Genomic DNA, 106,628 nt, shown 5'->3' on the forward strand with positions numbered 1-106,628 from the left:
GAGGACTCCCATCATCCCTGACCACTGGCCATCCTGGCTGGGGCTGGTGGGAGTTGGGAGCCCAGCATATGGAAGGGTGCCAGCTTTCTCAACCCCGATTTACATTCTTGGGGGTCACTGTCCTTCAAAAAGCAAGTAGCTTACGCCGGGTGCAGCAACCATGCTTGGAGAAACGGTGTCTGCTGCAGGAGACGGGAAGCGAATGCAGGACTGGGAGGAGGCTACCCAGAATCCCATGGGGCCAGGTTATGTGGCTGCTCCTGTTGACCCCCTCTGGGTCACGGAGAATCCTACTGGAAAGCTACAAAATGCCGGGGATCTGGTGGCCTCTCCATCCTTTGTTAGGCATTCTACCTGAACAGGGAAAAGCCACACAACTAGCCTGGCCCGCAACATCTCCGATTTCTCCACCTTCCTACACTGGGGTGAGGAAGGTCTTGGGGCAGCAGCTTCTGAGCACGCTGCAGTTGGGAAACAGCGTTCTTAGAAGGCCACCTCAGACCTCCCTGCTCAGAGGAGGAAAGCAGTCGGCCGCCTTATACCAAGCCAGGCCATTGGTCCATCTACTTCAGTACTCTCAGTGCTGGTTGGCAGCGGCTCTTCATGGTTCCTCCTGTCCCTGGAGATGCTGTTGGGGGTTGAAACTGAGGCCTCCTGCATGGGAAGCAAATGCAGTATGGCCCCTGCCCTCAAAGTTGTGGGTGGAGAGCATATTGCCCTTGCTTGCGTTGTACTGAGGAATTCCAGGGTGCTCTCCCCTTCACGCTTTTTTCCATGCTGTCCCTAATAGCGGACAATGTACCGCTGAAGAACTGTCCCGGTGGCTGGCATTCTATCAGGCAATGGTCGCAGGATGAACAGGAAGCAAAGGAAGGAAGAACCACTTGTCTGCATCTGACCCAGGGGTTGCCATTGCAGGATAAATATATTTGGGCCGGAGCAAGAGAGTGGAAGGAATCATTTGGGAACCTCCCCTTAAGAAAACATAACCAAGTTGTGCATGTTTGTTCCTGAAATCAAGGAGCGGGTTGTCAGCTATGTGTGGATAAAATTGGACATTGTTTTGAATGAAGATGGTAGGCTGAAGCTTTCAAAACATGCCCTTGTCTTAACCACTGGTTTTGGGGTTTTCCATAGAATTCCTGAGCATTGTCTGGTACGGGGGCTCCTAGGTGTCTATATTTTATTCATTCTCCTGTAAAGTTGCAAATTCTTTCATTCCATGACCAACAAACATGTAGCTTGGTCAAGAAAACAGGTTTATTTTATTTTTAGCTTTTATAAACAGTCCAGTTTTTGTTTTTGTTTTTTGACATCCCAGGAAAACAAAACAAAATTTCTTCTTTTCCTTGATTGGGATTTGGATATTTTGCCATTTTCTAAGTAACGGAGAAGAATTTTCATTTCATTATTTTTAAGGGAAATATATATATATATATATATAATAATTTGTTATCCCAAACTGAAAGAGCACACTATAATCTACATGTGGGGTTTAAATTTAAGAAATTAGAATCATATTAATATTTAGTTGTAAAATTTAGAAAGTGTGCTCAACAATGTTTATGGGACAGATTCTTTAAACAGTAAAAAGGCATTTCGTTCAGCCCAAGACATCATCTAAAACAGTTCCAGTTTATGGATATGTGCCTTTGCCTGTCATATTAGGATTTATTCCGTAACTTGGAAGGTGTACAAGGGCCTTGCAAGGACCTGTCCTAGGACTAACCCTAAGACACCTGAAAACGTCTCTTAAGTTGGTCTGGAATGAATACAACTGCCATGTTATTTTTTTTATCCCACAGACCCCTGGGCGATGTAATATTGTGTGGAGGCTTGAGAATCCTGTCAGGAATCCGCCTCATGGAACATTTCCCACAATTCCATGGTAGTGTGAAGAGGCCATGACAGTTAAATCAGTTTAAATTCACAGTGAAGACTTGCCCAACCATGAAGGTTGAAGGACGTGGGGCGTATTGCTCTGTGTAGCTTCGGCTGGGCTTGCTGTATGGGCTTGCTGACATGGTGCCTTCCAAATGTTGTTGGACTCCCATTCCCATCAGCCCCAGCCAGCACAACTAATGGTCAGGGATGATGCCAACAACATCCAGTAAGCACAACTGTTGGCTACCTCCCGGCACGCAGCATCTTAAACCCTGAGTTACCTTAATGTTAGGTGCTTTTTGAACTGATAATTATTGCTACTGGCTAATGAGGAGAACCATCAACGGCTCTGCGATTTTCGTACTAAGGGAGTTCTGAGGGGAAATGATCTACCACGCGGTGTTAGGTAGCAAAAAGTTCTTCTGTATCCCTCAGGGAGAGACAGCTGGCGCTGAAAACCAGTCATACCAGCGAGGGCGAGCTCATTCTGGACGCAGATGCATGGATAAATGCACAGCCCCCCTTGGGAGACAACAAAAGTTTTCTGGCTCAGAAACTGAGGCTCAGTATCGCCTCCGAAAGCTTGTTGAGGTCATAGCAGCAGGGCTCCCGCATGAGCACAAAATCAACCCTCTTGTCTTGGCCCACAAAGATCTCCAGGAGGTCTCTCCTCAGCCGCTCGGTGTCGTCCTTGGGCCGGAGCTGCTCCTTCTCCGGCGAGCTCTGTTTATGGCCCTTCCTTCGATCTGCGAGCAACCCTCCAGGTGGCTTCCTGTCTCGAAGCTGAAGGACCTCCGTCTGCGAGGCACGGCCCACGGGGACAGACACAGGCACGGACCGGCCGGCGAAGGAGTGGCAGTTTGGGGCCTTGCTCCTGCAATGGTGAAGGGACGTAAAGCTGGTTTCAGGAAGGAGGGTCAGGAAGGAAGGGTTTAGATGGTGGAGACAAACCCTTTTAACTACAACCAAAACAAAACAAAAAATTAAAAAAATCCTTCCAGTAGCACCTTAGAGACCAACTTAAGTTTGTTCTTGGTATGAGCTTTCATGTGCATGCACATTTCTTCAGATACACTGAAACAGAAATGTGCATGCACACGAAAGCTCATACCAAGAACAAACTTAGTTGGTCTCTAAGGTGCTACTGGAAGGATTTTTTTTATTTTTTGTTTTGTTTTGACTATGGCAGACCAACACGGCTACCTACCTGTAATTTTTAACTACAGTCATATCTCGTGTTGAGTTAGCTTCATGTTGCGTCTTTTCGGCTTGCGATCGTGGCAAACCCAGAAGAGTATACTTCCAGATTTCGTCGCACACACAGAAGCGTTCTGCGCGCTTCGCACATGTGCAGAAGCCCTCTGTCGCTCTCCACACTTGCGCAGAAGCGCCGCTCTAGTTGCGGACTTTTCGGGGTGCAAAGAGCACCCTGGAACAAAACGTGTCCACAACTAGAGGTACCACTGTAGAAGGTCTTGAGGGGAGAAACCCATGTTGCAGAAGGCAGCAGGGCAAGACAGTGAGGCGTTCTCTTCATCATTGGCCATTCTTCAAGACTGCCTTAGAGGGCAAGGTTAAAAGAAAAAAGAAAAGCCTTGGCTTTTTTGAGACCCAACTGCTATTTAGCTCCTCTCCTCCCAGAACTGCCTCCATAACTGACCATTCCTCATAACTGCCTCAGGCAGAGAGGCGAGAAAGCGAGGCCCACGGCATCGACCTCCCTGGAACCGGCTGCCATTTGGTTTAACTTTGTCCCAAGAGCTGCCTCCTGGCCATTATGCAGCAATATATATAAAAAAATCCAATACCTGAACCGTAGAATCATAGAATCATAGAGTTGGAAGAGACCACAAGGTCCATCCAGTCCAACCCCCTGCCAAGCAGGAAACACCATCAAAGCATTCCTGACAGATGGCTGTCAAGCCTCCGCTTAAAGACCTCCAAAGAAGGAGACTCCACCACACTCCTTGGCAGCAAATTCCACTGTCGAACAGCTCTTACTGTCAGGAAGTTCTTCCTAATGTTTAGGTGGAATCTTCTTTCTTGTAGTTTGAATCCATTGCCCCGTGTCCGCTTCTCTGGAGCAGCAGAAAACAACCTTTCACCCTCCTCTATATGACATCCTTTTATATATTTGAACATGGCTATCAGATCACCCCTTAACCTTCTCTTCTCCAGGCTAAACATACCCAGCTCCCTAAGCCGTTCCTCATAAGGCATCGTTTCCAGGCCTTTGACCATTTTGGTTGCCCTCCTCTGGACACGTTCCAGCTTGTCAGTATCCTTCTTGAACTGTGGTGCCCAGAACTGGACACAGTATTCCAGGTGAGGTCTGTTTACCTTCCACTCCCCATTTCTTCCCTTTCGTATCTTAAATATCAGTGCTACTGTTATAAAATATCAACTGCCGTTTGAACCCTTTTGCAAGCCAACCTGAACTTGGAAGGATATGCGGCAGTATAATTTTCACCCAGGTTTGTTTTAGCTCCAACCCACATACTTCTCTTCTCTGGCCACAAGAGGATGCAGTGTCACCATGCACTGAAATACAAATGTTTTGTGGTTGGAAACCAGGGGACACAAACAAAGGGTGTTTTCCTAGGGACAGCTGCTTGCCCATGAAGACTTTTAAACTCAGCTAGATCACTTGTTCCATGTGTGGGTGGATACCTGGGGGTTTTCTTCAGGAATTCTGCAATGGTGGGCCCGTCTCGTCCCAAGGGGTCATCGGGAACCATGAAAATATTCCCCACGAAGATGTACTGCAGAAGGCTGGATGGTACACAAAGAAAGAGAGTCAAGAAGGGTAAAGTAAAGATGGAGGCGACGTATTAAGGCAAGGGGGCTCTAATCCAAACCAGTTTCACGGGCACTTCCTGTTGCAAAGAAAAGGAACTGGTGGCACACATTCAGGCCACATCTGCACGACTCATTTAAAACATTATTACATACCACTTTAATAGTCATGGCTCTCTCCCCCCGCCCCCAAGAATCCTGGGAACTGTAGTTCATTACATGCGCTGAGCTATAACTCCCAGTTTTTGAACCACCATCCCTCTTTCCTAGGGAACTCCAGGAACTGTAGCTCTGGGAGGCCAGTACTGTACAGCTCTCTGAACAATGTTAAGGGTGTGGGGAATAGTAGCTGTGTGAGAAGATAAACTACAATTCCCAGGATTCTTTGGTCATGTGCTTTAAATGTGTGGTGTGTTCAAGTCCAGGCCATTGGTTCATCTACCTCGGTGTTGTTTTTTTTATCATTTATTAATTATTAACAGGTCACTTCTGTGCCAAAATGGCTTCTAAGTAGTTTGCAACTATAAAACCAATACGTAATTAAAACACACAACAACAGGCAGGTTGTTGTTGCTCTTTCTGGACATGCCAGGGAGTGAGCCTCTCGTCACTAAGCTGCAGCCCTTCTGCTTAAGCCCAGGAGCCAGAGAGCAATTCTTCAACTTCCCTGATCTACCCAGTTCCCAAGCCACAGATCAAACAGCAACCAAAGCTCTCCAGAGAAGGTGGGCGATATCCCCATTCTTTTCCCACTCTGACCAACCCTGAAAGCCCGGCACAATCGAGAGGGTCAAAAGGAAGAAGAAGAAGGCTACTCTGTCACCAGTTCCCACAGCACCTTTCTTTAATGATTCTGATCCATTTCTTCGACTCTTTCGCAAGATCCCGGAACTGGTCGTTGGTGACGATGACGCCGTTGGTCTGTTCCGCTAGTTTGAGCATGAACCTGCCGGCACAGAAAGGGAAGAAAACGCCTGTCAAATAGAATATTTTTTAAAAAAAATTTTAGTGGTCTGCCACAGAACCACAGCCATGTTGCAAAGGGTTCTGGGACAGAGGCTGGGCTTAACGCTGTCACTGGCAAAGCCTGTAAGACATCATGGCTGTCTCTCTTAAACCGAGGGTTCACCCAAACTCTCTCTCTCTCTCTCTCTCTGTGTGTGTGTGTGTGTGTGTGTAGCAGGAGATCAACAAAAAGAGAACAATGCTATGTTTCAAGGAAGCTTGTCTGCCATTACTGACCTCCTTACTGAGGTCAAGCTGCGAGTTTACACAAAAACTGGAACCCAATGGAAACCCACTGCAATAACGTCATCCTCCACTCCAGGCCAGGATGGCACAGTAGCTTAGTGTGTTGGATTTCAACCAGGGAGACCAGAGTTCAAATCCCTCCTAATGTTACTGGACTACAACTCCTATCATCCCTGGCCATTGGGCCATGCTGGCTGAGGCTGATGGGAGTTGGAGTGCAGCAGTACGCTGATGGGATTGTTGTGAGGATATAACGGAAGGAGGATAAAAATATACCAAGGAAATGGAACACACTTGAGAATTTGGTTTTGGAATATCACTCTCTGTGGTGTGACTGACATCACTTCAGAATTTCACTCTATGTCTTGGTAGCCACAACATGCTTCAGTTCCTTTCTGTGATAACCACCCTTTCATATCTTGTCAGTTACACCATGACTCAAAAATCATGCCTGCCACCCCCACCCCGGGCCCATCTGCTGGCAGAGTCATTTCCTACTTCTGCCCCCAAACCCTCATACTTGTGACCTCATCAAAGCATAGCGATATCCAGTGACTTGACATCTGGAAAGCCCAACCTGGGGGAAATCCCAGGGAAGGTCCAAGTTGAAGCAAAAAAAAAAAAAAGACCAGAAAAAGAGAGGATATTTTCATCAGTTTCCACCACACACAAAAAACCCACCACCGCTCGCCTTGAAGAAAGCGAAAAACCGAAACAGCAATGTTTTATTGACTGATCGGTTTAGAAGAGATCAAACCCTTCCACTGACTAAACAGGCGCACAGGAACGTTTTGATTGACTAAAACAGGTCTGGGCAGGAAGTAGATTCGATGGTTTGCAGGAGATCTGTGAAGGTTTCCGACACCCAGTTGTTTTAACAACAGTTAAGGCAGGCATAGGCAAACTCAACCCTCCAGATGTTTTGGGACTACAACACCCATCATCCCTAGCTAACAGGACCATGATGGGAGTTGTATTCCCAAAACATCTGGAGGGCCGAGTTTGCCTATGCCTGAGTTAAGGGTTCTCTTCCCCACCCAAATTGGCCAGTTGTAATTCTTGTTCTGTAGTAACACAGGTGAAGATCTGAATTTATACATGCATCACAGTGCATGGGCTCATGGGGTGCAGCAGATAATTGGCTCCACCCCCCAAGGCACCACTTTGCACCTGGCTCCGCCCCCAACATCATTCCTTTGATTTTAGCCAAAAACAAAAGTGCGTCCTCAATTCTGTCCAACCTTTGGCTAAACTCTCAGACCAAACAGACCTTTCATTTCTCCTGCAGAGCTGTACTGAGCTCCAGCATTCCACTCCTTCCCCACCAATATTTAAAATAATAGCTGAACATTCCATGATCTCACAGCAGGTAGACCAACGGCAGAGAGAGATCAGGGAGATTGCTCACACAGGGAACAGCCACTCGGTGCCGACAGGCGAACCTGTGCCGTGTCTGATACAGAGAAACGCTGAATTGCCTTTATGGTAAGTTCAGAGAGATCTGCTGACCTGTCATCGTACGGCACAATGCCCCTCCCATCTATTTTGCGTGATGGCGTGACGGAGAGGATGCTCAGGTTCTGTAACTCAATCAAAAAGTGCTGCTCTGTGGTTGGGGGAAAGGGAGAGAGAAAAACAGAGAGGAATGACACCTGCATTTCAATGACTCATCATTTCTTATTGGGGCTGTGGCAGTTGCAGCCTGATCTCATCCATGTTTGTTTGGAAGAACAGTAAGTGTCCTTGATTCCAGTTAAGACTTACTCCTCAGTAGGTAGATGGCCTTTCATGAGGAACACAGGAGGTTGCCTTAAACTGAGCAAGACCCATTGGGTCCATCGACCTCAGTGGGTTCTCTCCCAGTCCTACCTGGAGATGCCAAGGACTGAATGCTGGAGTCTTCTTCTTCATGCAAGGCAGATGTTCTTCCCCCAAGTGTGGGGAGGCTTCCCTAATCTAGTGCCCTCCAGATGCTTGCATAGCAGGGCGTGGGACTGGATAACCCTTGGGGTCCCTTTCAAATTTTATGATTCTATGTTGATAAGATTAAAACTCCCGTGCTGGCATGAGTTCTGGGGAAATCCCTAGACCGCCTAATGTTGTTGGACCCCAACCACCAACAACTCTGTCCAGGGTGGTCAATAGTCATAACTGATAGGAGCTGGAGCCCAACAACAGCTGGAAGGCCACAGGTTTCCCCCATCCCTAATTATTTTTAATAAAATATACTTATGCACACTCAAAGCTACAATGGCTGCATCTAGAACAGGCGTTCTAGTTGATCTTCGAAACAGCAGAGAATGTCTCTTTTAAGAATGGAGCATAACATGAGAATATACACATCGAGTCCTGTTGGATCAGAACCAAGGTTCGTCCAGTCCAGCATCCTATTCTCACTGTGGCCGACCAGATGCCCATAGGAAGCCTGTAAACAGGACATGAATGCAACAGCACTCTCCCCACTTAAGATTTTCACCAACTGGCCTTCAGAGGCTCACTCCCTCTGACAGCGGTGGGGCCTGAGGCCACTTGTCTCTGCATCAATTAAAAGCAGATTGCCCTATCTTTCTTACTAATACACAGATCAATCCAAATAATCAGTTAATGGCTTTTTAAAAGCAACAACACTACCCCCAAAAAATATCGTCTGAGTTCTCACCCAATAGGTGGGAGCCAGCCATCTCTCACCTCTCACATTGGAGTCTTCTTCCATCCGATGTGCAGGTACTAAGACGGTCACTTCCCGGTGCCCACGGTCCCAGAAATATTGTACTGCCAGAGCGATGCCCCGGCATGAGAAGAACTGGTTCAGACCGTGCCTACGAGGACAGAAGATGGCACTCAAAATGGCAGGAACCATGTCAACTCGACTATAAGATGAATCGCTTAGGTGAATCCACTGGCTATCCCAGTGACTAAAGCAAAGGAAGCAAGATACAGAGCAGATCAAGGAAGGACTTCTGTGTAAAAAGCATGGATCCAAGCTGTTTTCCGCTTGACCCACACTTTCTAGGCACAGATCCAAGCAGTTTTCCTGTTGCCCCGCTCCTTTCAAAGGGAAAAACCACTCTTTAGCTATAGATCAGAACAAATAGCAATCCGGGGGAAACCCAAGATGCTGTTTGCTCCAAATGAATACTAAAGAGCCGTTTTCTCAAGGGAAAGCAGTGGGAGAAGAGGAAGTGTGGATAACCCTGGGGTTAGCACCACTGCGTGTTTTAGAGCAGTGACTTCCAAACGTTCCCCCCCCCCACAGACCACTTGAAATTGCTGAAGATCTTGGAGAACCACTCAGTGATTTTTCTGCCTGCTGTAGCAATCGCAGTGTGCTATGCTAGATGCGGTATGATTTTCAGTTCTATTTTTTATTACTTTTATTTCTCATATAGATACATATGAAATAAAAGTGGCAATAATAATAATAATAATAATAATAATAATAATAATAATAATAATTTATTTGTACCCCGCCCATCTGGCTGAGCTTCCCCAGCCACTCTGGGCGGCTCCCAAACGAATGTTAAAACAATACAGCGTTAGATATTAAAAACGTCCCTAAACAGGGCTGCCTTCAGATGTCTCTTAAAAATAGGATAGCTGCTTATTTCCTTGACATCTGATGGAAGGGTGTTCCACAGGGAGGGCGCCACTACAGAAAAGGCCCTCTGTCTGGTTCCCTGTAACTTCACCTCTCGCAATGAGGGAACCACCAGAAGGCCCTCAGCGCTGGATCTTGGTGTCCGGGCTGAACAATTAAAAGTCAATATGAATATTTAATATGATGGGTGTGCTATCTCCCATCTTGAAACACAAATCCACAGACATGCTGCAGACCACCTGAAGGAAGCTCACAGGCCACAGGTGGTCCATGGACCAGTTTGGGAACTCCCATTTTAGAGAACTGGTGAGCTACAAATGTAGATAAGCCTTTCCTTGGCTAGCCAAGGCAAAATTCCTAGAAGGTACTATTTTTTTTTTAACTTTAACTGTATATATAAGTCCAACATGGAGAACCTGTTCTCCCAATGCTTTTGGGCCTCCCAGCTCACACCAGACCCAGCCAGCATGACCAATAGTCGGAGATGATGGGAGCTGGAGTCTTAACATCTGGAAAGCCACAGCAACCAACAGGGGCTGTTGGGGACTTCAGGAAGGTATACTCTACCACAGCCACACTGGAGATTATACCTCTATGAGGGCAACAAAGACCTCCTAACAACTCCTTATCCAACTATAGTCCCCAGGATTCTTTGTGAGAAACTGTTTAAAGCAGTTATGTGCAGATGGGGTTTAAAAGACATCCCCCCAACAAATTCACCATTATTAGTTTTCTTATTGTTTGAGGTCACACATTATGGTAAACCAATCTCCTTGGATTAAACCAGAGATTAGAGACCCTGCACCCTCCAGATGTTGTTTGACTCCAACTCTTATCAACCTCAACCACCATGGTGAATGGCCAGGGATTATGGGAAACATCTGTCCAGAAACATCTGGTTCTCCATCTCTTGACTTAACGTTCTGTCTGAACCTAGGACCCTGGTATGTTTCCCCCGACAAACCACAATCCATAGACCAATACAAACCATTGTTTAAGCCTTGTTAAAGGGAAACAAACCACCATATCAGGTTCATACATAACACTAAGCTATATATCCCTCCTTGGTTTGTTTATGCGCTTAAAGAAAAGGGAAGAGCAAAACAGAAATGATTGAGCTGCACAACCCAGCATGCCCTCCAGAAGTTGCTAGGCTAGAACTCACATCATCCTTGACCATTTGCCAGGCTGGCCTGGACGGCTAGGTATTGGAACCCACTAACATTTGAAAAAAATGTCCACAAGATAGCTACCTCTGGTTTATAACAACCTCTGGTTTATAACGACCTCATTTGCCACAGGAAGAGCCCATTCCCAGGCTCCCTACAAACACACCACTCACATCATGGCCACATTGCTGCCATCAATAATGATCATCCGTAGGTTCTTCTTCCCTGGCGTGTTGGCCAACTTGAGCTTGAACTCAGACTGGAGGGCCTCCTCAAAGCGCTGGGCTCCGGTTACTGTAGGAACAGAGCCTTGGTGGGGGAGCCCTAAGCTGGTGCTTTCTGCCGACTGGCTCCCCTCAGAATCGGACGTCGAGAACAGGTGACCACTGGGGGAAGGAGAGAAAGCAGCAACTTCTGGGTTGACTGGCAACAAACTGATGCCCTCGTGGAAAGGGGACCCACTGTTCCCCCCTCTCTCCTGAGGCCTCTGAGGCGAAGATTCCCTGTGATTCAAGATGGTCGCCCTCCGGGCACCAAGGTGTCCTCCATGTTCTAGCTTTGCTGCTGAGGCCCCCATCGCACCCTCAGCCTCCTCTTGGTGTTCCCCCTTCTCATTGAGCCGCCTCAGCAAACCTGCCAATGGGGCTCCTGTCTGTATCTCTGTGGGGATCTCGCTTGGCGAGTGGCCACAGTTGGCTGCAGCTGCTTTGATGAGTTCCCGGAGATACTCATTTTCATCCTGGTCCTTTTCTGGTGGAGAAAGAGAGTTCTCTCTTCCCCCAGGCTCCGTCTGCGGTAGGACAACCCCTTCTTTCTGGGAGGCCTCTGCCATCTGGACCCTGTCCAGGATAGTTGAAGGTGCCTCACGTACCCCACCCTCTAAGAGTATCTTCTTGACCACCCGTTCCTCATAGCCCATGGTTTTAAAGAAGTTCAGCCTCATCTTGAACTCCTTCTCCGTCCACGATGACAACAGGACATCTGACGATGGCTCCTCTTCACTGGTTTCCTCAGGCAAGCTGGCAGGGCTCGGGTCCCTTGCACAAAGAACATCCTTCCCCTTGTGACGATCCTGCAAAGACTCAGCTTGGCCTCCGTAAACAGGAAGAAACCGAGCCTGTGCATTTGGAATAGGTTTAGGGGAACTCTTGGGAAGTGCTGGCCTCGTGTGGGTTGTCACCTCAGGCCAACCCTGAGGACCATTCAAGCAAGACAGGTCGTGCTGAGGCCTACTGGGGAATTCAGTCTCACCAAAGCCTCTGGGGAAGTCAACCTTTGACACCTGAGGTAGAGTTTGGTCTTGAGGCCTACCAACCGCGACAGGCAAGTCAGTCCTAACATCTCGAGGCCTGAAAGAGTACTGCGGTTGTGTAGCTTCTTGTGGGGACTTGTGAGGAGATGCTTCAGGCCTAGCAAAGCCTGCAGTCAAATCAATGGTAGAGTCTCCAGTTCTACTTTGTTCTCGGACTCTACTGAGTCCCATGGGCAAGCCAAAGGTATTTTTACTCGGAGACTGAGGCCTGCCGCCACCACCCATGTTAGTTTCCCAGCCCACCAAATGGTCTTGCCCGAGGGTTGGTGCCCAACATCCGTTCCTTCGCCCGTGCTCCCCATCTTCTTCCTGAATCTCCTTCACCAAATTGAGCAACTCCTCCTTGACCGAGGTGGGAAGGATCAAGAGGTCCATAGCGTGTTTGTCATTGTAGGTTTCCACCAGCTCCAGGAAGGCCCGCTTGACTTGGGTCTCCTGTTCCTCGGGCAGCCTGAGGTTCTTCTGGTGCTTTTCCACAAACTCCTGGATCCGGCTCTGCGCCATGACGAAGGATTCAGCCAAGCCCGAGACTAACAGAGTGCCAGGGTGAAGGAAAGTAAGGTTGGCAGATGTCCCTTGGGTGAGGCAGTCTAGGAACAACCCCTGGGCTCCCAGAAATATGCACTGCATGTCTTTGGGGTAGTAAACCTCTTCACTCAGCTCCGGCGCACAGAGACCTTTGATGTATTCCTGGAAAATAGAGCATATGTGATATTGCAGTTGGTATCCCCATGATGAAAAACCCTGCCACCCCTGGGAACACATACCATGCAAGGCGGTTTTATGATATACTGAGATTCTCCACATCCTGTCATTACCAGACGAAGGCCTGTGTGCATCAGAATACAAATGCTGCTGGGACATACGACCTTTACAGGGGAGTTTTGCCATGGTGGCATTCCCATGCAGGGCATAATGCTCACTTCTGCTCTTTACAAAGGGCCATAGATCAACATCAGAGCATTTGTTTTTGCATGTAGAAGGTCCCAGAACTGTTCCCCACAATCTCCAATTAAAGAATCTCGGAAGGCAGGCAGCAAAGAAAGACCCCCATGTGAGACCCAGGAAAGCCCCTGCAAGCCAGAAAAAAAATTACTTGGCAGGACAGATCTATGGTCTAAGGCAGTAAAAGGCTACTTCATGTGGTGATATATAGCCACGTGGTTTGGGAAGGGCTGTGGCTCAGTGGGAGAGCATCGCGCTTGCATGCAGGTGGTCCCAGATTGAATCCTCAGCATCTCCACTTAGGGCTGCCCCAAAACCTGGAGAGTTGCTGCCCATCAGTGCAGGCAATACTGAGTTAGATGGAGCAATGGGCTGACTCAGCATAAAGCTGCTTCCTATGCTTGTATGTTCCAGGTGTGCTGGGTGCTTATTTTAACAGCAGCAAAGAAGAGGCCAGCGGGTGGCATCTCTGTCCTGGAGAGCCAGTGTGGTGTAGTGGTTAAGAGTGGTAGACTTGTAATCTGGGGAACTGGGTTCGCGTCTCTGCTCCTCCACATGCAGCTGCTGGGTGACCTTGGGCTATTCACACTTCTCTGAAGTCTCTCAGCCTCACTCAACTCACAGAGTGTTTGTGGTGGGGGAAGAAGGGAAAGGAGAATGTTAGCCGCTTTGAGACTCCTTCGGGTAGTGATAAAGCGGGATATCAAATCCAAACTCTTCTTCTTCTTCTTCTGGATTCCAAAAGCTAGTCAATGGAGACCCACAGAAGCCCTTACTGCCTCCCTCCCTCCCTCTCCTGCCCTCTCGCACCTTTGCCCTCTGCAAATTCTCTCTGCATCCCTGCAGCTGCAGCCAGATCTTCCTCTCTCCCTGGAGGTCCTCGCTGGGGCTCTGTGCCGACCCCAGGACCCCCAGGACATTCAGCTCCACCCCAAAGAGCTGTTCGATCCTGGGGCGCTGCTGGGTCACCAACTCCCGCACCTCCTCGGAGACGGCAAATTCGTCCAGGGTCCTGCCACTGCTCGTCATGGCGGGAGATCACGACCACTGGCTGCGGGGCCACGTTTCCGTTCTGGCGATGAGGCAGGCCGTTACGTGGATAATGAACTGCGGAAGGAAAACACAGGTTGAATGGGGGGCGGGGAGGAAGGTTCTGGACGAAACCTGAATTTGAAACGCAGCAGTTCGAAAGTGCAAGCAGTTCAAAGTGCAAGTAGATAAATAGGTACCGCTCCGGTGGGAAGGTAAACGGCGTTTCCGTGCACAGCTCTGGTTCGCCAGAAGCTGCTTAGTCATGCTGGCCACATGACCCAGAAGCTGTACGCCGGCTCCCTCAGCCAGTAACGCGAGATGAGTGCCGCAACCCCAGAGTCGGACACGACTGGACCTAATGGTCAGGGGTCCCTTTACCTTTACCTAAGGGAGAAGATGCAACTCCTGCAGGTAAAGGAAGAGAGCAGACGAGGAGGAGCTCATCGGCACAAGATCCACAAGAGCTAAAACGCAAGCCGCAATTCAGCGGCACACAGAAAGCCCACAGAATACTTAGACCTTTATTTTCAATTCTTCTTGATTTTCTTTTTATAAAGCAGTCAAGGTCCTAGTTAAGAAGTAGCCAGGCCAGGCCCACAAAAGCCCAAGAAGCTGCAGAATTAACATTTTCACACCATTCCAAGGTTAGCAAATTCAGAATGAATTATGGGGGGGAAATAACTACATAAAAAAAATGTAAAATAATCGCGCAAAAATAGGATTGTTTAAAAATGCATTGCAAGAGGAATTAGGCAATGCATGACTTGCCAAATCCTCTGACCTACCTAAAGCATGCATTTATGCTACAGTCTTTTAATACGTTTCTAGCGTAGAGCTGACATGGGCCTGGGCTGTGAGATAGCGAGGTTTGGTGCTTGGTTTTACAGTATTTGAAAACATGGAGAAGAGCGTAAAAAGAAGAGAAGAAGAAGAGTTTGGATTTGACATCCCGCTTTTCACTACCCGAAGGAGTCTCAAAGCGGCTAACATTCTCCTTTCCCTTCCTCCCCCACAACAAACACTCTGTGAGGTGAGTGGGGCTGAGAGACTTCAGAGAAGCGTGACTAGCCCAAGGTCACCCAGCAGCTGCATGTGGAGGAGCGGAGACGCGAACCCGGTTCCCCAGATTACGAGTCTACCGCTCTTAACCACTACACCACACTGGGCTGCTTTGCAGATTGTACAAGCAAAACCAAGAGGTTCGCGGCCAGAAATATTGAGACCAAAAGATAAACCTGGTCAAAATTAGCATATAGTGTTAAGTACTGTGCAACACATACACACACAAACAGAGAGACCCGAGAGCTTTTCCTCTTGGGCATCTAGCATTTTAAGTCAATAGCAAATGCATGCATAAAATCAACTTTACGTTTATAAAAAAAATTAAAAATACCTGTAGGTGCCTAGGGCTTTGTCAACCAATCCAGTGCCTTTGGACTTATGGGCCCAACACTGGCAGGCGGGCCAAAAAAAAGACAGAAAATTCTTTTTGTATGCCACAACAGCAGCTAGAATATTGCATGCAAAAAATTGGAAAACACAAGACATACCTAAAATAGAAGAATGGCAAATGAAGATGATGGAATATATGGAACTGGCCGAAATGACTGGACGAATCCGCGACCAGAAGGAGCAGACGATAGAACAAGATTGGAGCAATTTTAAAGTGTATTAAAAAAAATATTGTAATATTTCTTAAAGAGGAAGTTTTTGGAAGAAATTGATGCTTAGGTTTGTGTTTATAATGGTGAATAATTAGAAAACGGTTTTAAAAAGTTAGACAATGATAGAGAAGAATATTAACTAAGGAATAGAATTAGGAACGCTTATAATGATTTGGAAGACTGCTAAAGATGTAATATAATGAAATCAGCAGAGAGGGAACTGAGGAAGTCATGATATAGAGTAAGAAAGTACTAAAATGTTTGTATATACACCTATGTGATGAGAGCAAATTTTTATGTTATGGAAATGATGTTTTATGTGTCTTAATTATGTTAAAATCAATAAAAAGTTATTAAAAAAAAAACATTGGCAGGCAGGAGTAACTGGGAGGTCTCAGCTTAAATATATATACCTCTTTACTTACTTCTCCGCGATCCAGAGGGCCAAAAAATATTTATTTGAAAGTGAAAGCTGAAAAAAATATAGGGAAAGCAGCCTGGGCCAGTGGTGTCTTTGATTCTAATGTGCCATCCTGATCAGCATTTGTGTATTAGGAATAAGGCCACAATTGGAAAAGGAAGGAATGAACTGCAACCCCTAAGCCAGTTCAGCAATGCAGGATATGCATATACAGGTAGTAAGTTAACTAATAGTCAATACAGTATTGGGACTTTGTCCCACAGATAGATTCTGAGCCTCTTTCCTGAATTTTCGGGTTTTTCTCTTTTTAAATTAAGTTTCTAGTCCTGTTACATATAGCTATACAAAGAAGATCGGGGGTGGGGTAGAGTGTACCGGCAGTAATGTACCTAATTTCTTAATAAGGCATAAACCCGCTCTCACATTTCTGCGTTGTGTAAAACAGGGGACACTAATTAATGATTGGCCCTGCAGGGCTGTAGTGAGGGCAGGCCAGATAATTACAGTACGCTAGAAAGAAGCCAGGGATTGGACGGAACTGATTAGAAATGTGTTATTGGTAGGGCCAGTGTGGTTAAAGGTAAAGTTAAAGGACTCCTGGACGGTCAAGTCCAGTCAGAGGCGACTATGGGGTTGCGGCACTCATCTCGCTTTCAGGCCGACGGAGCTTGCGTTTGCCCAAAGACAGCTTTCCGGGCCACGTGGCCAGCATGACTAAACCGCTTCTGGTGCAACGGAACACCATGACGGAAACCAGAGCTCATGGAAACGCCGTTTCCCTTCCGACGCAGCAGTACCTATTTATCTACTTGCACTGGTGTGCTTTCGAGCAGCTAGGTTGGCAGGAGCTGGGACAGAGCAACGGGAGCTCACCCTGTCGCGGGGATTCGAACTGCCGACCTTCTGATCGGCAAGCCCAAGAGGGTCAGTGGTTTAGACCACAGCACCACCCACATCCCTAGAGCCAGAGTTTTGGACAGGGAGCTCTGGGTTCAAATCTCCACTCAGCCACAAAACTAACTGGGTGATCTTGGGCCAGTCACTCCTAGCTTAGCTTGCCTCACAGGGTTGTTGTGAGGATAAAATAGAGAAGCGTGAGAGCCAAAAATGGAGCAAATAAGTAAAGTTTTCTTAATGTGAAGCAGGGAAAACATAAGAGGGACAGGGGTTATAGGAAATTGTTGTGCTTGCAAATTAACACTGAAGGGCTATAGCTCAGTGGAAGAGTATTTGCTTTGTTTGCAGAAGGTCCCAGTTTAAATCCCGGGCTTCTCCAGGTGGGGCTGGACACACCTGTCTAAAACCAGGGAGAATCGCTGAGTCAGCTGTGACTCAGTATAAGGAAACATTGCTAAAAGACGAAACAACATCTAAGTCAAGGAGGGGGAAAACCTGTGGCCCTCCAATGTTGCTCAACTCTACCTCTCAACAACCCCAGCAAGTATAACCCATGGTCAGGGATGGGGACAGTTGATTGCAACAACATCCGAACGGCCACAGGACATAAATGCAACCAGTATCAAAAGGATCAAAGTCTACCCAGAGCAAAAGGCTAGTTAGACTGTTGTAAAGGTAAAGGTAAAGGGACCCCTAACCATTAGGCCCAGTTGCAGATGACTGGGTCATCTCAGTTTACTGGCCAAGGGAGCCGGTGCACAGCTTCCGGGTTATGTGGCCAGCATGACTAAGCTGCTTCTGGCGAACCAGAGCAGCGCACGGAAATGCCGTTTACCTGCCTCCCAGAGTGGTACCGGTACCTATTTATCTACTTGCACTTTTATGTGCTTTCGAACTGCTAGGTTGGCAGGAGTTGGGACCGAGCAACAGGAGCTCACCCAGTCATGGGGATTCGAACCGCCAACCTTCTGATCGGCAAGCCCTAGGCTCTGTGGTTTAACCCACAGCACCACCTGCACTGTTATCCTAGGTAAAATATAATGTTCAAGCTCAACATTCCAGCTTGGGGGAGACTAAGTTTCACAAGCATCTGCCTGTTTATTAATTATTCACTGACAGCCTTCTTTTCCCCCAGTGATAAAAGAGGGAAACAGTTTTCTCTGTCTTATAAAGTGTCTTCACGCTGTTTCCCCAAATAATTTTATATCATTCAAAAGCCACAAATAGTAGCAAGAATCTTTGGTGTAGTTTTAGAACTGATGGATTGTTTTGGGGGGTGAGGAGGGTGTTAACCAGAAACTCTGACTGGTTATATTTGTCTCCACTTAGTGGTGGTGGTATATGACTTCAGAAAACTAGCACAAGCCATTGGCATGGGTTTTTAGGGGGATACCAGATTTCAGGGTCCGTAGTTAACACTCCTGTCTTCAAGGGACCGAGCAACGGGATTTAAGAGAGAGCCTTTTGGCACCTTAAAGCCACAATTTATTCTCCCTGGGGGAAAAAACATAGATCTCCTTTTTTTTTTTTTTGTAAAAATAAACACGAAATCTATCCTTCAGCGGAAAGAGAAGAGCCTGAATGTTTAAACGGACAGCAAAGCCTTAAAAGCGAAGTGAAATCCTGCGGCTCATCCATCGGGCAAAACAACACCGCTGGCCTGAAGCGCAAAGAAGCTTTGAGACAAAACACCGAGGCAGGAAACAATCGGATGTACGCAAACAAAAGCTCACACCTCCACACCCCCCGTGACATGCCTTTTCATGCAGAAAGGGCCTTGCAAACAACGAAACGAGCTTTGCTCCAGGAAAACCCTCTCCTGCCTTTGACAGCGCCCAACTGTTTACAACCGATTCCCTCCCTCCCTGCCTAAAAATCTGCGCACCGTTGACCAAGCGCCTCTTGCGCCCTAAGCGTAAAAAAATGTTCCTCTTTAATGCGCCCCCTCCAAAACACACACCCCTTTTTAAAATTCATAGCTACACGTCCTTTTACACAATGTAATCATATTGGGGCAGAGGGGCGATTCCGCGCCTGATCCTTCCCACTCGTGACAGGGAGAAGGATCCTGCCCCGCTTCTCCTTTTCCCAAGGAGACCCCGGCCGTCGGTCCCGGGACACCCATCCCCCTGAGCCCTCCCCACCCGCCTACCCGACATTTGGCAGCTCTCCTCCGTCTCCTACCCGCTGGAGTCGGCGAGGGAGTCCCAGCAACGCCGGGCCGAGGGTGAGGATCCAGCCAATCCCATCTCTCGCCTCGTCTAGGTTTTGGTTTTGTTTCTCATCGCTTCTCGACCCGAATTTCAGCTTCCATTTTGGAGCGATGCGGAAACGCCTGAGCAGCCGCGGAGTTTCCCTGCTGGGCGGCGCGTCTCGGTCAAGGGAGGAAGGAGGGCTTTCACTTTGCAAAAAGCTTCCTGTACAAGTTTTTAAACTTCCTCCCTTGCGGTGCGAAGCGCGTTACTTGCGAAATTCAGGGACGATGGGGGGCCTCTTCCTCCTCCTCCTCCTCTCTACCCTAGGAGAGGGTCTGAGCATGGGAAGAGTTCTGCGCAACCAGAAATTATTGGAGGAGAAAGGACCGTTGCTGAAAGGGGTCGTGGCTCAGTGGTGGCGCACGACCTTCGCACGCAAGAGGTCTCGGGTTCAGTCCCGGGCACCTCCAGGTAGGGCTGGGGAAAATAGCCAGTCTGAAAGGCCAGAGAGCCCCTGCCAGTCAGTGTGGGCAGGCATGAGCTAGAATGAACCAATGGTCTATCAACTCGTTTCTAAGGACTGGGGGGGGGGGGAGCCTCTGTTCATATAACCCAGTCCCAGACTGTTCGGGGCTTTAAATTCTGCTGGGATAGCTTTGAAGCTACACCATGAGATTCTTGGGTCCGAGCCCCACTTTGGGCAAAAGATTCCTGCATTGCAGGGAGTTGGACAAAGAACTAGATGACCCCCGTGGTTCACTCCCGAATCTAAAATTCTAATATTCTAAAAATGGTTAAGACCATTAGCGCTTCTTACACCGAACCCAGAAACAAATAGGCAGCCAAATGAAACCAGCTAGAGCTGAAAGGCATTCAGGAACATCCTGAGTTCACACACACACATCTGACACATGCAAATTTAGTTCTCCAGTAGTACAGAATACTCCGTGAGATCTCCATCCCTACATCGGTGGTGATTTGAAGGCAGGTGTCAGACAAGAGATTGCCATTACTATCACACACACACACCCTTTGTTTTTTTAAGAAAGCAAGAACAGGATGGCCAAAGATGGGCATAATGAGAAGAACTAAGGCAGGAAAGTCTGGAAGGGATTATGGAAATTGTAGGAATCACTCATTTCTCAGCCCCGCTCCCCCTCTCCACTGCCATGCCCTGGCAAAAAGATATTAAAAAGCCATTAGATTCAAAGGTTATTATTTGGCTCTTCTAGCTCCAACAGGACAACGCTTATCCCGGCGCTAAAGACAGGTATACTTTCCTCCTCTGCTTCCCTTCGCTTGTAGTTTTTGCCCATATTTCTTAGAATAGTTAGGGAATATTTTACTCTTTAATCGAGGTGTGTATGTGTTGCAATCTGCTACCTGCTTAGACTGCAACTTTGCCACCCAAAGCAGCAGTTTTATATAATCTGTCACTCCTATTTTCTATAATAAACCAAGCTTTCGTTCTTTATTTGTGTGAGGGTTCCTTGTGGACACACACATCCATAACAAGAAGTGCTCATCATAACTCCAGCAAAAGATCCTAGACTTCTCAGCAGTGTGCACATGAATATACCTGTTACAGGTGGGTAGCCGTGTTGGTCTGCCATAGTCGAAACAAAATAGAAAATTCTTTCCAGTAGCACCTTAGAGACCAACTGAGTTTGTTCTTGGTATGAGCTTTCGTGTGCATCTGAAGAAGTATCTGAAGAAGTGTGCATGCACACGAAAGCTCATACCAAGAACAAACTCAGTTGGTCTCTAAGGTGCTACTGGAAAGAATTTTCTATTTTGTTATGAATATACCTGTACATGAGTGCTGGTTGCGCACATGTGAATCCAGGTACACACTCGCGTAACACACCCTCTGTTTAAAAGCTTCCCCATGAAGGAGAGCCCACCAGCTTCTGAGGGAGTCCGTTCCACCGCCAAACAGCTCTTGCCCCCAGAAAGTTCTTCTTGGTGTTTAGTTCCTGAGTTCTGAACATCTAAGACCTGCAAGCTTTCTGCCAGCTGCTGCCTTTTAGCTGCCCTGTGGCCGCAAAAGGGCAAGCACCCCTCCGCCTGCCCAGTGAAATCTCGGCCAGCCCTGCCTACATGTGACAAGCCTCCTCTTTGCCTTAGGGTCAGGTGGGGGGGGCATTATCACCTGCACACTGGCACCATGGTGCTAGGGGTGGGGGCAGCACTTCTCAAAAGCATGCCTGTGATTGTGGGAAAGGTCCGCAACTCTCCCCTCCCCAGCTCTGAACATGAAATTCCTGAGGCGCAATGCAGAGCCAGGGGTAAACTCACACACACACTTGCAGGAAGGATGAGGACCCTGGCGACCATACCTCTTGGGTCGGCTACTGAGGCCAGCTAAAATGTGTGGAGAAAGTAATAACAAGAGGGAACTGCAATAAAATGTTGCAGTGTGCAGTGCCCTGCTCTACTGTTCCTGAATATCCACGGTACTCCATTGCCCCTCTCCTTGCCCGGTCCCCACCTGTCCCCAACAGTTAGTCAACTCCTTTGTCTTACTTCAGGCATGTCCAAAGTCCGTTTTGGGAGGTTAATCTGGCCCACCGGCCAGTTTAATCCGCCTCATGGAAGTTTATTTCCTGAGGTAAAATCCCTCAAAAAGCTCAACAACTGTAAAAAAAAAAAAAAAAAAAAAAAGCCCAACAACTTCAATCCTGAAAAAAAGGTCAACAACTGTGGTTGGCCCTCACGCATGTTCACTTCATCAAATCTGGCCCTCTTTTTAAAAAGTTTGGGCACCCCTGTTACTCAGTCCTCATTGGGCAATGTTGGGGTTTTTTCCCCCCTCCCTTCGAATTGTATTCGGGGATTTTTTTTTTCCAGCTGGAACTCACCGGAACCGAGCAGTTCCAGCACCTCTCAGGTGGACGCCATTGCCGTTATAACAGAACAAAGGAGGCATTCGTGCATGGTGAGTTCTGGCACCTCTTTTTCTAGAAAAACAGCAGTGCCTGTACTCTAGGCGGGTTTTAGTTTTTTGTTCTGTTCTGTAACCCTAAGGTTTCGTGCCAATACCTGCCCCTTGTACATGGGTGGCGCTGTTTTGGCTACAGAAGGAATGTCTCTTGCACCCGGACATTGTTAATAGTGGGGACTGATAAAAGGAACATGAAAGGGATGCCCTGCTCTTGGAGACTATCGGAAGGAGTAAGCACGGGCTGTTCTCCATGGACTGTTTTCTTCTCGCTCCTGGCTTCCACCCATGTACACCCACACCTCCGCAGATACATGCCTTTGCCCTACAGACCCAGAGCTCACTGGGGAAGTTCCAGGTTGCAAAATCCTCTGGCCAAGAGGTAGGTGTGTCTCCAGCAGTTACACTTAGCTTGCTTGGGGTTTCCCCCCCCCCCCTTCCTCTCTCTCTCTCTCTCCCTCTCTCTCCCTCTCTCTCTCTCCCTCTCTCCTCTCTCTCTCTCTCTCTCTCTCTCTCTCTCTCTCTCTCTCTCTCTCTCTCTCTCTCTCTCGTCATAACCATTGTCTCAGTCTTTTCCTTTTCTTTTCTTTTTAAGTCAGTGAAAGGAAACTCTGACACGTTAAGCTTGGAGCTTGCTGCGGTTTTAAAAGTATGTCCCTGTACTGCACATTCATGTTCCCCCCACTTTCGGCTACTTATGGAGAGCCTCTCACCTTTGTTTATGTAGACCACAATCAAGTCTTACTGACTGGTGTTTTAAATCGTGATTTAAATTGATTTGATTTAATTCAAATCCACCCTGTTCTTGCGGGAACCGATTCCATAGTTTAACTCTGCTGCAACTATAGCTTAACTGAGCTACGGCTAAGTCCCAGACACTATTTTCATTATCGGGGTTCAGCCCTGAGACATGCGAAGGAAGAATGAGGCTCAAGAGTATGCTTGGACATGGACAGAGTGCTTTCTAACAACCACACAGTAACCTCCATCAGCCCCAGCGTTATTTTAAGTCACACCTTCTGCCCTGGAAGGTCTTAGGTATCTGTTTTGTTCGCCTTAATTCCATTTATGAATTGCTTCCTGTGCAACATCTCGTGGCAACTACGTAAATGGATGCGTTTTTATATTGCAGTTCCATGTTGTGAAGTGAACCGCCCTGAGGTCAGACATTTAAATTCATAGAATCGTAGCATTGGAAGGGACCGAGGATCATCTAGTCCAATTCCCCTGAAATGCAGGAATCTTTTTGGCCAACGTGGGGCTCGAACCTATGACTCTTTAACACCATTCTTTCTCATGGCGTGCCCCACAGTGAAGGTGGCAGAAACACAAAAATATCTTCTGAGGGCTTATCCACAACCACATTCCACAATTTCAATTTCTGAGCTCCCCCTGCTTTTTGCTTTTCTTTTTTGCTCCGGAGTTTTCCTCGTGAAAACCCGCTCTTTAAAGCTCAATCGGAGCAAATGTCTATCCTTGGAAAATTCAAATTGATGCTTTTTCTGATTCAGCTTTATAGAGCTGAGTTTCGCGGGGAAAGCAACAAACAAATAAACAAACACAGACCTCTGCCTAGTTAAGTGAGGATAAGCCCAGAGACTTCTGAGAGCTAACAGGCCAATCATTTGCATGCTTGCTTAAAATTAAGTCCTATACTGTTCAGTTGGCATAGCAGATATAGGCAGGCAGGCAGAGAAGGGGAGAGATGCCCAGCTATGGGGGGGGGGATGCTTCTGATTGATGGGTCCCCCTATATGCTAATTTTACACCTGTAGTGGGAAGGGGAAAGCCTTGCTTGAATTGAGGCCTAAAAACACAGAACCGGGCTTACTCGATCTACTTTTGCAGCCTCTCACAACATTGGCATCTATCCCACAAAGGCTTTTCTCACAACAAAGCTGATAATCTCTAAGGCAGAAGCTGGGAACCTTTATCAACACAGGGGATGCAGTCCTTCCCAGGCAACTTCCCAGGGGCCTGGTGCCAGCAGTGGGTGGGGTCAGAGGAGCTACAAACATGAACTTTTCCTTTGTTTCTACTCACAGTCACACACCCCTCTCCTCCATCCAGGCAACCAAGCAACCTTATCTGAGTTCAAGGACTCGTTCTCTCCTGGCAACAACAGTCAAGGAGGGTTTGAAGCAGAACCAACGGGGAAGGGGGGGCCATGTCCTGGGGAGAGTCCTGAGCAGGGGCGTAGCAAGGGGGGCCGGGGGGACGGGCCACCCGGTGTTCCATAATGGAGGGGGTGACAAATTATCAAGGAACAATTGGGGGGGGTTGAAAAATATATATATATTTTTTTAAAAAAATTCCTGCTCCGAAGGTCTTATCTTACTATACTAGGGATTATATAGCTATATATGAAATTTCATGCATATCAGTCAATATCTTGACCCTCCTCCACCAAAATAGCTGTTCACTTGGCTGTTTTCCTATGTCATGAAGGCCGAAATTTCAGTTCAGAGAACACTTACTGTTCCCAACCCTAACCCTGTGGAAAGCCATCTAATTAGACTTTAATTTGATTTTGAGATGTTTTTAGGAGGTAATTTAATTATTGTTTGATTTTATACCAATGTTATGTATCTGATGTTAGCCACCCTGAGCCCGACTTTGGCCGGGGAGGGTGGGATATAAATAAAAGTGTTTTTTATTATTATTACTTGTTATTATTCCTTTGTAAGAAAATATGAAATAACGTAAAACCATTTTTGTGGGGGGGGAATCAATGGGGGGGGGGGTTGACAAGAAATTTTCCGCACCGGGTACCACCTAACCTTCCCATGCCTGGGGGGGGGGGTGTGACAAAAATTTTTGGCCCTGGGTACCAATTTACCTTGCTACGCCCCTGGTTCTGAGGGCTGGATAGAGAAGCCCCAGGGAAATGCAGTTCTCCTGAGGTTCCATCTCTCTGTTTTAAAGTCTTGCAAGGCCCTTCTTTTGTCTGTACTACTAGGTAAAAAGGAAAAGGACCCCTGGACAGTTATCGTAAGTCCAGTCAAAGGCATGGCTGAAGCCTGAATTTTTTTGGGAGGGGGCAAACCTTTTGTTAGAGGGGGCAGGCCTTTTGTGGAGGGGCAGACCCTCAGTTTGCTATGTATTTTTATTGGTGGGGGACAGCTGCCCCTCCCTACCCCCTTGGCTATACCTATGGTCAAAGGTGACTATAGGGTGTGGCACTCATCTCGCTTTCAGTCCAAGAGAGCCGCTGTTTGTCCACAGACAGCCTTCCACGTCATGTGGCCAGCATGACTAAACCGCTTCTGGAGCAACGGGACACCGTGACAAGTGCCCAAGTGCACGGAAACGCCGTTTACTTTCCCGCCACAGCGGTACCTATTTATCTACTTGCACTGGTGTGCTTTCGAACTGCTAGGTCGGCAGAAGCTGGGGCAGAGCAACAGGAGCTCCGCATGGATTCGAACCGCTGATGTTCTGATCGGCAAGCCCAAGAGGCTCAGTGGTTTTAGACCGCAGTGCCACCCACATCCCTACAAGGCTACAATTCTGGGATTTGTCACGAGGGAAAGAAACCTAAGGAGAGCCTGCTGGATCAGGCCATCTGGTCCTGCATCCTGTTCTCACAGAGGCCAAACAGAGGTCCGTGCACAACCCACAAACAGGACCCCAGGGCAAGAGCTCTACTCTCCACCACTGTGGCTTCCAGCAACTGGTATTCAGAAGCATCACCGCCTCTGACTGTGGAGGCAAAGCTCATAAGCCACTGATAATCTTAATCTGAATTCGCCCGCCAAAATGTGCTTTGCACACGCACAGAAACTCCCTCGCTTCCTCTCACTCCAGGGCCACTGGAAATGGGCACCAAAACTAAGGTTCGGGGAAAGCCTTGAATCGAATTCGGGCCTGCCCTAAAGAGCAGCCATAAACACAGCCAATTTTCTGAGCAGCGAAAATCCCACCCCCACCCCCCTTTTCGCCATCACCCCAGATTTCTGGGTCCTCAACTTTCCGCCCCAGCGTTCTTACCAGCGACAGCTGAAGTCTCTTTGGGATCCCCTCTCTTCTGCGACACTGACAATGCGGCAAACAGAACCAGATGTGGGGCTGACAGTTGACGCCGTTCCTTTTCTGTGGGAAATTCCCCTTCATAACTCATTGCCCACCCACCCGACCTTGCTCCAGCCAAGTCCGAAACTCTGGTGCCACCTAGTGCCCAATTTCATGCAAGAGGGGTTTTCGTACGGCACAATTATGCATGGTGTGGGGGGAAGTGGATAGAGAAAAGCTTTCCGGCCTCTCATGAAACTAGAACTTGAGAACATTCAGTGAAGCAAGATGTTAGAAATTGAAGGCAAGACAAAACAAAGTACATCTCCACACGGTGGATAGTTCGGCTATAGAATTTGCTTGGCAAGGGATAGCACTGGGCAGGCATGTCCAACAGGTAGATCGTGATCTACCGGTAGATCATTGGACATCTGCGGTAGATCACTGGTAGATCACTGGCTACCCCCAAAGAAGCTGAACAACTGTGGCTCCCCTTTAAAAAAAAGCTCAACATTTTACCTCCTCCCTGAAAACAATTTTGACCCGAACCCCCCTCCCCATGGGCCTTCCTCCCTCCTAAAAAGAGCTCAACAACTTTGACCTGTACCCCCCAAAGGGGGTAGTTTTTAACACTGTGAGTAGATCGCAGTCTCTTGGGATTTTTGTTGGAAGCCACCCAGAGTGGCTGGGGAAATCCAGCCAGATGGGCGGGGTGCAAATAATAAATATTATTATTATTATTATTGGGAGTTGGCCACCCATGGCACTGGGCATCAACCTGAGTGATTAGAAGAGGGCTAAACAAATTAATGGAGGGCAAGGCTGGGTGATATATCAATACAGTTGTACCTTGAAAATCAAACGGAATCCATTCCGGAAGTCCATTTGACTTTCAAAATGTCTGGAAACCAAAGCATGGCTTCTGGCTGGCTGCAGAAAGCTCCCGCAGAAAGCCGCCCGGACTTTCAGCTTCAACACATTCAACACTCACTTCCGGTTTTCGATTGTTCGGGAGCCAAAACGTATGAGTTCCAAGGCATTCAGCAACCAAGGTACGGCTGTATTTCGCCCCAAACCGGTTTGAAATCCACATTGTCATGTTGGTTTCATAGTTTTTCCGCCTGGCAATGTATCGTGAATCACGATGTCTGTGAGGGTGCGCTATGCAAAAATAACAGTGTGGGAAAAACCGCAAAGCCAGCCAATGCCTCTATATAGCTCCATCCTTATTTCAGACACTGTGATATATCAGTATATCGTGATGCTTAGCTGGGGATATTTCAACATGTTGAAAGCCAGATATCGCCCAGCCCTAATGGGCACTGTTGGAGACAGGATGCCTCTGAACGCCCATTGCAGAGAATTGCAAGAGCTGGTGTGCTCAGGTCCTGCTTTTGAGCTGCCCACAGGAATCTGGTCTGCCACTGTTAGAACAGGAAGCTGGACTAGATGGGCCATTGGCCTAATTCAGCAGGCCTCTCTTCTTCTGTTCTTATAATGGACAGGCAATAGAGGAAACAGAGTGCTCAGTTCCAAGTCTGAGGGCTGCCCTTCGATGTTTTCAACCCTAAACCAATAGAGGTTGACAGTCAGGGCCTGGAAGGAGAGGCATAATTAGCTGTTGGGGTTTGTTCTGGAGATCCTGCTCATTTTGAGCATTTGTTTGCATGAAGTTTGCAGAGAGCTTAGACCAAGCATTTGTTCAGATCTGTTTACAGGGAGGTTAGGTTCAGGAACGCGGGTAGCGCTGTGGTCTAAACCACTGAGCCTAGGGCTTGCCGATCGGAAGGTCGGCAGTTCGAATCCACGTGACCGGGGTCCCAGCTCCTGCCAACCTAGCAGTTTGAAAGCACGTCAAAGTGCAAGTAGATAAATAGGTACCACTCCGGCGGGAAGGTAAACGGCGTTTCTGTGCACTGCTCTGGTTTCGCCAGAAGCGGCTTAGTCATGCTGGCCACACAACTTGGAAGAACTGTCTGCGGACAAACGTTGGCTCCCTTGGACAGTAAAGCGAGATGGGTGCCGCAACCCCAGAGTTGTTTGCGACTGGACTTAACTGTCAGGGGTCCGTTACCTTTACCTTTTAGGTTCAGGAAGCTGTTATTCCACATTTCCTAGTGCATTTCCCCCTCACTTTCCCCACTCCCCAAAGTCCTGCTTTTGTGTGGGAGGTTGTTGCTCAAGAGTGCCAAATCAACTTCTGTTCAGTGTTTTGCCACTTGCTCCTTACCTAGAGATCACGGGTTCGGCCAGTTTCCCACTTGTCCCTCACTTTCTAGGCCGGAGTCTGAGCAGTTTTGCCTTTTCCTTACAGCTTTCCTTGGGAAAACCCACCTTTTTCAGTGATAAATCGGTGCAAAACACCCATCCAGAGAAAATCTAGTTGGCATTTGCTCTGGTTCAGCAGTAAAGATTGGATTTCCCTGGAGGAAAGTGGAGGGATAAGGACAAATCTGGATGGCCCCTGAATCCCACCTGGAAAATAGTGGCAGTTTGTAGTTGCTCAGGCCCAGTGATCTGTCCGTGGTCCTGAAAGTCTCCTGTCCAACTAGACTTCTCCATGCCCTGGACCTATGCTAGTATCTCCTCTGTCTGTCTGTCTGTCTGTCTGTCTGTCTGTCTGTCTGTCTGTCTGTCTATCTGTCTGTTTCTTTCTCTCTTGCGTCTTGTAGGATACTGAACTATCTGCCTCTTGATCATGGACCCCAGACTGCTGGCTGGTCCTACATCCGGAGTCATGTTGTAACTTTCAGCCTTCAGGGAGCCCAGGTGCATATGCCCATGAAGCTGAGCATAGTTACATCCAGGTCTTAAAAGACTGAAATATAAATTGACCTCTCTGCCCTTTGCAGCAGGAAGCCTCCCGTAAACTATGGTTTACCATTTTCTCCTTAACTAGGAGATCATGGTTGAACAGTTTCAGAATTAAGCCAACTTCGACCCACGTTGAATACAGAGACTTAACAAGCAAAAGCTATCGAAAGCAAAAATTAGGAGGCCAGGCTTCGTTTGATATTCTGTATTAGTTTCCTCGCCTATTTCAATCACATGAGGATGAAAATAGCCACACACAAAACACAGGCAATCCCTTAATTTTATCATTTCAATGATTAAAATTGCCCCACATCCGTGAATCAACTAAAGCTTTCATTGAATGAAACTGATTTAGGTACAGAGAGGGAATGTGGACCCCGCAGTTGATGCTGAACTACAACTCCCATCGTTGCTGACCATTGGCCATGTTGACAGGGGCTGATGGGAACTGGAGTCCAACAACAGTTGGAGGGCAGCTCATTGGCTACCCCTGGATTAAAGCTTTATTCAGGGTCCCGGCAACAAATTTGGAGTCTACGCGTGGTTTAGCAGTTTGTTCAAGAAAACAATGCTATTTAATTTTTCATTTCACTGGGTACAGAGACATGAGATGTCATTCAATCGCACAGCAAACGGAGATCATTTACAGTACAGCCATCGCTGCAGCACGTTGTGGAGAGGGTCGTGGGATCTTTCTGTCTTCTTTCCATGGAATGAAGCCCTCTTTTCCCTACGGCTCCCTTGACTTGGTCAAAAATTACATCTTCGTTCTGGAGGTGGTTTCCTCGATCTGCTTCATTAAAGCAAACATAAGGAAAAGCACAAGGTCATTTCGTAAGAACTTCAAACAGAGTGTTGGACTTGATCCAGCAGGAGGACTCTTCTTAAGTCAAGGGCGAACGGTTCTGGTCGCCTCAACTCAAAAAGGGTATTCTAGCACCGGAAAGGGTTTAGAAAAGGGTGACCAAAAAGACTGAGAGGATGACACAGTTCCCTTATGAGGAAAGGTTATGACATTTGCAGCTTTTCAATTTAGAGAAAAGGCAAGTAAGAGGAGACATGACAGAGGTGCATAAAATTCTGCACATTGTAGAAAAAGCGGGTAGACTGCTTTCTCCCTCTCTCATAACACTGGAACTTGAGCTCCTTGGAGAAGATATAAATGTAATGAAACAAATGAAATAGAAACCACATTTTCCTAGCTAAATTATTAATCATTGATAATAATAAGTTTATTACTTGTACCCTGCCCGTCTGACTAGGTTGCCCCAACCACTCTGGGTGGCTTCCAACGTATATAAAAACATAATAAAACACACAGGGCTGCTGCCTTCAAATGTCTTCTAAAGGTTCTATAGTTACTCATCCCCTTGACACCTGAAGGGAGGGCGTTCCACAGGGTGGGTGCCACCACCGGTAAGGCCCTCTGCCTGAGTCCCTGTTCGACCTGCTCTTTAAGAGACGAAGCATGGTTTTTAGGTTACCTGAGAGATCTCGAGAGTGGATAGCCAGAAGGTGCCTCTTGATATGGACACTGCCGCAAGCAGAGATGACAGCTCTCACAAAGTCTCTCCCACACAGTATCTCAGGCGAGTCTTGGGCTACGGAAGAGACGACCATCGCAAGGCATAGGGAGAGCAACCCGGCTGCAGTGACCTTCTTCATAGTTCAGATAGACAGTGGTGCTCAAATCAGAGTTGTGGCAAGAAAGTGAGCATTTAACCCACAATATGGAGCTGCACTTTCTCCCCAGCTATTATATATACAGGACGTCCACTCATTTCATTGGATATGCACCATGGTCACCACACTTTGAAGGTCACCATGTACTACACCAGCTTTTCCTTGTAATGTTTTAAGTGCTGGGGGATTTCCCCCCATGCTGGTTCTTCCACGATCATTAAAGTGTATTTGTTCAGCCCTTACGATGATGGAATCGCAACAGATTTGTGCATTTACAGGGTGCAAACCTAGGCGGTGGCGTTAATGTATATTTGCTGCCGATAAATGGTTTTTTTTATTGGGTGTGGTGTGTGTCTCACGTCGCAAATGACAACTCCTCCATTGTGTGTAAAGTGAGCGTGTTGTCTGCTTTGTAGCTGTGGCCAGGAATGCAACCTGGAAAGAAGATGTGGTGTTTTTTGTGTTTTTTTTGCCTGCTTTAAAGCAGAATAAAATCTCTCCCATTTTAAGGGTTCCTCCAGACTGGCGTTTTGTTGTTGTTTGTGGATGTATTCTGATGCAATAATCGGGCATTAGCGGTGGATTTCGCTTTCTTAATTGTCCCACAAATCATTCCACTTTATTTGTTGTTCTGTGATGCTTCCCCAGTGTTCCTGCGCTATTGCCATTTTCAGGGTCACTCTTGCTTTATGGCAGAATGAAAGAGGGATTTAAAAAAAACACAAATGAACCCCCCCAAAATACCCCAGAACATTTGTAGTTCTATGATTTCCACAGGAAGCTACGGAACATGCACCGACTGGAAATGATTCACAACCACACACAAAAAACGTAACCGGCTGTATCAAAACAATACTCATGCAATACAGGGGAAACTCAAAAAAATAGAATATCATGGAAAGGTTCATTTCTTTCAGTAATTCAACTTAAAAGGTGAAACTAATATATGAGATAGACTCATGACATGCAAAGAGAGATATGTCAAGCCTTCGTTTGTTATAATTGTGTTGATTATGGCGTACAGCTGATGAGAACCCCAAATTAACAATTTCAGCTTTGGGGTTTTCATCAGCTGTACGCCAAAATCATCACAATTATAACAAACAAAGGCTTGACATATCTCGCTTTGCATGTCATGAGTCTATCTCATATATTAAACTCCAGTAGCTAATGAAAACAATTGCTTACATAAATTGACTTTTCCACAATATTCTAATTTTTCGAGTTTCACCTGTATATGTCTCTCTGTATCAAAAGTTCCTCACAGACATAGTCTACATGTAGAGATCAACAAAGTTCAGCAAAGTAACATACCCTGTTTCTCCTAAAATAAGACATGGCCATAAAATAAGCCATAGCAGGATTTCTATGCATTTGCGAAATATAAGCCGTTCCCCGAAAATAAGCCATACCCCGAAAATAAGCCACAGTGATGCGGCACCTCCCATTAAAACAGCCTGGAGAGGCGTGGCTATGCAGCGTACTGATGCGATGCGGTTAAAATAAGACATCCCCTGAAAATAAGCCATACTGTGTTTTGTTGAGGGAAAAAAAATATAAGACAGTGTCTTATTTTAGGAGAAACACGGTAGTAGCAGAGTGAATAAAAGTCCCAGTTCACATCCACGACAAGGTTTTCCGGAATAATAACTCTGTTTCACCGTCCTGGGCTTTGTCAGTGGTGCATACTTCATATAATGTGTATCCAAATATACGGATCTCATGACATAGTGGTTTCTTGCATTATTACGGAAAACCTTGTCGTGAACGTGAACTGTGCAAGCTCTTGTTGTGAACTGTGCGAGCTCTTGTTTGGATTACTTGGACCACACGAACACAGAGACATATGTGGATAAGTTCATATCTGGGACTTTGTGGACGATATCGTTTATTGGGACTTTTATTCACTCTGCTACTCTGTTTTTTTGTGTGTGGTTGTGAATGCTTCCACGTAACCTAGGTTTGATGTTGATTTGCTAGCTCCGACTGGAAATGAAGCAGCATGTTGAAATGACTATTTATGTATGCAACCACGGCTGCATGGATGTTATTGGCCCAGAGATGGAAAGAAGATGAAGTCCCTACCAGAGAGGAATGGCAGATCAAGTTGATGGATCTAGATTCAGGTAGGTAGCCATGTTGGTCTGACGCAGTCAATATATATAAAAATATATATAAAAAATTGTCCTGTAGCACCTTAGAGACCAACTAAGTTTGTTCTTGGTATAAGCTTTCGTGTGCATATCTGAAGAAGTGTGCATGCACACGAAAGCTTATACCAAGAACAAACCTTGTTGGTCTCCAAGGTGCTACTGGACAATTATTTTATTTTATTTTTATATATTTCAAGTTGATGGATTATGCCAAAAAGGCTACAATGACTAGAAGAATCAGAAATCAGGCAGACCAAAATTTTAATAAGGAATGGGGGAAATTTATAACTTACCTTAAAGACCATTGTAATCAGTTAAAATTGTTAGTAGGGTTGGAATATCACTTGTAGGTTAATGGTGAATTTTAGATACAGTGGAGAGGTTAAAGATTTGGATTATTATAAAAGATGCAGGAGGAAATGATTAACAATAGGGCCCACAAAGGGGAGGAGGGAAGTCCAGGAGATTCCTTGGAATCTTGTTTTTATGTTGTATATTGGATATGTGACTGTAAAATAAACCAAATAAATATCTATTTAAAAAAAGAAAGAAAAAGAAATGAAGCATCATGTCTGGCCCAAAACATCTGCAGGCACAAACAGTACTCACCCTGCTACCATCATGAGCACAAATCATCAAGAATGCACAATAAAAATAATGTCTGGATGGGCCCTTAATCATGCTACTACCCGGTATTAACACAGAGAGGCTTATCCACAAGCCATACTTTCCACCCTGCTGTTGATAGATCCAACATCAAAAAGTGACAAGAGAATAGTTTGCTGCCTCATCTATGATCTTGCGGCTAATACTCTCCAAATAATGGCATTATCCCAAGTTTTCACTTTAAAAAGAAGAAAAACTATTTTAAAAAAAGATTAGTTGGTAACATCAGCTGGGGCAGGACAGTCCCTTCTTCAAGGTGCATCTAGACCTACAAGACATTGTTTATGCTGCACGCTAAGAAAGCACAGGACAACATGTAGCAGTGTGTTTGTGCCATGTGCCATTGGGCATCCATGTTAAGGGGGGCAAACAATGAGAACATTAGCGAGCGAGAGAGAAAAGATTCCGTATTTTATTTTAATAATAATAATAATAATAATAATAACAGGAGCACCTTTAATGAACCATTACATGCGTACTGTCAGAATTATCATTTCTCAAGTAGTAGAAAAGTTGTCAAGGTTGGATACAATGCTCCTTCTGAGAGAAATGCCTTGGATTTTTTTTTTAATGCAAGAGTTTAAATTCCAAAAGCCACACACTGTCCCAAGCTGCCTTCAGTGACACCCACCCTGTGGAACGCCCTCCCACCAGATGTCAACGAGAAAAACAATTACCAGACTTTTAGAAGGCATCTGAAGCCAGCCCTGTTTAGGGAAGCTTTTAATGTTTGACAGACTATTGTATTTTAATATTTTGTTGGAAGCTGCCCAGAGTGACTGGGGAAACCCAGTCAGATGGGTGGGGTATAATTTATTTAATAATAATAATAATAATAATAATAATAATAATAATAATAATAGTTATAAATAAAAATCTTTTTTAAAAAAAGACATGAAAATGAGAGCAATGTAGGAAATATGGAATGACAGCCTCTGGGTGGGTAATCTGTGGCCCTCCAGATATTGTTCGGACTCCTGTTCCTATCAACCCCAGGCAGCGTAGCCAGGGATGATGGGATTTGTAGTCCAGGTTAGCCACTCCTGGACAGGCATTACACAGAAGGATGAAGTTTCCTCTGCCTCTTCTTCCCCAATCCAGTGGGTCTAGAACTGGGGGGTGCTTTCAGTCTCTTCTTCCTATGATCGAGTTTTACTATTTGCTTATAGCAAAGGATGCCTCTGTTTATGACAGGCGAAGACATCTCACCGCCAGTTTTTGCACTCCCTGAAACTTCCCCGTCCAAGACGGGCCGTCCTCATGATGTTCGACATGTTTCTCATGAGCGAGTGCATGCAAAGGGGGAAGCGCCAGTGTTACAAGTAATGAAAACGGCGTGTGGAGGGAGCAACGCAGAAGGCTTTTCATAAAACCGCAACAGAAGATGCAAAAGCCGTTTCATGAGCCTGCTGGACATCTCACGTCACAACAGATTTGTGAACGGAGGAAAGGAAATGTGCGCTAAATGGGCCCGTAATTTTGTTAGTTGTTTGCACAGGTGGTGCATAAGGGAGGTTTTCTGGTGAAGAGGTGTTATGTGTTATACAATGCCTCCATAAGAAACTGCCTTATACTGAGTCTGGCCATTGGTCAATCCAGGCCAGTATTGCTTGCCCAGGGAGAAAAGCAGCTGTTGAAGGTTTCAGCCAGAAGCTTCTCCCAACCGTGTCTGGTGTTGCCGGGACTTGAACCTGGGACTTCCTGCATGTAGCGAGAATATTTTATTGCAAAGACAAGCAAGAAATATTGGGCGGGTATTTTGAAAATAGTCATACCCATTGGAAAGTTTTTGAACGACATTAAAGATGAAAATGTGATTCAGTTCTAAAGTGTGGGACTATATTCTTCACTCTCCGTGTTGTTGTTTCAATTAAAGATTTTTGGGTTACCAAAGTACATACATGATACATGGTTTCGCTTTTTCAGATCATGAACTCCTTCCGACAGATCAATTATATTTGATGTGAGACATTAATGTTGTAGGGAGTATATATAAACACACACAAAAACTTTTTTTAAAAAAAAAAAAATCTCTATACAGGGTTGCCTTCAGATTTATTCAAAATGTTGCATAGCTGCTGATCTCCTTGGCTCAGGGGTCTCATAACTCCATACCCTCCAACATTTCTCCAATGATATCTTAAGGAAAAGCGGGACATTATGGGGTCAAATCAGAAACTGGGATGGCTTCTATAAATCTGGGACTGTCCCTGGAAAATAGGCACAGTTGGAGGGCCTGTGGCCTCTCTGGTACTGTTGGGGAGATGGGTGGAATGGATCACATGAAGAAAACACTGATTTCATTTAAATAAATAAAAAAGCTCCAATGCCAATTACCTGTAATACTAGCATGAATGATCAGAATGGAAAGCCTTCTGAGATAATTTGTAATAGGTGTGGTATAATGTGGCATAATCAGGTTTGGTTTTCAGTTATTATGGGGGAGAAATAACACAAGATTAAGTTGGGGACAAGTTAAGGAGGATACACACACACACACATATTACAAGAAGAAGAAGAAGAAGAAGAAGAAGAAGAAGAAGAAGAAGAAGAAGAAGAAGAAGAAGAAGAAGAAGAAGAAGAAGAAGAAGAAGAAGAAGAAGGGTTTTGATTTGCTATCCTGCTTTATCACTACCCGAAGGAGTCTCAAAGTGGCTCACATTCTCCTTTCCCTTCCTCTCCCACAACAAACACTCTGTGAGGTGAGTGGGGCTGAGAGACTTCAGAGAAGTGTGACTAGTTGCCCAAGGTCACCCAGCAGTTGCACGTGGAGGAGCGGAGACGCGAACCCGATTCCCCAGATTACAAGTCCACTGGCTTTTTAATCTGACATTAAAAAATAAATAAAAATATATAAATAATACTCACATTGGGTTGCATCCAACGCTGTACCTATTCAGAGCAGACCCATTAAGTTAATGGGCATGACTGACTTAGGTACACTAACTTCAATGGGTTCATTCTGAATAAAACTTAGTTGGATGTACTGTAGCTCATGGTTCCAGCAGGATAGTCTAATACTTGGTATGTTTAATAGTCCTTAAACCACTGCCATTTTTTTTTCTAGAAAGAGTTGAGCATGGCAATGGTGCCCACCTGAGAGGTGTCAGAACTGAGTTCCTGCTAGTTCCAATCGGAAAAAAGCCCTCCCTTAAACTGTACAACTACAATGGCACCGGATTGTAAATTTCAGACCTTTAAATTTCTGCCTGTTGATTGTGCTCTACAACCTTTCTTTTCATATCAGATTCTTTTTGGGCGAAAAAATCCCAAAAATAAGAAATACCCCCCCCCCCGTTTGCTTCGTCCCTCTTTTTTCTACTATAAAGCAAGATCCAGAGGGCAATAATGTAATAATATTGTGTCAGCTGCCCTGCCACTACTAATGCACAATTATTGTATCAATGACATGTTGCAGAATGCAGCCACACAAAAAGAAAACCCCACTAGTCTGGAGGGGCTCTTAATACACTACAAGCAAGATTTCACCCTTGCTTGAACTTTAAAACAAACAAACAATGAACGTTCCCCACATCAAAAGGGGTGCGCATTTTGCGTGGTCGCAAGTAGCCCCCTTGGATCGCAGTGCAGCTCCTGGCACCTGGGGCCTGGCACCACCTTCCCAGGTTGGATACCTGTGGATTCCACCTACTCCAGTAACTGCCCAATCCTGGCTGGGGAGGTGTTGCCAGGGGGATTGGCCAGGTAGAAGGAGGGATTACACAGTGCACACAATAGAAGTTGAGTCGTACCTGGGAAGCGGCCGTTGGATTCAGAGCTTCCCCACCCTCCACTCCCTCAATTGACGTTTACGTTGCAGGTTAACCACCTTCTTTTCCACATCCACACAGGCACGCAGGCGCTGCTATGTCAAGGTCACTGTTGAAGGGCCAGAAAGGACTTCCCCTGCATTGGCAGGTTTCGCCTTTCCCATAGCAATTTGTCACAACTTTGGTGGTTACAGGCCTTGGGCGGAATCATTTAGTCATCTACAAAATTGGGGGGGGGGCATGGGGCGGTGATGCCCGCCCCCATTGTGGCGGCGATAACAGGGTTCCCGTTAAAGGGGGTCTCAGGGGGAGGCATTGACCATACGCCCAGAGGTCGTCACTGCCCTCCCCCTCCAGCGGTGGCGAATAGGGGGGCGGGCTATCTGCTTGAACATATGTTCTCCAGAGCTAGCCCACTCCCCATTCACGCTGGATAACCCTGAAGTTACCCAGAACCCCGGCTGGGGGGCTGGGAAGGATAAACGCCCAATGCCTGAACCAAGGTCTTCCTACATCTGAAATATTAATAAAGTTGTGGCCAATTTAATCCCATAGAACGTTGTCACGTGTCGTTATTTCCCTCAGGGGCCGCCCCGGGGTCCGGGGGACTCCGCCTGGCCGCGCAAAGAACCATCGCATCATCTTCCTAGATCACAGTTTGGTCCAAGCAACAAAACAGAGGTGTATAGCCTCTCCTAACAACACCCAAATGCTCGCTTGCTCTCTCACGCAGGAGGGATTGCATTTTGCAACATGAGACACACCCCATATAAAATACAAAAAATAAAAGTAAAATAATTGTCAACAAATATGCACTAACACCTCAGATGGCACCCTGTAAAGTCATAAATCTGCTGCGGTTCCATCATCTTAAGGGCCAGATAAATACACTTCACTGGCTGTTTGAGGAAAATAAAAATGGGGAAAGGTATTACAAGGCAAAGCTGATGTAATAAATGTGTGGTGACCATGGTGCATATCTAATGAAATGAGAGGATGTCCTGTATATATAATAGCTGGGGAGAAGGTGCAGCTCCATATTGTGGGTTAATTGCTCACTTTCTTGCCACACTCTGATTTGAGTACCACTGTCTATGAAGAAAGTCACTGCAGCCGGGTTGCTCTCCCTATGCCTTGTTACAGCTAGGTAGCCATGTTGGTCTGCCATAGTCAAAACAAAATAAAAAATAAAAAAATTCCTTTCAGCAGCACCTTAGAGAACAAACTTAGTTGGTCTCTAAGGTGCTATTTGGATTATGCCAAAATGGCAAAACTGACCAGAACACTCAGGAACCAAGAAGATCAAAACTTCAACAAAGAATGGGAAAAAAATTATAATTTATCTAGGAGACCACTGTAAGCAGATGAAAACATTAGCAGGATTTTAATAACATGTGCAATGTAGCGAATATTATGGACAACATGGAAAGATTCAAAAGATGGATTATGAAATAATATGCTGATGAGAGGATTTACAATAGGACCCATGGAGGGGAAGATGGGAAGTCCAGAATTTGGAGAGATCTCTAAATATGGATATGCAATTTGGATTGTTACAATTTTATATTTGTAAAACCAAATAAGAATTATTATATTAAACAGTCAGTTGACCACATGCCAGTCACATGACATCACAATGATGCCAGTTGATTGGGCGCTTTGAACCCCTGAAGTTGGAACGTCAAAGTACCTCCAGAGAGTCCTGTGTGATGTTGTAGATAAGCTCCTGAAACTTCGGCTTTTCTGCCAATCAGTTGCCATCCGCCGATAGGCAGTAGACCCAAAGCTTGCCTTAGGGCTGGGTTGCAGCATGAGCCATTCCCCCATAGGAAACTTGCTCACACAGCTCAAGTTTCTATTGGACCGGTGCGCCAGAGGTTCCCAACTCCTGATGGAAATGTAAATAGAAGGAAATTGTGGTAGATATGGGATGGGAAGCCAAGGAAGGGATCCAAGGAGGAACATAACCTACATAGTGAAATCATATTAGAAATCTCATAAAATCTCGGGTGTTAAAATACTCAGGGCCGTCTCGTCCATTCGGGCTGGTGGCGCGGCACACCAGGGCGCCGGGCCCCCAGGGGTGCCCCTGTGAGCCCGCCGGCATACCGGGCACCCCTTTCCCCAACCCGACCCCACAGGCGGGTGGGCGGGCGGGCGCTCGCGCGCTGGAGGCACAGCCCCATCTTCGAGCGCAGCGAGCGGGGGGGGGGGAGTAGCGCGACACCAGCGGCGGCCTCCCCCCCCGCCCCCAAGGGCGGCCGGGTGCTTGCGCCGCCAGCACTCTCCCCCGGACACATGGAGGCGCCGGACGGATCGAGCCCACCGGCATACTGGCAAGGACGGAGCCTAGGCTTGATTTAAACAAACTTTGGTTCATGGCCTCTGCTAATGAATGGCCAAAACCCCCCAAATACTAAATTTTAGGTTTACATAATTGGTTAAAAAGAAAGAAAGAAACAGGGGAAACTGACTCCAACAGGGCAATCCTTTGCACAGGAAGCGAATGTTGTTGGGGTAATATTGGGCTATATCTCTCATTGCAAGAGGTGAGGTAACAGGGAACCAGACAGAGGGCCTTTTCGGTAGTGGCGCCCTCCCTGTGGAACACCCTTCCATCAGATGTGAAGGAAATAAGCAGCTATCCTATTTTTAAGAGACATCTGAAGGCAGCCCTGTTTAGGGACATTTTTAATATCTAACGCTGTATTGTTTTAACTTTCGTTTGGGAGCCGCCCAGAATGGCTGGGGAAGCTCAGCCTGATGGGCAGGGTACAAATAACAAATTATTATTATTATTATTATTATTATTATTATTATTATTATTATTATTATTATTATTATTATTATTATTATTATTATCTAAAGTGGGATCAGTAACTGGGCTCCTGATTGCCAAGCAAGGCTCAGCGTGGCTGAGGGAAAACATGCCTTGAAATCGGTACTATTCTTTAAAAAATGGGCAGTGTAGGTAAAGACTTGAGATATAGTCACGTTTGGTTTTTAGTTTATTATCAAAAAAGGTAACACAAATGGTAAAATTGAGTTGGGCAAGTAAAGTAACATATTTCCTGTTTTTAAAAGACTCACATATGCTAGCCCGATTTAGAGCAGACCCATGAAATAAACGGGCATGACTAACTTAGGACCATTAATTTCTATGCGTTCACTCGGAGCAAATTTTAGCTGGATACAACTTTTGGTTCCTGCGAGATATGCTAATATGTTCGTTGTTCCTTGAATTTTACGGTACAACTGCAATGCTGCCTATTTTTTATTCTTCTTATTACTGATGTAATACATGGTGACCTTCGAAGGGTGGTGGCCATGGATGTCCTGTATATATAATAGCTGAGGAGAAAGTGCAATTCCATATTGTGGTTTAGCCGCTCACTTTCCTGCAAACGCTCTGATTTGAGGATCGCTTTTTCTAAATCATGAAAATGGTTTTGACAGCCTGGTTCCTCTCTCTCTGCCTCACGGTGGTTGCCTATGGCGTACCAGGAGAAGAACGTATCAAAATGTGCGGGGAAGAGTTTGAAGAAGCTTTCACCAATGTTTGCGGTGAGTTTTGTGGGAGGCTATCTCCTGTGCCTCCTAATCTGGAACTATTACAGATTTATCGGTTTCGATTTGTTTTATTTTGATCTTGTCGTGAGCTGCCTGGAGAGAGGCAGGGAGACCCTGTTTTATACAAATGTCACCGATGCCTCCGAATAAAAGTTGATGGAAAGTGCTCTGGCACTTGGGTCCTGCTTGCAGATGTCACGAAATCTGGCTGTGAGAACAGGATGCTGGCCTAAAATGGGCCATTGGCCTGGAACCTGCCTTTGCACCTTAGCATGAGCTGAAATTCCTTATGCTGGCTGGCTGCCTTTGTTCCTGGGAATGAAGCCACATGGAAAAGCAGTGTCCAACCTGCAGTTGTTTAGCACAGTCTTTCCTAACCTTGGGTCTCCAGCACTTTATGGACTATAATTCCCATCATTCCCAACCGCTGGACTTGGTAGCTAGGGAGGATGGCAGTTGTAGTCCAAAAACGGCTAGAGGCCCAAGGTTTGGAAACACCGGTTTAACAGGCCTGTGTTACTTTTGTTTATTGCCTCACGCTTAAATCCCATTCTCTTCCTCCCCATTTTCATCCTCACAAAAACGTTATGGAGGCAAGTCAGGTTGAGAGTTTGTGACTGGCCCAGGCAACCCAGTGAGTTTCATGGCTGTTTTTTCATGTGAATCCTGGTCTCCCAGGATTCAACACCCTAAGCAATAACACCAGGCCTGCTCTCCTGTTTGCAAGCCCATCAAAATCTCCCCACATTCAGCAGTGGAAATCCTAAATAAATAATACGCAAGAAATTTAATACCAACGGATTATTATTGAAATGAACTCAAATCAAAATGTAAATTTTAAGTTTATTTCAATAATCGTTTAAAGGCCCACTGAAAAAGTTTTCTATTCCATCAGGCTTACACAGGCTCTCAAGATGGCATATTGCCACGGCTATTAGCTGATTTCGTATTTAAATAATAATAATAATAATAATAATAATAATAATAATAATAATAAATTATTAACAATAATTTATTTATACCCCACCCATCTGACTGGGTTTCCCAGCTGGGCGGCTCCCAGCATAATAATAATAATAATAATAATAATAATAATAATAATAATAATAATAATAATAATAATAATAATAATAAATGTCAAACATTAAAAACTTCCACAAACAGAGCTGCCTTCAGATGTCTTCTGAAAGTCAGATAATTGTTTATTTCCTTGACATCTTATGGGAGAGCGTTCCCCGGGGCAGGCGCCACTACCAAGAAGGCCCTCTGCCCAAATTTTATATGGTTTTTTTTAATGTTATGGCTTTATGTATAATAGTTGCAAACTGCTCTGATGTTTTTTATAGATAACAGTAATGAAATATTTTCTGTAAATAACAAGAAGAATACTTATTTCATTTAAGAATCGCATCCCATAAAGCACCCCAATTGTTGAATTACTAACAATGAAGAAACATCAACACACACACACACACACACACACTCTTAACAATTTCACATGCAAAACAGGTGCAGAAACTGGGATCAAAATCTATACATATAAGGCTGAAAATATAAGAGAAGGTGTCTATCTTCTCTATTATTTATTTATTTATTTCTCCATTTATATTTACTTATTAAATCATTTCAAGAGCTGGGGAAATATTTGTGTGTCTTGTACATCCAATACTGACACACGCTATTTATTTATTTATTTATTTATTTATTTATTTAAGAAATGCTACGAAATGCTTAATTTTAAAAAAAAATGTCCACGTCACGGACGTGAAACAGAGACATAAATTGTCCAATAGAATATGTGTAAAATCAACATAATTTCCAAGCAATTGCACATGACTGAACTGTGTGTCCAGATAGATTTGTTGATATTGATAAACTGGAGGCCACTTAAAATATATAATAAAGTACCTGCCCAAGGCAGGACGTCCCAAAGGACAGGGGCTTCCACACAAGATTGACTTCCCGAGGAGCAACATGACGTGGCACTTGCAAAAGGACATGTTCAGATGACCAAAGAGCTTCAATGTGCACATATGGAACACAGTGATCCCTTAAGGAATCTGGGGCCAAGCTGCTAAGAGATTCGTGTACTAATGATAAACACTTGGAATTTGGCCCAGGATGTGTGTGTATACACACACCAGACCCAAGGCCTATCCAAGTGCACCGACTTGGGCCCAACACTAGGGATCCAAAAACTACCCGGCAGGGCTGGCATTCGCCAGGGGCGGCGGGAGATGGCGGCCCCCTCAATATTGGCAGGGAGGCTCACCCCCCCTTCCTCAAAATATTGAGGAGCTTGAAGCCCCTTGCATCCCTTATACCCGGCGGCCCCGGGCCCATCTTGTCCAGCGTCCTGTTCTCACAGTGGTCCTCAGGACCTGAGTGCAACAGTGCAGTCCACCTTTGAGATTTCAGCAACTGCTGTGCAGCAGAGGGACAAAAACCTCACTGTCTGCACTGGCTCCCAATTAGCTTCTGCGCCCAATTCAAAGTGCTGGTTTTGACCTATAAAGCCTTAAGACGGCTCGGGGCTGCAATGCCTCAAAAAACCGTCCATCTCCCAGACTCTGCGTCCATCGTCTGAGGCCGTCCTTCGTGTGCCACCTCCTTGAAAGGTCCAGAGGGTGGCAACATGAGAATGGGGCCTTCTCTGTAGTGGCTTCCCATCAGTGGAATGCTCTCCCCAGGGAAGTTCGCCTGGCGCCTTCATTATCTGTTTTTAGGTGCCAGACGAAAGTGTTCCTCTTCATCCAGGCCTTGGGACGATTCATATTCTACAGCCTTTTTTTTTTAAATGAAAATTTATTGGATTTTCCAAATTAAACCAATTACAAATACCCACATCCCATACAAAACAACACAATACACCAACACACAAAAACAACACAATTACTTAAAAATCCTTCACTTCTTCCAAATCTTACTTGGGACCTCCTCTCGCCCTCCCTTGTGCGTTCATTTTGAATCTTCTTTAGTAACTTTGTAACATTGTAAAATCTAAATCCTTATAACTAATCTTACAATTATAATCAACAAATCTTATATCATGAAACTTATTCTTATCAAATAATACATCGCATTTCAAATCTTAACTTCTTATATCCTTTTTTCTCTTAACTCAGTAAAACTGTTACTCTTATTACTTCTAATTCTAACTTCAAAAATATTATAATCAACTCATTTTCCAAAAACCTAAATATTTCTTCCATTCTCCAAATCCCTTTTCCCTCTGACGTCGGAGTACCATGGTTAGCCTTCCTATTCAAACTCATAAATCCCTTTAACCCACCCCCTCCTCACCATCTTCCCCCCTCCCATTTCAATCCCCCACCAGGCTTCCCCCCAACATTTTCCCAGTCCAGATTTTCCTTCTCCCACAACAATGCAGTTCCCTTCTTCTTCCAGAATGTCACCTTTTCCTTGATACATGCAAACCAAAACATTGTCACAAAGTAACTTTGCTCCACTCTTCAATTCAAATTGTATCTCCCAGAGTTGTTGTTCGAACATTTCTGAGCTGCCACCCCAGAAAGCCGTTATACAGTCTCGGTTGCCAGTTTCGGACCTCTCACGTCCAAGAAACTTTTCTTCTTGTTGTTCTTGTTCCTTTTCTTGTTCAGATAAAGTCTCTGGAATATAACTCTCTCTAATTGTTTCTTGGAGTTCCTCAGTGAAGTTCTTCCACGTACTTTGAAGCTGAGAAAACTTATCAATGACATTCTGTTGCAAAAGTTGTAATCCCAAAAGTATTTTCCTCTGCACTGAAATCATTGTTGGGTCTGGAAAGACCGTGGGAACCAAACAGGCAGGAGTAGGCAGGAAATAACAAAGTTTCAGTACTTTTCCATCTTCACTGCTCAAATCCCAGCCGCCATTTCCCCCTTAATCAGAGGGTAAACTTTCTCTCTCTATAATTCACTGACGATCGGGAGAAATAAATCAAATTTCTCAGTCTTGCCCCAAACAGGGGTTTCTTAGGTAGTCAGAATCAGAATCAGCATAAAACTTCAAAGCAGTCTTAAATAGCAACAGCCAAATCCGGTGTTACTTTCATCTTGCCGCATCAGAGAGAGACGGACTTCCTCATTTTAAGTCTCTCTCCGTAAGCCTAATTAAAACGTTTAAAGTCCAGATTATAATCCGTATTTACAGATTTCTTTTTTAAAGTCCAAATTGAGGAAAAACGGAACGCTCAAAGTCCAGCGGCCGGCTGCCGCTTCATTCCCCCGGTTGGAGACGGCTTCCACAGCCCCGTGCCGGAGCCCGTTCACTCAAGCCTCCCTTTTACAAGGGAAGCCTGAGAACGGGTCGGCACCACGGAGCCCACTGGAAACCCTGGACCACGGGACTCTCTTCCCGTGGCTTACTGGAGCCCGCAGCGCGGTTGCGGGGCTCCAAAACCCCCGGGGGAACCGGAGCTGCCTCGGAGCCGAGACAGCTCCCAACTGCTGGAGATGGCGCTCACGCCGGAAGTCTCTCATATTCTACAGCCTTTTAAATGTGTCTGTGGGAAGGTAGGGGGGCATTGTTTTGCTGTTTCGTTTTACTTATTTACTTGTGTTTTCATCCTGTGATTTATTCTGTGAACCTTCCTGACTTCTTACGATGAAGAGCGGCATATAAATCAATCAATCAATCAGTCAAACAAACAAATAAGTTGCTGTGGCTAGCAGCTACTAATAACCTTAGCCTCCGTAAATTTGGCTAATTCTCTTTTAAAGCTATCCAGGTTAGAGCCATCACCACTTTTTTGGAGGGAGCGATTTCCATAGGTTTAATTATGGGCCGGTTGAAGAAGTACTTTCTTTTGTCCATCCCAGATGTTCCAACATGCAGCTTCCCCATGTTCTAGTATTACGAGGGAGAATGAAAAGATTCTGTGCCTTTTCCCCACACCAGGCATAGCTTTTTATCGCCATGCATATAAGACCCAGGTGCTGGAACCTTCTCCCATCCCCTTGATCAATTTCTGAACCCCTTTCTGAACCTTTTCCTGCTCTACAATATCCTTTTTTGAGGTAAGGCAATCGGAACCAGTCCCCCCCCTCCCCGGACTTAAGAAGAGTTCTGCTGGACCAAATCCGCCATCCCGTAACGCAGTTCTTACAAAACAACCTCGTGTTTTTCTTAGGTGGCAACGAAGAACTTGACTATCAACTCCCCCCTGAAGCACTTGCAGAAGATGAGGCAGCTTCAGAGACTTTTAGAGAGAAAACGGAGCATGTCCTCTCCAGAATATGCTGCCAGATCGGCTGTACTGCATATGATCTCAAGCAGCTGTGCAGTTATCCTGTGTCCTAGTACCCAATGCCGTAAAAAATAAAGTATTGCTATGATTTCTAGAACCAACTGCTACGCCATACATGGGCTCTAAATCTGCTGCCGGGTTGCTGAATTAAGCTTTAATCTAGGAGTAGCCAATATGATGCCCTCAGGATATTGCTGGACTTGAATACCCAGCCAGCATGGCCAATGTTCGGAATTGTAGTTCAGCATCTCGAGGGTCACCCGTTTGCCTCTATTTAATCAGTCTCTGTCAATGAAAGCTTTAGTTGTTTAATCATTGTGGGTCAATCTCAAATCAGTAAAATGAAAAACGTAAGGACTTGCTTATGTTTTTGTGTGGCTATTCTGTTCCTTGTGTGATTGAAATAGGCGATGAAGATAATCTATTATTGTATTACTATATCGCAAGACATTCTCACAAAACTGGGCCCAAGGGTTACTGGGGTGGGGCGACCAGTCATCATCCCTGTTTGAATGCCAGGTATCATTCTGAATCAAGATGGCAGACCAAGACGTGACTGTGGATTACAGGTGAAACTTGAAAAATTAGAATTATCATGGAAAGGTTCATTTCTTTCAGTAATTCAACTTAAATGGTGAAACTAATATACGAGATAGACTCATGACATGCAAAGCGAGATATGTCAAGTCTTTATTTGATAAAATTGTGATGATTATGGTGTACAGCTGATGAGAACCCCAAATTAACAATTTCAACTTTGGGGTTTTCATCAGCTGTATGCCATAATCATCACAATTATAACAAACAAAGGCTTGACATATCTTGCTTTGCATGTCATGAGTCTCTCTCATATATTAAACTCCAGTAGCTAATGAAAACAACTGCTTACATAAATGGACTTTTCCACGATATTCTAATTTTTCGAGTTTCACCTGTAGGTCCCAGGCTGGATCATCAGTTAGGTCACAGCCCAGTGGAAGAACTTCTGCTTTGTCTGCAAAAGTTTCCAGGTTCAATACCTGGCCACTCCAGGTAAGGTTAGGAAACACACTATTTCTGAAATCCTGGAGGGCTGTTTCCAGTCCAGCGCAAGATGGATCAAGCGTCTGACTCAACGTTAGGCAGAAAGTGTGACAGACTTTCCACCCAAGAACAAACAAAAGTGCAAACAAATCCTCTTCCCACAATGCTATTTCAACCATCAGCAGCTTTTATTCTTCCAAAAGAAACCAAATTTTATGTTTGTGTGTGTTCGCACACACACACATCCCTGAGTAAGTGGCTGTGCCTTCTGTCATTTGAACCCCCTCTTGCCAAATTAGACAGGCATTTAAATGATAACGGCTTATTACACTGTACACACACACACATGTCGTCTGGAACAATCAATATTTAAGGGGCCCACGAGCTTCCTTTTCCTGTGTGTGTTGCCAGCAAAAACCAACAGAACTGAAACTTATTAAAGCAGCAGGGTGGGAGGAAACCAGCAGAATTCATCTACCAAGTAATTACTACTACTAGACACACTTTTTTCCTGGGTCAGGTTAAAATATTCTGGAGGGCAGAGGGAAGATCAGGGAACGCAAAGCGGTAGTTGCTCTCCAGAGTCTGTTTGGGTACCACGCGCTGTCCTTCAAGCAGCATGACACTCCGCTCGGGGCCAAAGATGGCTGACACAGCAAAGCCTGGCAGAGGCAAGAAGGCAGGCCGCTGGAGCGTCGACCCCATAGCCCGGGCAAAGTCCCCATTGGTGGTGGTAACGGCGGATGGTGCGACGCCGTTCAGGATCCCCCGGACGCCCTCCCGCTCCAGCGCATGGGCCAGGATGCCTGACAAATCAGCCACATGGATCCAGGGAAACGGCTGGCGGCCAGAAGCGATGGGGCCTCCCAGGCCGAGGCGAAAGGGCCACAACATCTGGGCAACAGCCCCGCCCTCTCTGCCCAGCACCACACCTGGAGGCAAAGAGAGGGAGAACAAATAAAAATGATTGCTCAGGGAGTGCAAGCTTACTGGCAAAAAGAAAACGCTTATGGGGAAGTGACCGAGGTGAGTTGCGCAGGGTTATAGACTGCACAAGCTTAATACAGAAGCATCTCCTGGGCTTGGCTTTACACAGTTGTGGAAGTTAAATCACACTCAGAGTGAGCAACGAGGAAAAACGTGTTGGCCCTATCGGAGCCGGATGGCTGATTCAGCAAGAAGAGCAGGATGCTGACCCTTCCCATCTACCTCGAGTGTACAATCATTCGTGGCACATCCTTAATAGAATCTGGGAAAGGGGGATGAGCAGATTCCCCACGGTGGTTTTGGTGGGGTTCCCATGCGGTCTCAAGCCTGCTGAGCTTCAGTGGGATTGCTGCATCTCGTGCCTTCAGACCACAGTTCTGACAGGTGAACGGAGCCTGTAAGCACCTGCTACTCTCGCCCACATTGTATGAAGGGATATCGGCCTCAGAGTCAGACACACAGGCGCTGAGGCTATGAGAGCTATGACCTCACCCTCGGCCTCTCATGTCTCTGGGCGACATGCCGCCACATCCAGGCTGACCCACGATGCCCTTCTCTCCATTGTCAGCCCTTACTCCCCAACTTACCAGATCTCACTACCACCTGGCGTGTGGCGTCACCGGGGATTTTAGCTGCTGCCTCCCAACGGGTCACCAGGCGAGAGAAGAAATCAAAGTCTCCGCCAGGACTCTCTTCTGTGTATTCAGTGGTGTAGCTGGGTCTGTAGTACCCTGGGGTTGGGACACATCTTTTACCAATAGTGTGACTTATCTTGTACCTGGATTTTACCTAAGCAGCCAACCCTGAATAATTATGTCACAAGAAACCTGCATTAAGGCTTCCTAAATTCCCCAACTGCTTTTAACTTTGTAAGTGACAGTCCTGAAGGGCCCTTTTGTTTCCTTTCTCTCCTAGTTTCATGTCTTTCTCTTAGGCTTCTATCTCTCTGACACATCCTTCATTTAAGCCCTTCTAAAATCACTTTAAATCCTTGGTAAGCCCACTCTGACTTTAGCCAGTTCTGGATTTCCTGCCCTTGTGGGACCTCCCAGTTTCCCTGCGTATGTGTCCCCCCACCCCCGCTGCCAACAGCACACCACCCCTCCTTGTCCCCAGGTCCTGTGAGGAGTTATTCTTCACCCCCTTACATAACCTATGTTCTCAGCCGGTCATTCTACTGTTGACACATTCACCCGAGCACACAGAATGTTTGTGGGCATTCCATAGCATCCCTAACAATAAAACAGGCTGCAGCCGGCATCCTTCCTCAGATTCCTAGGTGTTGGTATACCATTTTCTTTTCATATTTGTCAAACTGCTTGTGGAGTCATAGGACACTGCAGGTTCACAAGCTCCCAAGACTGAGGGGATGCACTCTACCCCCATAGTTATTTCGCTACGAGCAACCACCGTGGACAGCGAAGCTACAGTATTAGCTAGCATGGAGGTAAATACCTACGCCGGTGACAAGGATCCAGGCAGAAGGTGGGCGCTCAGCTCCTGCAATGGCTTTCGCCAAAGTATTTGTGGTCTCTATCCGACTGGCAACCACTTCCTGGCGGAAGGACTCGTTCCATCTGCAGCATTGGAAGAAACTATCCTTTTATCTCTACAAATAATAGCTTTTACACAAGTCTCAGAGCAGCTTGCTAAGTTTTTGTTCCACATGTGGCCCACGGTCTGGACCACCCAGACCACGATAGTGGGCAGCTCCTGAGCTCCTAGCCAGAGCCAACTGCGAAACCAGGCTGGGTCCAGGCTGCTGAGACATTAGATTAGGGACATTAGATGAAATACGGGGACATTCCGGGGATGGAATTTGTCCGGAGACAAATTTGCAAATCTGGGGACTGTCCCCAGGAAACGGGGACGTCTAGTAACCCTACACTAGACCTCCGGCAACTGTCCCTTGGGCCTGTCCTATCAACTGCTTGTTCCTTCCCCTCGGCTCAGCTTTGATACTACAGCTAGGAATACAGATATCAGGGTCAGCTGCAAAGTCGTATTAATCACCCCGAGTGATCTTGTCCAGGGACCTACCTCCGGAGGGGGTTAAGGACATTTTCTCCAGCTAGGTTGACCGCACCATCACAAGGAGGGAGTCCCAAGCGGGAAACTTCATCCTAGGAGGAGGAGGAATGTACAGCATTAGTCACTCTAGCTACAAGCGCCTCCATGCCACTCAAATTTGCCCATCCCACTCCTGATCGGTTCTTTCTACCGATATGCAACTCGGCATCCAGGGGTCGGAGTGAAACTGTCTTTTCTGTTTTGTTCTACTGGCCCCGATACCTTACAGCTACCTAGCATGTGTGTGTCTGGGATAGGATGTGGCCTCGGGAGAACCCCAAGGGCCTAACAGAGAACCTCAGAGGGCCACATTGGGGCTTCTGGCCTGAGGTACACACCTTTAAGTTAAAAGAACAGTGAATGGCTAATTGTGGCTCCCCTCCTACAGCCTCTCTGAAGCCTGTTCTGTTCACCACTTGTAATTTGGCAGTGTAATTTGTGCATTTTGGTCACATCCGGTGTGCCAGCATGTGGCCCCTGGAGGAGTTGGAAGGTGGTGGTGTGGCCCTCGGGGCTGAAAGGGTTAGCCACCCCCAGGTTAAAAGCACAGCAGCAGAGCCAGGGAATTGTGGAAATTCTGCACATGCTTAAAATAAGCCCTCATCACATACCCAGAGGAGGAGATGGTTGGACAGTGTTCTCGAAGCTACTAACATGAGTTTGACTGAACTGCGGGAGGCAGTGGAAGACAGGAGTGCCTGGTGTGCTCTGGTCCATAAGGTCACAAAGAGTCGGACACAACTAAACGACAACAACACATACCCAGGTAATCCGTCCTTTTCCAGGATGGCGGGAAATCAGGGTGACATCATGCCCTCGGCTCCTCAGCAATTGGGTTAAGGCTCTGCCAACAAATCCAGTCCCACCACCTAATTTCAATATGAAAAGAGTAATTGCATTTTTTAAAAAAACAAATGATTTTATTTTTGTAAGTAATGGCTATATACAGAGAAATAATGGATAGCTCACCAGGCAATGAGAGGAAAAGTAGTGGGAGGCACAAAAAATGACCCCCTCCCAAATAATCAAGAGGCTTTACCTTTCAAACTGAATAAGGCTGCAATCCTAACCCTGTTTACCAAAGAGTAAGTCCCACTGAATTTAATAGGACTTGCTGCTGAGTAGATGTGCTTAGGAGTTAAAACAAACGAACAAATAAACAAACAAACAAATCCTGTGGCCCAGTCCTTTGCACGTACAGAGTACCTCCTACCCTAAAAATTAACTTTTGATAATAATAATTATTATTTTATTATTTATACCCCAACCATTTGGCTGGATTTCCCCCAGCCCCTCTGGGTGGTTTACAGCTTGTGAAATAGTGTGGGGATGCCTCTGATGAAGCATAAAGGGAATATTCTACAGGACTTCCTCCAACTTTATAAGTAAAAAGGTAAAGGTACCCCTGACCGTTAGGTCCAGTCACGGACGACTCTGTGGTTGTGGTGCTCATCTCGCTCTATAGGCTGAGGAAGCCAGCGTTTGTCTGCAGACAGCTTCCGGGTTATGTGGCCAGCATGACTAAGCCACTTCTGGCGAACCAGAGCAGCGCACAGAAACACCGTTTACCTTCCTGCCGGAGCGGTACCCATTTATCTACTTGCACTTTGACGTGTTTTCGAACTGCTAGGTGGGCAGGAGCTGGGACCGAACAACGGGAGCTCACCCCGTCGCGGGGATTCAAACTGCCAACCTTCCGATCGGCAAGCTCTAGGCTCAGTGGTTTAGACCACAGAGCCACCCGCGTCCCTAACTTTATAAGTATGCATAAGATTACAGACAAATGCATTAGCCATGTGAGTGATGCTTAATATCACCGAGACCCCGAGGAAAATCAATAGCCAGGTGGGCAGTGGAGATATTTTACTGCAGAATCATAGAGTTGGAAGGGACCTTTGTCGGCAAGGTGATGTCTTTGCTTTTTAAGATGCTGTCTAGGTTTGTCATTGCTTTCCTCCCAAGAAGCAGGCGTCTTTTAATTTCGTGACCGCTGTCACCATCTGCAATGATCATGGATCCCAAGAAAGTAAAATCTCTCACTGCCTCCACTTCTTCCCCTTCTATTTGCCAGGAGGTGATGGGACATAACAGGTATCTAAAGCCATTTGCACATAACAAAATATGTATTTTCTCAAAGTAATTGTTGAACTGAAATACAATTAAGAAGAAGTATATGAATAGTGAAATAATTATTAAGCTCTAATATTTTTTGGGGGGGGGGGCAAAGCTTTGGCTTGTTTAGCTTATATGTAAATCCGGCACTGCTTGCAACTCAGAGTTTGCTGCAAATCACAACCTCCAAACAGTAACTCAACTCCCGGCGTCCTTTGCAATAAAAGCTTGTCAAACCTCTTTTGCATAACAACAATAATAAAACAGCGACAAGGTCTTCTGGACCACCCCCACCCACGCTCCCCTTCCTCACTCACCCACTAAGACTCTCATAGCTAAAGAAGCTGGCTGCGCACGCGCGGAGGACGGGGAGAGACGCTGAACGAACCCACCGATCGATGAAGACCATAGAGATGGAAGGGAAGACAAACGCGCAGCCTGGACTTCCGGTAAAGAATCGCTTCCGGAAGGTACCAAATGTTGCCGCTCTGCTCTTCGGCACCTCTATGGTGGTATCCGCGGAACGCGAGGGAAGCGGGTTTATGCCGACCCGGAAGAGTGAAGAAGGGCTGTGTGGCTTGTGTGGTGTCTAACGACCTTTTCCTCTCTATATATCCGGGGCGAAGCGTATTATAAACACGCACACATATGCAAGCAAGTCGTTTTTACTATTGGAGAGTCGTTTTATCTCCTAGGCCCTAGGGCGAGATGATTGGGGAGAGGGGTTGCCATGGTTTCCACGCTTAGTGACGTCACCGGAAACAGGAACAGGAAGCGGCCGGGGCCATAGAAGCAACGGGGCGAGTGTGTTTCCGAAGAGGCAGCGAGGACGTCAAAGGTAGGAGATCCTATTCAGGGACTTTTCCGAGGGTCTAGCAGCTTTTGCTGCAGGGAAGGGTGATTCTGATTTGAAGGGGGTGGTATCTTTTCCTCCCCACTGGCTCCTTCGCCTGAAGTTGCAGTTCCCCTCTTAGTGACAACAGCAACAAGTCCAGGCATTATATTGTTCCTTTATCTTTTTCTCCCCCTCAAAAATTAATAATTCTGGAGATGGGGGTCTGTGGGTCAAGGGAAGAGAAGGAGAAAGGAATGCAGTCATGGGATGCATGAGTTGGATTTAAAGGAGGGCCAGGTTGGCCTAAGATGTTTTGCTGCAATCAGTAAAATAATAATAATCTGTAAGCAGACCCTGCGTGTAGAAGAAGAGGAGGAGTTTGGATTTGATATCCCGCTTTATCACTACCCGAAGGAGTCTCAAAGCGGCTAACATTCTCCTTTCCCTTCCTCCCCCACAACAAACACTCTGTGAGGTGAGTGTGGCTGAGAGACTTCAAAGAAGTGCGACTAGCCCAAGGTCACCCAGCAGCTGCATGTGGAGGAGTGGAGACGCGAACCCGGTTCCCCAGATTACAAGTCTACCACTCTTAACCACTACACCACACTGTAGCGTCCCCAATAATCATTGCATATAATAGTACAGCAGATATCAACAACAATGGGCTGTCAGGAGACTCACAATAAGCTACTCCTGCCTAATGGTACTGACAACCCTGAGAAAGGAATAGGATCAGACTTTCATAACTGTTAGGGAAGCTGAGAATGGGGGTGTTTTGAAGGTGTCAGGGGAGGCCCCATGACAGCTCAGAGACTGTAGTTTGGGAGAGCAGACTGAATGTTTTATCAGGTCAGTAGGTGGGAGACTGGGGGCATTTATCAGTTGTTTAAAGGGCTATTTGGTAAGATTCCTATATGGACTGTGAGGGGCAAGTGATTTGAGGATGCAGAGAAATAGGTGAACGAGAAGCAGGGAAGTTTGAAGGTGGATTTGTAAGATGATCAGAAATACTATTACACAAGTGAAATGCATCATTTATCAGGGTGTGCAAGGTGTGTGGAATTGTGATAAGATAATAGTGGCTTAGGCTGCTCTTGACATTTCATCCTGCATTCTATATGATGCACTTCGCATTGTTTTGGAGATAAGGAATTCAGGCTGAGACCTTGCAATTAGTCCTAAACCACTTTGGAAATCTTCAGCTGACATGACATACAAACCCAGGGTCCTCGGGTTCCATTTCAGTGTTAGCCCTTAACTTGAGAAATGATTGGTTTATCAGAGCTGGAGAAGGGAAGGAGGCAGGGTGCATTGGAGAAGCTTGCGGTTTCCTGGGATTCACTGGAAGTATGTGGAAGGGTCAAGCTGCTTAGGTCTTTAACCTCTGGTTGAGGTTCTCTTTTAGTTTCTGTCTACGCCTTTTTTTCTCCCTTAGGCAGTGATGAGCACTCCTGGGGGGCTGGTTACCAACCGCGGACGGCGTTTCAAATGGGCCATTGAGTTGAGTGGTCCAGGCAGTGGGAGCAGGTATGAACTGAACTGGAGGTCTCTGTATCATTTCCTGGTGTAAGCAGTTAGCTTGATTCCAGAGGTAGCTCTGTCTCTGGCAGGTATATGAATTTAGCTCAGATGAATTTAGCAGGTATATGAATTTAGCTCAGATGTGACCCATCCCTTTCCCTTGCCAGAGGCCGGAGTGACCGGAGCGGTGGCCAGGGAGACACCCTCTATCCCATCGGCTACTCAGACAAGCAGGTGCCAGACACAAGCGTCCAGGAAACGGATCGCATCCTAGTAGAAAAGGTAGCACATTGCAAGAATTGGGGGGTGGGGGCCGGCCGGCCACTGGATCGCTTGGTATTCTGTGCTAAGCAGAACACTGGAACCAGAAACCCTCTTCATGTGAGTTTTGAAGAAGGCAAGGTGAACGTGAATAAAGTTTGCTCTTTGATTCTACTCCTTTCTTTTCTCTTCCACCTTTTCAGCGCTGCTGGGATATTGCTCTGGGCCCCCTGAAGCAAATCCCTATGAACTTATTTATCATGTACATGGCAGGCAACACAATCTCCATCTTCCCCACTATGATGGTCTGTATGATGGCCTGGAGGCCCATCCAAGCACTCATGTCCATCTCTGCCAGTAAGTGTATTTTCATCAACTGTGTTTTTATCCCAAGTTTCCTTCATTTCTTGCCTCATGGGATTTGTCTGTGATCCCAGTTTAAAAGACTGTGCGTTCTGGGAATTTGAGGAAAATGCAGAATAGTCCTGTACACACCAACAGAAGGGATGGTAAAACTGTTCCCTGTTTGGATTGCATCAGTGTACATGAGGAATTGAAGGATTCCTCCAGTGAGGACGGGTTCCTGCACGTGCATAGCTAGATGTAAGGGGCAAGGTATGGTGGTTTGGTGCAAGCAATGGTTATTCCCGTTTTTTCATACAATCTCCAAATGGTCATCCAGGAACAGTTGTGTGAATGAGGTATGTGTGCGTGAATTTATCCGCTAGAGATGCACAGGGTTGCGGCAAGGATAAATGTGGGAATTTATATACAGTATATGCCCCTGTGAACCTCTAGAGGATAACAAGTAATTAGGAGAAAGTAATACAAAAATGTACAAATGTACATTTGTAGTGGTGGTTTGGACATACCAGGTAAAAGGTGCAGACCTCAGGGGTTCTTGCAAATCTATTATTGAAGTTAAGCAATCATCTAGCACAAATAGAAGTGGAGAATGCTATGCACTGTGTAGGCTGGAGAATTCATACACAGCCAGTTTCATCTGAAGTGTGGGTGTTTAGAAGAGGATTCTTCAGTATAAATACCTTCTGCTCACTAACTTTCCTCAACAGTAGGAAATGCTTAACTGGGTTTATCCATTGTTGTGCAACTGAACGGTTAAACCCTATAGGGCAGAAATTCGTGGCTAGGTGTTCTTTTATGTCTTTTTATGTGGATAGTTTCCTAACATGCTAACAGAAATTAACTCTGTTGTAGTTAGTACCCTGTTTGACTGAATATTCAGAAGTGAAAACAGGCCAGCAAGCTGGGCCTGTGCTGCATGTTTGTGGTCTGCCTCTGACTTATTTTCTGCTGTCCCCACAGCCTTCAAATTACTTGAGAGTTCAAGCCAGAAGTTCCTGCAGGGCCTGGTGTACCTAATTGGCAACTTTTTAGGATTGGCCTTAGCGGTTTACAAATGTCAATCAATGGGGCTGCTGCCAACGCATGCCTCTGATTGGCTAGCTTTTATTGAGCCACCCGAGGTGAGTATGGAGGGTCTGACATTTTTAAGAATACGTGTTTATGAATGGAGGTGATCTTCTCCCTCCCCACTCAGATGACATGTTCTAAAGGCTGAGGGATGGGAATGTTTTATACCAATGTCTGTGGAACAGCACTTCTGTCCTTTCTGGTTTCTTATTGCTACAAAATCTTGGTGCTTAAAAACTAAAGCAGTGATGGTAGGATGTTTAACATTGTCTTACTTTGTCCCAGTGCTTGGGGGCCTTATTTTAAGGACAGCAGAGATGTGATGATACTTGCTCAGGTTTATTGACACACTTCCTTTTTTTATGGCCAGCGCATGGAATTCACGGGTGGGGGTCTAGTGTTATGACCCAACCCAGTTCCAGAAACCAACTGCTGCTTTAGATGTCCGGATCGCTACTGTAGAATACTCGTCTCCCATCGCTCCTAATAAGACTGCTGGGTCCTAAGTAGGTCTTGCTGCTATGTGGAATAGCAGATGAAGATGCAGACAGAATGTGAAAGACTGGTGTTTTCTGCCAAGGGAGGAGCAGAAGGCTCATCCTGACATGTTCTTTTCACCTTCCCCGTTGTGAAAGCAGAATAAAAGTGTTATGCACGTGTTTTAGTGTTTACACAGCTTTCTTGAAAATGGGTATAGGACGCTCTACATGATAAATTCAGCATTCATTTTCATGTTACATAATGTGTACATGTATTGATCATACTTTGTGACGGCACACATTCAGGTCCTTACACTCTCCATTTAGAAAAAGAGCACGTGCCAGGTGAACTCTAGTGCCGGAGAGCCAAGGGCAGTAGCTAATACAGAGCTAGATGACCTGGTATAAGGAAGGCTGCTTCCTCTGTTCCACATACTGTATTTACATGAATGTAATGCGCACTTTTTTTTTTTTTTGCCAAATTATGTCATGAAAATGAGAGTGCACATTAGATTCAATGGCACATTATATTCGAATAAATACGGCACTCCTGGCTCTTAAGATTCCAAAATAGTCTGGAAAAGGGCATGAGGCACTTGGGGTGAGAGGTGAAGCTTACAGTAAGTGCCTTGAAAATATTCACAATAAGGCACTATTGTTTCATACACAGCACACAGGGGGCCCCTTCAAATATTGGTCAGATGAAGAGGGAAAGTATGTAGAAAAAGGTAGTGGGGCCATGCCTCTGCCTGCCAATTGTGCATAGTTGAGCACCCCACCTCTGCCTGCCAATTGTGCATAGTTCCAGCTTCTGGAGAAAGCTATGCATGTAGAGGCCTGTGCAAAGGGTCCTCAACCTCACTGCAATAATGGGAGGGTCTCTGGGTTGCCAGAGGCATGGCCCTGCAGCTCCTTTGTCCAGAACAGGCAGTCTCCCCATTTCCTGTGACATGAGAACTCTGGACACATAACACCTGTCTTCAGGATTAAGCTTCGACTTACTACTCAACATCCAATCTGTTACCCCCTCCAAGCACCAGTCTAATACCTCAGCTGCCGCCTCATCCTGATGGAAGAGAGAGCTGTATGCTACATGCTACCTCGAGTCCCGTCAGAGATAAAGATGGAGTATAAATAGATATATAACTATTTGTAATAAAAAAAGAGCTAGGTTTCATCTGCATATTGATGACACTTCGTTCCAGCTCTCCTGATAATGACCGACATCATATAGATGTGAAACAGCATGCAGGTTAAGATGGATCCCTGCCACATGACGCTTTCCATGGTGCTAAACAGTACCCTCCCATAACTACTGTATTTTTCCATGTTTTAAGATGGCCCCTATTTTTGGGGACCCCAAATTAAGGAAATTGGGGGAAATTGCCCAGAGTTGAGCTTTTTTTGGAGGGGGGGGTTTGCCGACAATCACTCTGACCGCCGCTGCCAATCGCATGCCTCGCCTTTATCCTGGCAACTGTCATCAACCAGGGCAGCCAAGGCAGTCTCAGTGCCATAGCCAGACTGGAATGGACCCAAGTACAGTGGTGCCTCACAAGACGAAATTAATTCGTTCTGTGAGTACTGTCGTATAGCGAAAATTTCGTCTTGCGAAGCACCAACGGGGGAAGAGCAGTTTGACAGGGGGGGGGGGATTGGAATTTTTTTCGTCTTGCGAGACAGCCTTCCGCTAGCGAATGCCTTTCGTCTAGCGAGTTTTTTTGTCTAGCGAGGCATTCGTCTAGCGGGGCACCACTGTATAGGCCTATATACCAGAAGCTAATCAGTTAACAGATTCACGAAAATAGAGGGTATAGACTGAATGAAATAGAATTATATATAAAAAGTTTATTCTTTACATAATTCAGGAAGCAAAAAATCACACCCCAAAACTTGATGCTGTATGTAAACAAGGTCATCCCCCCCCCAATAAATTAAAAGACCTCCCCCAAAATAAGAGGTGAGGAACTTACGTGAACTTCCCTTTTAAAAGAAAAGTGGAGGAGAGGCTGGAGCTGAATCTGCTTTAAGGCTACCCCCAAGACGAGTGGTCCCTGCATACTATACTTTAGCAAAGTGGTGGGAGGAGGAGAATTAGACATCCGTCATTGAAATTGGGTTGGACAAAACAGCACAGCACCTTTTCCAGTGTTTGCTTCTGTAGGGGTAGGAAGGACTTGTTTCCCAACACTCACAAAAAACAGCAAGTTGTGGGTCCTCAGCATAGACACAGATAGGGTCACAATAGACTTCTCTGGCCCAAGCTTGAGGGAAGAGAAGGGTAGCCAACTTGGGAGCAGGGAGGGCATGTTACAAAGGTCAGAAGATCAATATCAATACTCTGCTTCTCTTTCTATGGTTTTAGAAAGGAGGCTTCTGTCTCCTATTCCTTTCAACCTGTAACAGCAACCGGACACTACAGACAAGGACCTGGCAAATTGGTCTAGCTTCCTTGCCCAGATACGAGTGAGGACCATAGGGAAAAGAAAGTAGAACAGTTATGTATGTCCCTCCATCAATATGCCACCTGCACCCTGGCTTAAGAGTCAACTCCCCCCCCCCCCCACACCCAGCCAACAATTAATTTGAGTTTTGGAATCCCTCAAGGGATTAGGGTATGAGATAAGTACTGTAAGAGTCAGTTCCATCTTCCTAAATGCTGCCCCTCCCCTTGATTTCAAGGGAAAGAAAGCAGAAAGACTTTGGCACTGACCAGAAGAAAGTGGCACAATGGAGGGCTGCATCTCCCTCCCTCAAGGTTCTCCAAGCAGCAATCATCTCTCTTCTTGATTCAACAATGAAATGTAACAGTCTCTGCAGCTGCTCCAAACCCTCCATGTTCCAGTAGGAGGACCCTATTGCTCCATTTTTGTCATGCCCACCAGAGGGCAGAACCAGTAGTTAACTCTTAAGGTGGAAGCAACCTACATTTTGGCTCTGTTTGACCCCTCCAAAGTAATACTTGCCTCACTAGTCCTACGCTTTCTGAAGGGAAGATCCAGCCATCTCCCAGCCCAATCCAGTCCAATCTCCTTTCGTGACAAGCTTATGCAGTTTCCGGCATGTGCCTTTACGGAAGGCATGGGGAAATGTCAACTCTAGTCTCCAAATAGGGGAAATCGCCCTATATGAAGAACCCCAAACTGCCACAGGGAAAAGAAAGCATAGGAGGTGTGACACTGATAGCTGCGCTCCTTGGGAGATCAAGTTGCAGGTGGTGACAGGCAGGAAGCAGATGTCAATTTGACAGAACAGAGTCTATCAGGAGGAAGCCCTCCTAGCTCCCCTAAGAGTAGATAGTGATGACCTCGCTGCCACCACCCCGCACAAGCAGCACACGCTCCAGCCCCTCTGTTAGGACCTCCAGGAATTCCATATCTGCAGTTAGAAGGCAGTCAAGGAAATAGCACTCTCTCTCTCTCTCTCTCTCTCTCTCTCTCATACACACATACCCCAGTCCTGCTGCCACCTCCAATCCCTCTTGCATCCTAGCATAAGACAGGACCCTGCAGAAAAGGATACAATTCTCGTCACCATCAGGATTACGTGGTGGGCCTGGCATGTTCAGCAGTACCAGCTTGGCATCGTGGGACTTGTTGACTATGACCTCATTGAGCTTCACAGCTGTGTGCATACGTCTCACGTTGGACTGGTCCCTGGGTTGTAGGAAGGAAGAGACAAATTGTCACCAAGACCAGGCATGCCTATGGATGTACACTTGGAGGAAGCTTTGGCTTAGAGATATGGCTTCTGGAAAACTGGAGAAAGCACTAAGACACATATGGATTGGAGGAGGGAATGGATACAATGTGGCAGCTGCAGCAATCTGTAAGATGCCAACAGGGTCTGGACCACACTGGAAATGGGAAACAAAGAGAATGGCCTTATGCTGCCAAAATGGAAGCAGTGGAAATTATGTAACATTTGATGGTATGGTTATTGAAGCAGCTAAAGCTGTGAAGAAGTAGCAAGGACACTTGTCTCTTTGGACTCCTAACCCTAAAAAAAGTGTCAAAGGTGGTCTTGCCACAGAGAAGCAGAAGTGTGACCCCAAAGCATGCTAGGATTGAAAAAAAAAAAAGTAGATTTGTTACTGTCCAAGAGGATTCTGGAAGCCATAAAATGCAGGACAGAACTTCAAGAATGAGTTAAGTGAACAGAAATGGGCTGAAGTGTCCAGGGACTTGGCAGATTCTTACGGCCGCATGTTGAGCAGATCCTGGAAGTTCTCCAAGGTCCTGGGTTTGTGCCCTCGGGATGCCATGTACTTGTCCTTGGTCCACGTCATGTGCACCTTTTCCTGGTAAGTCTCAGTCTCTTCGTCATCATCTGAGCCAATGCTGGTCAGCCGCAGCATCGAGTTTCTGTCCTTCACCAGCTGCGCCTGTGTGGGGAGCACCTAGGAAGATCAGTGAAGAAGCGACTAGGAAGTGCTAATCTTTCAAGCCCTTCCCTTCCCACTTTTCCTAGCCCAGTTCACCTCTCGGTCTCGCTCAGTCTTTGAGAGACGCATTTGCCGAAGCATCTGGCAGCGCTGCTCCATCATCAGCGTGCGCTCATAGGTGTAGGCGGAAATGTCACTGTCATGCTGTTGGGATACGAGAAAGTGTGAAGTCATACACAGAGTGGGGCCACAGACTATCTGGCCATCTCTGGTACATTCAGAGAGCACAGAAATGCCCAGATTTCTTCCTAGTGCAACAAAATGGCAGAACTGGATGCATGCATTAGTCTGTGTGCCTTTCTCTAGGAATCTGCATAGTTGTAGATATGCTCTGAGCAACAGAACTAGTAGCTTCTTTGAAAGGCAGGGAACAAGTAAAACAAAGATATGAGTAGCTATGCCCTGTGGCTATGGAGGGGATGGGAGGGGTGAGATGACAGGAAGACAATTCACAATTTGCCTGAAGTTGCAGGTGAACACTGAAACAAAACAGGGGGCATCAGGGTATGGTTTCTAGTAGGCAGCAGAAAGCTTCTTGTATCCAACATACGTCCAAGCCTCATTTCTCTATTAACCAATCAACCCTCCAAGTCCTGCCCTTGACTGTGTGGCGCCTAACTTGCTAACCACAGGAAAAACAAAAACCAACTAATGCCCCTAACCCCTCCTGGCTTCTTCTGCCTGTTTTGTCTCTCACCATTTCCACCACTTCTACCTCTGCCTCAATGCGGAGGTGATAGAGAAAGGTTGCTAAATCCTTCTTCATCTGGATGCTGTTATCCTCCAGCTGGGCTACAGTGAAGATGCGGATTCTGCATTTACGCCACACCTTTTAAAGTGAGGAAAGAGAGTTAGCAGCCCCATCTACCGGTTTACCTTCCCCTCCGATTCATCTCCCCCAGTGATACCCCCCCCCCGCCAGCACCTTGTGTTGCTTGAGGAGGAAAGGGAGTAACATCAGCATCCCACCATCATGAACAATCCACCAGACGTCAATGCTCCCCTCGGGGAAAGGATCTGTATTGCTAGGGAAGAAGGACACGTTCTTTGCCACAAGCAAGGCGAGGTGAGCAGCTGTGGTCACCCGGACGGTGCCTGCAGGGTAGAAAGAGAGAGTAATGCAATATGGATCCCTTGACCGAGGAAGCCCTCCCTCTCACCTCCCTATGGGAGAGGCCTTACCAATGAAGGTTTTCCAAGCACGGGCATCCTCACTCTGGCGCCAGGCATTGGGCCAGCCCATGACAACTGTGTTGTGCTTCATGCCACCCAGCCCACAGGACTGAATGAGGTGGGAGATGCCCTCTCGCACTTTGGCAGCCACCACGATTTGGCAGAAGCCTTTCACCCGCTCTGCCTCCATCAGGTGCTTGATGGTCTGAAACAAGAAACGTTAAGGCTGCTAGAGGGCACTAGCGTGGAGAGCACTCTGTGCCCCAACCTGGGGAATGCTTTGCCGCAGGGAAATCCTGTGTTGCTGAACTCCAACTCGCGTAAGTTGGTTAAGTATTTAAAAGTTTATCCTTCAGGGTTGAAGGCATTGTGGAGATGGGACATTACTGAGTAAATGGTCTCTAAAAATCAATACACTGGAGGTTTCTGCAGCAGGAACTAATATGGCAATGGAGTTCAATCCTAGGTATTTCCATGTAAAGCAGGGAGAGAACCCTGTCTAAAATTCTGGAGAGTCACTGCTAGTCAGTGTGAATGATACTGAGCTAGAGGCAACAATGGTCTGACTAGTGTAAATCAGTTCCCTACATTTCTTGCATCTGCTGAATATTGGAAAGGAATAATCCCATTTCATTATGCCTGAATGACCACAGCTGTCCTCTTCATTTAGGATTAGGAAGTAGGGCTTCTAAGTCTGATGGCCTGACTGCCAGATCAACCCCAGTGCCTACGCCTCCTATTTGACCTATGACATCCAGTGAGCAGTAGTGGGTTTCACCTGCTCGGCAGCCAGTGCATCACTGTAACACTCCAGGAAGTTGCCCACCATGACGGAGCCTACGATGGTGAGGCCCTTTCCAGCTTTCAGCTGAGAGGCAAAGGTGAGCAGGCGCGGATGCTTCACGTGCTGATCCTCATCCAGCTTTAGCAGCACCAGCAGCTGTGGCCTAAGAAAGAAAAGAAAATCCAAAATGCACTTACAAGGAGCAAAGTAGCAGGTGGGTTCAGGCTGCCACACAGAAGAGCATATTTGTGTGCATGTTTGGAGCACTCAACAGCACATGTACACAAATACACATATGCATGCACAAGGTCTCTGCATGTGGCACACACAGCCCATGGCAAAACGAAGAAGCATCAAGTCTCTTCCTACCTCCAGTTCTTGGTGTGGGGTGGCCCTGCCTCAAGACGCAGCAGGGCAAAGCGGGCTGCACTGAGGGACAGGCCACGGATGCCGTCGCCCCACTCCTTCTCGGCCCTGGGGGATGCAGAGAATGTTCAGCCAAATGAGCTCAAGGAGAGTCAAGTCACTCAGTGCCCCTCCTTTCCAGAAGTATTGGCGGAGGGGGAAATGTGGCCAAGGCAATCATGCAGGAGGCCAAGGGTGCATCACAAGAGAGGTCAGGTGTCATGACTTCCACCCTCAACATTAAAAGCAAGGGAACATGATTCCAAGCCTTCATGCCCTCTGACCTGCATTTCTCACAAAAAAGAAAACAAAAATCCTGCAACTGAAGGTAAGAGACCCCAAAACATCTGGCTGCAACTGTATATTTTCAGAGCCTGAGCCTCAGAAACCCACAACTGATCCTTCACCTTCACAATCTCAGCAAGATTTCCAAAAAGGAAATGATTCTGCTCTCACCCAACTGGAGAGTGAGTGAGTGAGTGTGGTTGTAAGGAATCCCCCCTGCTGTTACCCGGCTGTGGAGTAAGAGGCTGCATAAAGAGGGTTAGAATCCTAGAGCTCGGGAAGGTTACAGACACTCACCCATGGTACTCAATGTATTTGTAGATCATTCCAGCTATCACCATGGCAACAATTGCATAATACCAGGAGGAGATGAACATGAGTGCCACACAGATGCTCATGCCCATGAAGGAGAGTGCCCTACAAGAGAAAGGGGGAAGGGAGAAAAGCATGCAGACTATTGTTTATTTCGTTTGCTGTTTAAAATGTGAGCCCAGAGTCTAAGGGTGTTGGATTCCATTCAAGTGAACAACCTTTTGTACTTGTCAGCAGATGTATCAAATACACAGGCCAGGAGCCCAACCTCAATTGCCTCATCGTATGCTAACCCTATTCCTTTTGCGCAGCAGGACACAGAACTCAGGAGTCTGAATTTGCACCCTTTCTCCCCACTCTGTCTGTAGTACCTGCCAATGTTCTTCCTCCTCCCACTCACTAGGTAGTGTGGCCCTCTTACCAGTGATAGTACCGGAAGCGGGGTCTCCAGTTGGGGCTGCGTAGCAGAGTTTGTAATGCGCAGGCTAGGTTGACGAAGAGATAACACATCAGGAAGAACCTAGGGGAGAACAGAAAGAAGAGTCAGCTGTGTACGATTTCTAGAGACTCCAACCCATGATAAATATGGCACTTACATGGAAAGGATGGGTGCTACCATATCCAAAGAGGCAATGAGGATCCCCAGCTCTGCAATGCCTGCTGTCAGAAGCAAGGCCCACGTGGGTTCTCCATTGGCTTTGCCATGGCCAAATACCTAGAGTGAATAAGGAAACATGATTACTTGGGACAAACCAAGGTTTTTTTCAGCAGCAAGTCAATAAGCGGTTGTAACTCTTACCCGCAGGAAGGGTATAATGTTGTCCTTGGCTATGGCTTGTAGCAGTCTGGGCGCACCGGTGAGGCTCTGCAGCCCAGCTCCACATGTGGAGAAGAACGAACCGATGACAATGACCCAAGGGGAGGGCCAGGACAGGGTCCCCACCACCAGATTCCCTTTCACTGTATCACCAAACCTATCCAATAGAAGCAAAAGTGAGGCTATTAGGTGTCTGTCTAAGGGCTGATAGTGAGAAGTACAAAGATCCAGCAGAAACAAATGGTCCAGCACATAGAGAAATCAGAAGATGCAGGATTGAATCCAAACTAGGTTAGCTGCATTTGTTCCATTGGTTTCAAAAGGAATAGATGCAAGTAACTTAACAGTACAATCCTATAAGTTTAGTCAGTACAATGTGACTTGCTCCCAGGAAAGCAGATAAAGGATTTCAGCCTTAGTTTTCTCTCCAGCTTCCTTTCTGTGGGTTAGATCCAGGCTAACAGCATGTAGCCAGCATGGCTGAGAGATGAGTGGGCCAGAAATATGTATCAAAAGGTTGAGACTCTGCCCCTAAAAAGGGCCCCACATTTTTAGATACAATGACCCATCTAGTCCAGCATCCTGTTCTCACATTGGCCAACCAGATGCCCGTGGGAAACCCACAAGCAGGATTCAAGCACAAGAGCATTCTCCCATCCTGTGGCTTCCAGCAACTGGTATTCAAAAGCACTGATGCCTACAGCTGTGGAGGCAAAGCACAGCAATAATAGTTATTAGCTATTAGCAGTCTTCTCCTCTATGAATTTGTCTAATTTGCTTTTAAAGCCATCAAGGTTGGTAGCCATCACTGCCTATTAAAAACACCGTCTTAAAATTTTAATACAAAATAGAAATTTCACGTCTGATTTATATCTGAGAACTGTGGCACTAGGGAAAGTTACTACTTACTTATCTCTGAGCACGACACCTTCCACACATGCCCCAAACAGCACTACGTTGCTAAGATCTGATGTGTCAAATGGTCAAGGAGCAGTAAGATGTTCTTGCAAGACAGCAAAGGATGCAAAAGGGCAGCCATCCTTCCCACACAGGCACCAACTTCTTCCATCCCACCCTCATCCATCCCTTGTTTATTTGACCCTACATTTGCCAGGAAGGATACACACAAAGGAGGTGGTGAGAATAGCCAGGATGGTACCAATGGGGATAGATTTCTGGGCATCCTTCAGGTCTCCAGAACGATTTGATCCAGCCATGATTCCTGTGAAGACAAAAAAAAAATAAAAAAATAAAAAATTCTGAGAGCAAGAAAACAAAATTTTGTGACCAAAGGAGGTACTGCTAAGAAACTATACTGAACCTTTGCATAAATCTTTGCATATGATCTATTACGCTAATGTAAAAGATCTTATGCTGGGCAATATGAAGAAATATGATACTGCATCAAACTGGGTCATTAGAGGGGAACAGCAGCAACAAAGCTGCATCCAGCCCAGCTCACAGCTGGGGCAATATTAAGACCTTACTCCTAGGCTGAAAGAGGGTGCTTTGTTGAAAACTGCAAGAGTCCACAGAGAGACCTGTGTTTTAATTACAAGCACCCCAGATTCAAAGCTGGCTATTTACACTTCTGGAATGGTTTGCCTCTGGAGACACCTCTGAACAATACATAGCAACAACGTAGCTCTTACCAGTGACTGAAGGGAAAAAGATGCCCACAAGAAGAGTAAAGGAAGTGGTGATGTCAGACAGCACATACTGCTGATTCAGGCTTCCCCACACATCAGCTGAATGCAATGATGGTTTCTCAATTATCTCGCCTTTCATCAAGTAGCTGCTCCAAAGATTCTCTGCAATTATCAATACTATTATTATTATTATTATTATTATTATTATTATTATTACCAGAACCACCACGATTATTGCTGTCATCATCATCATCATCCCACCCTTCCTCCAGTGGTCTACAAATTTCTTCTTGCTATCCTATGAGGTAGGGTAGGATAAGAGGTGGTGACTGTCCCAAGGACACCCAGTTGCCATTTATGGCCACTACACAACACAGGCCCTCAATTAGGAAGGGAAATGGCTGTTTATCTAAACAGTGTGTAGGGCACCTCTTGGACTGTCCCAACATGGGGAAAACCAAGTGAACTATTTAAAGGGAAGGAAAGGTATCTCTCACCAGTGATAATGCCACTGGCCATTCCTGGGATACCCTGGATAACGGTGACATTGTTGTGCTGAAAATAATCATCACAGGAGGCATTGTGGTGCTTGGTAGCATTGCAGAAAAACTCCCAGAGGACAGTGTGCTGGGTGATGTTGTCACGCTCCACCGTCTTGGCACAGTCATTAATGTGGTGCCGGGAGAGAGAGCGGTTCCCCAGCATGCACACGCTGAATGGAGAGGAGACACAAAAAGATGAACAAACCCGTTAGGCTATAAAGAGGCCAAGGCATGCACAAACCAGTCTGAGAGTCCCAACTCTTAAGTTGCCCAAGGGCATGGAAAACTGAAGTTATCTAACTATGGAAAAATGGTTGCAGTCTTGTAAAAAAAAACTGTGACCAAAGATCCCTAACCCTTCCACAGAACAGACAACTCTATGCACATTCACAAAACTACATATTCCAACAACTTCTCGTGGGATCTGCGACATCCCAGACTGATTTAAAGAGAAGTCACAACGAATCATATCCAAGTATGCTGGTAACCTACGGGAAGTCGGGAGGTGCAAAAGAGGACTTGATGGCACCGGCGTAGATGGCCAGGATTGAGACGATGACACAGGCAAGGAAGAGAGAGGCAAACTTATTCACGTAGCGCACACCCACGAACACCACCAGCACCATAATCACTAGGAAGGCTGAGCCATACACCCGCATGTTGTTGAGCATGGCTGCTGGCTCCTTCAAGGGATCCTCACTATGGAAGATGGCTGCCTCAGGGGCAATGTACATCTGAGAGAGGGAAGAAAGAGACACACGTCACTTTTAGAAAGGTCAGCAGATAGAGGGGGGAAATATGGATTTTGCAAGATTAGCATAAGTGCTCACTCCGCTCAAGGCTGTCAGGCTGCTTGGAAGTGGCCACAGCTGTGTGGAATAGCACCTATTTCACAAGTATGGAGCATTGCACCTTGTTAATTTTAGGGGAGCAGAACACTTACCAGGAAGATTTCAATGGCTCCCAAAATGTACATTGCAGCAGCAAAGGTGGTGCCCAGATAAAAGCAGAGTCCAACAGCTCCTCCAAACTCAGGCCCCAAAGCTCGTGAGATCATGAAGTATGAACCCCCAGCTGTGAAGAGGAAATAAAGGAGTGGGTAGGAGGTCAAGAGACTTCGCAGATAGGGAAAAGGGTTATCATTTGCACTTCCTACACATCCTAAACATCTGCATGTAGAGGAACTTATTTATTTCTAGAATTTTGTCAGGACAGCACCCAAATGAAATTAAACAAACCAACAGGTAATGATCAACTGAGTTAGCCGATGAGTAGCACAAAACAAAGCAGTGATTTATGTGGATCTCAAATACTTTAAGGCGGCATTGTGTTTTTATGACAAGATGAACGCTATCTGACATAGATAGCATTGGTATACTAAACTATAACAAGTAAGGAAAGAATTCCACCATTTGGGCACCACCTCAGAAAAGGACATTTCCCGAGTAGTTACTTGGTTAAGTTCTGATGGTGAGAGCACTCAGGGCTGCTTTTGAAGATGAATGTATTTGGTGGGCAGGGAAGTGTGGGAGAAGATGGCTTTTTAGATATTAAGTACTCACCAGGCACAACTCCATTGGTGGCAATGGCACTCATGGAGATGGCTGTTAGCAGAGTCTGAGGAGGAGAAAAGACAGCAGGAGGATTTAGAAGAAAAATTACAAACAAAGGGCTTTCACTCATTAGGTTGTGCAATTATACTCTTGTTAGATAGGACAATAGGCAATTTCCCATAAGAGACAACTACAGCTAAAGAAAATCTGACAAGTTTTGGAAATAAAATCTATCACTGGCCTCAGGACACAACTGGATGCATGTGGGAAGGAGGGTTATCTTGTGACTTTTACATTAGGATCTCAGCTGTGGCCCGCTAAAGTCACAAAGTATGATTTAGCCCCCATCTCCATGCTGTGGTTCAGACTCCTCACTCCAATCTTCTTCTCTAAGACATTAAAACCCCTAAACCAGGACATGATTCAGACAGTAGGAGAGAGGAACTCACACAGCAACAGCAGATGAGGACAATGGCAAAGGCTTGCAACACGCCAGCTGTACCCACCACCCAGGTGAGCCGTAAGAAGAGAATCACCCCGAAGATGTTCTGCAGGCAAGGCAGATAGACTCCCATGAATGTGCCCATCTGTGGAGACTGGAAGGAAAAGGACAAGCTCTCAAAACCAAACCTACTCCACCTTGCTGTCCCTACCTTGCTCTTCATCCTTTGCATACGTGATTTAAATACCTGCAACTTCTCTGCTACTCAGGCCTTCAGATATCTTTCTCTTTGACAACCCCACCCCTTTGTTTGAATTCCCAGACAAACCCAGCCACCAAGTGCAGAGCAGGTAACAGCACTAAACTGCACATATAGTAAGTCATATTAAAAATCAATTGCAAATAGGCAACACATAAAAACCAACCTAAAGCCCTGTTCACAGGACTAGGCAAAAATCCTGGGTACCTGATTACTCAGATACCTCAGAGCTTGATTTGGTGGCTTAGGAATCTGAACATTTTGCATAACTCTGAGTAGGGCTTTTAATTGATCTCATGTATTTATTTTTTAACTGGCTCCTACAAATTTCAAACAGATGTCAAGAAATCAAAAATATTTTTTGAGGTCTACCTCATGCTGCCTTAAGATCAGCAGCTAAAATCCATGTCAAACAAAAAGGTGTTTTAAACTTCAAGAAGCAGTTTTTTGTTCTGGAAAGTCTCTAGGAAAGGGAAGCCCCATAGTTGCAGGGCAGCCATGGTGAAAGCATTTGGACATCAACTCGTTCGCTACCTTCAAATGCTTACCACCTCTAACTGCCTACATATCTCACTATCGCCAAGCTCCTTACCTTGATAGCTTTTTTCTTGCCTGGAGGGACATTCTCTGCCTCCTCATGTTCACGGGCTCCCTGCATCAGGTTGGTGTAATTGGCCATGCGGTTGAGCAGGGAGGATACCTTGGGCCGGGTGTCCATCTCCTCCTGCAAAGTGGAAAGGAGGGCAGTAGACATAAAAACTTAGAAAAATCCCCTTAGGCAAAAAACCACTAGTCATTAGCATGGTTATAGTAATTTGGGAATGAAGACATAGAAAAGCAGAATATGAGAGAAAAGAAATGGGTTGGGTATAAGCAGGCTGGTGTACCCTTGGCATTAAAAAAAAAAAACCCACAACTTATATGCCAAGAAATTCTGAATTCTGCAATCTGTATATTACATTTTGCTAATTTAGGCAAATTTGCAACCATTGATCAATTTGCATCTCCTTCCTCTGCCACAGGGGTGGGGCAACTTTCTCCCCACACCCCGTGGGCCCACCTTGACAGGTAAGCAGGGCCACCCTTGTCAATCTTCTGACACTGTGACGCTGTGGGGTTGTTAGCTATTTTTCTGATTTATTCAGAGTGATACAGAGGTTCCATCTTCAAAGCCCCAGGGATGAAGTAGACTCCACACACAATACTCTGAAGATGACTCTTTATGACAGGATGGCCACTATTACAAGTTACTATACATATATACTGAGTCGGATGCATTGTATTTCACTCTCTTGAGCCCATGAGAGGCTCTTCTTGCTTCTAAAACTCCTTTGAAGCAGTGCAGAATGATAGCTTGTCTGTCCTTACCAACCATAGCTGTCAACTTTTCCCTTTTTTAAAGGGAAATTCCCTTATTCCAAATAGGATTCCTCGCAAGAAAAGGGAAAGTTGACAGCTATGTTGCCAACTCCTCCAGCAGCAAAGCAACCAACCTCCAACTCCCACCCCTCTTATCACTACCGAAGACACACACAATGATTCAGCATTTCTGTGACCTTAATTGGAGTCACAAGATTTTGCAGCTGTTACATTACATTACATTACAATACAGTAGACCCTCGGGTAACTTAAACTTTGGGTTGCTAATGCGGCAAACCCATAAGTATTTTTCCAGGTTTCGTGCTTAAGTGTCCGTGCGCCGCGCACATGCGCAGAAGTGCTCTATCGTGGCATGCAGGTGCGCAGAAGCGGCACCTCTGGATACAGATTTTTTTGGGGTGCACACGGACCCCCGGAATGAATTAAATTCGTATCCAGAGGGTCCACTGTATATTGGTTTTCTTTCCCCCAGTACAATTTATTTTTTGTAAAACACATCTTCTAACAAATACAGTAAAAATACTAACAAGACCTTCCTACCCATCTGTCAAAATCAGCTTGGGGCTGGTGGGGAGGGGGGATTTGATTTGCCATTGCATTCAGTCCAGTAGGAATGAATACTCTGCTTACCAGCTGATGAGCAAAGGATTGTATCTTGCTCTCTGCAGGGGCCTGCAGTCCCAGCTCATTCCCCACAGGTGTGGAGTAAGAAGTCTGCATTGCCAGTGCATTCATTGCAGGAAAGCAAAGCAGCCTCCATCAGGACTGAACCTCATCACCCAGTAATGTCAGGTGATTGGCAAGTAGGTGCAGCTTGGGGATAAAGGTCTGGTGGGCCAAATTGGACCCTCTGTGGGTCAAGATTGGCCCATGGGCCAGAGCAGGGGTGCACAACCTGCAGCCCTCCAGATGTTGTTGGACTACACTTCCCATCAGCCCTGATCACTGGCTATATGCTGACTGGGGCTGATGGGAGTTGTAGTCCAGAAAAATCTGGTGGGCTACAGGTTGTACACCCCTGGACCAGAGGTTTCTCACCCCTTCCTATACATTTTCAAGTCCATCACTGCAGCTATGAGAGTTAAAAAAGAACCTTTAAAAAATAAAAAAGAGACGTAAGATTTCCAAGATGCAGAATCCTGCACGTTTCCCATCTCACAGTTCACAATCTTTTGTAACTTTTTCTGTGTTTTTGCAGAATTAAAAACAACAACCATGCATAGCTTTGGGAAACAGAGTAGACATAATAGCAGCTATCATGAAAGGCTATAAGGAAACCTAAAAATCAGTGTTCGAAACTCCCATTGTTCTAGCTGCATTTTGCAACAGGGAATTTCATTAGCACGGGCAGTTTCTGAGCTCTAGGCACAGCACTGTGCCTAAGATTTCAGATTAAAATTGCTGAATGGAAGAAAAAGAGGACCTTTTTCTGCCTCCCCACTTCCAGCTACTTTCTGGAAACTGGAGAAAGGACCCTCTTAAGAATATTAGGGGAGTGGGCAGGGGAAGGACTAGACCATGTGAAAAATGAACATAATATTTTAGCTGCAGTTTATTCATTTTTATCTTTGTATTCTTGTTATTGAAAAATCATGCCTAGACATTCCATTGTTGCGTCCATAACCTAGGTTTAAGGTGGCATTTGGCTCCTAGCTTTCATATCTCAGTTTCTAACACTGATTAATACAAATATGGATAGATATAGTGGAAGGAGGGAAGGCAAAAGGCAGGAAGAACTAACCCACCAACAATGATCTCACCTCAAACAATGCCAAATTCTTGTCAAAGAATTCATCGCCATCTTCATAGTTGATATTGTTGAGATAGGCATTATGAGGATCCTTCTTGTGACCAGGATCTGTAACAAGAGAAAGATCAAAGGGAAGGGAAGGAGTAGTCCAGCAAAATAGTTAATGCTGAGCATACATTTAGATTATCAGAGCTCTATCTGGGCAGTGGGAAAAGTAAGAGAAACACCCTAGATCAAGGCAGTTCATCATGGCCTTTTTGGTGGCCTACACCCAGCCATAGCCCTTGCGCTGCCTTCAGAAAGCAGGTAAGAAAGGTGCTGGGCTTTGGGAAGGGATGAGTGAAGGCTCAAGGACCCTGACAGGACTTTGTGTCCCCTTTCCAAAGCCCAGCGCCTCACTTAGCTGGCCTTGGGAAAGTAGAACGCACAAGGCAGTATGCGGCTTATGGGTTCCCTGTCAAAGTACTCTTGCAGTCCACTTGGTATGAAAAGTTGCTCCCCCCTCCTTACCCTAGATCTTTTTAGATCATGAGCTACTTGCCTGCTCAGTTACTGACAATAACTTTTACCACAGGGCATTTACTATTATCCTTAGATGAGTGGAGTCTGTGGTGAGCAGCAGGCAAGAGATAAGGAATCTGAGGCTAGAAAGATAATCTGGGTAATACTGCTGTTAAGCATTCGCTTCTCCTTGCCTCACATGCCAAGGCAGAAGGGATAGGCAAGGGAGTCCCATGCAGCTTTGGGGGTTCTCTCCCCCCCCCCCGGTGTTTGGAAGGACAGACAGACAGGCAAGCAGCCAAGTGTAGCAAACTTATATGCACGGTTGTGCTACAGCCTCATATGGAGGAAATTTAAATTGCAAGTACTTGAAAACTGTTTGCCTGTAATTTTCAAGAACAGGGTGTGTTCCAAATTAAAGAGGGGCACGTTGTACTCCTCCTGTAAGGTTCTTATAAAGTGTGAAAAGCTGTATTCTGTCCTTGAATGAAGGAGGTTAAAAATCACAGCAGTTTTAAATGCTAACAAAGTCTGTGTACATATCATGCATCTAAAGCACATTTAAAGCCACCCTCCACCCTGAATCCTGGGAACTCATAGAGCTACAAGTCTCAGCATCCTTAAAACCTATGGCTCCAATTATTATTTTGTGTGTGTGGAGGGTGCTTTACATGTACGTTGTACATGTAGCCTAAGCTGAGCTGCCTCTTTATTTGTTTACAGTCCTTTTTGCAATTTTACCATACTTTCCAAACTTTATGTGCAACCATGAAAGCTAAAAACTATACCAACTGTCTCAATGTTTGAGAATAAGGAATTCCAATCCCTACTTATCCCCTGCTTGACTAGCTGCCTTCATTTCTCTCCTACCCCATCAGATCCATATATTCATAAACAGAGCCGCAGAGACCTGGTGCCCGTTCTCTAAACCATCAGCATATGCTAGCCCCTGAACTCCAAATCTATCTGTGCCATGTGAGAAAACATCCCTCTCTCCCCTCCAGCTCCATCTCACAGAATGCAGATATGTAAGTGAATAGACTCTAGGGCTGGGTGCTCTTCAAAAAATTAGTAAATCATAGACAGTCCGCAAGCAAGGAACCACAACATTTATTACTGATGCCTACCCAACAACCCTGAGGCATGGAATCTTGGCATCTGGCTGCGCTGGATTAACACCCCACCCTGTTTCCCTCAACATTCAGAACAAAGCGGATAATAAAGCTCAGGAGATGTTTCATCCAGTTCTGGCTACAGGGTTGAGAAAGCACTGATACAAATCATGGCAACAGGCCAGCTGTGTACGGGAAAAGGCAAATGAATTAATGGAAATTATTTATGGGGTTTCCTTTATAAAAAAAAAAAAAGCAGAATCCGTTATTCAAATCAAGTGTGAGGCTTCTCTGAATTTTTATTATTAAATAAAAGAGCTGTCCGACAGTGGAATTTGCTGCCAAGGAGTGTGGTGGAGTCTCCTTCTTTGGAGGTCTTTAAGCGGAGGCTTGACAGCCATCTGTCAGGAATGCTCTGATGGTGTTTCCTGCTTTGCAGGGGGTTGGACTGGATGGCCCTTGTGGTCTCTTCCAACTCTATGATTCTATGATTCTAAACCGTAGACAGCATCCCCAGTGTATAGGAACACGGAGTTCCTGAGTACTTCAGCAGCTTACCCCTGCTTATTATGTCTCTAGGGTACCTTAAATGCACTAATTATGACATAGCCAGAGCCAGTGTGGTGTAGTGGTTAAGAGCGCCAGACTCGTAATCTGGGGAACCGGGTTCGTGTCTCCGCTCCTCCACATGCAGCTGCTGGGTGACCTTGGACAACTAGTCACACTTCTTTGAAGTCTCTCAGCCCCACTCACCTCACAGAGTGTTTGTTGTGGGGGAGGAAGGGAAAGGAGAATGTTAGCTGCTTTGAGATACCTTCAGGTAGTGATAAAGCGGGATAGCAACTCCAAACTCTTCTTCTTTTCATACCAGAGATAACAATCCTGCTACTATTTATGCAACCGGGCGGCTATCCCAAGTCAAGAAACCTTGGTCTTTACAAAGATCATTGGCTGTCTTTAAACCATCTTTAATTCATTTCCTCAAATGTATAAAATAGAGTACAGTAGTGAGTTCAAAGGTTATTCTGGAACACCCAAGTAAAGCAGATCCCTATTAGGACAATACTTCTTAGTGTTAGATATGATACAGGTCTGAATTCAATGTCACCTCGATCTTCAAACAAAAGCACTGTAAACAGAGAGACGGCTACCATCCCTTGGTGAAAAGAATTTAGGCAGAAATTAAATGCTATAAAAATCTAGTTTGAACAAGAACATTCCTGTAAGGTTTTTGCCGAAAGCAGTTTTTCAATACCCTACAAAAATTACCAGCAAGTCTGTACTTGCTAGCAGTTTATGGCTTTTAAACAATAACTTCTTTGAAGTGCCCTATTCATCTGGATAATACTTGCCACAGGCAACCAGTAGAGTGGCTATCTACAGGTCTGCCCTAGAGCGCACACACAGGGACATTTGTGCCTTCAGCATAAGATGGTTACACACATATACCATTTTCTTTATTAGTCATTCGTTCTCACACATGCATTCACACAGAGAACTTATTTTCCCTCTGTCCCCTAGCAATGGGGCACATACACCTTTGATTGTCTAACAATGGGCAACACTGATAGACACAGGAGACATATACTGTATACTGCACACACACAGAAGTCCTGTAATACTGTACCTAAGAGCTGATACTGTTCCCCTGTGACGGAAGTTTGACTCACATCTGAAAAATCAAACAGAAAACGGGAAAGAAAATGAATAGCAAAATAAAGGGAGAATGAGGGAATAAAGTGATGGGCTAAAATTTCTCTCTCCCACTTCCCCAAGATTCAAAAATGGCTTTCTTCCCTCGCAATCACAATCAGCAACAAAAATGGTAAGGAGTAAAAAATAATAGTCTTAAGCTATGATTTCAAAACAAGAATAGCTGCAACAGGGTGGCGGGAGGAAATGTAGAATATTCATAACCCTTTCAAGTAGCATAGAAAAGTATTTTTCTTTCACTCCCACACACTATTGAAAACACTGTAACTCAAAGGGGAGAGGAGGGTTTTCCCCCCCACCAGGCTTCGTTCAGGCTTTATGGCAGGGTTCAGCAACCTTTTTCAGCCGTGGGTTGGTCCACTGTCCCTAGACCATGTGGTGGGCCGGACTGTAGGGGGGCGGGCGGGCGAATGAACGAATTCTTATGCCCCAGAAATAACCCAGAGATGCATTTTAAATAAAAACACACCTTCTACTCATGTAAAAATACTCTTGATTCCTGGACCGTCCGTGGGCTGGATTGAGAAGGCGATTGGGCTGCATCCAGCCTACGGGCCTTAGGTTGCCTACCCCTGCTTTATGGTAATGGACAACTGGGGAAATGGAGTAATATTTGTGTTGGGAGGGGAAGCCAGCAAAATCAACAGGACAGAAGCATATCAATATCTCCCCCCACCCTCTACCACTATTAAGATATGTTGATTCAGTCTCTGTGAATAAGCTTTGTTTCATGTGCATAGTGGTTGTCACTTGTGGTCACTGGGTAGCACCCTCTCTCCTCCCCAGGACAGAGTGGTTTTCTATAGCTTATGACTTAGCTGGCCTGCTGGAGTGATCAAATTATAAGGGTGGGGAGTAGTGTAGCCAGAACTCTGTGGTCCTTCAATGCTGGTGGGAAAGAACAGCACTCTTATTACAGTTTAGACATGCAATATGGGTGTTGACTTCTCCCCAGTATCTTCTCCACCTCTGAATTTGATTACTGTTGACTGGGCTATGGGGGGAATCTCTACCCACCCTCTTTTTTAATCAGATAAACATCATTCTATGTATGTTTGTCGTTACCTGACACAGTAAATAATGCAGGAAACTAATTCCCTACTTTTGGTTTTATTTTCCAAAGTCTTCCCTTAAATTAAATAAACAAATAAAATAAAATAAAATAAAATAATAAATAAAATAAAATAAATTCCCTTTAGGGAATGTCACACTGTCTCCCTTCTTTATTGATCTGCCTGACTCTGTGACAAACTGAGCCTCAAATTCTCTAGAGAGGTTTCTTGTAATAAAAATGCCAACACCCCAGACCCAGAAGGCGTAGCGGTGTAGCGGTGTCAAACCCATTTAACAATGAATTTTTGAGGGGGGGGGGGGAATCACAACCTGATTTGCTTGAATCATCTCATTTTCCTACCTTAAAAATGGATTGTGACAACCAAGGGAAGGAGACTAGAGACAGCACAGTTCATTTTAGGGTAGGCATAGGGTTTCCATCTCCAAAAAGTATATGAAAAACCGGGAAGGGGTTAAAATTGACTTGAATCCTACAGGAAGACTTAGGGGATAGTTGCAGTGTTTTTGCACCAATCCATTCACGCATTCAGTGTACTTGCAAATAGCAGCACAAAACCATTCATAAAAAGTATTTTGAAAGGACTCGCACCCTGCTCTCCCATTCACTTTTGTAATTTTTTAATGTTTCAATAAGTTTTGTTAATACAAGTGTGCTGCTGCAGTTTATGTTGCTTATTATTTTCATATTTTATATTGCTTACTGTTTATGCATGTTTACACCTTTTATTTTTATGATGAAATATGCCTTTGTGGGTGGGCCTGGTATTGGCAAAAAGGTGAGAAAATAATAACAAGGGAAGGTATGGTAGAAGCAACTATTTATTTTTAAAAGAGGAGAAAGGGGTGGGGAGGCAGTTACATGTTTTCTTCAAAATGCAAAGACATGTACAAGGTCCACATGATTAGAGCTCCAAATGGTGCCTTTGTCTGGGGCAACAACATGCAGTGAGGAAAAGTTTGGTATAAAATCAAACAATAATTAAATTACCTCCTAAAAACATCTCAAAATCAAATTAAAGTCTAATTAGATGGCTTTCCACAGGGTTAGGGTTGGGAACAGTAAGTGTTCTCTGAACTGAAATTTCAGCCTTCATGACATAGGAAAACAGCCAAGTGAACAGCTATTTTGGTGGAGGAGGGTCAAGATATTAACCGATATGCATGAAATTTCATATATAGCTATATAACCCCTAGTATAGTAAGATAAGACCTTCGGAGCAGGCATTAAAAAAAAATTGTTCCTTCATAATTTGTCACCCCCTCCATTATGGAACCCGGGGCGGCCCACCCCCACCCCCTTGCTACGCCCCTGATCACACCTATCAAGGCCTGCAAAGTGAATATGTGGGGGATGCCAAAGTAGACAGCAGATCATTCAGAACAGACAGATGGGAGCAAAGTCTGTTGATGACGGATCAAACACAAATGATGTGTTTCTGTTCAACAACCTATCTTTGCTCTTGTCAGCCACCCCAGTCTTGGCAATTTCCCCAATCCTGTTGGCACCATTCAACTTCCAGCAGCAGAAGCATCCTTTGTTTGTTGAGTCTGCATTCAGTGCCCTACACAGAGGGCATTGTTTCTGTTCATTGTCTGGATAAAGGGATTCAAACTGCCTGGGATAAATAGAGATTATATGGAGAATCCTGGGATTTGGGCATTTCCGACCAGGAAGGGTGTGTGTACATAGTCTAGGTCTGACTAGAAGTGCACTTCTGGTTTTTTCCATCTTAATAGCAGCACAATAATGAGCAAATCCTTTTGAGACGGTGGTATTTTGGAGGGTCAGAAAAAAGGATTTGACCTTAGGATTGTCATTCTGAGGGCATGCAATTGCATTACTCAGCCTTGGAGGTCTAATGTTAAGAGGCTTGTTTCTGCTCTTCATATTCCATTCCAAGGTTAACCTTAGCCCCTAAAATAGCTATCCATAGTAGTTTTTAACTTCCAGGTTTCATCAAAAAGCCCTGCCCTTCAATTCTGACTCATTTTACCAAGAGGGGAAAGACACCATTAGAATGCTTTAAGGTGTGCCACAAAAAGGGAGTTTCTCAAAGCAAGCTTTTGTGTGGAATGACAACCTTAATCTGTGCAAATGACAAAATTTATGGATCCAACGGCTGATAGTTATTCAGAACCACTACATCCAGAATAAAAAAGTGATTTGAAGAGTACATATTTTCTCCCTCTCTGTGCATGTGGTGAAAGGAGGTCTTCATGATTCTTATTTTATTTAGAGGGACAGAACAATGTTATTTGCCCAGGGTCAAAGAGGTGCTGTCTCTGCCAGCTCAACATCAGTTTGACACAGAACACGTTTTTCAAAATCCCAGTGAAAAGGCAAAGGAGGTGGGCTCCCTCATATACAGTAATTGTCAAGTTTGTGTGTGCTCAAGATAGAGATGAGCTCTTGCACAAATTCCACCAAAAATCAATGGAAGCCCCAGTGAAGTGGGAACAGAAGAATATAGCTTTCTTTCTGGACTTTTCCAAGGATGTGATTTAAGCGCGCTCTAAATTTGTTAAAGCAAAAGCCCTTCCTAGGACAAAGAATGTGAATACTACATTCAATTCCCGGCAAAGTTTTGTATTCCATATTCAGGTCAACTCCCAAATTCAACCAGCCAGATTTTGCACAGGCATTCCTCACTAAAATTGGTGAACACCCTGGAACTGAAGCTTTGAATGACTCCCTTAACTAACTACCGGTAATAAGAGGATACCCTGTTGAAGAGATTGTTTTGCCAGTATAGGCGTTCCAGTAGATTGGGGTATAAACAGTCAGCAGTGAAAATCAAGAAGAGAACTTTCTATATCAGGCATAGGCAAACTCGGCCCTCCAGGTGTTTTGAGACTACAATTCCCATCATCCCTGACCACTGGTCCTGTTAGCTAGGGATGATGGGAGTTGTAGTCCCAAAACATCTGGAGGGCCGAGTTTGCCTATGCCTGTTCTATATCACCTGTTTATTGAGTAGTGAAGCAGCAAAAGTCACCACCGCTTTTGAATAAAATATTAACAAGTCAGAGTCAAGCTGACAGGAAAATAGGCAGTGAAAGCAGCACACCTAGGATGACTCTCTTGTGTCCGTTTAGCAGTTGCTACAATCTACTATGAGCTCTTGGAATAATATGGAATATAAAGAAAAGTCTCTTCCCCAATGTGAAGGACTGCCCACCTGCGCTTCCCTCCCTCCTGTGGGAATGCAGGATCAGGTCCTTGGTCAGCAGAGATTGCTGGTGGAGAACGGCTGGGAACTAAGCCGGATAGAGAACAGATGGGAAAGGTGCAGCTGTTGGCAGGATGGTTCAGAGTTCCTACTAGCTGGAGAGGAAAGGTGGGGGCAGATAGGGCCTGATTGGAGTTTCAATTTGACCCGAAGCCCAGAAGGGAGAAGGGGCTGGGAAGGAACTCAAGGGGCTGGCAGGCTACAAAACGAAGCGTAAGGCATCAGACTATGCCCCGCTGATTCTTCAACAAGGAACTGCTAAAGGGGGAACAATGTGTGATGTAACACCCTGTCATAGCTGTCAACTTTCCCTTTCTTGCAGGAAATTCCCTTATTCCAGCGCCATTTCCCAATGACAGCTATGCACCCTGTTCCCAATATAAAATAAAGTAAACTGAACAATCCCATGGTTGTAGCTATTTGTGTGCATGTAGAGAGGGACTGAGCACACAGACACCATGCCTTTTGATGCACCCCTGCCCATGGAAACTCAGCACCCAGCATTAACCATTACACCCCACCCCACATCTTGGCTTGTACACTGGAATCCTAGATATCATGAAAATAAAATAAAAACCTTCATATTCCCGTTTCAAAGTGGTTATGCAGCCCAAGATCTGATAGCAACTACCCCCAGATGGAGCTCTTGACATCTTTGACAGCTATGAGTGAGGCAGCATCAGAAAGATGAATAGGGTAGGCACCAAGAGTGGTTATATATTTAACCTGGGTTGCCAGATCACAGTCAGCTCTCTCAGACAGAACCTAAATCAAATAATCTGGGCCGTTGTGCAGCACAAGAACCTTACCCACTGTCAGTACCAAGAGCAAAAACACAAAAGCACATGCCACTTCCAGGCCTCTCAAACTCAGCAGCTGGTTTCGCAGACAGCAAAATGCACAGCCTTTAATTACCATAGTCATTAACAAAATTTGAATGATATTTTCATGAATAGGGCTGGTATCCAACTATGTAGCTGGCAGATCAGTAGCACTGGTACCACCTCTTGTTCACAGGTCACTTTCCAATTGCAACTGTGTGTAATTCAAGTACAGTACATTTGATCCCACAGAGGAAAGATGAGCACACAAGGAGCATTAAAGTAGGTTGCTGCCTATTGTCAATCCTGTAGCTAAGAAATTCCTAACTGACAAATCTACTTGCTACTTTATTCCTTCCTAAGTAAGAAAAACGCCGCCCAGGAGTCTATGTTCTTAATTTTCCATCTTCTGCAGCCTGGAGTCCTGCTTCATTCTGGGTTCAGATCCCTACTTTATTAGTATAAGAAAAATCAATCGGTGGCATTAAGCAAGCCGTTTGTCCAAATTTGTAAAATAATAATAATTATTTATTGAATTTATATACCGCCCTATACCCGCAGGTCTCAGGGTGGTTCACAGGATAAAATCAGAATATAAAACCACAAAGTACATAATCAAAATAAAAACAACAACCCAATAACTCCCAATAAATGGGAATAATAGTGAATCACCTTTTTGGGTTATAGGGAGAAAGGAGGATGAGACATACCGTACCACTTTACAGCATAGCTGTCAACTTTTCCCTTTTCTTGCGAGGAATCATATTCGGAATAAGGGAATTTCCCTTAAAAAAACGGGAAAAGTTGAAAGCTCTGCTTTACAGACCAATGTTAACCATTTCTAGACCAACAGCAATATTAGGTGATAAATAAATGCTTGTTGTATTACTAACATCATCACATCCACTTTGTGTAAGATTGCCTTCATTCTTTTATTCATCCATTTTATATACCACCTTTTCCCCCCAAGGACTGCAAAGTGGTGAACATGGTTCTTTCCTTCCCATTTTATCCTCACGAAAAAACATGTGAGGGAGGTCAGGCTGAGAGACAGTGACTAGCCCAAGATAAACTTCATGGATGAGTGGAGATTCGAACCTTAGTCACCCAGGTCATTGTCCAACACTCTAACTACACTCTAACCGTTAGAAGTAAAAACCACAGCCAAAACCAGAGAGACTTTTACAAAGTTGTTTTTAATCCACATAAAGTGGTTTTAATCCACAGAACAAATAAAAGACAAAGCTTACTAATAATGGGATGGAGAAGATCATGGAAAAGAACAGAGAGACAACCATTCTTAAGCTGGGACCAATAAGCCCTTTCTTTATTTCTCAAGACTCAAAGCAACAACAAAACATGTGGATCCTTATGTAAGCTAGAACAGCACCTTCTGCAGAGGGATCTATCAGCAGGCTTGGAAGAACTCCAAAGTTTGCAGAAATAAATAAATAAAATGGGGGGGGGAGCCCAAAATGGCTTAACAATGACATGCTCAGTTGTCATAGAATGCTGGCTGACTCTTGGAGGGGCCAGGGATGGAAAACCACCAGTCAATAAGGGTAACAGAGCAGAGTGTCTTGGCTGGAACCCCAAACAGAAGCACTCCACAATGCAAATGTGTTGTTGCAATTCCTACTCATATAGTTAAACAGGAATCACAAGAAAATTAAAACTGGAAAGCAGAAAGACAGTGCAGCATAGTGTAAAGACAGCAAGGTGCCTGACAAACATACTCTAGGAGAAAATGTTACACAGGTATCACCTGTTTGGGATGGATATTTGGCCACCAGCTACATGCAACATTTGTGAATGCAGTCTAAGTGAAGATGCTAGAATGAATGCAATCCTAAAGAGATAAAGAAGGGGATATCCTTAAACTTTGCTCAGAAGGTGAGATGCAGAGCAGCTTTGAGGGTTTTATGGTACCAGAAAATGTTGTTGATCAATTCAGTGTTCCTCTGACTTCTAGATGATATTCCTGAGATTGCTTGGGAATCAGAACCTATAGTTTTCCATTGTTCTAGACAGCTTTCCTATCCCGAGAGCTGAAAATAGCACCTGGGCGTCTTGGCTCTTTGTTACTGCTGCGTGGATCCCCATTTCCTTCCGAAAGTGGGACAGAGAGCTCAGACCTGGCGCCAAAACTCAATAGCCTCCTAACCATTTGATTATTTTTCTGTTCCACATCAGTAATCAGCCCCTTGGCATTCAGTTATTGTTTGACTAAAGGTCAAACCAGAGAGTTCTAACAAAGAGTCTACCATTGGATTATAGAAGGTCAGGTGGGAGGAACGTGAATTAAAGCAACAGAGGCACTGGGAATGCTACTGGTGATGAAGGGAAATCTGGCAATATCTAGAGCTGCAAACAAAATCAGAGGAGTCACAAAGGCTACCTACTAGCAGACAGGAAAGGCAAAGTCTAGTAACACGGACTAAACATTACTTCTCCGTATCAAAGCTTCCCAAGTAAAAAGTTGGAGGGTGGGGGGGTGGGGAGACATCTCAAAGAAAGAGATCCAAGCTAACTTGCTTACCTGACCCGGCAGTCTCATTAGGTTTCCAGATCTGCCCTGTGCTGGCTCTTTTCTGCATGCCTTCCTGCACTTCCCCCTCATCGTCATCTTCTACCTTTGTCACCGTGAACTGAGGCATGTTCAAGGCAAAACTTTCTTCCCAGGCCAGAAACGGAAGAACTGAAAGCGTTGGTAGATCAGGTGACAGGCAACCCCTGAGGAATGGGAGGGGTAGGGTGTGTGCTAGTGTGTGTGCGTGTTAGAAAGACACACCTCCACCAGTATGAGAGTGTATGCGTCCTGGTGTACGCATGCCAGAAAGCATATTTACCACATTGGTGCTAAGAGGATTATACCCTCCTCTGCTGCTGCCTTCAGTTCAGTGTGACAGGAGACAGACAGCTCCAGAGCATAGATTTGCAGCTACCTTTAAGCTAGGGCAATGAAGTAGCAGCCACACAGAAACATTTCCATTGTGGGCTGGGGAGGAAATACAACATGCCCGCAGGCGTGAGAGCTGGTTGGCAACTCCACAAACACCACACACACAGTGTACTAGGTAAGGATGAAGCTGGGAGGAGCTGTAAAGGTCATGTAACAGAGGGCCAGGAACCAGCATGTACTTGAAGAATCCAACTATGAGTAATTATCAATTATAAAGCAAAGAATAGGAGTGACTGAGGTGTAGCCATACTAGTGGTGCCTGTGGGACAAGAAATGTACTCTACAAAACAAATTTAAGCAATTCAGCAAAGCAAGCCTCCTCCCTACCAAAATACATCTAATCTGGGCAAAATGCCTTTCCCCAAAGCCATAATGTGACTCACAGTGTATATGCCTGCATGACAATGACAACTAAATGCAGAGGGCCCCCTAGTTGCTTTTAAATATTCCCAGAAGCATTGAGGAATTAGTACAGGGAGAAAACCCTCCCAGGTTATAGAAGAGTAGTGGGCAGTAGAGAATTGGAGCTGGTGTTGTGATGTTCCTGGAACAGCATTTAGGTGGTTGAACCAAGAAAAAAATATCTGGGAGTTTTAACTCCTGGGTACAACCTCCAGTTCTGGGGAAAGAGTAGAAAAAGAAGAATAGAGGGGAGAGAAGAGGAGGAAGAGAGATAAGCGGTGTTTCTTTAACTTGGGTCTCCAGCTGTTGTTACACAATTCCCATCATCCCTAGCTAGCAGACGTGACAGGAGTTGTAGTCCAACAATAGTTGGAGACCTAAGTTTAAAAATCACTAAGATAATGGAATTGGTGGGTGAAAGGTTAAGATATTTTTGCTTCTTCCCAGGTATTTCAAGATACAAGTTTTCAGCGAATTTTGTGCTTCACAACCTGCTCTGTATAATTGATGTACATTTTAAGTCCACTGGACAGAGACTGCAATACTCTAGTGGGCTAAAATAATTCAGGCAGGCAGCCAATCTAGAAAAGTCCAGTTGTTCCAGTTCTACTTTCAGAAATCTCACCCAAGCTATTTATACCTTCAAGATGCTGAGATTAGGACCAATGCCATAATCAGCTTAAAAGACAGCTAAACTGGGAATGTGAGGCCAGTATTGCAAACACTCAACGCAGCACAAGCACTACACTTGCCAGGATCAGTGAGACTGGAACCATCTCTATCGCTCATGGCTTTCAGAATGGATTTAGAGAGAAATACATTATTTCAAATTGAAAGATGCCACCCAGTGAGTGGGGATCGAAGTGGGGAGCAGAGCACAATCTTTGCAAGATGCTATTGGTCCTTTGAGGTGATAGGGGTGAACACAATGAACCAGGTTTATTTATTAATATTTCAAATAAAACATCAAAAAGAAACAAAGAAAGCATACACACACACACACACACACACACACACACACACCATGAAATCAAACTAATAAAATGAATTAAGACAACAATCAGAAAACACCAACATAGTGGCAACCCAAAATTTCCGAAAGCAACAAAAAGCAACTCATAACCCCCAACCCTCCAAAAAAAAAAATCCCAAAGTGAAGGCACAGAGAAAGTAGAAGTTTTTCAGCTGAGGTCCTTCAAAAACACTCAGGTCTGAGCCAGTGCCTAAAACCATAAAGTGTCAGGATTTTGCAAATCTCAAGTGGGAGGGCATTCCACAAGGTGGGTGTCACTAGCAATGAGTGTGCCCTACTTTTTGTTGCCATCTGCCAGGCCTTGGGGAGTTGAGGAATACAGAGAAGGGCCTCGGATTATTAAAGCAGCCTGCAAGGAGGAACAGATGGAGGGTGGTGGTCCTAAAGGTTGAGTTAAGGACTGCAATGATGAGCTTCACATCTCATTCCAGTAACCAGTGTGTTAGAATGCAATTTACTCAGGGCAAATCCCTTGCTAGAAATTACTCTTAAAATCTAGCTTTTGCTTTAAGAAACGTAGTCTGTACCTGAAAAGGGAAGCTCTATTTCTGCCTCAAGAGGCAAAGGAGCCACCATTATGGAATTCAAGCTCTAGTACAGAAGTGACAGTTGCTACAACGCGTACTTGAACTTGAAATCCATAAGGAAGGCTCCTTCTTTGCCTCTTGAAGCTCAAACCCAGATCCCCTTCTCAGGTACAGACTACAGCTTATCACTTGTAAACCCCTTCTGGAAGTGTTAAGCCAGGAGATAATCAGCTAAAATGTTAATGAAAACCCCTCCTTCCAAGAAGGAAGAACCCTTAACTAGCCAAGATGTTTCAATGGCTTGAGGCAAAATATATGCTACTTGGCAGCGAGTCCTGGAAGATCTGCTTCCTCCTTGTCTTGCAGGACTTTTTCCACCTGGCTTGGGTGGGTGGGGCCCTGACTGACTCCAGCTGCAAAGCTGAGGCTGCAAAACAGTCTCTTGGGCTGGAGTATTGTTTAGGGTGTTTTGTTTTGGGGGTAATGGAGCTGCTGTTATTGATATCATTTTTTGTATCTTTATCTTAAATCTTATGGTTTATGTGGGAATTGTTTAATTTGGTTGTGTACTTTTTGATATTTTATTTATTGTTTGTCAGGAAACCCCCCTCCCCATGGCTGGGAGAGTCGTGGGAGTGCTTGCAGTATAGGGAACCCCCCAAGCTGTTCACCAGCTCGTCCTCCCCCTCCTCAACCGGAAGCGACCATTCCTCCAGTGGGGAGGGGGAGTCTGAGGCAGGAAGGCGGTGCAGGGGCTCTGAGAGGATTGCAGAGCCTCAGCGCCATGGGGAAAGCGGGGAACGGGGTCAGGTTCCCACGCTCCGAGGGCGCAGGCAGGAAGGACGTGGAAGGGGGAGGCGGGGGTTCAGAATCCCGCGCCTTTTTTGCTGGACAAAGAACCGGAAGGGGTCATTCCTGGACTCTACGGAGGGATGAGATGGACGTTTGATCTTTTGCTCCACTGTATATAGCTGTGCACAATAAAGAACTTAGTTTTAGAAGTTCTGCGTCTGGCGCTTTACTCATGAGCAACCACTGAACGTCCTAACATTGTTTATGCCTACTTTTGTTACATTACTAATTACCGGTATGTGGTATGTTTTTTCATGTTGCAAGCCATCTTGCACATGGTTCTAATAATGGAAAGGCGGCATACAAATAAAATGATGTATGTATGTATTTTCAGCCAGCCAGATGGACAGCAGGTAGAAGATGTATTTTAGAAACCAATTCTCAAAAATTTAGAACAAGCTCTTCCTGGCTGGCAGCATTAAAAGAACTTTGAATACCATCATATGCAGGCATCAGGAAGACAGGATTTTACCCTGGCCTCCCATGTCCTAATCAGACAACCTAAACACACTATACCACACTAGCTCTCATGTGCTCACAGTCCATTTCATGTCTTTTCACTGGACTTCCCACCCACACGCAAGACTATTTCTCTACCCCTGCCCAAGTCGATTTCCCCTGTTAACTTGATAAATGAACTTTGTTCAATATCAATATCACCAAATTGTGTTCTTTCCTACCCCCTTTCCTTCCTTCACTCACACACACGTGCACACCTGTAGTTTTTTGTGGGTTTTTTTGTAGGATGTTGTGCTCTTAAAGCAGATTTTATAATCATTACTCTTTATTGTTTTCTGCATATTCTAGTTTCAGAGAAAATTCTGGCTGGTTTTCTATCCATTTTCCTAAACAATTTCCCTTCATTCCAGCTATGGTATGTATTTCTATGCAATGTTTTATATATGCTAAATCTTTAAAACTATTTTATATATATTAATCTTTAAAACTGTTTATTAATTAAATAGAACTACCAACAAGTTTTATTTCATTACCTCCAACTGCTCAAGAACCATGAGTTCAGCAGAAATTAAAACAGTGGGCTTCAAAAATAACAAAATGTTCTAATGTGCTGTTCTGTTTTAAATCTCCTAATTATGGTTCTTGTTTACTGTTTTGTAAACATTTGTCTTTATTGCTGCATCTGTTGAAATTGAAGGCCCCTGTGGCACAAATATATTTCCACTGTGCAGCAGGAATGCTGATCTGCAAGTTTCTCTCCTGTTGCCTTCTGTATTTATATATGTGTAACCATAAATAGTGTAAACACCTTTGAGAAGAGACTCTGAAATGTTTGCTCACAATTAGTTATTTTACAACCACTTCTCACTTCTGGTTATTGTGTTTAATGTGTCTCGTTTAATGTTCTTGTAACATCAAAACTGTATCTTCAAATACTGAATGCACTGTCATAAATTAATATCCTATATGTTGGCAATACAACATGCACCTATTTATGGTGCAGGTGTTCATTCATGTAGGCAGTCCCAAGCACTGATCCCTAGTATTGCTCTACTGAACTTTGGATAGCTCTTTGTATGGTTTGTTATTATTTTATTGACTTTATTTTGTAAACTGACTTGTTTTTACAATGAAAGGTAAATTATTTTAAATAAAATGCTTAAAATCTAGTCATGATGGTACTTTCCCACTTGCTAAGAACACTAACATACCTGGCAATAACTAAGTGTTGATGATTTTAAAAAAAAAAACTTCTTTAAAACATCTGTCCCAGATCTTTCTTCCCCATATCAAAAATATTTTCTTACAATCCTACACGTCTGCCTACCCAGAAAGAACATTAACATTTTGCTTGTTTTTACTCTAGATTTGTTGTTTCATATGAAAAAAAAATACTATATTCAGTATAAGGGATTAAATAACACCTCTCTGTGCTACTTTTATTACCCTATTTAGAAAAAAGAAATTTAAAAAGATGTTCATTTTTTGCTATAGAAATACTTGGTATTTTTAAAACTGGGCCATCTTCAGTCCAATTCTACACATTTACTCAGTGAAAATTATTCCCAAGTATGTGTATAGAGGACTGTAATCAGTTTTTGGCCTCAGTTTATCAGAATATCAAACTATTTCCATCTTCTCTTGCATATCTTTCTTAATTACTATTTTCTTCATTTTCTTTTCTTCACCTGTGTATAGACTCAACAGCTCTGACACACCTCATTTCCTGACAACATTTAAAGTCCTGAAATGTAGCCATTAATTTTTCATTGATAATTTAGATATTGTATGTCATACACTTACCAGTGCATAGAGCTATTTTCTATTACTTTCATTTATTAGATATGAATATAGCAGAACTTTAAAACCGGCATCTTCAAAAAAGGTTAAATACCAGCGGTATTATTCTCTTAAGTTAAAAAAAAGTTATTGATAGTTGTTCATTTAACCTCTATTCCTGTCAAATGTGCATTGTACTACAGACCTATCCAAACATGTCACCGTTATAAAAATAGTGTATCAATTTGCATCATTTTATCAATACCTACTTTCTCCTTTGTCACAATTCTCCTTCGTTTCCCTGCTATTGGAACTCACATACATGAATATTGTATGAATGCCTCCCAAGTTACTTATCCACACACAAAAATTTACTAAGCTTGTCTAAATCTCTCAGAGTCTACAATTGCTAGGATTAATTTTATTATTAAACCACAACCAGAGTTCTCCATTCAGTTTGGACTGCTACAGTTGATGAAAAATGTTGGAACGCTAGAAAGGATTGATAACTATGAGGAAAGACTAGAGCAGTGATTCCCAACTAGGGGCCATATGGCCCCCTGTCCCCCCCCCCCCCGGGCAAGAGGCTAGGGGGCCACAGAGGGAAGTGAGAATTGAAGGGGGGAATCCTGATTGGCTGGCTACCTGCTTGGCCAAAGTGAGTAAGGGGCTAGCCCACCAGGGACTAGCACTCCTTTTTGCCATGTGCATTTTCTTTGAGCAGTCCTGGCTTGTTTCCAGTGGGAGAGGGTGATGATGATCGCTGAGGCTCCCATTTGGATCAGTAGAGCCCATGATCCAGAACCCCCAGGTCAGGCAAGTGCAGTGGTGGGGTAGCAATGGGTAGGGCTGGAGGAGCCAGAGCTGCTTGTTGCTGCCGCTAGTGCTGGGCCCGTTGGCAGCCTGGACCTGACTCTGAAAAGGGCAATCTACCCCAGCGCCAAGTGGATCAGGGCCTCTGGATGTTGCTGAGGGGCACAGGGCCCATCGGCATCGTTGGCCTGGCTCTGCAAGGCGCAGGCGGAAATCTACCCCAGTGCCTAGCCGAGCGGGGTCGTTTGGTGCTGCTGACTTGCATCTAGTAAATAATGCAGTGTCTAGTTAGAAGAAAGCCGCACTGGGTTCAGTGGGTCTTATTCCCAAGTATGGATATGTGGGGCTATAGTGTTTTATCTAGGCAGCCTAGACTCCTCCAGATGACAAGATCTTTTTGCACCAGGTCACTGAGGACCACTTTTTAAAATTCTCCCATATATACAGAACTGCCTGTGTGCCTTTTGGACTGTATCTGTATGTTTCCCCCTCTGTGTCAAGTAACTGGGGTCAAATAAGTAGTTTACTTTTTATAACATATGGAAAATGGATCTCCTTTGGGAGGTTCTGGGCTCTCCTTCCTTGGAGGTTTCTAAGCAGACGCTGGATGGTGTTGTAAGAATGGCGATCTGTCATGGATGCTTTAGCAGAGTTTCCTACATTGAAAGGGGTTGCACTAGAAAGATGACCCTTGGGGTCCCTTCCAGCTTCATGATTTTATGTTTTTCTGCTTCAACAATATTTCATTATGTTCCTAGCATTTTATGTAATTGCATTTTGTATAAATTATAAAATTATAAATAAAGCATGTTCTATTTACAAACAAAACATTTAAATTGCTACCTTTCTACCAGTTGAACGTGGGGGGCAGGTTATGGGCATAGCCAGGATTTTTGTTGTGGGGGGGGGGCAGAATCTTAGATTTGTATTGATTTGTACTTATTGGGGGAACAGGAAAGAAACAAGGTCAGAAAAAGGTTGGGAAACACTGGACTAGAGCCTTTCTTTAAGTTTTGGCCACAGAAGAGATTAAGCAGGATGAAACGCTAAAAAGAAGAGATGCCCATTACAATTTCCTGAGTCTACTGAAGTCAGTCTTATCTTTTGTCATTTTGCCTATTTACAGGAACACTCACACATCAACATGTTAACAAAATGGACACATTCAAGAGTACCTGCTGTGCGGTTGGCAGTGAAATCAGACTGTCATGCAAACAAGAGAGGTGGGGGAGGGGGGATTCATTCACTCTTACTGAACTTGCATGACTGCTTCTCCATATACATTTGCAACATTTCCACTTGATCCAATGTATAGCCCAGCCATTAAAACTGCTGTACCAATTCACAAGCTATCATGTTATTTTTTTCATTTGTAACAATGAGCTCAGAGTGTCATTTATCAGAAGAACCCTGTAAATTAGGTTACCGGGTAGGTTAGGCTAACAGTTACCGGTAATTTCAAAGGATGTCAAGCAGTGAGATTCACAGCCACTACATTGTTTATGTATTGTTTTGTATCCCCAGCCCATGCTATCCTAGAACTGAGAGCCAGTGTGGTGCAGTGGTTAAGAGCGGTAGACTCGTAATCTGGGGAACCGGGTTCGTGTCTCTGCTCCTCCACATGCAGTTGCTGGGTGACCTTGGGCTAGTCACACTTCTTTCAAGTCTCTCAGCCCCACTCACCTCACAGAGTGTTTGTTGTGGGGGAGGAAGGGAAAGGAGAATGTTAACCACTTTGAGACTCCCTAGGGTAGTGATAAAGCGGGATATCAAATCCAAACTCTTCTTCTTCTTTAGGTACATTTGTGATTCTAGTTAAGATACTAGAATTTTAGGCGTAGGCGTAGGGATCCAGTCATTCTTCTGCTTGTAGAAAGCATTTGGATTGCTAGCTGGCCATTTATTAATGATGAAACAACACTACTACTGTTCAGAATATTAAAAAGCTCTTTGTCTTATCTATTTAGCTCTCCAAGAGTCTTTACAGAAAGCATCCGACTACTACTACAAAGGGCCCTGTATTTACTGCTGATTGCAACAGGTGAGCTTTTTGTTCTTACTAACCCACGGGAATCCTAATGGTTCAACAAACTAGCTTCCTGAAGTAAATACACAGATGGCCACCAAATGTTTAAGTGTCCAGTTTCAGTTTTGTCCTTCCAACTTCCCACTCTGACTAACTCTGGCTAAAGGCAGGAGCACAAAGACCAAAGGCAAAGCCAGGACAGAATGTAATCTTGGTTCTTGGAGAAATCCAGAGTAACTCATTTACTAATGACCTCCCTGAACCTAAGTGCATCAGCTGCAGCACATCAGTTACGTTAGAGCAGAGGCCTCAAATGTAAAGCCCTTTAGGTCTCCAAATGCACTCCAACCAATTCAGTGATTTGGGGGACCAAAAAACCACAAATGGAGCTGGTATACTTACAAGGAAATCCAATTAATTCATTTCAGCTTGCTATTCTGAGGCAGGCAAAACAGAAAGAAATTAGATAGTACGAGAAGGAGAAAGCTCAGGCATGGGGGCCAAATGTAGCCCTCTAGGTCTTCCTCAGGCCATGCCTCCTTCCCAAACCACACCCCTCACAAGCTGTGCTCTGAGCCCTCCTCAGGTGCTTTCGCCTAGTTGCAATGCATCCTTGAACTTGATAATGTATCTTGCTTGCCTGGATGGAGAGATGTGTGCATGAGTTTGGGTGTGGAAACTTCTGGATTTTGTGTGGCTGGAATGTGACCTACTATACAAAAGTTAACAATAACAACCATTGGTCTGCCTGCATTTTATCCCTGTCTCCACCCACTACTACCTCTGGCGATGTACAACTCTGGTATGTGCCCCCCTCCTTTAAAAAGGTTATCCATGAGGGAATGTGGCACTTGGAATAAAAGGGGTTTCCTGCCCCTAAGGTAGCATATATTGACAGTGGATACCCTTCAAAGGCAATATTATGAAATTGAAAAAGATTCAGCTGTGAAGATGAAAATAAGGGTCTACACAGTAAATTGTATGAGAAAAGGCTAAAAGGTACAGCTTAGGGAAGCAAAATCTGTCTTTTGGGGAGGGGAGAAGGTACGCTGAATCCTCAAAACTAATATTTAATAAGTTATCAGGGAAGGGATACATTTTTCATTCAAAACATGATGGGAAAAGACAAAAAGCCATAAAATATTCTAAGACAGATTTAAGTCTAACATTAAGAGCAATTTCTTAACTATACCTGGATCCAAACACATGATACGCACATGCCAAAAAGGTGAGGCGCTGTTCTTACTACTAGAGAGTCAACCCTTAACTGAGCAGGTGATAGGCTCAAGTATAAAGAAAAGAAGCCCTCCAAATTACACGTGTTTTCCCACCCACACAATCCTCCCAGGAGCATCATCACTTCTTTGCATCCTATAGTTAGGAATCTTCAGATGAGTGTGGGCTTTGTCCCTGCATACTTCTCTCCTAGCTTCAAGAACAAGGATTTTGTATGTCCTCCTTCCTTAGGTATATAGGACATCCATATACAGTCTATTGGACTTGTTTCAATTCCATAATTTTGCAACTAGTTATTTTGTGAAAATCTAGATGACATCTAAAGATAGACAATGTATGAAAAAGTGAAATTATGCTGCAACTTGCACACATTTACTCAACAGCACCATATTCATATTTCACAAAAGGCATCCATTCATCTAAGAAGTGTAAGATAGGTAAGAGAGAAATAAAACAAACATAAACTTCTAAGGGCATATTCTCCAAGTTACTACAGGCGGATGGGCTAACCTTTCATGTGCTTTGAATACTTCTTTATCCACAGCGCACAGGGATGTGGCATTCCCCTCACAAGAGGCAGCACCAGGGGCCTGTGACCTCTCTGATCTAATGGTAGGGGTTGGGGGCTAAAGTGCACATCTAAGAAACAACAGCTTTCTCCACTCTGGGGTTCTGCTGAGCATATGAAATGAAACAGGCGTAGGCAGCAACAGCCAAAGAGCTTCTTGTTACAGGATCAAAGTGGGGGAGAAAACAAAAATGGGGGAGGAAAGCAGATTGTTATCTGGCATAAACAAAGAACAGAAGAAGTACGGACACCAGATGCTATTGTCTGGGAAATCTGTGTGGACATGATTAGGTCATAGACAAAATGGCATTTAACGTGTGAGCCAGGCAAATAAGCAGAATTCTAGCTTTCAGATTTAATAAAGAAAGTTAGCACTTTCTTTTGTACCTATCTGCCATGGAGACATATTACTGGAAATGGCACTCTCCATTCTTTCCCAAGATGTCCACTAAGATAAAATTAGTACTGCCTCTCTAGAAGCACAACAGGGTCCTCAGGGTATTCCAATATGACTTCCCTGAACACAAGCAAACTTGTGCAGAGAAAATGGGGAGTATTATGGACTGGAATACAAAAGATGGTGAGCAATGGTAGGCTAACGTGTTTGCTCATGACAGAAAAATGCCCATAGAAATATCCAGTGCCGTACCTAAGTGCAAATTAAGAACAAAAGTAAACAAAGCAACTTTTACATACATATTTACAAACCTGCATCTGGAAACCTGGGGGTCTTTGTATCCTGAAAACCAAGCTTTGCTATGTCTCTGTGTGCATGTGCACACCTTCCCTACTTGTGTACATATGCTTATGTAAGAGTTAACTGAATTCCCAAGAGTATATTGGGGGGGGGGGGGGTTTGGAGCTGACAAATGTAAATTAAGATGTACTGGGGCAGGGTCAAGGGTGGGGGAGGAACAATAATAACCAAGAATAAAGAATATGTTTTCCCACCTACATAGAATGTGGCTTCCTTTTAAACACATCCCTGACTTGAGGAGCCATCACCCTCATTGCCAACCTCTACAAATCACAAATATTCTCACAACAAGGACACAGCAGCAGAGAGCAGTTTCCCATTTGAAAACGACATTCAGTATCTCTGAGGAGATAAACCAGCCTAGGCGGCAGGGACATGGAGTCCCTGAAGCACTGGCTGGCTGGCTATACAACTTATCTAGTCTGATATATGTGCATGTGGAGTTTGGGGGAGAGAAGGCTTTCTGGCTTCATTTACAACTTCAGAAGGGTTGGGTCTCCAATGATAGGGCATTCAAACAGAAGAGAAAAATGACAAAACAGCAGGCACTCTGTCCATTAGGGAAAAAATCCAAATAGCAAAACATGTTTGTTTGCAGAATGACCTACATTTACAGCGTGGGTCTGCATATAATGTTAACATGATCTGAAAGGAAGAGGGAGGTAGGAGTATAAATGACTGGTGTAAACTGATGCCTAGGAAATCAAGTGTTTGGGTGGGGGGTGGGGAATAGTGATTGGCTGATGTAGTACTGGCAAATGATTCCTTAAACCTAAGGGTTAGACTTTCTGAGACATTGACAATATGCAGGGGAGAAAATGTGCACATTAATGTTCAGCTAAGATAGAAGCAAAAGCTGGTCCACCAACGTTCACTTGTTAACATGCCTCAAAACTGTTTACAGCCCTAACCTAAAAATCCCAAAGATATTGCAATTATTGCAGGCCTGCAATGAACTGGAAAAGGTGCCCTCGGCATTCTGACTGCAACAGAAGGTGAGGTACACGTTTTCTAATAAATAAACAAAACCTTAAAAGCTACCTTGTCCAATGCTTCAAATATAGGTCAGGACCATTTACTGGTCACGTCAATGCCCCTGCAACCTGTGACAAAATGTTTTAGCCCAGGGGTGGCCAACTTCCAAGAGACTGCGATCTACTCACAGAATTAAAAACTGGCAGTGATCTACCCCCTTTTGGGGGGTTCAGGTCGAGGTTGTTGAGCTTCTTTAGGAAGGAAAGCCATCCATGTTTTGGGGGGTTCGGGTCAAGGTTGAGCTTTTTTTTCAGGAGGGAAAGTCCTGTTTGGGGGGCTTCAGGGCAAAGATGTAGAGCTTTTTTTAGGGGAGCCAAAGCTGCTGAGCTTCTTTGGGGGGAGCCAGTGATCTACCACAGACGTCCAGTGATCTACCAGTAGATCACGATCTACCTGTTGGACATGCCTGTTTTAGCCCAATAAAGAAAGAAGAAGAAAGAGCAAAAGAGCGTAAGAGCATCAGGTAACTGAAATAAGCAAGTAATGGGATTTAAATTCATTTAATTGTCCTTAAAACACACCTGAAGAAGATGAACACAGCCCACCAGTTATGCATTGAGTCCTACCAGAGGGTCATTAATCTCCTGTTTCTACTGCTAGGATTTCAAAAAGTGGGGAAGGAGATGTTGACGCCTAGTGAGCTGCATCCAGCTTGTTGGGTCACAAGCTGTGCAAGCCAAGCTTAGAATCACAGCCTAAAACACCATCAGCTATGGAAGAAGACCTACCGGTACTAGCATGCACATGAACCTGCATACATGCACGTAGATGCACAAACTAAGCTTATAGACTTACAGTAATGCCCTAAAACCAAAGGAGAGGTGAAGCGAAAGCCCACATACTATTTTGATATTATGATGTAAGCCAACCCTTAGATTTGATGGGAATGAGTTCAATTGTTTCCTGAGGTTATTTTAGATCAACTGCTTTTTTGCAGGTAGGATGTAAAAAAGCAAACCAGAAAACAAAGAATGATGCATAGAGATGAGGTACAGTATATTGGTAGAAAAGGAGCGAAAATGGCAGGCGTATACAAGGAACCAATTACAAGTTGCATTATTTACAAGGGTTGCCCTGAAGTGCAAGTTTTTTCTTTCACAACCATGGTGGAGCCTAGGATAATGGTTCCCAATTACCTGAGGACCCTGTTTTTCAAAACTCAAGCCATGGGCACCTTACTTTTGACAATGTTGATATCTCTATGGTAGCAATGGACCCCTGGTTGGGTTATGTGGAGCACTGGCCTAGGACCATCTGAAGAGACCTTAACCCAGAGTGGTGGAAAGGAGAAAGTCATTTATCCTCCCACATCAGGGTCCCAATCTGCTTGCATCTCCAATGGCTATTTGTGAAAGAAAAATCCTGCATTTAAGGCAAACTACATGACTAATGCAATTTATAATTTGGCCCTAACTGCTAAGAAACAGAAACTAAAACCTGAAAGCAGTGATGCTCCCCTTGGGGGAATATCAGTTCTAATAATAGGCAAGGGTGTGACTAACCAAGTCAGGATGCTACTGTGGAGATCAAAGTAAAAGTCCCATGGTTGAGACACTAATTCACATACAGTACTTCCCTTCCCCTCAGAGACACTTGTTAAGATTAGGAAATTGAAGGTATTCCAAGTCACATGACTGACTAGAATCCTCCTGAGCCTAGAAGTCATCAGCTCAGAAAGAGCCAATCTCACAGTATTGTCTGCTGTAAAAATAATTTCATGGCCTGCACACTTGTTGTTGGAGGAAATTACCAGGCTATCTACCATTCTTCCAGACTGACCATTCTTTCCTGGTCAGTTGCTAGTCTGGTCTACTCTCCTGTATCCCAGAACTGTCATCTTGTATATGTTACAGGTAGGTAGCCGTGTTGGTCTGCCGTAGTCGAAACAAAATAAAAAAATTCCTTCCAGTAGCACCTTAGAGACCAACTAGGTTTGTTCTTGGTATGAGCTTTCATGTGCATGCACACTTCTTCAGGTGGTGGGAATGGGTGATAGGCTGATAGGTGAGGTAAACCTGCTGACGATTATACATGACAAAGCTGTTTTTAGCCATCTCACCCCTTGCTTTTTCCTGTAAGACTAATTGCAGTCGTTAACAGTCCTCAACAGGTTTACCACACCTATCAGCCTATCACCCATTCCCACCACCCTTCTGAGTAATACCCCTCCCCGCCCTCTCACTATATATAAGGGTCTGGTGACTTCTGTTTCAGTGTATCTGAAGAAGTGTGCATGCACACGAAGCTCATACCAAGAACAAACTTAGTTGGTCTCTAAGGTGCTACTGGAAGGATTTTTTTTTATCTTGTATATGGTGCAATACGGCCTAGTTGCAATCACACCACAAAATCTCTACCTATCTACAATGATTCTAGTAAAATATACTGTAGTCCATGAAATATTATGTTACACTAAATCTGTTGAATCTTTAAGGGGCCATAATGACACCCTTCATTGTTTTAGATCTCTGTCTGTCCACTTTGTGTTAAAGGCACAAGAGCACAATCAGTAAAACAAGAAAAGGTGGCCACTGGCAAGGCAACAGCGCCAAAGACGTCACCAGATATTAAATATTCTTTAGTATTGACTCCTGTGAGTTAATTTTATAACCATTGATCTTATTACCATGCGTCAGCAGAGTCACAGATTCCCTTGGTTTTGCCTACAGAAGCCAGATGCAAGGTAGAGTGCGAGCTTTTTGCATATAAGACATGTACTGCATTCATTTCTGTAGAAGAGAAGGAAACAGCACAGAGTGTATTTGAATGGGAATTTGTTTTTGTTCTTTGAATAACATGTACCAGTATGTCTATGGAAGAAGTGTGACTAGGATGTGGAAGGATAGGTACGGGAAATAGTTCTCCCTAAGAAAGCAATCCTTACACCAGCAAAGCTGGTGTAAAGTTAAGGCATGATAAATTAGGTGTTAAATAGTGTTTGATTACATCACCCTTTTGTCAGCTTAATTTATGCTGGGTAGCCAGGTCATGTGACTGAGCTGAACAGGTTTATGAACAGTCTAAGTGCTCCCTTATCCCCTGGTCCTATCCCAGAATGCCTTGGGGGGTTTTTTTTTAGGCTTATGCTGGCTTAAGATCCACCAGACCTGGCTCAGCCAGCTGGACCCTGGCTGAGCTGGGATGGGAGATATGCCGGTATAACTCTAGCTGAACCAAGGATGGGGAGCAATGTCAGCATAGCCCAGCTGCCCTGGGAACTTCCTGACTCAGCTAGACATCCCCTGGATCCTAAATTCGCTCATTCCAGTAGATCTTGATATGATTGCTGCCTTAATCAAGAAAGTAGGTGCAATAAACTAAGAGATTTAGCTGGGTAGCTAAATATGGATAAATAGAGAGGAATCAAATTTACAGAAGCTTTCTTACCAAACTGCCCCAAGTTCATTCTTGCTAATCACAGCTGAGCAGGCAAATTGATATTTACAGGTCTCCACCTATGGTACTTTTTACTATATGTATAGCATTTTCAAAAACTTTTCCATCACAATTTACATCAACTGCAAACAACTTTATTATTTCACGATCTAGTGAAGCTTTTCATCATTCTCCTCTTCAATTTTTTGGAGGGTGGGGCCAGGATCATGCTACTGTCTCACAACCAACACAATCCAGAATAAGGTGTGTGTGTGTGTGAATAAATGAATAGAGTGTCCTATCAACGCCCTTTTCTGTGCACGTATCTCAAAAACTTAAACAAAAGTGTCTCTGAAATATCTATCACAAGATGATTAGTAAATCTTACAGATCAGAATCTGGCTGAACCTACAAAGACTGTTGATAGTTCAATGTTGCTATTCATAAACTCCACAGCAGAAGATATGACTAAGTCAGTGGTGATAGAGCAAAGCCCAGCCTGACCTCAAACATATTCTGTCGTTTTAAAATGCATGAGACAAGGAAATCAACAAGATTAGGGGAACTGAAATTCTCCAGAGTCATTTCCCATGAGTCTTGCTCAGCAATTCCTGGCACACAAAAAACAACAAAACTGAAGAACAGATCATCTGAAAAGCTGGACAGATCAGAAGCACTGATACCCTCAGACAGAAACTGTGGCCTGGGGGGGGGATTACTTTGCATGTTCCCCATTTTAGAAATAGGAAGCCAAGAGCTGTTCCCAGCAAGAGGGATGAGGAAATTTTGGTAGTGAACTATTCTGTCTGCAATACAGCCAAGCCCTTGACATAAAAGAAGGGGCCGCATCAAGGTTATGTATTTTGGAGAGGTGAATCAAAAAAATCCAGTCATGTCTGAAAACACCATCTGCTAGAAAGCAGTTGATTCAAAACGCAAGCATGAATTGAGACAGACCCACAGGAGATCCCCCTCCGCCTTCAATCCCACCTTGCATATCCCAAATCACAGAAGATATCCTTTTATATCTGCAGCACAGCCAAGATTTGAGCAGTCCTTACTGGAACATCTAAGGTGTAACCTCTATTTAAGCTTTGTGCACCTCCATCAAGTCTCCAATGTGGTAATAGGTAGCATTCTCCATTAACAAGGTTTCCTCTACCATTCAGATGTCCCCTCTCCCACCCAATATGCCAAAGACGACCTACCTTCAACTGCATCTGTGCGGGGATTGGCAGTCTTGTCAGTGGCCGGCTCAGCTGCTTCAGTGGCCAGTGAACTGGTTCCTCTAGAGAAGTCACTGGCACCCTCGCTGCGGGTTGTTTCAGGGACACTTTCTCTGGAGCTGAAGCGGACACGGGAGCTGGAGCGGGAGCTGAGGTCTGGGCTGGTATCTGACAGGCCTGGGATATCATCTATTTTAGTGGGAGTAACCATGAACCGGACAGAAGCCATCTTGACAGCAGGGATGGAAGGGGGAAAATAATTACTTCCTTGGTGACTTTAACCAAGAGTTGCCTGGAGTACTAAGCAGGAAGAGGAAGAAGACCACTCAAAAGAGCAGACACCAACAGGGTTACCAAGTGCTCTCTCAAGAGAAAGATTCATGTCTTGTATTTATTCACAAACGGTCAGACACAACTTTGTATCTAGGTATCAATGATTATCAGATGTATTTTCCACAAGCAGAGCTGAAGACTTAGTGAAGATGCTACTTAAGATTTTGTCAAGACAACAATTTTCAGGAGTGATTAGTCTGAAGATTCCCATTTATCAGGCAAGTAAGGCAGTTTCCTGTTCAGAGGGAGCCTATGGATCTAAAGGAAAGGAGACTGTAATCTTTGTCTACCAAAGGGTCGCACTGCAAACTCCCGGCATTAACGTGAGTTGTAACAGGCCGTCTCACAGATCCCGGTTAAGTTTTGTTTATGAGGCAAATATCTTTTGGCACAACAAAATGCATAGAGGTAATTTCTTCCCGCCTGGGAAAATCTCAGTGCAAAGATCTGCAAAGCACACAAAAAGGCTAGAGGGTTCCTTGTGAAAGTTCAATAATAATCCACTTGTTTTCCAGTGTGACATGCAAGGAAAGAGGGTTTTCTTCATTGCTAATATCCCTTAGAATTCCGGCTTGGAAACGATTATTAAAGAACCTTCATATCTCAGTCCAAGGAGAAGAAATGTCCCAGTGCAAGAACTTTGAAAACAAAAACAAACAGAAAGTGCTGTTATGATGTTGTCTCTTGTAAAAATAATGCACAATAACTTCACAGGCTTCTGGTGGCTTTTCAGAGGTCCTGGTATGAGAAGATAACCCCTCGATGGGGCCTAGTACAAGGGTTTGCAGCTCCCCAACAGCGTGAAAAAGAACGTTATGTTTCTTAGGTAGTCCTGGAGAAACAGAGTGAATACAGATGTAACTCTAGTGTCTTACACAAAATTGAAACTGCAGGGATGAGTCATTTCCACACAGGGACACCGTGGTGTGTATTGCGCCAGTCCCCCAAAGTTCCCACACCTGGGCACACACATGCTATCCCATAAGGGTTCGGGGGCAGGTTCAAGACAGCAAGAGCAAGACTGTTCCCTGAGAGCCAAGTGTGGAAGCATGCATGCGCCACCCATTGTAACTCCAGAGGCAAGAGGAAATGTCAATTTGGCAGGGCCCTCAAGAGCGCAAAGGTGTGCGTATCTCCTGAGGGGGGAAAGGAGGGGGGGTTGCTTTGCGAACCAACCGAAGAGGCAAGCACATCAGAGAAGGCGCCCAAGGACCGCAAGCAAGAGGGCGGTGCGAGGCTGAGCGATGCCAAGGGCAGAGAGGCAAACGGTGCGAGTGGCAGCACGCAAAGACCTCTCTAGCTTGCGCCAGGTGTGCAGGGCAAGGGTAGGCGGGGCCACAGGAAGCTCTCCCTCACTCGCCCTAGCAAGCAAGCCTGCCCCACATAAAATATTAGCCTCCCACCCCCCAAAAAAAGCAGAAGTAGTGTGAGCCACTGTGAGAAGGTACAATAACTCTTGGGAAAGGTAGGGAGAGAAAGGAGGTGCAGCAGAAGAGGTGTGTGCTCCACACCTGCCCAGGTCACTGTGCAGAAATTGGGGAGGGGTGGTGGTGTTTAAACTGCGCGTGCGCAGCCCTGTCTCTTTCACCACCACTAGCCCCTGGGTAGATGGGAGCCCCCCGAGAAAGTCAGAGGCGGCAGTTAAGTGGCTGTTAATTGTTTACCTCAGGCGCGCGCTCCGCTGCTGCTGCTGCTGCTGCTGCTCTCGGAACGTTCCGAAGGGTCCCTCGCGTCGCTCGCGCGCGCGCACTGCCTCCTCGGCCGCCGCTGTTATGATCGCCGCTGCGGTGGCGCCGGCGGCAGCTCTGGCCCCTGCCTGCCCGCGCGCGCAGCTCCACTGCCGCTATCTCGGATGCCGGCTCGGAGGAGGCGGGGGCGGGGAGGCGGGGTTGGCGAAGCGCGTAACTCTCCTCGCTTGTCCTCCCTCATCCCCCCCCCGCGCCCCTCCTCCTCGTCCGTGCGGTTGATTTCCCGCGCGTGCGCAGGAGCCGGCAGCGGCTGCTGTTGCTGGGCTTTCATCTTCTCCTCAGAAGAACCGGGGGCGGGCGTGAAGTGGGGCGGGGGGGGAGGGGAGGGAGAGGGAGAGATAATAATAAAAATAATAATGACAAAATAAATAAAATATTTCAGTTGTGTGGATTTGAGGAAGTGGGCTGCACACCACAAAAAAAATGCTTTGTGCCTTAAAATATTCTTTTTTTAGTGTCTGTCGTTGAGATGCCACAAGGCGCTTTCCAGTTTTCATTTAATCCATTTAATTAATATTTATTCCACCTTCTTTTTCCTCTCCCAAGAAGGAGCTCCAGGCGGTGTACCTGGTTCTGCCATTTAATCCCTCCCCAAAACAACCCTGTGAGGATAGCTTGCTACTACAAATACGGTTTCTGGTTTGTTTGTCTTTTGCTTAATACAGCTATCCACGCTGGAAAATGTAAAATATAAGCTCCACCAGTAACCATAAAACTGATAATCTGCATTGTCCAATTGCCTTGTCAGAAGTTCAACCATATCCAGTTGTTGACCTGTATAGGATTTCCTTGCGATATTGAAGTGGGGAGGGAGGGGAGTATTTCTTGGGAGGGATATGAGAAGCTGGCAGGGGAGAAATTTAAGCATGGCCACCAACCTGGATGGCTTTAAAAGTGGTTTAGCCATCAGGGTTAGCTAGCAGTTATGGATATGTTCTGCTTCCATAGCCAGAGGCAGTTTCCCTCTGAATGCCAGTTGATGGGAAAATAAAATAATAATAATGGTGTGGCATCCCATGGGCGTACCCAGGGAGGGCAGCTGCCCCCCCCCAGCAAAAAAGAAATTAAATGGTTATCGGCGGCCTAAAAGAAAAGAAAAAAAGCTCAAGACTCGTCTTTCTCCCCCTCCCAAAATAACAATTGAGCTCTTCCGCTCTTGCCGAGGCAGTTGGCCACTGTGTGTGTGTGTGTTGCGCCGGCTGTTTCCCCCTCCCTCATGCCGACAAAGAGCTGGCGTGCCTATCAGAGACCGGATCCTAGCCTGCACCCTGCTTGGTCAAATGGGGATGCAGGCTGAGACTTGGGCAGTGTCAGGGGGCGAATTCATCGTTGCCGGGATTCATCGTTGCAAGGGAGCTTGGCAAACTGAGTTCCCTTGCATGGTGAGTAGTTCCTTTGCGAGGACTGAGGATCCTGGGAAACTGAGTTTTTCAGCCATTTGGGGCTTTCTGTTTGAGGGGGGGAGTTTTTCTGTTTTTTGAAGCTGTTTTTGTTTTTGAACCTGAACGACCATGGCTTCCCCCCCCCCAGTTTTGATCCTGGGTACGCCCCTGTGGCATGCTTATATGTGCTCTGCCGACACACACGGGGGGACAGACGGGACAGACGGACCAGGAACCCCTGCATGAAATGGTCACTGCCTGTACAGTGGCATCCCGTGTTACACACACGATCCGTTCGTAACACGGGCGTGCATAACGCGAACGCCCCCCAAAAGCCAGAAGTAGTGCTATTTGAGCTCTTTAGCGCATGCGCAAAGTGCGCAGAAGCGTTCTGCGCATCCGGGGGTCGCACGCGCTCCGGAAATGCTTCCGGGTTGCGGGCGTTCTTAACTCAAACATCCACAACCCGGGGTGTATAGCTATCAAAGTAAAAAGTTCTTCTGAACACAGAATGACCACAACTTGTATCAAAAATGTATCTGGAATAGACACAGAGAAGGGCTTTTATGTCAGTGATGCAGCTCAAGTCCTGAAACCTCTTAAATAACAAACTGACCTTTTGAGTTATTTATTATGCTTATTTATACTACCTTTTCTCAAAGGAGCACAAAGCAGCACAGTTCTCCCCTCCATTTTATCCTCACAACTATTCTGTGAGCTGGGTTAAGCTGAGAGTGGTCCAAACTTACTTTGTGGGCATTAAGAATGGCTGGGGATTTGAGCCTGGAGGGTCCTGCCCAGTGGTGTCCTATGCTCCCTGAACCACTGGACCACATTGGCTCAGAGTATATCCCTAACTGGGTGTTAGGGGAAACATGGAGAGGGATTCTGCAATTTGGACATGGTCACATGAGCCTAAGGAATATTCCTGACTACGGTGGTTCCCACCGTGCAGCAAAGTCAGTCATGTGCATTCTGCTTCTTGCACATCCCAAGCTCACGCTATGCATGCTTCATGTCACAAAATTATTTCCATTTACACACCCTTGCCAACAAAATGGCTGCATCAGCCTGAACAGCACGAGAGAACTGCGAGGCTGGGGGCTGATCTGGAAATTGTTAAGTCGTTATGCACAGCCTCCATTCAGCCCTTCTGCTTTTTGAGAACAAACAACAGAAGGCTTTCCATTTACAGCTTTTTGATTGGTTTCCCCTACTTCTGCTGTGGTTTCAGTGGCAGGATGTGAGTGAGCAAGAGGCATTTAAAAGAGCTGCCCTTCGGCTCTGACCCAGCTGTAAACATCTCGGCTCTGAGACTGGAAATGGAGTGAGGTAACACAATGGCAGAGCATAAAATTCATAATGAGGGAGAAATCTTAATATTCCCCCTCTGAATTCCTGCTTATATGTTTGCTAACTAGGAGCAGAAAATGCATCTCAGCAGGAACATGTGGCTAACTGTCTCCCCAAAGCACAGGGCCAGCCTAGGCGGTTTACTGCCTGAGGCTTCGTTGCAAAAGGTGTTCCCAATGTTAAAATGCATAAGGCAAGTGACGTTATTTTGGAACCTGATGCAGAAAATCCCATAAGTACCCCTTCCCTTCCCACAAAAAATGCAGCAATAATAAACCATTTTCTGCCCTTTCATGATACCCCAAATTGGCAGCTACCAGGGCTTGCCCTACCAAAGCGCCTTTGGCATTCAACTACCGTATTTGGCAGCTTCTATAGGTCACTGAAAAGGGAAGCAGGTGGCGCTGTGGTCTAAACCACAGAGCCTAGGGCTTGCCAATCAGAAGGTTGGCAGTTTGAATCCCCATGATGGGGTGAGCTCCCATTATTCGGTCCCAGCTCCTGCCAACCTAGCAGTTCGAAAGCACGTCAAGTGCAAGTAGATAAATAGGTACCGCTCCGGCGGGGAGGTAAACAGTGTTTCCGTGCGCTGCTCTACTTCGCCAGAAGCAGCTTAGTCATGCTGGCCACATGACCCAGAAGATGTCTGTGGACAAACACTGGCTCCCTCGGCCTATAGAGCGAGATGAGCGCCGCAAACCCAGTCGTCCGCGACTGGACCTAACGGTCAGGGGTACCTTTACCTTTACTACTGTATCGTTGCCAGACTGAAGGTTGGTTACAGCAGCAGCCATAGAAATAGGTGGTAAAAAATAAGAAATGGGTCCCAAAATGCATGATTGGATTAAAGGTGAGCGTGGGTCTGGGAAAGTGGAAGCCTGCTGTCTTAGGAGCTAACCCAGTCATCACCATCACTATAGGCAAGCAGTTCTGAGACCTCCTGATTAAAATGATGTCATCTGAGACACCCTTGGCCAGATGCTCTGACCCTAACAATTCCCTTTCTGCACATGTTCCTTTCCTAAGACTTTCCTATTCAGCAAGAATTCCTATCCTCCAATTACAAGGCGGTGTCTAATGGTACACAGGGAGCTAGGAGACTGGATCTCCTTCCTGGATTCCCCACTGTGACTGATAAATGAAACACAATAGCTTACGGCCAGCCTGTAACCCAATGTTGCCTAGCAGCTATGTAAATTGTCCTATCAGGTGATTCATAACCTATTTGCAATCCCAGGCAGACAGCAAACTGGGTTTAGGCCCTTGACAGACATAGGTTGTTGAGCGCTGTTAGGCCCAGTTATGTTGCCATCCATGCAACCCACTCAGTAAAGAGGCTGGTATTGTCTATCTGTAGGAATTGACGTTGGCTTTCTTCTCTGTCAGGCAAATAAGCTTGTATTTGATCTTTCAAATCTGAGCCATCGCTCTCCTCCATAGAACACCAATGCTAATCAGTATTGGTTACATACTGCCTCCCAGAGGGAAGCGGAGACCAGCAACTTGCTTAAATGCACTACCAAAAGGAAATAAGACTAGGGAACAGAAGGTGCGAGAGAACACACACACAAAAACCCAGCCATCTTGTTCCGGGGTTGCGTGCTTCATTTTTTGTCTTCATCTGTTGGGGCAAAAGAGTCTGTCATGCACACATCTGGAGTACATCCATCACCAACCTAACACTCTTATGAGGGTATTTTGGACTACAACCCCCATCAGCCTCAGGTAGCACATTGGGGCTGTAGGCCAAAAACATCTGGATGGTGCCAGG

The 106,628-nt window shown here is 45.3% G+C and overlaps 4 protein-coding genes across 7 annotated transcripts; 1 reads left to right on the forward strand and 3 right to left on the reverse strand.

Annotated features, from left to right (window-relative positions):
- Nucleotides 1-1,539: 1,539 nt before the first annotated feature.
- Nucleotides 1,540-19,449, reverse strand: LOC117058478 (protein KHNYN-like). Its single transcript, XM_033169658.1, has 8 exons — nt 19,154-19,449; nt 13,766-14,062; nt 10,872-12,700; nt 8,620-8,750; nt 7,441-7,537; nt 5,519-5,626; nt 4,555-4,656; nt 1,540-2,758 (listed from the first exon to the last, which is right to left on the reverse strand). Exons 2-8 carry the CDS (start codon nt 13,982-13,984, stop codon nt 2,434-2,436), a joined length of 2,811 nt encoding a protein of 936 aa, XP_033025549.1. The 5' UTR covers nt 13,985-14,062; nt 19,154-19,449; the 3' UTR covers nt 1,540-2,433.
- A 28,054-nt stretch (nt 19,450-47,503) lies between these two features.
- SDR39U1 (short chain dehydrogenase/reductase family 39U member 1) lies at nt 47,504-52,609 on the reverse strand. Its single transcript, XM_033170653.1, has 6 exons — nt 52,533-52,609; nt 50,866-50,972; nt 50,074-50,156; nt 49,489-49,610; nt 48,621-48,764; nt 47,504-47,978 (listed from the first exon to the last, which is right to left on the reverse strand). The coding sequence occupies exons 1-6, from the start codon at nt 52,546-52,548 to the stop codon at nt 47,563-47,565; spliced, it is 888 nt and encodes a 295-aa protein (XP_033026544.1). The 5' UTR covers nt 52,549-52,609; the 3' UTR covers nt 47,504-47,562.
- Nucleotides 52,610-52,948: 339 nt separating this feature from the next.
- EMC4 (ER membrane protein complex subunit 4) lies at nt 52,949-56,925 on the forward strand. Of its 2 annotated transcripts, XR_004427886.1 has the most exons (7): nt 52,949-53,053; nt 54,486-54,577; nt 54,739-54,853; nt 55,036-55,189; nt 56,159-56,319; nt 56,637-56,761; nt 56,798-56,925. XR_004427886.1 is itself a non-coding variant. In XM_033170493.1 (6 exons), the coding sequence occupies exons 2-6, from the start codon at nt 54,492-54,494 to the stop codon at nt 56,670-56,672; spliced, it is 552 nt and encodes a 183-aa protein (XP_033026384.1). In that variant the 5' UTR covers nt 52,949-53,053; nt 54,486-54,491; the 3' UTR covers nt 56,673-56,925. The 2 variants fall into 2 exon arrangements, 1 of the variants encoding a protein (XP_033026384.1); XM_033170493.1 differs by having other exon boundaries at nt 56,637-56,925.
- Nucleotides 56,926-58,578: 1,653 nt separating this feature from the next.
- On the reverse strand, nt 58,579-102,113 carry SLC12A6 (solute carrier family 12 member 6). Of its 3 annotated transcripts, none has more exons than XM_033170920.1 (26): nt 102,039-102,113; nt 100,024-101,206; nt 75,781-75,825; nt 72,551-72,648; nt 70,003-70,134; nt 69,159-69,305; nt 68,719-68,773; nt 68,100-68,230; nt 67,649-67,890; nt 67,112-67,326; nt 66,618-66,776; nt 66,089-66,187; nt 65,875-65,932; nt 64,948-65,122; nt 64,745-64,863; nt 64,570-64,668; nt 64,134-64,253; nt 63,516-63,620; nt 63,141-63,309; nt 62,372-62,567; nt 62,115-62,284; nt 61,887-62,018; nt 61,226-61,333; nt 60,945-61,129; nt 60,268-60,401; nt 58,579-60,123 (listed from the first exon to the last, which is right to left on the reverse strand). In XM_033170920.1, the coding sequence occupies exons 2-26, from the start codon at nt 100,268-100,270 to the stop codon at nt 60,032-60,034; spliced, it is 3,432 nt and encodes a 1,143-aa protein (XP_033026811.1). In that variant the 5' UTR covers nt 100,271-101,206; nt 102,039-102,113; the 3' UTR covers nt 58,579-60,031. The 3 variants fall into 3 exon arrangements, with proteins under 3 accessions (XP_033026811.1, XP_033026810.1, XP_033026812.1); XM_033170919.1 differs by having other exon boundaries at nt 60,945-61,144; XM_033170921.1 differs by lacking the exon at nt 75,781-75,825 and having other exon boundaries at nt 60,032-60,123.
- Nucleotides 102,114-106,628: the final 4,515 nt, after the last annotated feature.

The sequence above is a fragment of the Lacerta agilis genome, chromosome 14 (assembly GCF_009819535.1).
Source record: "Lacerta agilis isolate rLacAgi1 chromosome 14, rLacAgi1.pri, whole genome shotgun sequence".
Taxonomy (NCBI): Eukaryota; Metazoa; Chordata; class Lepidosauria; order Squamata; family Lacertidae; genus Lacerta; species Lacerta agilis.

Excerpts from the sequence above, each read along its gene's own strand:
- SDR39U1 (XM_033170653.1), bottom strand. Across the intron at positions 49,611-50,073 it reads GTCCTTAACCCCCTCCGGAG|ATGGAACGAGTCCTTCCGCC; the intron begins GTAGGTCCCTGG and ends CCAATGCTGCAG. Across the intron at positions 47,979-48,620 it reads CCAGGTGGTAGTGAGATCTG|GTGTGGTGCTGGGCAGAGAG; the intron begins GTAAGTTGGGGA and ends CTTTGCCTCCAG.
- LOC117058478 (XM_033169658.1), bottom strand. The coding sequence starts at position 13,984 with ATGACGAGCAGTGGCAGGACCCTGGACGAATTTGCCGTCTCCGAGGAG. Across the intron at positions 5,627-7,440 it reads ATTGTGCCGTACGATGACAG|GTTCATGCTCAAACTAGCGG; the intron begins GTCAGCAGATCT and ends CTGTGCCGGCAG. Across the intron at positions 2,759-4,554 it reads TTCCTGAAGAAAACCCCCAG|GAGCAAGGCCCCAAACTGCC; the intron begins GTATCCACCCAC and ends TCACCATTGCAG.
- SLC12A6 (XM_033170919.1), bottom strand. The coding sequence starts at position 100,270 with ATGGCTTCTGTCCGGTTCATGGTTACTCCCACTAAAATAGATGATATC. Across the intron at positions 64,669-64,744 it reads GTAGCACCCATCCTTTCCAT|GTTCTTCCTGATGTGTTATC; the intron begins GTAAGTGCCATA and ends GTTCTCCCCTAG. Across the intron at positions 61,145-61,225 it reads AGACTGAGCGAGACCGAGAG|GTGCTCCCCACACAGGCGCA; the intron begins GTGAACTGGGCT and ends TGATCTTCCTAG.
- EMC4 (XM_033170493.1), top strand. The coding sequence starts at position 54,492 with ATGAGCACTCCTGGGGGGCTGGTTACCAACCGCGGACGGCGTTTCAAA. Across the intron at positions 55,190-56,158 it reads ACTCATGTCCATCTCTGCCA|CCTTCAAATTACTTGAGAGT; the intron begins GTAAGTGTATTT and ends CTGTCCCCACAG. Across the intron at positions 56,320-56,636 it reads CTTTTATTGAGCCACCCGAG|CGCATGGAATTCACGGGTGG; the intron begins GTGAGTATGGAG and ends TTTTATGGCCAG.